The following is a 144,179-nucleotide window of genomic DNA, read 5'->3' as shown; positions in this document are numbered from 1 at the left end:
CCTCCTTTTGTTCCTGAGGAGTCTAGTATCGACATATTGCTAGACTCCATTCCTTGTTTGATTTCACAACATGATAATGATTATTTGATGCAACCTTTCTCTCTTGCTGAATTACAAGAGGTGGCAGTTTCCATGGCTCCTGACAAGTCTCCAGACCCTGATGGTTTCACCATACTATTCTTTCAAAAGTGTTGGGACGTTTTAGGCTTTGATCTTTTAATGGCTTTGGAGGAGTCAAGACAAAAAGCTTTTATTTTCAAGAACTTCAATTTAACCCATCTTGCTCTTATCCCCAAATCCATTAACCCTCAAACTTTTACAAATTTTAGGCCTATCTCCTTGTGTAATTCAGTGTACAAGATTTTCACAAAAGCTATCTATCTCTGGTTAAAATCCTTGATACCTAAAGTAATATCTCTTCAACAAGGAGGTTTTGTTCCTAGTAGGGAAATATCATAAGGTGCGCTTATGGCCCATGAAGTTTTGCACTCAATTAACTCTTCACAGTCCTCTGCTTTTATATCTAAATTAGACATGTTGAAAGCATATAATAAAGTATGTTGGTCCTTTCTTTTGAGAGTGCTTAAAAAGTTTATCTTTTTAGATAAGTGGTGCAAATGGATCAAAAATTGCCTCTCTAGGGCACATTTTTCAGTTATTGTTAATGGGAATCCTTCTGGGTTTTTTTTAGCCACCCAAGGAGTTCAACAAGGTGACCCACTATCACCTTATCTCTTCATTATCATGGCAGAAGCTTTTAGCAAATTGGTCAATAAGCAGTTGAGTCTAGGTCTTTGGAAGGGGGTATGCATCCCTAATACCTCAATTTCTATCACCCATAATTTATTTGCAGATGATACACTTTTATTTGGTTGTTCCAATATACAAGAAGCAAGGCATATTAAGAAAATATTGGACATATATACTTCTGGATCTAGACAGAATATCAATGCGCAAAAATCTAAACTATTCATATTCAATACTTTTGAAATTGTGTCTAACAACATTATCCAGACATTGGGCTTTCCAGTGGATTCTCTTCCATCATCGTACTTGGGTATCCCTTTCTTTATGGGAGTAGGGAAACCTTCTGTTTGGAATTATATGATTGACAGATTAAAAAGAAAAAAAATTGTGTGGAAAGCTAGATGGTTATCTCTGTCAGGCAGAATCCTTTTTGTCAAAACTATTCTGGCTACAATTCCAAACTACTACATTTTAGTCCTTCAAGCCCCAAACTCTATTGTCTCTCATATCGAGAAAATTATTCAGAATTTTATTTGGAAAGGTAATCTTTTAGAAGATAAAAAGATCTCGCTTGCGTCTCTCAACAAAATGACTCCAAGGAAATCTACGATCGGGGTGGGCCTGCACAATCTTTCAAAAATGAATAAGGCCTTTGGGGGAAAGATAGTTTGGAATATATATGAAAAACCACATGCTTTGTGGTGTCAAATTATGCAAGAAAAGTATTTAGATACTCCTAGCCCTTCATGTATATTTACTATCCTTGATCCTCCATCAGGGTTTGCAGTTTGGAACTTCATGATGGACTCTAGGAATGTGATTACTAGATACTTATCATGGCAAGTACACAGTGGCAAAGAAGTCAACTTTTGGCATGATTCATGGAGTGGTCTCCCCCCTCTTAATCTTGAGGATCCCTAGTAGATGCGATCCCTATATTTACTGCTCATTGGAGTTCTCACCTTTATGATTACATAGATGATCTTGAGAAGCCTTCAAATCGTGTCATTTGGAAGAAGCCAGCTCTACTCCCAATCTCCCCGGGTCAAAAGGTAAAATTTTCTTTGATTCTCAAGAACTGCATTATCTTTATCTCTAATGGTTTGGAAAAATTGATATGGTGCCCTATGAAGAATGGAAAGTACTCTATCAAGGAAGGGTATAAGGCAATTCATTAGATGTTTGTTCAATCCTATTCACAAAGAGCCTACAATTTATGTTGGAACAACAGTGTTCTTCCCAAGGCAGGGATGTTTGCTTGGCTTGCTCTACATAAGAGAATACTCACCAATGAGAGACTTGTTAAATTGAATATTGCACAACCATTTGCTTGTGTACTTTGTGGTGAACACAGTGAAACGTTAGATCATCTCCTCGTCCAATGTGATTTTGCTCACTATTGTTGGATGTTTGTGCCTGATAAGCTTTCCTTTAGCACCCCTCTTCCAAATAATGTATGGGATTTGTTCCAGTCAGGGCCAATCTTATACTCATCCTCTCTTTTTGCATGTATTTGGAAACTAATCCCATCCATAGCAGTATGGTCACTTTGGTGGGAAAGAAATAAGCATATTTTTAGAAAGCAAACATCTCCTCTTTCTGATGTTTTCAATTATATTGAAAAAATAGTATCAGAACTGGTTAATGCTCATGTTCCAAATCAGTTCAATTCAAATAGGGAATTTACTTCTTGGGATGGTCAAGTTATTAATTGCTAGAAGGGCATCTCTATTCATGTATCACCTTGTCTTCCGAGAGTGAGAACTAGTAAAATTGATAGAAATAAAGTGAAATGGTGTCCTCTGGATTCAATGCATTTCAAATTAAATTTTGATGGCTCCTCTAAAGGGAACCTGGGTGATGTGGGGATAGGAGTATGCATAAGGGATCACATAGGATGTGTTTTTGCTTTGAAAACTACTTTTATTCCACCGGGTACTAACAACTTTGTAGAGGCACATGCTTTACTTGAAGGCATTCTACTAGTAAAAAAACTGAACATCTCTTATATTCACATTGAAGGCGATTCAACTATTATTATCAACGCTTGCATAAAGAGAAATATTGATAATTGGAAGATAAGATATTTACTTGAACAAGCATGGACACTAATTGATACATTTACAAAATTTACAATTTCACATGTGTATAGAGAAGGGAACCGGGTTGCAGATCATTTAGGAAATATGGGAAGTTCCAAGGAGGAACCTAATATGATGGATCTGAATAGTGATTTCGATTCTTATCCAATTCTCAAGAGGAAAATTTTGGAGGATATGGGTACAGGATAATACTACATATAGCTAAGCAGTGGTCTTTTTCATAATGATATAAATTGGTATGTGTGGTATTATAAGTGCAGGGTCATGTGGTTCTGTTGTATCTGTATGTTGTGAATGGATGTTGCTTTGAGAAGCATGCTAGATTGTAAGTTGGATAAATGCATAAGTGAGATAGATTGCGGACTTCTATGTAAATGTGTGCAACTCTCGTGATGTTTTGGTTTGGATTGCACCTTGTTCAATATATTCCAGAAAGCATTCGGTACTGGGGGATGTTTTGTGGCACTCAGTATTCTGGACATTATAAGATATTGTATTTTTTGGCATATTTGAGATTTAAATCTCACAACCTTTCTATGTATTGTAGAACAAGGATCGGAGTTTTTCTTACTGGTTCTTTTCTCCGAGAGCTCTTTGAATCAACTTTATATAAATAAAACATATTAAGTGGCACTGCCACCTTTTTATTAAAAATAAATAAATTAATTATCTTCAGACCATTTTTAGGTGTATACATTTTGCCCCTCTTTGAAGCGAGGTGTGATGACACGTTGATTCAAAGAATAATCTCATTTTGATGATGATATCAGTTTGATAGGATGCCCCATACATTGTTTGATAAATTGCGACATGATGATGCCCCCTCGGGAGATCAATTGAGATAATTGAGCTTTGGAGTGTTTGGATTTTTGCGAGATTGATATCCCGATTATAAATGATTTGATGTCTGCAACTATGGTTGATGAAAGTGTGAGTTCTACGATCACGATGATGTGGTTCTTGATTATTGATAAAGCTCGATTGATTAGATTGATAAGATCAAGATTCAGTCTGGTTTTAGGAATGACACCTCCTGTATAAGACAAAGATGATCAAAGCGTCTGGTTTTAGGAACGATATATCCTGTATAAGACATGATCAGAATGTCTGGTTTCAGGAAAGATACATCCTGTATAAGACATGATAGGATCGATTTAGATGCGGTTAATTGATAGAATCGATAAGGTTGATTGGATGAAGAACTGATAGTTTGTTGATATCAAGTTGTAGGAAAATTTAGATATGTTGATGTTGGTTCTGTTGAGGGCAGAGAATAAGATTTTCGCTGGGTTGACAATATCTAGAGAGAGATGAGTCATTATTCAGATTGCGTATATACTTATGATGATGCCTTGATGATTCCTGCGATATATTTAACCTTGGATAAAATGAGCATGCGAGATCCCATGCAAGAATGAAATGCAAGCTAAATGCAAAGCTACGACCGAACTAGTCACTGGGTTATTGCATTTTGTCATCATTGAGTTTTTTAAAATGTGGGAAGTGAGTGCAAACATCAATGGTATAATTAAACCATGATGACCTGAGCACGACTTTCTTGGATTTTGATATGACAAGTTAGCACAAGCATCGAGGTATAATTGAACCAAGATGACCTGAGTGTTGCTTGCGTAAAACAGGTAGTATTAACCATTTCAATACGCATATCAGAAATGTCTTTGATGATACTCCGACGATCATGTCTCGAGACAAATTTGCACATTTAATGATTAATTTACAGACAGCAGACAAGAAAAATATCATGTTCCTTCCTTGTTCCTCTAGTCAAAGACATCCTAGAGTTACTCAGAAATCATGATGGCAAAAATCAATATAGAAAAGTTGAACAAGCATGTTTAAATCATTATCCAAAAGATATCATCTGTGTGCTTAGATTGACTTTGTGATAGTTTGATGGTTGATAATTTGATATCGTGTTCAATGTTGGACATGTCTTAGTTTTCGCTTGATAAGAGTTGTCTAACTGTTATTCTCCCTGTTTGATTAAGCTCAAAATGATCAAAAAATTTGCCCCCAGCTAAGTGCAGGATTTTGCCCCAAGCCTAGAAACAAATTCATTATGATACACCCAATGATCTAAACCATAGCTAGAAGCCACCTGGGATGCCTGCGTATGTACAAGGCTTTATTATGGATATGAACAATGTTGAATGAATGCAAGCGGAAGGATGCATGAACTAATAGATGGAAGAGATAGATGACAGATAGTGCCTGTTTGCCAGGTTTTCACCATCTGTTTTTATTGCACTTTTTCTGATATTTGATTTTTTGGATTTTTTGCTTTTTCACTCTTTTTTTTGTGGGGGGGAGATTTTTCTACTTTTTCACTATTTTTGATTTTTCTGCTTTTTTCACTGTTTTTTATTTTTCTGCTTTTTCACTATTTTTTATTTATTTTATTTATTTTTGCTTTTTTCAGACATAAATTTTCTTCAGATGTATGCTATTGATGGGTTCCTCGAGCTGATCTTCATCCTGTGTTGATAGCTAATATGCTCCTGACCCAAATAGTGTTGTGACCATAAACGGACCTAACCAGTTTGGTTCGAACTTTCCTTTCTTTTCTCAATCTGCCTGGTTGCGTGGATTTTCCTTTAGTACTAGTTCCCCAATTTGAAATATTCTCAGTTTGACCCTATGATTATAACTTCGGCACATTCTTTGTTGATATACCTTTAAATGATCAGAGGCATTTTGTCTTCATTCATGGATCAATTCTAACTCCTGCAGTCTAGATACTTGTTCTTCTTCCTTTGGGATAAGACCTTTTAATGATACTCGTAGAGAAGGTATATCTACTTCTATTGGCAGTATTGCTTCTGATCCATAAACAAGAGAGAAAGGTGTGGCACTTGTTGGTGTGTGGATACTAGTACGGTAGGCCCATAGAGCAGGGTTCAATTGAATATGCCAATCCCTTCCAGCATCATTTACTGTCTTTTTAAGGATTTTCAGAATTGTTTTGTTTGATGCTTTTGCTTGCCCATTACCTTGTGGATAGTAGGGTGTGGAAAATTTGTGTTGGATCTTGAATTTCTCACACAGCTCTTGTACATCCTGATTCTTGAACGGTCAGCCATTATCAATGATAATGATCATGGGTATTCCATAGTGACAGATGATGTAATACAAGATAAATGCAGCAATTTGTTTTCCTGTGATATTTGTGAGAGGTACTACCTCAATCCATTTTGTGAAATATTTTGTAGCTACAAGGATGAATTTGTGACCATTAGATGAAGAAGGATTTATCTTTCCTACTAAATCAAGGCCCCATTGATAGAAAGGCCAAGATGTTTCCAAAGCATGAAGTTCTTGTGCTGGTGCATGAATCAAATTCCCATGGATCTGACATTGTTTGCATGTTCTAGCTATCTGAAAATAATCTTGTTCCATAGTCGGCCAATAATAGCCCAAGCGTATGAGTTTTTAGAAAGGGTAAGACCACTTGAATGAGTTCCATAAATGTCATTATGGACTTCATGTAAGGCCTTCTCAGGTTCTTCTTGTTCGAGACATCTTAAGAGAGTATCGTCTAGACCTCGTTTAAACAGGGTATCCGCGACGAGAGTAAAATGGGAGGATTGGCGAATAAAGTTTCTCTTTTGATTTTTTGATAAGTCAGGAGGGAGGATATTATCTTTCAGGTATGTGTAAGTTTGGCCATAGCGGGATGAATCACGCCCAACAAGGTGACATATAGTTTAGGAATCAGGACAATTATGAGCAAGGTAAAACAACTCTTCCACCAGGAATTCATAACGCTATTGATTTTCCTGTGTCTGAAGGAGAGAAGCAAGTGTAGCCATGGCGTCTGCTGCTTTGTTGTCATTCCTTGGAATCTGCTAAAAAGTTATTTCTACAAAGTATTTCTTGATATCATCAACCATCTTTTTATAAGGCATCAACTTTTCATCCGTTGTTTGATAATCGTCATTGATTTGATTGATGACGAGCTGAGAGTCTCCAAAGACTTGAAGTTGTGTAATGTTCCATTCTATGCCATTTTGATACCTATAACCAAAGCTTCATATTTACTGTGTTGTTGGTGTATGGAAAGCTTAATTTATATGCTTTTGGGATTGTATGACCTTGTGGTGTGATGAATAGAATACCTGCTCCTGATCCATGTTGTGTTCCATTATTGATGTCTGCTCGTGGACTGATATTTGGGTGATGTATTGTAAGATATGGATCGAACCCCGGAATGTCTGCATATGACCAGGCAAAATTGATTTGCCATCTTTTGAAGGGTTCCAAATATTTTTGCCTTGCTAGTTTTGATAGAGAAGTTGCTGGATATAGATCGGTTGTGCCAATGATAACTACCTCTGTTGGTTTGATCAGGATAGATGACTTGTCTTGATAAAATTCAGGTAAGGTGTCAAATCTCCCATCTTTCGGTGCCTCGAGGAGGTTTTCACCATTAGATGCATCCTTTGTTTTTACTTTTTCTTGATCTAATGTTGCCAAGAAATGGTTTTCAACATTAGACCTAATATTATTTTCTTGATTTTCACTTTTGCGACTAGGAGATTTGGCACCCACTTGGTTGGAAGATACGTTAGCAGAATCCTTGGTGAAAGTTGTTGCAGGTTCGATTTCATTAAGATATAAGGATATGGCTTGATCATTCAGTAAGGTATCAATGGTAGTATGTCCTTCATTTTCCCTGTCCATAGGTTCGAGAGGGATTAAGGATAAAGGATCCTCATGTTGAATTATGTCAAAGATATTAGGGGTCATTGTAGAAATGTCAGAGCTTTCAATATGTATTTCCATGTCTAGAACGGTACTCTCATCAGAATGACCTTGTACAAGAAGCTCTTGATCGTCCTCAGTTAAGTTCAAGTCAGTCGAATGTGATTCTGATTCAAGTAGGCTAGTTCCTAACATTTTCCCTGCATACATGTGAACTATATCGACTCCTACATCTTCTTATTCTCTTTCAATTTCAAGTTGCTCTTGTTTGTTTTTCCATGATAGCAAATATTCTTTGTTCCCTCGATCTCTTAGTTGCATTTGTTTCTCCATGTTTGACAAAATTGATGCAAATGATTGTTCTTTGGATTGTGTGCTTGAATATGTTGCCTCTTTGTTATGTGAAACAATGACCTCTTGAGATGGTTTGAGATTACTACAACACTGCAATGGATTTGAGTCTGTTGATATTGTGATTTCCTCTTCATTATATGGAAATTTCAGGCACTAATGACATGTTGATGGAATAACCTGTATGTCATGTATCCATGGTCTTCCCAAGAGTAGGTTGTATGGTAAGTCCAAGTCTAGAACTTGGCATGTTGTGTCTTTCTGAAAAGGTCCCATTCTGATGGGTAATACCACAATCCCTTTAGAGGGACGTTCTTCTTCATCATAGGCTTTAATAGTGATCTTTTTCTGGGGATCAACTGCATCTTCTGAATAACCTAGAGCATGGACAAGACTCAAAGAGAAAATGTTTAAGCCAGCTCCTCCATCTATTAAGACATGTTTAACGAGCGTTCTATGAATGAGGACTTCAATTTGAAGGGGATCATTATAGGGATGTTGCAAGGAATCAATGTTTGGATATGAAGGAGATGAGCTTTGAATAGTATCCTCTAAAATAGGTTTGATGGCAATCATGGATATCCCTTGGGGAACTTCATCTTTGGGTGTATTGTTTGGTGATGATGCTATGGAAGGTTCTTGCAAACTTTCAAGAGGTGTAGGAATAGATGCCTTTGGAGAGTCAATTTTCTTATGGAGGGATGAGCCATTGCTAGACATAGGTGCACGATTTTGATCTTTCTCAGCCAAATCCTTTAGGGATAACTTTAAGAGTTGCATAAAAGAGCCACCTTTCTTTGCAGATGTATTTGAATCCTTGTGAGATTTTGACATAGTTGGATTTTGATTTTGGAGTTGTTTGATTTCTTTGATATATTGTCTTGTTACTTGTATTTTGCTCTGGTATTCCATGTTTCTATGATCTTCAGCTATTTCAAATGTTTCGATTTCCGTTTCTACGATCTTTCGTCTCTGAGCTCTAGTTAGAATGAGCATACACATGTGTTAGATATTGTGCTAGGATTTGATTGTCCAAAAGTTGTTTTGATAAGTGATCAACTATCAACGTAAATGTGATAGAGTGATTTGATCTGAAAAGATGGTTCAAGTGTTTAAAAGTTTGCAAGTTTTTTGATCCTCGATTTTGGAGTGCAATGATGATGATTTGATAAAAACCAAGTCTAGTAGGAACGATATATCCTACGATGTGGGACAAGATTATTCTGACCAAGTGTTGTAGTTTCATGATAGAGGATGATAGATCCTGATGAGAAACTATGTTTTGAGTGATCAATTTATCAAAGAGGGTGATGATGCACTCTGAGATGTTTAGATCTTGAACTTGTTGAAGGTGAGCACTTGAAAATATTGAGGTGTTTATGTCTAGAGTCTGATTTGACAAGTGATAACTTGACCAAGTAAACCAATAAGACAATCCAAGCATAAAATGACAGATAATGGGTTCTTATGATCACTACAAATTGACCGAGCAAATATGACAAACCTAAAAAAGATGTGCAAGAAGACAACTCTGGACCAACAGAGACAAAAATTCGTACAACAGTTTAAGCAGCCTCAGACGATAATACATTTAGACCCATATGACAAATCAAAAATCTTATATGACAAAGCACAAGCTTGTAGGACAATTCTCACTGAGCAAAACGATAAACCAGGGGCCTCGTACGACAAAACTTACTGAGAAAAATGATAAATCAGAGAACTCTTACGACAAAACATATTGAGCAAAACTATAAACTAGAAGGCTCGTACGACAAAACTTACTGAACCATATGACAAACAAGAAGGCTTGTACGATAAAACACAAGCTCATACGACTCAAGATAGAACAGAAGTAAAAAAATGTTGTTTGGATAGATTTTTTATCATTAAAGTTTGATGTTTTGCTTATGTTTTCCAGTTTTAAATGTCTGATTTTCTTGTTTCAGGGATGAATACACAACAAACATATGATATGAGAAGTGACCTCAAGCACATCATGCTACCTAAGGAAGTTGGCTGACAGAGAAAACCTTTTCTTGCAAGCTTAGGTACACACCCAATAGCTAATCAGAATACGGTCGCTGAGTCTCACGCAATGGATTCTCAATGTCATATTATCCAACTCCAAATGCTAATGGGGGCACGATATGGCAAGTGTCTTGGGAGAGTTACTATCTCTCTTGCACAAATATTATCACCCTTTTGGAGGTGAATCGGGTAGCTTCTAACTTAACCGAAACTAGTAAGGGATTCGTTCGGCACATCGAGGTATAATACTCAATTAAGAGGTCTCCCAGCCTTGAAAACCAAGGTTTGATATACCCGAAGGTACGAAGGAGAGCTATTCCCGAGCACTGTCATTGACTTGATTTTCATCAAATCACATTTATATTATAGTGGGTTGGATTACTTGGCGTTATCTGTTCCCACTTAGGTCGTTCCCCTCTCACCGGCCTTAATGGCTAAGAGTTATTAGCTCCTTGGGAGGGCAGGCCCGCTAAAGAAATGCACTAATTAAAGTAAAGGATGAGTCTACCTTTCTGATCACCTAAGACAGGTGAGAGCATACTTGCCTATCATCAAAACACATAAAACATGATTGTTCATTTCCATTAGCAAAAACAAGTGTGCTTAGAAAAATTAAAGAAGACATAGAGTTTAGGCAACCTGCAAAATAAATGCATTAGTAGTCATGATGTGTTTTGTTGAAACGAAGCTTTGACAAGCGTAATCTTTGACAATCGTCCTGCAAAAACCAGTTAGGCTACCAAAAAACTCACAAATACCAGGGTTAGCATTAGTAATGATCAAATTGAAGCATGAAAATGCTAAAATGCAATCTGCTTTGAAAACATAGAAGCAGAATTTCATACGACATAATTTACCTGACCCTACGAGTATCTTTTCGGGATCATACAAGTGCAAAATTGAGCTCGTATGACAATTTAGTCTCCTTAAAAGCAAGTACGAGTCAGGAAGAATTATCGTTTCAATGCACAAAGGAGCTCGTACGAGACTGAAAAGGGGCTCATACGAGATTCCGATTCAGACCCAGCCAGAAATGAAGATTTGATGATGCTTGAGAGGCCAAAATGAGAATTTTGAGCCCCACGGTGGGCACCAAAATGTCGTGCTCTGTGATGATGTGATACCTGTAGCTACAACACAAAACACTCAATAGATCATTACAAGCATGGTTAGCAAATAATAAGCAAAGAAAGATGAACCATGACAAAGCGACCTATCGCCTCCTAAGAGATGCAAGTATGGATTTTCTCTCAGACCTGGATAAGCAATCCCAGTGACTTGACTACACCTAAATGGAGGATTTGAAATGATAATGATATGCAAAGATGAGATTGATTATGCTAGATTGATCCAAGAGACTAATTAAGCTAATGATATGCATGGTTTAAGCTATGATGATGATGCAATTAAGCTAGAAAAGAGATTGATTGAGCTACATGATTCAACAATTATGCTAGAAAATGATCAAATTAAACTAAATCTAAGATGAAATTGTCTATAATAGCAATGCTCAAATGATATGCTAGAATGGATATGCCTATAGTAATAATGCATAATATGAAAATGAGATGGGATCCTTATTGCTCCAAAATGGGGGATATTTATAGGATATCTAAGGCCAAGGGTGAGGTGGCAGAATCAACGGTCAAGATTGAGTCTGAAGATATCAAGGGTGAAATTGGAGGAGGTTGAAGAAGAGGTTGGAGGAAGAGACACTTGTCATCTTTGTGGTGGCAAGTGTGAAGGAGCTTTGCTCATAAAAGGGCAAGTGTCCAAGAGAGGAGACGTGGCCAAAGTGTCATGTGTCTCAAGAAGAAAATATCCACACCATAGGAGGTTAGGATAAGGAGGTTAGGATGTGCAAGATAGGATGGGGTTAGTTAAACCCAAGGTTAGGTGGAATGGGTTAGGTTAGAGGGATGATAAGGTTAGGTGGTTAGAAGTTAGGAGGCATGTGGGTAATTTGAATTTAAAAATTCAAATAATAGGAAAAGACTAATTAATTCTCAACAACTCATAAATTGATTTGTTTTAATTAATTAGGGGATTAGAAGAATTGATTGAAGTGGGAGGAAGATTAATTAATTTGAATTAACTAATCTAAGGGGACTATGGAAATGAACCTATTAAATAAATCCTTAGATTTATTAATAAGTAGATGAAAGGGAGAATTTAATTAAATTGCCTAATGAATTCAATTGAATTAAGAAGGGGGATTAATTAAATAATTGTTTATTTAATTAATTATCTTTAGACCATTTTTAGGTGTATACACTTATTATTAATAGAAGCCTCTCTTTGCATTGTTATTCACTTGCGTTATGGTTACCATGATTCTATTCGCAATAATTACTTCTCTTCATTCCTTCATCCAAATGCATACACATTACTCTATTTAAGCCCACTCTCTAATGTACGCCAGTTTTTTTCGCTGATGTCTGATATCAATCATCTTCCTTACATGCAAAATCACACCAAGATAGAGCACTTGATAGTTCTCTTAAATACCCAATGTCACTAACCAATTTGTGCTCCTCTAGGTTAAGCATCTCCTGCCACTTAACCTACTTCAACCATGTGTTAAAGTTTCACGTTCATTCGGTTATACATCTTAGAACCAACATCACTACTCACATGTAGGAGCAGCCACTTACTGTAAAAAATTACAAGGAATCTGATTCATTCCTATATCGCAAGTTAGGAGAGACAGTGCAACACAACCTAATATATCTTCCATAGCCATGATCAAGCTCTAATTTTAACATTCACCACTATACTTACACTTATCCGACCTATCAGGGCTTAGCTTCACTGACACACGAGCGATAACCAAATCTCCTTCATTGACTATTAATACACTTACTCAATCCATCCTTATCATAGCTTAGTATGATCTCCAATGATATAGTCATATCCTAGTTCCATAACACCTATCATACAAATCGCCATCCATTACCTTACAACCACTCCATTTATTTAAGGTTCTTTAAAGTCTACTTCATAATAAATGCCATGAGTCCCTTCTTACACATACCTTAGCCATTACCATAAACCATTTCTATTTTCCAACCTAATCCCATAACAAGGTAAGATATACTTAAACTCACTTCCTTACCCCATATGAAAATCACACTATAATACTGTAGTGTCATAAAATAGTGACCCTTACAATTTTAAACACATTTGGGGTCCTCACCTTGATGACAACATCTCCTTCCTTAACCAGGACCTACTTCTGCATTTCTAACCTTTCTCCTTTTCTCCTTTATGTCTTGTGGCTACTTTGTATCCTGTCTGGGGCCCAAAATAGGGCAGGACAGGGCGTGGCACCCCTGTCCCCCCTAGGAAAGTGGTGTGGCACCCCTTTCCCCACCTCCTAGGGTGGTCCTATTTGCGGGTTACCCGATCTCCTATGCACTTCTTGTCTTCAGGGTTTGTTATTCCACTTTGTCGGCCTTCAGTGGTTGTAAGTTAATCCTTGAGGCATGTATAAAAGGGAATTAAATACCCTCATTCAAGGGAGAACAAAGGAGAGATGGATGGATAGCGCATAGACAGATAGAGAACATAAGGAGAAGATACAAGATTTCAAGGTCATTATCAAGCATTCAAGTCTTCTTCATTCATCCATTGGAGCAACATTACAACATTAATTTGCAAGCATGTGTGTGTGTTAGGGTTCTGTCATGTTACATGCCATTTCATACAACATTTGTGGTTACATTCAAGAAGCAAAACAATCATCATCAACAAGTTGCAGATCTACAAGGTATACATCTCCATTGTTTACATTCAAGCATTTGCAATTTCTTTCTTTCTAGGTCGATTCCTCAACCGGGGTTTGACTAAGGCAAACCCCTATCCACAACCCCCCTTTCTTCTCTTTTATGTGTGTAGGTTACAGGTGCATAGTTGTAATTGCAGGTTTGGGCTTCATTTGCAGAGATGGAAGAACCCTTTTCGTTTCGCGGATTTTGTGGCAGATCGTGTACATTCCTGCCATAGTCCCAATGAATTTTCTCCAAATTTGCAGGGCAGATCCGCGTCAATTTAATTAGCTCATATCCAAAGTTACAGTGCGATCCCGAACTGGTAGAACCTCATTTCACTCATTTCCTCTATCTTTTCCACATAGTCAACAAGTCAACTTTCTCATTTACAAAAGAGGGTAAATCACACATCAACCACCTGCAATCCACTTAGTATTCAGATCCTTGTCTCTCTTGGATTTGGATCTAGTGGATTAAACCTCTCTTTTGAATGTAAAGTTCCTCCCAAGTGAAAATCATCCTAGTGGCTTCCTTTCTCTCTCCTAGGTGGGGAGTCACCAGGATCCAATTTTCCACTTTACATTTTGGTGAACCCGGCGTCTTACACATTAATTCTGATTTCTCATTCTTAGATTTGATTAATTGCAATTTGAATTTAAAATTTTCATTTTCAAGTTTGATCTATTTGCAAATTTTAGAGGTTAATTGCATAAAAACCCTAATTTTTCATTTTGAGAAAATTAAGCTTGTTAAGTGCAAAATTGTAATTGCTTGTTTCAGATCTGATTTCTATTTCACAATTGCAATTTAAATTTGTTTCTTTATTCTTAAAATTCAGTGGTTAAATCATAAAACCCTAATTTTAAAGATCTTTTCAATTTCGACCTTTGACTATAATTTTGACCAATCTAGACATCTCCAAATCAACTGTTTTTTTGGATTTCGCATTAAAATCATAATCTCTATCATCTCTGAAAATTCAAAAAAAGTTGGTCGGACCGTGTGCGTTCCCGCCACAGTCCTCGACTTTTTTCCCAAAATTTTGAGAGACAGAATTGACTGTATTTTTCTACTCAGATCCAGAAAATCAGCGTACTTTATCAATTTTAACACTCTCTAAGGTCAAACACAAATTCAAATTTCATCAAATTCAAATCTTAAAATTAAATTTCATAGAAGGTCCTAATTTTAGATTTGCTTTTTCAACAAATTCAGATTTCAATTAAAAGACTTTTAATGGTAATTAATAAATTGGATTTACTTTCTCTTTCACATGTGATTACATTAAGTTTTACATATATTTATCATGTGTCGGATAAGAGCTTCTTCCATTTTTTGTTGCTTCTCTTTCTTCATAGCACTTGGCAATATTGTGTTGTTAGAATTTCCAAATTATTTTCTTTTCAATTAGATCTTAAAGCTTTCCTATATCATTTATGTTGCATTATGGTGATGTTGTTAACAAAATGCATTTCCTGTGTTAATCATCTTAAAGCTTTTGTAGATCCTAAACCTAGAGATCCTAATCTTTGTACCTCTCCTAGGGTATCTTGTGTGAAAGAAATGAGATCTAATGCTTTACCCAATGATCTTTTTACAAGAGATTGGAAAGTAACCCATCTTCTTCTTCTACACATACCCTTGAGCGAAGGGGGCAATATGACAACATCAACATTATTACATCTTTAGATCCTCCTTATTCTCCTAGGACCTATCTTCAACATCAAAGTCTATGTAGGGAGGATGATGTCATGCATTTTATTCATGACCTTTCTCCTCGCATAGAAATCACTAAAAAGGAGCTTTTAGATGATGAAGATGTTCTTCCCCAATCTTCCAACAAGGATAAGCTTGATAAAGGCAAAGGGATTCTCATTCTGCATGATACTCCTCCTTCATCTACAAATCCTTTTCTACCTCCTTACACATCAGATTTCAAAGAAATTCATGATCTTGTTTCTCCATCTAGGCAATTGCAACAATCTTATAGTCATGGCTTTCATATAATCACAAAACAAGGTTTTAAAGGACAAGGAATTGGGAAATTTGAGCATGGAATTCGTGTTCCTATAAATCTTCCTACACAAACTACTACAAGAAGCCTAGGAAGTGGTACCCCTCTTTTTATGGATGAATTCCTTAGACTTCAAAACTTTAAAGATTACCTTCAAAAACAACAAATCAAGAGAGCCCGCAAGAAAGCTTCTTCTTCAAAGTGTCATTTTTGTTCATTTCATCAAACCCATGACCATAATGTTGATGATTGCCCGGATTTTCAAAAATCTATTCAAGATGGAATAGATAGTGGCAAAATTAGAATTGTGGATAATGAAACTTCTTCTCCTAACAAACCTTCTTCTTCATGGGAAGATGATATATACCATCCTGATAGATTAGCTGCAAGAATCTATTGGAGGTTGACATATGACAAGAACGTTTCCTTTCCTCCTCAAAATAAAAACAAAAATATTAAGAAAGTGAAAGGTATTGAATATTGCATTTTTCATGATTTATATTCACATTTTATTGGAAAATGTTATGCATTTAAGAAATTTGTTCAACTGCAATATGATCTTGCACACATTTGTCTCACAAAAGATCTAGTTGTCTTTCTTGGTAAAAACATTATGCCTTAGCACTTCCTTTCCCTTCATGTTGCTCTTCACCCTATGGCATAATTAGCCCATGTAATGAGGGCTCTTTATCATTAGTGGTGGTAGAATTTTACTTTAACATACTTTGGGGCGGCAACATGAAGTCCCTTTTCTCTTCTTTCTATTCATCTATCTCTATCCTTGTGCATCATTCATTATTAGATCTCTTTTCATGCATAGGGCTATTCTTATGTGAGCATATAAATGTTCTTTGATTTTCCTCTTTGCTTGGAGAGGGGCATCTTTAATGAGTACTGCACTTCTTCTCTTTTCTTCATTCTCTTAGAAATCTTACCTCTTTTATGGTTTCGGTTATTTGCAAGTATGATATGCCCCTTAGCAAGGAATGATCTCTTGAGAAGTATGTATCCTTTCCTTGAGAGGATTTTGTTCCACTAGGGCGACATATCACTTGAAACTAATCACCATCAGAAAATGTGTAATATTTCTCCTTGTTCTCCTCACTTGGGGGCAAGGATTTTCGCTCGTTTCCCTTGTATCATTATTTCTTTTAAGGGTTGCATTTTTTATATGTGATTATCATTTCTTACAATGGTATGCTTTTATGATTAATCTCCCTTGGAGAATATATGATGCTTTTTCTCTCTTCTTTTCGAAGATTACCACTTCTTGAGACATGTATTTTACATTTACTAATGTCTTTTCTTGCATGCATTCATGTAAGTTCACTGCACATTTGCTTGTTTTTAATCTCTCTCTAGTAGATTGTGTAAGCTCTTCTCATTGTCCCTTAGATTGGGGGGAAATTATCCTTATCTCTCTCTTTCTCTAGGGATCCACTTTGCCCTATTAAGTGGATGGTGTGAGTTCTATTACTTGATGTCATTCCTTGTGTAGAATTGTTGGTTATGGACTTAAGGACTCTCTCTTATACAAGAAGTGTTAATCCTTGACTACAACCTCTTTTACACTTGGTAATGTACATCTATGATAAATACAACCATCCCTCTGGGGGCTAAACATGAGTCATCCCTCATCAAGAATCCCTTTCACCTAGAAATAGGAGGAAAGATTGCATTCTCGTTCTTTCCTTTTCTTGTTCTAGAAGATGTTATATTTGTCGAAGACAACTCCTCTTGGGGGTAGATGTCTTTTTGAACAAAGATCTTTTCTCCTCCAAGGATCAACTTTACACTTACAACAAGAAATCTCTTGTCAATTATCTTATCCTTTCTTGAAGAGTATTCCCTCTCTTTCTTGGATTTATGACATTGTTGCATGGCAGATATCTTCTTTGTGATGAAGGTAGGTATCCTTGTTCTGCTTTCCTTAAAATATCAACATCAACCTATGTTGACATCTTAAGGGGGGTCACCCACACTTCTCCTTTGTGCTATACTTCTCTCATGCATTGAACAGTGGGACATTCTTGGAACCAGAGGGAAACCTCTTAGGGCAAGAAGTCATCACTTTTTGTACAGTGGGTTATTCTCGGAACCAGAGCATGGTCTCTTAGAGCGAGATGTCTTCACTTCTTCTTGTCTTGTATAGTGAGACATTTTTGGAACCAGGGGGAAACCTCATAGAGCAAGATGTCGTCACTTTTTTTTTGTATAGTGAGTCATTCTAAGAACTAGAGCATGGTCTCTTAGAGCGATATGATGCCACTTTTCTCTTATGCGGGGTGATTATTATTGGAACCAAAGCATGGTCTCTTAGAGAGAGCTATCACACCTTTCTTGACACTTGTACTATACAGTCTATACAGGTTGTAGCGTACTTGGGCATAGAATCCTATGAGGTGCTTCGAACCTCACTTGCACACATGCGCATGAGGTTGAGTGGAACTAACATAGTTCTCACTCTCTCTCTTTACATGGATCACCTAGGCAAGCTCTAGGGGCAAGATTTTCCATGTCCTTCTCTACATTGATCACCTAGGCAAGCTCTAAGGGCGAGATTTTCCATGTCCTTCTCTCCATGGATCACCTATTTTTAGGGGCGAGACATCCATGGTTTCTTTCTTCTTCTCTTTTCTTCTCATGGATCACCAAAGTGTGTATTCATGTTCTCTCTCTTCTTCCTCTCATGATCTCATAGTTTTACTATTGATAGTTCATGGATGATGTTAGCTTTACTCTTTTATGTGATCGCTTGTGATGGCATTGGTCTTTGTGTCCTGATTAGTTGTTGAGACATATGAGCTCGAGATCTCTTCGGCTAGTTAGTTTGTCGTCTTGTGTCTTGTTCTTGTCATGTGTCTTTTTGGGCTTTGTCTTTGTTTTTGTGTATTTTATGCCTTTTTGTTTTGTGTGCTCTTGCATATGTCGGCATGAGTTAAGACCTTAAGATTGGGGACTTTTTTGCTCCTCAATATTAGTGGTGTCTTATACTCCTTGTGGTCTTGCTCCGCATCTCTCATCTTTATCTCTCTCTTTTCTTCTACTTTATCGGTAGTAGTGGCATAAGCCATACTCTCACTAAAGTGGGGTACAATTTTCTTGTTTTGGGTTAATTCTCGCCCACCACGTATTGGAACGACTCACATCATAGAAGCCTCTCTTTTTCTCTTTGTCAAGGAGTCTTGATCAACTGACGTTTGGCAATGTTCTTCTTTTCCTTCACGTTGTTGGGCCCGTAATCGTTAAAGTAAAGTTGTAGTGACACGTGGCAGCTCTTCGCCAAGTTTTTGGTTTGCAATTTTGTTGGGTTTTGAGCCTTTCCCTCTTGTTGTTGTGTGTCTTTCATAACTATGGTTGGAAGATCTATGCGTATGTTTTCCAAAGAGTGGGGTTTTCTGCTCAAACTGTAAGCAGTTGAAGAAAAGGTCACGAAGCTTTCTTTTGATCCAATTGATAGAAGATTTGGGGGGCGGTTGCAGTAGATGTTGAAAGTAGTTTTCTCCTTCACGCTCCTTGTTATTTCGTGGATGACGATGGTGTTTCCAGACATGCATCTTCAAGATGCTTTCTTTGTTTTTCAGGTTGGGTTGTTAGATCTTGTCTTATAAGAAGTGAAATATTTGTTTTGCCAAGGGTTCTGAACTTTTAGTCCACTAAGAAAGATATAGGCAAGTTTTGTAGGCGAGATTTTTGCTGCAAACCTGTTATTGTATTTTTGGGATAAGATAATCAAACTGTGCTTGTGGCCTCTAGGATTACCTTATTTGTCATCGCCCTTGCACCACTCTCGTGCCACCCAGGAGCCGCTGGCCTGTTTCCTGCCCCTCCTTTGTTTTTTCGGCGATCGCGATTTTTTTTGGGCACTGGATTTATTTTCGAGCGAGTTTTTTCAGGCAGATTGGTTTTTTGGTGGTGATGGCCATACAACCGTCAAATTTATGCTTGCAGTCAGATGACATCAGCACTGTGTAGGCAGCCTTCGGGCCTCTTCTGGGCCCATTCGGAGCATCTTTAGTCTTTTGGCCATATCTTGGGCATACAGAGCCATTTTGCAACAAATCTTATACCGTCGGAAAGCTCTTTCCAAGCTCTATCCAGTTCTGGAGGTTTGAAATTTTTATTTTTATTTTTTGATGGTGTTTTTTTCTGCCAAAGCTAGAGGTTCATTTTTTCACTTCGGGAGAAATAACTTGAGCATCCTAACTCCATTTTTTGAAAACTTTATATTGTTGGAAAGCTTGTTGTGTGTTCTTTCCATTAATATGAGTTTTCTTTCCAAATTCTAATTCAAGTATATTTTATTTATTTTTTTTCTTTTCAGCACTCTGGTGAATATCTTGGATGTTTCAGGTCCTGGGATCTCTTTCTTTGAGTAGGATGTCTCGTCTTTGGCTGTTCTTTCTATTTCCAGTCTTCTGTCTCTTCTGATCATTGTAGTATTTTATTTATGCAAACACACTGAGATAAAGTGCCATCATGCATTGTATACTTAGGATCTTGCACATCTTGTGCCTTATTGTACATGCACTACTTATAAAGTGCCATGGGGGGGTTGATGTTTGCCTTTGTTTTCCATCTCCTTTGTCACGTGAGTGTTCCTTCCATGATATTAGCCTCATGATGTGTGTCAAGTGAGTGTTCCTTCCATGACACTATGTACTTTCTTTGCACCTTCGATGTTCCCGATTCTTCATCATGTAGTTCTTGTTGGTCATTCTTTTCAGTGTACCCGTCCCTCTCCCTTTTCAGCATTATGGGGAGGTTTGTCCTGTTGTTCTAATGCTTCCTTGGTTCGATTGATCAACTCTTCAGGATTTGGTGTTTCATGCCATCTGTATCTACGAGTTCAGTTGTTTGCCTTTGTTTTCCATCTGATTCGAGTAGTTTCGTTTAAGGGCACTCATGCATATTACAATCTTCTCTACCTGGTCATGTTCTATTTTAGTGGAGGTTCTTCTGATCAGCAGTTACTCTTCGATAGTGTTTGCAGCTATTTCATGCTTCAATGGTGTTCTTCATGCTCTTTTTTGTTCCTATCTTCTGGAACACTCTTGTTTGGAGGCTTCTTAGTCCTTCACTTGGGCTTTCATCTCTTCTTAAAGAGGATATTTGTTTCCATAGGGTTTTCTCCTTTTTCTCCACTTTATAGAGATTTTATTGTACTTGGGTACGATAGCAGGCCTAGTTGTTAGGACCCATTGTTGCTTTCCTGCATTTTTTACATGTTTTTTTAGTCTTTGTTGTTTTTTAGCTACTCCCTAAGTTCATCTTAAGGGGGGGTGTTAGAGTTATCTTTTATTAGCTAATAATTATTTATTTAATTATTAGTCTATTATACTCTATGCTTAAGCTAAACTTAGGAATCTTATAATTCTTTAGGGTTTCGAGTATCCTTTTATAAAGATTATCTCTTTGTATTTTTATAACAACTGTAATTATTGAATTGCATTCTTGTTGCACAATCAATATGACTCTTCTTTTCTGGATCTTTGAATTTTGGCCTCCATAGCTTTTTTGCTTCTCTCCTTTTGTGACAGGTTTGCATGCAGGTGATCTTTGGGAGCTGTAGAGTTGATTTTTCCTCAACTCCAATAATGGCTTGTGCTTACTATGAGATGTAGAGAGAGAAAAAAATTAAATTACAATGCAAAAGATTAAAAAGCAAAAGGCTTAGTTTGCAAAGTAATCTAAATAGTGAATTGATATGTCATGGTGTGTGATCAAAGTGTACAACCCAAACCTTGTGTGTGTACGAAGTGTAACAAAGAGAAAAATGTATGTCCCCATGTTAAAGTGATTGTGTATGCCTTACCAAGAGCAATTTATTTAAGGTAGCATACATGGATCCAAAAGACAAGCATGTTGCCATGATGATACGCCACCAAAAAAGGACAAATCAAGGGCAATGAAGCACATGAAAAAAATAGAGGACATAAGGGATTCACTAACTTATAAAGCCTTGAGATGATATTCTTTTTCTATCTTAACAAAAGTGAAAAATTGATATGAAATCTCCCTTAAGTAAACCTAGAGACCCTTCATCCATGGATATTCCTCCTCCTCATCCTAGACCTGGTTTTCTTCTTACACCTTCTATTCCTCCTATATATTTTGTGGTCCCATCTCCCACATCTTATAAAGGAAAATGACCAACATCCCATAGCTCTCAATTTAGTGAGGCTCTTCCTTAATTCCCCCTATAAGGGAAGAAAAGAAGCCTATGTTGGTTGATCCTCGACCTTCACAAGTCTCGAGTAAAACTAAAGGAAATCATTGTGCAAGAGAACATCGATGAAGACATTGTGCCAAGGCTCATGAAATTTCTTACCAAACCATTTCCTCCCCGAAGATACCAAATGTTGACTTAGTCCCATTTGTCCAACCTTTACTTAACCCCAAGGAGGAAGTAAAACTCAAATCACCCAAGTTAAAGATGCTTAAGAAAAATAATGATTCAATTTATTTTCATATTAAAGATCATATTTTGATTAATATAGATAATGATAATAATATTGTCCATGATAATAATATTGATCCTAATGATTATGATGATATGTATGAGCTTGTTGAGATTAATCATGAACTATCTTCACACTTTTCAAAAAAGTTAATCCTGGCTCCTAGTGACGAAAAAAGTGACATCATTAGAGCATGGTCCTTCTTTGTAACTTGCAGTACTTCGATCTAATGTGCTCATTGTTTCTCCTCTTGCATCTTGTACACCATCCCTAAATGATGTTAAGCAAGATTGGGAGAAGGATGATTTTCTAGACTAGATTCATCTATATCATAGATTCGTATGTATGTTTGCTTGTATGTCACATGCTTCCCCCATGATGTGTTGCTTGATATGAGTTTATTTTATGTTAAATTCTCTTTGGATGACCCTTGTTACTCTATTTGTGCAAGGTAATAAAGAGGCCAAATCTATTTTGACATTCCTCTCGTTGTATCTCAGTTCTTCTATATTTTGTATCAATGGTATGCCATACATGTGCTATTGTTTGCAAATATGCCTTTGTGTTGTCCACTCAGGGATGATGCAAAACATTGAGTTCTCTTTTCGGTCTCTTCCATGTTGACTCAAAAATATATTTTTATTAATCTTGCATGCTCTTCTTCCATTGTGTTCATACTTTCCTATCTTTGGGGGATGAGGTCAATTCAATACAATTATTCTTGATGTACATTATTTATCAAAGGTCCATACTGATCCCATTAGTATATCCCTTATGTACTTTTTCCTATATATTTTGTGATAATTTCCCTTTGATTTCTCTTTTATTGGGGGCATCTCGTTGTGGCAATGTGCTTGCCTTTTGGGTGCATGTATGCTTGTGGTTACGTGTGCAAAAACAATTTAACATGGGGGAATACACTTCGTTGAAATTTACACTTCGTGCATAGACTATGAGACTTGCTTTATACACTTTTTTCACACACCATGCCATGTTTGATACATGTTGCGGTACCCATTTTGTAGTCAATTCGATTCATTGTTCAGGTTACTCTGCAAATTGAGCCTTCTGCTTTGTAATCTACTTCAATATTTTCAACCTAACATTATTCATAGTAAGAACAAGCCTTAGTAGGCTAAGTACAGTCATTCTCTTTCCATCTTCTTCACGTGTTTTTCCTTTTATCTCAATATTAGATTGATAAGATCCTAAGTCCTCGAGGGCTTGGTGTGTCTTGTCTCTTTGGTATCTTGGTGAAAGTTTTTCAATGCAAATTTGTACTTTACCATGAGTATGGACATATGTTCATTCTCCTACTAAAGTGAGGGATAATTATAGCACCACAAATTGTATCCCTATAATCTTGTACTCACCTAGGCCTCACCTTGGCATTTAGGCCTTCAGTGCTCAATGTCTGCTTTGATGCTACTCTCACCCTCTTGAATTTTGCATTTTCAACTTATTATTTATCCTCTATCCAATATTGAGTCCTTATTGATGGGCCTAGAATGCCTTGGGCACCTTGGTATTAACTCAGGACCAGGTTGCCCGGACCACCCTAGTCCTCCCCACCAAGATCCGAAATAGGACCTCACAATAGTCACTTTATGTGGGCAGGAAATTTGGCTCTATGTCGGCTTGCTCAAAAAATTCAAACATTTGATGCATGGTTAGGTATACAAAGAAGCCTACCCCCCTCATTCAATAACTAAAAATGAGAACAAACCTCTATCAAGATCTCAATTACACTCTATCAAAGTCAATCAAGTCTATGTCAAAAAGCATTCAAGTATTCATCAAGCATTGAAGGAGAAGGTCAAGTCAATTTCAAGCATTCATGCTCAAGCATCCATGATCAATATTATATGAGGACATTCTACATGAGATCCTACACTCTTGCATGAGGATTCAAACACACTTCATCAAGGTAGCAATTTCAAGCCTTTTCAAATTAATTCTAGCCTTTCCCTCAAAAGGAAAGCATTATACTTCAGTTCAATTCCATTTCAATTTTAACATTAATTCCTAAATCGAGGTTTGCCTAACAAAAACCCCCATCAACAAACCTATTTCCTTCTTTCTGTGTATAGGGAAATGTCTTAGGAGTTGTGAGTGAGGAATCCAATAGAGTAGATGACAACAATCAAACTAATCTTTTAAGGTGTGAAAAGTGGAGGACAAGGACAAATGGCTCCCCTTCATCTCGATAATTTTTTACGACCTTCTAATAATGGATTTTGTGCATCATCCTGATCTAGAAAACATTAAGTTTTTCTATCATCCCGACAATTATACTTAAACTTTCCATCACAAATTTTGATCTATTTTCCATCCTCAAATCTAGGTTGATAGATTTGCATCATATCTAAAACATTTTGTTACTGTTATTTTATGTTAATTTCTCATTGTTTGCCCTAAACCTAACATTGAAAGTCAACCCTAATTTAAATTTGTTTTTCAACTCTAACAAGGGAGGAAATAATCTAATCTATATTTATTTCTTTTAGTATTGGATCAATCAAATTCAATTCCCTTACCTTGATGTAAGGTGGGCCCAAGAAAAATTAGTGGCTTTATCAATGCAAGTGGTGAAGCCCTAGTTTTCAACACATTACAATGAGGTTTATGTTTTGGCTTAGATTTATCAATAAGGTTCACAACATTGGTGGCCTTTACACACATCTCAGTAGGGAGTATAATAGTTGAAGGCTTAGTCTCAATAACGTTGGTAGAATAATAAGGAAAAGGATTGTTAAATATTTGCAAGTTTTGATTAGGAGGTTCCATAAATTTGTTTCCTTTATCATTCACACCCTCCATAGTTATGGTATTGGAATCAATAAGGTCTTGGATCACATTCTTCATCTTATAACACTTCTCAGTATCATGGGCAGGTTGATAATTGTATTGGAAAAAGGATTTACGGTCAAAGGAAGTTGCCAAAGGCTTAGAGGTATATATGGGTTTGATGGGAGGAACCTTCATCAACTTAGAATTAATTAATCTAAACATGATACTATGCAATGAATCAAAAAGGAGTAAAATTATGATGTGTAAATATTGATGATAAAGGGGCCACACCTAAAGTTGTGGTTGCCACTTGTGTATCAATATGATTGGAAGAATTTTTGTTGATCTTGATGAAGTTATTGGTTTGTTTTTGAAAAATTTTAAATGCTTTATGTCGAGTACTCTTATTCCTATCAACCAAAGCCAATAATGAGGATGATTCAATTTGACTCACTTGAAGCTGATAATTATGAAGCATTGTGCATAAATGTGTGAAAGATTGAAAAATAAAAAAACTTCTCTAATATACTTTTGCAAATTATTAATGAAATTTATTTTAACATCACCATTAGACACATGATAAGCAATTTGTGCATGCAAATGTTTATGTGTACCAATAAAAATCAGTCAATTTTTTTCTAACTCCTTGCTTACGATGCATCAAATCAATTAAAGTAATTTTAGGACCAATATTGTTTGGAAAATATTGCACAAATGTATTAGCCAATGTTTGAAATGAATGAATTGATCGAGGGGGAAACGAAAAATAACTTTGAATAGCCTTATCTCTAAAGGTATGAGTGAAAAGTTTTGCCATAAGTCTATGATCATGAGTAAAGTAATACACAAAATTTGAAATGTTTTTCACATAAGCTTAGGGGTCATCATTTCCATTGTATAACTCTAAATGGGGAACATCCATGTATTTAAGAGTAATAACACTAACAATATCATCAAAGGGTGAGCTAGCTACATCACATCTAGGAACATTGAATTTGGATTGGGCTAAAGATGCCAATTGTTGTTGTAAGGATGAGACACTTTGAGCTGAATTGTTTATGGTGGATTCGATGGATGAATTGGAATTGGACACATTGGATTGGGATGGAGGTGTAACATGAGGAGAAATAGGTGGATCTTGAGAATAGGAAGGTGAAACATAAGGTAGGTGGGTATACGATATGGTTGTGACACAAATAGAAGGCTAGTGGAAGCAGGTGTGTAGGAGTATTGATTGATAGAATTTCTCCCATTATTAACATTTGTAGGATTAAAATTTTGTGTCGAGGAATATGTTAGGAATGTGTTTTATGTAGGGATAGAGGATTCAGTCCCGTTGCCATGGAATATGTTATTAAACCCAGGCTCACACCCCTTAGTGTTTAAACTTTGGGAAGCCATAAATATATAAATTCTTCTCACAGGGATATTGGATGTAGGTGAAAGGGTAGTGAAACTCATACAAAGAGAGGATAAAGATAATTGAATGGGTTTGTACTCATAATGCCTCTTACGTAATTGAAAATGCAAACAAAATGTATGATTAAGCAATGCAATTTCTCAATAGATTGTTTAATTTTACCAATTAAATGAATTAAATAAATGATAGATGTGATAAATAAATTCTTCTAAATATAAAAATAACATGCAATAACAATTAGATTCAAGCATATAAATAAGAAATTATGCAACCGACAAATTGATTTTATCAAACAAATATAGGCTATTTTTGTGAATTAGACCTTGAAATTATTTTTAATTTAAGTACATAAATGATGTATTTAAAAATTATTGAAAATGTGAATTAATTAAATGCATACAAATTAGATCTAAAAATTAAAATTAAAATTATTACAAGAATTATGTTAGGTTCACCAAAATGTAATTTAAGAAATAGGTGTTCACAAGTTTATCAAAGGCATTACATTAGGGAGAGGAATGTGATCAATATATTCAACCTCAATTGTGTGAAAAGGGTTGAATTCTAATTGGATTCCACTCCTCTTAGCTTTATTTGAAATGATACCACAAAGATGTAAATTTAATGCTAGATCTAAGGCTAAAGATGGAAAATTGACATAAATTAACATGAATCAACAATTTTAGATTTTATATGCAAACATAAACATAGATGTAGAATAAGAAAGATGAGTAGAACCTATGATTCGAATCAAGGCCTTAAAATTAGAGACAAGGATGCTTTAGGTGACCCTATCATCAGAATATTGGATGCGAACAAAAGTATCTTTTTCAGGACTAGAATGATGCTCAAATTATACCCCAAAACTTTTGTCAATAATTTGATAGACATAGATGTGTGGGGTGACCCTATCCTCTTCTTTTTGTGTATGTAAAAGCTAGATTTGATCGTCTACATCTACTCTGCCTAATTCTATAATTACAATTTCATAACTTGTAACCTACACATAGTAGAAGAGAAATCGTGTTGGGAATAGGGGTTTCCCTAAGTCAAATCCTGGGTTTGAAATTGACCCTATAATTGATATTTAAATGAAATGGGAGTGTAAAGCATGTCTTTGGAGGGTAGAGGCTAGATCTACATTGAAATGCTTGAAATTGAAATGTTATACCTTGATGAATCTTGCCTTGAAGTCTTCATGCAAGGATTAATGTTGTCATGCAAGATGTATGATGCCTTCACAAAGAATTGATCATGGATGCCATCTAGAATGCTTGAAACTTGAATAATTGATCTCTCCTCCAATGTCTTGAAAATGATTGATTGCTTGCTCACTCAAATTGAATCTTGATCTTGAAAAATTGAATTGGAAACTTGTAGAGAGATGTAAGATGGATGTCTAATTGAGGAGGTAAGGCTTTATTTTATACCCCACTACATCAAATATGTTTGAAATTTTGAGATAGGCCGACATAGGAAGGGAATTCCTGCTCAAATTTTATGACCATTGTCAAGACCAAAATTGAGCCCCTTTAAGTGCAACACAGGTGCCCAGGGTGCCATTATTCAAGGATAATGGCACCTAGACACCTTTGTCCAACTTATCAGGAGGATTGAACAAAAGGTCCAAAAATTAGATGTTAGGTGAATATTTCAATTGGAAATTGGTGCGAGTAGAATCAAACACGGTCAAATCATGAAAGGCTAGAACGTTAAAGTGAGGCCTAAGTGTAAATGAAAATTGTATAGAGATACAATTTATGATGCTACAATAATTTTTGAAGAATAACAACAATATCACATTATATTTAATTTAACATAGAAGATGAAGGATACAAGAATTTAATTAGTACTTGTTCTTTTCATCATTTTTGAACTTAAAAGGGTCCTTTCATAATATATAATTTGAAATGATCATTTGTCATATCTTATACAAAGAATAATATTTAGATTACTCATATAATTCATTGCAAAGGATTATATTAGATAATAGTGGAACTTCTTCTTTTACTTTCAAATCTTGTGTTTTAAGTTTTTTAGAGCTTTGCTTTCATCAATAAGGATTTTGTAATGAGGATCAAATGGATATTTAGATGCAAGGTCAATCCACATGGAACTAAATGTATTGATTTTGATATCGTGTTATAAAATTAACTACCTATCATTCAATTTGATAATAATTTTATAAATACAACCTCCAAATTGGGATGGTTTACTAATGAAACAATGTTGAGGTTATATTCATTATACTGTCTAAGAAATAGATAAATTTTATAATTTTAGTTTATGTAGTTATATGAAAATAAGTAAAAATGATAGAACTTTCAAGGTGTAGCATCGTAAATTGTCATCGGGACAATTTACACCTCACATTTGTGCCCCTACTTTAGGGTGTCCCCTCCTCATCTCTTGTCTAGGTTCATTTTGTGCCTAGTCTCCAGTTCTGATGCCATGTACACCCACTAATGGATTCCCTAGAGGGGTTTCCTTCTCCTCGAGGCTTGATTGTGGTCCCTTATTGAGAAGGACCAGGACACCCACACCCTGGTCCCTCTTAGTTGGGCCCTATTTTGAAATGGGGCAAGGGTCCTATCTCTTTGGTGGGAATTCAATTTTACATGACTCTACATGACTGTTGGAGGTCAGCCTCATTAGTAAATGACCTATATACCCCTATATAAAGACATTCTATCAACCTAATTTCATCTATCCATTATAGGTATCCATCCTCAAGCATCCTTGCAACTATGAAGCGTCCATTATCAATCATTTTCAAAGATCTTCAAGGTTGCATATCCTTCATTCAACCATTGTGGAGCAAAATTACATCATTCATATGCAAGCATGTGTGTGTGATTAGGGTTTTGTCGTCTTCATGTCATGTCATACAACACATATGATTACATTCAAGAAGCAAAGCATCATTATTAATAATTGCAGATCTGAGGTATATCTTTCCATTGTTTATTTCAATATTTGCATTTATTCATTCGAGGTTAATTCCTAAACCGGGATTTAACCTAGGCAAACCCCTATTCCGAATCATTTTCCCTTTCTTTCTGTGTGCAGGAAACAGGTGCAAAGCTGTAATTTTTAGGATCAACATCATTTGTAGAGATGAATAGGTTCCCCTTTAGATGACGAAAAGTGTAGAGGATTAGAGCGGTGGGAATTTTGGTCCCGACAATTTAGGTTGACCTTCTAGGAACATGTCTAAAAATTCACATATTGCTCAGATCCAGGTTCGTGGCTCTGTTTGATGAATTTTGCTCATTGTTTATGCATAATTGCTTCAATTTACACACATTTGCCCTAATTTTAGCATCTTCACAATTCAACTTAAAAAGAGGGAATCAAATTCTAACTAGTGAATCTAATCAAAATTCTCAACCCCATCCTTGTTGATTTGAGGCTAGATCTATTGGATTCACCCCTCTTTAATGTAATTGGTCTCTAAATTAAATTAGTGATTTTATTACAACTAGTGGTGGAAACCCTAATTGTCACCACATTACACAAGGTTAAGGTGAGTTACTAATCAAATAGTCAAGTAGGAATTCAACACAAAATTTCACCATTTAAGTACTACATGTGTAATAACCTAATCACTATGTGTTGGCATTAGTTGACTTACTTAGGAATGTGTGTGCAAGAAATTGAGTCCACTTCTTGGCCAAAAAGTGGAGCTGTTTTCCCTGATTTTTAGATTTTGCCACAGTTGACCTCAAAATTTGAAGCAATTAGAGATTGAATCTTGAAAAAAGACAGTAATACAAAATGTAGCACTCATAATTAGTTTCCAAATATGTAATTTATTTTAATACCTAGTGTAGACACCTAAAATTGTCATGTCTAATTAAATAAATATTTTATTTATTTAATTATCTGAGCCTAATTCTTCTGTTAATTAAATAAATCTTTATTTATTTAATTAATTCATTTATCCTCTTCTAGCCTTATTTCTCATTTAAATAAATACGTTTATTTATTTAAATTTTCCCTTTTCTTAAATTAAATAAATATCTTATTTATTTAATTGATCCCACTTCCTCTATTAATTAAATAAATCTTTATTTATTTAATTAATTCATTAACCTTTTCTACCTATGACACATGTCATTCATCTCTTAATTCATACACTACCTACCCCTTTCATTATTTTATAATTTTCTTTACCTACCCTCTGATCATAGCCAACCTCCTTTTACACCTCTCAATCTTATCCCTCCATTTCTTATAGTGCCTTCTATATAAGGAGATGCTTCCTTCATTATCAAACCCTAACTAACTACTTGATCAATTGACTACACTACGCTTTGCACTTTCATATGCTATCCTACTTGCAACCACATTTCCATTCTTTGTTGAGCTCTTGTGCACATAAAATCTGAGAGCAAATATATCAAGATCAATGGAGATAGGAAGAATGGAGATCCAAACCCTATTGGACATGTGATGGTATAATCTTTGTGATTTCATTTGATTTACATTGTCTTAGGTAATCTTCATATGTTATGGTGGATCTTTGTTATTGTTAGGCTAGGGTTTTGTGGTTGAATTCATTTAGTCTTTCAATATTGTTATCCATTTTCACCATAAACACCTAGTAATAGAAATTGACTTCCAAAAGGGATTTATAAAAACTACTATTTAAAAATGTTTGGTTTCATTACAACACCTTGTACATCAACAACATGATACTATCCCCTATCATACCATTGAAACTTCTTATATTATATCTTTGGTATTTGTAACTACATTAGGGGTATCACACCCATGTCATTATTTGCCTACATCACCATACCATGCTTTTACATCGAGGGCATCATGACTTCCCCATATCACCTTTTTCCTACCTATATCCATATTATCATTATGCGTATACTGCCTAACCTTGATCATGATGTGCTCATGTTGTCATGTTGGGGGCATATGCCTTTTTTTATGCTTTTATGCTTTACATAGGTGTTTATAATGGCTATGGGTCACATATCCACTGCTTATTTTCCCATGTTGGGGGTAAAATTAGTTCTTTAACTCTATCTCCAATTCACACATGCTTGCATTGATTTAATCACTTTAGATGTTACACTTACTTATCACACAATACATCTATTATTGTTATTACTCAACATGATTTTATGTTTACATATTTATCCTTAGATTGTATTTACTTTCATGTACTATTTTCCCTCTCCAGTAGCTCCTTGTGTTCTTGGATACAAAATTTTTATGATCAAGCTTTTAGGTAGTGACATGTGTTACACAAACACTCATCCATTATGACTAGACAGATTGGGACCACACGACACATTAACACTCTATGCACTTTGCCATTTCATGATCATCATGCATGGTAATGTTTCATAATTTTCTACCCCCGTGAAGCATGCATGTTGAAGGATGGATTTACAAAACAAATATTCATTAGGGTCCATCACTTTGTATGGGCCCAAAATATGCTTTTATGTTTGAAATTTGTTTTACATATATTTTTGTGAATGCTACATACTTTCTTACACACAATCATTCTAGATTCACATGCCCCTCAAATTAGGGGCAAAATGTAATGACAAAATTTGCATACTCATGCCAAATTCCATTATGTTTTGTGCCCATTTTGAGAGAATGTCTCGATACATGTACATTTTGGCAAGTGGAATATTCTTATATGAAGTTGTGCTCATTTCCATAACCTACACCCATCTCTACACATAAGCTCTCACATATTTTTCTATATCTTATCCAAATATGCACATTTCCCCACACATTACATTTACTGCACATATCATGTGTTGGCATTGCATGAAGATTGCATTAATGAAGTATAGTGTTGTCATTGATGTCGATAGTAACCGGTAATGGAGTTGTATTGCAACCGGTAGTGATGCAGTAATGCAATCGATAGTAGAGCAGTGATGGAAACCGGTATTAGTATTTCAAGCAGAGTGATCAACCGGTAACCCTAACCTGTTGATATGTCGAACCTAACCGATGGAGCTTGGTGAATCAGTTGTGTTGATATATGATCGAATGGTGATCTGAAATGATTTATTACTGATGTTAGTAATGTGGTTTAATGTTTTGGTTAAATGGTATGTGAGTTTCATATCTATTACATTGTATCATTGATTTTCTAGTCAACCGGTAAGCTTGACAATGCAGTATCAGTTTTTGATACAGTGTTTAAACCGGTTAGTTTAGTGAATGGTTTATGAGTTGGGATTAAGTTTGGTGAAAGTTTAGTTTGTTTTCTATCTACTGATTCACCCCCCCCCCTCTCAGTAGTTGACCATATCCTTATTGATTCATCATATTATCAATTGGTATCAGAGCTTTTTAGGTCCTCTTATGTTTAAGCCTAACAACTTGAGGTAAAGATCTAGGAGAACATGATGAAGAAAGAAGGTCTGAAGTTCAATAGGAAAAACTACAAAATTTGGAGTGATAGGATGAAGATCTATATCAAGAGCTTAGGAAGTCAATATAGGGAACATGTTACTAAATATAACTTGCCTAGTGGGATTTTGTCAAATGATCAAAAGAAGGAGCAACAAGAGAACCATCAAGCATCGAAGGCTCAGTTCCTTGTCCGATTTAAAGTATGTTGATGTCCATGGATTGGAGACTGCATTTGAAGCATGGAAGAAACTGGAGGATATCTATAGCGGTGATGATCATGTTAAGATTGCCAAAGAAGAGAGTCTGAGAGGTAAATTTGATGATATGCAGATGGCTAAAGGAGAGAACATTCAACAGTTTGGTCAGTGGATCAAGGAGATAGTCAGTGAGATCAAAAGTGTTGGTGGTACAATGGAGGATACCACAGTGGTTAGCAAGGTGTTGAGAACACTTCTATTGGTCTACACTATTAGAGTTGCAACCAATCAGGAACTCAAGTCTATTGATAAATCAAAGGTAACTCTTGAATCCATCATTGGTAAATTAACAACATTTGAATTAAATGGTTTTGATGAAAGTGTTCAGAGATTAGAGTCTGCATTTAGAGCTTCAATTTCAAATCCACCGATAAGGAAAAGCAGAGAAATTAGCCACAATCATGAGTCCAGATCCAATAGAGAGGTTGATGATGATGACAATCTGATTGAGCTTGAAGCTTTGTTGGCCAAGTGGTTACCCAGAGGTACCGGTAAGTACAGAGGTAAATTACCTTTGAAGTGTTTTGCATGTAACCGGATTGGACATATTGCTGCTAACTATCCAAATGGAGATAATGAGCAAAAACGTGAGAAGTATAAGAAGTACAAAGGAAAAGGTAAAAGAGATTGTCTCATTGTTGTGGATGGAGGAATTATAAATGAGGAATCTGGAGGAGATGCAAATGAGGACATTATCTTTGTTGCCATTAAATAAGAGACATTAGATCAGAAGGCATTAGTCTCTCGCATGGATAGTTCTGATGATTGGATTATAGACAGTGGTTGTTCACACCACATGATTGGTGACCAGAGTAAGTTTCTTACTTTGAAAGAATTTGATGGAGGTGTTGTGAGATTTGGGAATGACTCACTCTGCATGGTAAAAGGAAAGGGAACCATCTCTCTTAATGGTAAGAGCAGTGCAGATGATGTCTACTGGGTTGAAGGATTAAAACACAATCTTTTGAGTGTTGCTCAACTCAATGACAAAGGTTATCCACTGGAATTCAAGAATGGGATGTGCAAAATCCATGGAAGAAAAGGTGAACTGATTGCAACCGAAAAGCAGACAAAAGGTAACTTGTTTCATTTAAGTTCTAAAGTAAAAAATTGTTTAATTGCTAAAGTAGAAGATAGTTGGCTTTGGCATTGAAGATTCTATCATGTAAATTTTGATAACATTGTAAAAGTTAGTAAGTCCAAATCAGTAAGAGGTTTGCCTCAGTTGGACAAACCAGTGAATGCTCTGTGTAAGGAATGTCAGTTAGGGAAGATGACATCCTTAACTTTTAAGAGCAAATCTTTCTCAGCAGAACATTTGCTAGATTTGGTTCATATCGACCTTTGTGGAGCAATAAGGACTAGAAATATTCAAGGTGATCGGTATTTTATGATTTTTACTGATGATTGCTCAAGAATGATGTGGGTCATATTCTTGAAGGACAAAACATAAGCCTTTAGCAATTTTAAGACATTCAGAGCCTTAATTGAAAAAGAAAGTGGAAGAAAGCTTAAGTGCTTAAGAACTGATCAAGGTGGTGAATTTACTTCAGAGGAATTCACTAGATACTGTGAAGACAATGAAATTAAGAGGCAGCTTTTTGCACCCAGGACACCACAACAAAATGGTATTGCAAAGAGGAACAACTGGTCAGTTGTTGAAGTTGCTAGGACTATGCTAATACAAGGAGGTGTAGTTAAGACATTTTGGAGAGAAGCTGTCAGCACAACTGTCTACACAATGAACCAAATATTGGTTAAAAGAGGTAGGGATAAAACTCCTTATGAATACTGGTATGGTAGATCACCTAATGTTAGTTACTTTAAGATTTTTGGTAGCATATGTTTTATCAAGAGAGGTGACTGTGTTGGTAAGTTTGATGCTAATAGTGATGAAGGCATATTTCTTGGTTACTCCACCAAGAGAAAAGCCTACAAATGTTACAACAACCGGACAAAGAAGATCATTGAAAATGCTAATTTTTGAGTGGATGAGTTTCTTGAAGATTCAGGAGAAATCAGTAAGGAGAAGGAGGAAGATGAACCTTACATTCTGGTTTTGGAACCTGAACAAGTAGTTTCTGCAGAAGATGAAGAAAATGAAGAGGAAGAAGAGCCTGAAGTCCATGATCATGTTATTCCAAGGCATGTTAGACTCAATCATAATCCTGATCAAATTATTGGAGATAAAGATGCTGGTGTGTTAACCAGAAGAAGAAAAAGAGAGAATTCTTGTATGATCTCCACTATTGAGCCTAGAACAACAAAGGAAGCTTTTGGAGATGATCACTGGATCAAGGCTATGGAAGAAGAACTTGACCAGATTGAGAAGAACAATACATGGTCATTGGTACCCAGACCAGAGAACAAGAATGTTATAGGAACTAAATGGGTATTCATGAATAAACTGAATGAAGATGGAGTAGTGGTCATAAATAAAGCCAGAATGGTATGCAAAGGTTATGCACAAGAAGAAGGTGAAGACTATGGTGAGATATTTGCACTAGTTGCAAGATTGGAAGGTGTTAGGACTCTACTTGCATTTGCAGCATACCGAGGATTCAAAGTACATCATATGGATGTGAAGCCAACATTTCTAAATGGAATATTGGAAGAGGAAGTCTACATTGAACAACCAGATGGTTATGCTTTGACTGAAGCAAAGGATATGGTGTGCAAACCACACAAGGCACTTTATGGTTTGAAGCAAGCACCTAAGCCATGGTATGCAAGACTACATTCTCACTTGGTGAAGATAGGTTTTCAGAGAACTAGTGAAGACAACAATATATATCTCAAGACTGAAGGAGATAAGATACTGGTTAGTGAGGTATTTGTGGATGATATCATTTTTGGAGGCAATGATGACATGTGTGATGACTTTGCTAATGAGATGAAAAGTGAATTTGAGATGTCTCTGGTAGGAGAGATAAAATTCTTTATAGGTTTGCAAATTCAACAGATGAAGAATGGTACTTTTATCACACAGTCCAAGTATGTGAAAGAAGTATTGAAGACATTTGGAATGGGAGACTATAAACCAGTTGGAACACCAATGATTACAGGTTGTAAATTGTCTAAGGAGGATGATTCTGCATTAGTGGATGAAAAGAAGTACGGGTCAATGATAGGTAAACTACATTATGTTTTCCACAACAAACCAAACATTGCTCATGTAGTTGGATTAGTTGCCAGATTTCAAAAAAGTCCTAAGGAGACACACATGGTAGCAACTAAAAGAATATTTAGATATATGAAAGACACAATTGATTATGGATTATGGTATCCATATGCAGGTAACTTTGATTTGAAAGTCTATACAGATGCAGACTAGGCATGTAATGTTGATGACAGGAAGAGTACAACCAGAGGAGCATTCTTTCTTAGAGGAAGGCTAGTATCTTGGAGTAGCAAGAAGCAGAGTTGCATATCACAATCAACCACATAAGCTAAATATGTTGCAACATACATGTAATGTACACAAGCAATCTAGATGAAACATATTTTGGAAGGTTTCAAGTTGAAAATTTCAGAACCGGTTAGGATTTTCTTTGATAACACCAGTGCAATAAACATTTAAAAGAGCCCCGTGTTGCATGCAAGAACCAAGCATATTGAGCTGAAGTATCATTTATTGAGAGAGAAAGTGCAGAGTAAAGATGTGTCACTAGAGCATGTATCTACTAAGGAACAACTAGCATATATCTTTACTAAACCTCTGCCTAAGGCTACTTTTGAGTATCTTAGAGGTCAGCTAGGGGTTGTACCCCTACATGACATCAATTAAGTAGATGTGGAATACATCAGTCTCGGAGCTTATTGAAAATTTTGAAGCAAGATTGGTGTAGAGTGGAGCTATTCCGCAGGGGGGCAACAAGCTGCAGATCGTGGTTGCAGATCGGTGAAGCATGGAATAGTTAACTAGTTGTTATTGATATTCACTTTGGCATTGCTGTCAAAGGGGGAGAAGAAGTGTATGATTGATGAGGAGAAGAATTGAATATGATTGATAGTTAGTTACCAGCTGAAGACATGGAGAAACAGTTGAAGGAGAGTACATGAAAAATGTAAACCGGGATTCCTATACCTTTGTATGTAAATTACTCTTAATCATCACAATCAAAAGGGTATTGATATTTGTATTGCCATCAATGCCAAAGGGGGAGATTGTTGGCATTGCATGAAGATTGCATTAACGAGGTATAATGTTGTCATTGATGTCAATAGTAACCGGTAATGGAGTTGTATTGCAACCGGTAGTGATGAAGTAATGCAATCTGCAGTAGAGAAGTGATGGAAACCGGTATTAGTATTTCAAGCAGAGTGATCAACCGATAACCCTAACCTGTTGATATGCCGAACCCTAACTGATGGAGCTTGGTGAATCGGTTGTGTTGATCTATGATCGAATGGTGATCTCAAATGAGTTATTATTGATGTTAGTAAAGTAGTTTAATGTTTTGGTTAAATGGTATGTGAGTTTCAAATCTGTTAAATTGTATCATTGATGTTCTAGTCAACCAGTAAACTTGACAGTGCAGTATCAGTTTTTGATACAATGTTTAAACCGGTTAGTTCAGTGAATGGTTTATGAGTTGGGATTAAGTTTGGTGAAAGTTTAGTTTGTTTTCTATCTACTGATTCACCCCCCTCTCAGTAGTTGACCAGATCCTTATTGATTCATCATATTATCATCATGATTATACATCCATTGTCTATACAAATTTTATTGCTCCACCATCTTGAATTATTTTCATGGTTGAGGTTTCGGCCTCATGTCTATGGAATTGACCCCCATATTTTAAGAAAATTAAAATTTGGTCAACTCCCACCTATTCTACTAACTATTGTGAGTTGACTAAGCACATGCTTGTGTAATTAAGTACAATGTGATTGTATTTAAAGACATTCATTTCCATTCATTACACACCATTATCACACATTTTAATATCTTCTCTCATCCTAGAGCACTTAAAGATCAACTAGTAGAAAAATATTTCAATTTGGTGCACTAAAAATGAATAATAGCTTGCACACTTATTCTAGGACATTGCTAGTTGTCTCTTGATCCTTTGCATTATCGTAAAGTTGATCTTTCAGGGGGCCGGTCTAGAAAAATATGAACTCTAGTGACTCAAACAACCCTTTAAAGGTGTTTATAAATATCATTAATCACATAATATAGTAGATAATGGCAAATTTAGTGAACCAAATAGTAGAAATACATAATCAACAAGATTAAATTTTTGTCGTAGGATGATAAATATGTAGATGTAGAAAAAAAGCGAAGATATGATCTTTATGTATACAAAGACATAAACCTTATACATAATAATAAGACATATACATAAAAAGTTACTATCACAAAAATAAAGACATCAAAATTTTAAAACTTACATCAAAATTATGCATCTTTCAATTAATCAAGCTGAATATCCCCACCAACTTTACCTTTATGTTTATAAATTAAAAGAAATTCAAGTTTGCATATGGCATTTTTCCAAGGTTAGCGTAGGTTAAGTTCAGGGAAAATTTATTTTCTTTACTTGCATTCAAGAAGGAAAAATAAAAATGAGAAGCCCAGAAAAACCATAGGCAATGGTACACATGTAGCCTTGAAGTTTCTGACACTGTTAAATAATAAAAAAGCTGTTCATCTTCTTAACACTTGTCACGATATTTGAAGCCCTGGAGTACGGTCTGCTAAAAACCGTATTGCAACTAGTATATCCGGACATTCAGGCATGGTTCAGACAATACAACTAGTCCCGACCAGTGAAGAGCTGAAAATCGACAAACTTAAAAGCCACGACTAAACAACCATCAGGCTTTGCATTGGTGATTTTAAGTTAACTTGGTTGCTCTGAGTGTTTGGAATGGCGTCTTACAAAAACAAACTGCAAGTATATACGCAGAGGATGCATTGGCCATTGCCGGTATATGAGAGTGTGAATGAGGGTTTTGACCATCTGCCAAATTTCAAGTGTTTTGTTACTGTTAATGGGCTGAGATACGAATCCAGTGGTTCTTACAGCCATAAAAAAGTTGCAGAACAGTCCGCTGCTCAGGCTGCCATACAGGATTTGGCTACCAAACATCCGGAATATAAGTTTGAGGTAATTCTTTTCTGGATTAACCCAAGTGTTCAATAGTTTTTGATATTTTGAGAACAATTTTCTAATGGCAGATTTGGAAGGGTTCTTATATACAAATTTGGTATTTTGCTTGGGGTGACCTTACAAACTTATCTTTCCATGGTTACGCATGATAACTGTGAAGAGATGCGGTTACACATGGTTACTCAGAATAGATGCTGTTATGGGAAGTGCATTTATATATGTAAACGTTTTTATGTGCAACTGTGCGTACATATGAACGTGTTTGGTTATTTTTGTGTGTTTCTATATACAAATTTTTAACCCTATTGTAAGGGAAACCCTTTTGGTGGGTATGCAGAGAGGAGATAATTAGGCCTTACTGTCGTTAGGGCGGGGTTAATTCCTCTTATGGTGTGAAGTGTGCATTGCTTGTGAGCAAAAAGTTGGTTGTTTCTATGTATACATCCATAGGCACCCATTGTGGTATGGTAGGAAAACTCTTTTGGTTTTATATGAAGAGTTATGTCATGGAGATTGTTAGTTGTAGAAGTAATTGCAAAGGGTATTTGATAGACAATTTTTTAGAAGCTTATATGAAGGAAATTTTAATTTATTTATGGATAATTAGGCCTTGCTGTTGTTAGGGCAGGCTGATTCCTCTTTTGACGTCGAGTTTGCTTTGCGTATGAGCAAACGTACTAGAGCTTGCGTAGTAGATCACTAAGTGTGTCCAGTGGCCAATGAAGTAACTTGGGTAAGTTTAAGAAGTGTCTAGTGTGGTTTTGAGCCCTTAGCCTTACCAGCTCAAAAAAAAATAATATTTATATCATAGTGTTGAGCCGGTAAGTCTGCCTGAGCTAGTAAGACCCAATTTGTGCCAAGGCAAAAACCTGGCAGGACTCATTCCTGCAGTAAACTGTAAAAACTTATCACAATCACTGTGAGAAATAATCGAAGTCATAACAAATGCCCAAAATCAGTCCCCCGTATTGCAAAAAATGTATTTTTGTTGCCAAGCTACAAGGAAGAAATTAAGAGGTTAGGATAGAATGATTGTGCGGGTATGGGGGATGTAGAGGCAGTTTTATAATTTTTAAGTTTTTTTTTTCTTTTTTTCCTAATACTTATTTCATTGAGTGCCTTTTAGACTCTCGAGTTTCAGGCTTATTTGTGAGTCCTGCTGACTTGCCACTTGAGTTTTTGCAGAGATTAGTCAAGTTTCCTGGGGTGAGCCAGCTGGACTAGTTTTAACCATTATAACTTGGGACCTCTAACTTGTTCATGTTCAACCTAGTCATGTCTGCTATACTTTGGAACCTCTACCATGGGATTGTGATGCTAAGGAAATCTTGGTTATCGTGGAAAGAAAGAGTGAAGTTGGACCGCATGCTCCTTACTAGTCCAGTTTTGCAAATCAAGGTGATATTTTCAAAACCGAGAGAATCCCGTAACTATGGTATATACATTGATGTATATACACATGCACATATGCATGTGCATAAAGGTGCACATGCATGCACAAATGATAACACACACACACACACACACTCCTCTATAACATTCTCTTGTAAAAGCTACAAATGCTTTAGGTTGGGTGTATAATTCCCAAATTTTGGTCAAGATATTATTGGGATAAAACAAGTCAAATTATTTTTTTACATCCACAAATACAAAACATGTAGTGTTGCAATATGCGTGCGTACACACAAATGTTGTTGCCTCCACAACAACAGTGTTACAAGCACCCAAATGCACATGGAAGAGGTACAAGAGTCACACATAGAGAGATACAACATAATTTCAGCGGGGAAGTAGTTGCAAGAATTTCAATGTGGTCTACTTTCCAAGTAGCACAACACACGATTAGAGAGTTGTCACCAGCTCAATCTATGAAGGATACACACAACACAATGCAGTTCTAGCACACAAAACACCAGAAGACTACAACAAGTAGACACCAGTTGGTTCATTTCTTAGATTCTTTAATAACGGTGAAGAGATCAGTAGATTCATTAAAAAAAGGAAGACAACCCATTTTCCATTCTTAGGACTTTCACAGGAATCCTACAATGATCATTTAATCATTAGGTTCAATTATTACATTCAATTAGTCATTACAACTTCACAAGCCTAAGAGGGAGATTAGGCACATTTAACCATAAAGCCTACTCATTCACACTTCAACAACACAAGGAGAGGGTGTTAGCAACAACTCATCCACATATGCTCTCATTCCTTTTCACTTATAAACACAACATTGATGGATAAGAGAAGAATACGATCATGTACCATAAATAAGAAGTTAAATCCTCAATTCAAATGTTGCAAGAGTCATCGCAATGTGCACAGCCAGCCATACATCTACTAAGGTAGCCACTCCAATTTGGAAAGCTGCAAATATTTGGTGCGACTTTAATTTCAGAATTCATCAAAATATTTCAGTTATTTTTGATTAAGGTAAGCAAGGGTTTTGAAGGGGCCTAGACTCTTTGACAAGAGGAAAGATTTAGCAATAAGAACAAGAAGACGACAAAGAACAGCTAGAGAACAACAAAGAAACTACAAAAGGGTAGGGCAATACAAAACCTTACAAACAACCAACCCAAAGTTTGGGTGGTTTATAAAATTGTTCCAATGATTTTTGTTTAACCACAGTAAAAGGATCTTTCTCCTCTAAACTTCTTTTATTGGAACAAGAAAAAATCATAAGATCACAAGCAATATCCTCTTCTAGCCCCTAAGCTTTAAAAGAGGAATCCAACATTGTATTCTCCACAAGAGATTGTCCTTTATTGTCTTCCTTTTGCAGCTCCTCAAAGGATGTAATAGATTCCTCAATAGTAGCATGAGCATGATCCTTTTTCCTCCAAACAAAATGGTGTTTCTTGTTGTCAGAGCAAGTCATAGAAGTATGGCCCACTGTATAACAACCACGACAAATAATAGGGGAGTCTTCGAGTTAAATTTGCTGCACACAAACACAATATTTGGTAGACAAGGTAATCGAAGAAGGGAGAACCCTGTCTTTCTCCATAAACATAGAATCTGGCAAACAACAACCACTTTTTGAATTTTGTGAGGTGAAAGGAAATACAAGAGCAAGGAAAGAAAAACAAAATCCAAGTAAGTTTATTGATGAAGTAAATGTTACCAAGAGAAATGCAAAAACCTTGGAGCAATCACCCAAATGTGAAGAAGGAGGCACAAGAACTTTTGAAAGGGGAAAAACAAAGAAAAACCCCTTGTGATATTATGAATGAGGCGATGTCTAAAATGTGAGAGAGAGAGAGAGAGAGAGAGAGAGAGAGAGAGCGAGAGAGCGAGAAGCTCTTTACAATAATATCATTAAGAAGAAATGAGAGAGGAGACATCTCTTAAATAGAGATGAGGAGAGGAGTTACAAAGTAACTCCCAAATCTATGAATGCCACCATTCATAAAATGTGTGTGCCATGTGTCCACATCCTCTTATGGAGGAAATCTAATATTCCTTAATAAAGGAAAATAAAAGAAATGACTTGTCCTCACACATGTACTAGAGGACAAATTACATGTAGGAATTCCAAAGGAATATCCTAAACTAAATACAAATAAACCTAAGCCAAGTAAAGATTAAATATTCTAACAAGATTAGTAGGACTATATTGCCCAAAACTATTGACAATAAGCATAAAAGATTTTTCATTCTAGAACTCCAAAGGCAGCCTTGACAATTTAACCCAAACAATAAACTTGAAGCCAATATCGTTCACCAGATTAAAGCTTGGTGACCAATTTTTAAGGCAAAGGCCATTCTTCCTTAGAACCAAGGACCTTCAAGAAGAGTCCTTGAACAATCTTCTAGATTGGAAAAGGAAAAGAGGAAAAAATTATTCAGCATAGTAATTACCTAAACCTGACCTCTTAGTTTCCAACTCCAAAGCACCCATCTTCTGATAGTATCAATATTGGGTTGATTTCTGCAGAATCTCAGAGCAAGCAAATTCCTAAGTCAAGTGGATGACTCGTAGTAAGAGAATCCAGGATATCAATTTTAATCCGCCCCTCCATTTCAACCTCAATAGAAAACCTAAGGAAATCACCCCCTTTAAAACACCCAACAGTCATATCATAGGTGTAACCTATTTGCAGGTTCAAAGCACCAAAATGGATAGCGGCCATACCATTGCCCTAATTAATAAAGTCAAATTGAAAAAAATCAGCGCCAACTACTAATTTTTTAACCTTTGAAACTTTCCGAGCATAAGCCACAAGCACTGTCTGATTGTCATTATCGTTGACTAAGATTCAACTTTTTGGGGGGAGAAGAAAGCCTTTTCTCAACCCCCATAAGAAATCTCCCTCAGGATCATCATCTGCACTTTAGCCACAGTCTTTGCATCAATCTCATGTCTTTGTGCCTTTAGATGGGCCTCAAAGAGAATATCAAGGAGTAGTTCATCCTCCTCACTAGACCATTCTCTCATCCAAACATCCTTATCAACATTAGAACCACCATTCTCAACAAAGCCTGAGTTAGATCTGCCATCGACAAAAACAAAGGATATATTGTCCTCCTTAGCCTAGTTGCGTGCCCAAATGTCTTCATTAGGGAAGACAACACCAAGGATGCCATTGCTAGAGCCGCCAGGAACACCATCGTCACTAGGATCACCATTGTTTGCATCCGTGTCACTTTCGCCTTCACCAAATTTTGCCTCGTGTAAAGCAATTTCGCCTTCGTTGCCTCTAGGGTTTGGTTATGATAATCATTTTTGAGATATTTTTGTAGACAATATTCATTGAAACAATATTTTTCATTGTAATTTTCTATGTGGTTTATTGCAATAAATAGAAAATAATTGTTAATGATTTCGGCATTGTAAGTCTAGATGGCTATGCAACCATGACATTAGAAGAAATTTTAAATTTTTTTTTAACATTATAATTTCTAATGAAATTTGTGCAGTTCTTTGCTAGTTTTAGTATTTGCAATTTGTTTTTGAAGGTTTGCTTCGAAAACTAGCTCCAATTATTTTTAGTATTCAGTTTGTTATTAATTTGGATGGCTTGCCGCTAAAATAAGTATTTCACTACTTATAGGTTTTTGTAATAGCTGTTATATTGAGTTGTGCAGCTTGCCATGAACAAACATTATCTAATTAGTTTAACCCCGTTTTACTATATACTCACTTGCTTACATTGAAGTCTTGGTGATCAAAAGGTGTTAAAGTTGCATGCTTGTTGAGAAAGTGAAAATAATATTTTTTTTCAATTCGGCACATAATTTTTTTTTTTAATTTGGCACATTACATCTAATGTCTGTGATTTCAATTATGAAATAATGCAAAGCACTAATCAGAATTAGTCTCTCAAGCAATGCACGAGCGATACTCTAATCAAACTCATACAACTCACAAAATGGCATTGCATTAGCCAAGCATGGCTCTAAACAAATATATCAGTGCATGAATATAATCATGAACCAACTATCAATTCCAAGTATGGGTTAGCACATATGTAATCATAGACATCTAATGTCAGAATTCAATGCAGACAACATCATAGATAATCCATCTACCCAAAAAGCCTTGGAAGCATTCTAAACATAAGCATTAAGAAGAATTCAAGACATGGTAGGAATTGCACAAGTGGACTGGACATCCTGTACCCCTAAAATTGCACTCTCTTGGAAGTCAACAAGGGTAGGATGAAAGTGCAACATGTAATGCCCCCTTTTAGTGGCCCTTCCAACATATTCAGAAGCTTCAACTTTCTCGGGGAGCACCATCCTTGTTAGAATGGAGTTAAGGTAATGTTGCTGTGATCAGGGGATCAAGATGAGTTTGTCGATGCTTTGTAGGGGCGGTTTCATCATTTTCGGCGCATTCCAAACTTCTTAGAGCAATATTCTATTTTTGGAAATATAAATTTTAAATTAGGTTAGGTCTTTTGGGGAACTTCTTAGTATGTTGGTGCATTCAGATTTCACTTTTCAGATATTTTTGTATATTTTCATTTTGTAACTTTGGTTGAAGGTGTGGAAAATAATATGATAGTTCTATAATTAAATGTTAAGTTCTCAAATAACAAAAATTAAAAGACAATTTATGTTAATTGGAGTCTAAAGTCACTTTTATGGAGCAAAAAAGATTATTATTTAAATAGTGATTTTAAAATGTTAATTTCCGGAGAGTTCCAGCAAGGGATTATAAAGGGAGGATGTGGAGGCTCATTTGGGCATTCTTGGCATTTGATATTTTATTGGAACCCCATTTCTGGAGGTTGAGCTGGCTTGTTCAACAACAACTCTAGGAAGAAAACCCTATAGCAAAGATTGGTTTCGGGAGTTAAAGATCTTCCCTAGTCAATATGGCATGATTCATTTAGAGTTATGATTTGTGTGGAAATGGAGGATTTGAACCAGATTGTTATATCTTTCAAATTCACAAGTTTTTTAGGTACAAATTGTTGAAGATTGTGAACAAAATAAATTTGTGAATTAGTGGTGTGTGTAAGAGGAGGATCAAAAATTATAGTGTAGCATGTGCAAAGGTAGAATGAATAAAAAATTATATAAATTGGGCTGATTTTTTCCTAGCTGTACCAATTTTGACTCCCTAAAAGAGGTTGTAGACTGCCTAAATCCTATATAAGGGAGCCAAAGCAATTGTTTGGAGGCTTAAATGCCTTTTGGAAACTCCAATGCAGCCATTGGTGGGTCCCAAGGGCTACTGTAGCAGTCCAAAAATGAGCTGGCACTCTCATCCAAGCCTACAGTACATGACATGTGTTGGCATTTTTGATGATTATGTTGTGATTGTCATTGATGGACACACACTTGCTATGAGATCACTTTTTGTATGTATGAGTTATGCTCAACCGGTATTTGTTTCAAACCGGTATTATGTTATAGTCTTTAGACTATCGGTGTCTTGCTGAAAGTGTTTACCAATCTCAAGCAGCATGAGGACCACAAGCGGTTCGAGGATCTCAAGCGGAACGAAGCAAAGGAACTAGAAGCGGCAGTTATCATTTTCCCAGTCTTCATTTCTGTCAACTGGTAATCTGTTTAATAGTTAAACCGGTATTACTCTGAGTTACCAACCGGTAATCGGTAAAGTTGTATAAACCGGTAATCGGTAAAGTGATGAGTTACCAACCGGTAATCGGTAAAGTTGTATAAACTGGTAATACTTTGTGATGAGTTACCAACCGGTATATCTTTGTGATGAGTTACCATCCACCGACACTTTGACGGTGATTTTGTGCTGTGTTACCAAATGTGTCTAGATACAATGAACCTAGGAACTTGCAATGTAATCCTATTGGACCGACATGAAATCGGATTCCTTTTAAGGACATTATGTCTAGGGTTTTTAGTATGTGGGTAGCTGTTAGGGTATGTGGTGGTTGATGAGTTCCTGTATGTACGATCTTAACAGAAAAGATCAAGTCTGTATGCTGTAACTAAGTGTGGATTTATTGAAGACTGAAGTAATGCTGAAATGCATTAGCAATGAGCTATCATGGATCTAACCAAGCAGACTGTGCTATTTGCTAGATCATTCACTTGTTGATTACTCACATCTTTGACAAGTTAGAAACCCTTAACCGGGTAGGCCCAGAAAAGCCTTTGTAAATCCTCTAACAAGGTGATTCACGTCTGTGAATCTAAAATCCTCTCACAAGGTAGTCTTTAATCGGACTTATCTCCTAACAGAGATTGAGATTCCTAACAGGATCTGTTCTGGTAAAGAACATTGTATGACCTTAACCGCTCTGGTTACTATTCTGCAGATAGTTACTTCTGAGTTTCATCTCACCGTGGTTTTTCCCATTTGGGTTTCCACGTCAAAATCTCGTGTTATGGTGATTGTGCTTCTGTGGGTGAATGCCTTACTTGCTGTTTGGTTTGCATTTGTGTTAACCGGTTTGCTAGTTAAACTGTTATACCGGTTTACTACTAGACTGATAAAGTGTTTGAGTTCAGTAATTTTTGGTATACTAATTCACCCCCCCCTTCTTAGTATTCATCATCATGAAGAGGTTGCAGCATTTTTTAGATTTATATACCATGTATTGGGCCCAATAAGGATGACATGGCACCCTCAAGGGATTCAAAGCCTAGTCAAATCTTCTGCAGTCACAACCATAGTTTCAAGATTTGTCGAGTACTTGGCAGGACTCTCCCAAGTTGCGGTCCTCAGGGCGGCCAAGGCAAGTTGACCAGGACTCCTGAGCTGCGTGTGGCTGAGTACTTGGTTCAGTTCTGCTCCAAGACTCCCGAGTCTTAGGCTTGGACTCTCGAGTCCTAAACCTGGATTCTTTGGCGCCTGAATGTAACAAACATAGTGACTGAAATTTCAAATTTTGAGAGTTCAAGGGTCAAATGATAGGTGTAATGTTTGAATTGTGACAAATTGATAGTCAAATAAGATTTTTATGTTCTCTAAATGCGTTGATTGCTTTTTCTTGTGTAATTATGAGGTTTTTTCTTCAGAGTTTGTACCGAGTTTTTTTGTCGAGTCCTGATTCCAAGTCAAAATTTTGGGCTGCTGGGTCGAGTCGGAGTCTGAGTTTTCAAACTTTGGTCACGGCTATCAATAGTTGTTGATAATTCATTTAGAACTTGTACCACCTTAAAAGCCTACTGTACATCACTGTGGAGAACCGTACCATTTCTAGGAAGGGTCAAAGTGATGAAGACTGCTGATTAGGACTATCAACCAGCTCCTGTTTGAGGTCAGCAATTAAAATATTAAGAATATTTGAAGTTTTGAAAATATAAATTAATTCCGTTTGGAATTTTTGAATACTTAAGTCTACAACAGCAGTGAATGAATTAATCTTTGGCTAGTATAATGTACATCAATCAGTAATTATTTGAAAAGAAGAGTTATTGCTAGTATCTGGAGTTGGTAAATGTAACTTTTTGGTGACTATTTGTAACAATCTGTTGAAATAATATTGGCTGCAAAGTGTTTGATGAAAAGTCCATTTGAAGTTCTATGACAATGCTATGATTTTATGCTTGTAAATTCTAGTAGTAATAAATTTTAATGTTTGTGCTTAGAAATGCTTCATATCTGATTAATTACAGTGTTTGATGAAATGCCTGATCAACTATAACTTGTGAAAATTGCAATATTTTTGGTTTAAAATTTGGGGCAGTATATTACAGTGGTATTAGAGCATAGTATCCTGCCAGCTAGTGGGAATTTGTGGCACTTTTTTGTTAGCAGAAATTTCTTATGCAGCCACAGGGTTCATGAAAGTACTATTTTAGAAGAAGGGCAAACGATTCACTATAGAGCAACTGGATATTGAAGAGGAAGTTCCTATTGCAGATTTGTTTGTTGAGGGAGCTCCAGGAAACATGGGTGATAGGAGAGACTAAAATGAGGGTAGTACAATTAAAATAGGGCAGCAACAATTAGTTCAGATGATGACACATATGATGCAAAATATGAATGCTGATTAGAACAATAAGAGCAACAATGACAATTAAGGGAATAATGGAGAAGCCAACAATGTCAACATACTTGCTAACAATAATTCTAGGGAAGCTAGTGGGACAACAACTAGACCTCTAATGCCCACTTTTCTATGAAATGAAGTTGCAGCAAAAGGAAATTAGCAGGATGTAGAAGATGGCTTTGTGGATTGGCTACACGAGTATGAGTCATTGGGTGCAAATTTTTATGCTGCCATGTCCTTACAAGATTTGTATCAACTCAAACTAAGAAATAGACCAGGAAGAGACAAGGGCCCTAATAGCTAAGATTTACAGAAGAGGTTGGGTGAGCTCTCTATTCCCACTTTTGATGGCTCTAGCAAATGCATAACTAGATCACGGGTTCAGAAACTTTATACTTAATTCTCATTGCCCTATTTTTGAGAATGAGGCTTTCAAGTATGCCTCTTTGCACTTGGATGATGATGCACACAAATGGTGGTATCATGGGATGTTGACACAGGGTCATAACCTCGTTAACTGCAATGTGGAATTTGGCCAGAGATTTATAGACGAATTCAATAAGAAGGATCCAGAGATACACTTCCGGAAGTTAGCCCATTTGAAAAATCAATGTACAATGGATTCTTATGTGTCAGAGCTTCAAAGGCTGTCAGTTATGGTTCTTGATTTTTCAGAGAGGATATTGATAGTCCTTTTTATTGAAGGGTTGACAGAACCATTACATAGCTGGGTAAAGGCATTTGACATGGTTTCTTCCTTTTTATTGACATGGTTGACAGAATTTAAATGGATTAAACTATGTAGTATTTCGTGATGGTGGTGCTTCTCACAATTACATTGATGAGGGCGTAGTGATAAAAAGGGATCTGCATGCAGAAGATTTTGAAGGCTTTGATGTGGTAGTGGCTGATTGGTTTACCATCCTTTGTAAGAAGAAGATCAATAAACTCAGCATCCTCATTAGTGAGCTTACATTTTGTGACATAGTTCTTGGACTCCAATGGTTGAATGCACTGGTTGAAATTTCTCAAAATTTTCAGACCATGGAGTTAAGTTTTTAGTATGAGGGGAAAGAGGTGACATGGAAGGGTATCCCTCACACTCTACTTCAGCCAATGACAGCTAAAAGAATGAAAGTTCTCAATTCCCAATGTTCCATCATAGCCTTGGGTAAGCAAACAAATTCTTATTTGTATAACATGGGAGGCGAATTCGCTAAGGATGTTAGTGGTTTATTTTTTAGACAAATATAGGACAGCAGATTTTTGCATGATTATGGCCATCAATCAAGGACTCTAGGTTAAAATAATTTTTTTTTTCATGAGTTTAAAATAATTTAAAGTATTTATTAGAGTGGCACAATGGAAATAGAGGAGAGCAAAGCCGATGTTTGGTGAATTCGCTGCATACTTGTAGAAGATTGCTATAGTGTTGGTTAGATGTTTGAAGGATGTTTCAATTGCAAGTGTGATACAACATAGCGTGTCAAACAAAAGATTCACAAACCTCTTAGGCTGATTTGGGATCCTAGAATTTCAAAGAATTATATCCAAGATTAGTTAGTGATTGAGTGGAGATTGCTTGTGGACAAGCAATCTTTGGGAAGGGAGGACTATAGTGTCCCCTTTTTGTGGCTCTTCCAACATCTTCAGAAGCTCCAACTTTCTTGGAGAGTGCCATCCTTGTCGGAATGGAGTTAAGTTAATGGCATTGTGTTCAAGGGATCAAGATGAGTTTATTGATGCTTCCTTATGGTAAAATCATCATTTTAGGTGCATTCCAGACTTCTTGGAGCAATATTCTATTTTTGTAAAATATCAATTTTAATTAAGTTGGATCTGTGGTGAGCTTCTAAATATGTTGGTGCATTCAGATTTCATTTTCAGGCTATTTTTGTATTTTTCTTAACTTTGGTTGGAGATGCAAAAAATAATTTAATAATTAAATGTTAAGTTGTCGAAAAGTAAAAAATAAAAGACAACTTATTTTAATTATTTAATTGGAGTCTAATGTCACTTTTATGGAGCAAAACGGATTATTATTTAAAAAGTGATTTAAAAATGTTAATTTCCAAAAGTTCCACGAGGGATTAAAAAAGGAGGATTTGGAGACGGCATTCTTGGTATTTGATATTTTACTGGAACCCCAGTTGTGGTGGTTGAGCAAAATTGTTCAACAATAGCCCTAGGATGAAAACCTTATGATGAAGATTGCTTTCGGGAGTGAAAGATCATCCCCAGCCAATATGGTGTGCTTCATCCAGAGTCATGATTTCCGCTGAAATGGAGAAATAGAGGATTTGAACCAGATTGTTGTATCTTTCAGATTCACAGGATTTTCAGTTAAAAATTATTGAAGAGTTGTGAACAAATAATAATTTGTGAATTAGTGCAGTGTGTGCAAGAGGAAGGTAGAACAAAAATTATATTGCAGTGTGTGCAAGAGGAAGGTAGAACAAAAATTATATTGCAGTGTGTGCAAAGGTGGAATGAATTAAAAATTATGTAAATTGGACTGAGTTTTTTCCCTGTTGTACCAAGTTTGACTGCCTAAAAGGGGTCTTACACCTCCTAAATTCTATATAAGGGAGCCAAAGCTTGTTAGGCCTAAAAGATTTTTGGAAACTCCAGTGTAGCCATTGGTAGATCCTAAAGGCCAACGCAGCAATCTAGAAATGAGCCTCCACTCATCCAAGCTTGCCATACATATCATGAAGAGGTTGCAGCATTTTTTAGAGTTCCAAACCATGTATTGGGCCCAATAAGGATGATGTGGCATCCTTGAGGGATTCAAATCACAGTCAAATCTGCTGCAGCGAAGTAGAATGGAGTTGCAGCTATCAAAAGTTGCTGATTATTCATTTAGAAGCTGCTGTACCACCTTAAAAAGCCTGCCGTACATCATTGTGGGGAGCCATACCATTTCAAGGAAGGGTCAAAGTTATGGAGATTGCTGATTAGGATTATCAACCAGCTCCTGTTTGAGGTCAGCAATTGAAATGTTAAGAATATTTGAAGTTCTGAAAATATAAACTCTGTTTGGAATTTCTGAATACTTGTTTACAACAGCAATGAATAAATTAATCTTTGGCTAGTAGAATGTACATCAGTCTGTAATTAATTGAAAAGAAGAGTTATTTCCTGCATTTATAGTAGGGAAATGTAACTTTGTGATAACTATTTGTGACAATCTGTTGAAATAATATTTGGTTGCAAACTGTTTGACAGAATATCTATTTGAAGTTCTGACAAGGCTATGATTTTATGATGGATTTATGACTGTAAATTCTAATAGCAACAATTTTGAATGTTTGCACTAAAAAACGCTTCATATCTGAATACCTGCAAAGTGTTTGACGAAATGTGTGAGCACCATAACTCGTGAAATTCACAATACTTTTTGGTTTAAAATTTGGGGCAATATATTACAGAACACCAACCCTATTGCACACCACCGAAAGAAATTGATACTTGAACAAAATTTCATCCACAGAACATGTAGCAAGGGAGAGCATCAAACACAGAAGTATGGTTCCTTTCTACATTACTTCAATACTCCATTTCCATATCTCAAGAGGATTTACTTAAATTTTATAGCAGCAGGATCATATCTAGGCACAATATTACCACAAACCTTACACGTAAATCTTTCACATGATAGAATTGATAGCATCAATATTTCTATGTGAGCAAATAACAGCTTTCCTCTTTGGTGCTTTACCATCCAAGATGAGTAAATAATAACATTCCACCTTGGAGCTTCAGTATCGAAATTCATAAAATAAGAACATCCAACCTTGGCTCTCGAATATTTAACACGAGAATATTCCACCTTGTAGGTTCAATATCCAAATTGAGTAAATAAGAACATCCAACCGCGCTCTCTAATATCCAAGATGAAAATTCCCACCTTGGCTCTCTAACATCCAAGATGAGAACATTCCCCATGCTGTAGTCCCTTATACGATCCACCAAAAATTCAACTTGGACATGGTAGAGAAAGAACATTGCACAACACAAGTTTAATATACTCAAACATCAAAGGAAATTAAATATAGCCACCACAAATTCAAAAATAAGATCAAAATGGAAGAAATTTCATTTGCAACAATAAGGTAAACAAATGAATTTCAATTTCAACAATGGATCCAGCATAACCACAAGAGTTATGTGATAAAATTGCATTAAAATTTTGTGTCTAAGCTAATCACACCCAAGGATGAAGATAATTAATGGTAGCCCTCACAAGCAAATCGTAAGTCCATCAATAGTTGAAAGAAATGTGCATAATCTCAGAATTGCACATTTACATACACTAGGTGATTGACTTAAGTCATCGGCAAGAGAGAAGGGTTATAATGGTTTGGAATATATCAAGTCTTCCCATATGCTATGCAGCTATCCCCTTTTCATTTAGGCAATCAAACATGACAACAACAATTTACTCATGTTCTCAGAGCATATGTAGTAAACGAAGTAGTACTTAATTTGTGCTTTCATGTTACCTTGTAACAAGTCAATTGTGTCCTCTCACATCCCAACAACACATCTTGGCCTTCAGTATATCAGAACACGTGTAGGATGACATCTTAATACTTCCACATCAGAACATTGATACTACAGAAACTACTCTTGCCCTTGGCTCTTTATTATCTAGGATGAGAAAATAGTAACGCTCCACCTTAGTACTGTAATATACAAGATGAGTAAATAATAACACTCCACCTTGGTGTATATCACATCTTGATTTGCTCATTATAATCACACAAGTAGACTCATCAATACTTGATCACAAATATACTCATATGAAATCGAGCATGCAAATCGTCAATATTCCTAACTATCTTAGAATCATAGTTCACTTGACATTGCATGGCATAAATCAAAATTTATAACTACTAATACTATCTTAATGCTGATTCTTTCCAGCATAACACACCCCATAACCAGCAACATATAACAACTAAGTTAGAGCAAACCTATACTTTTAATGTACAACGAATCTTGAAGTTGACATGACCTCTAGTACTAAGTATGCAAATCAAGAGTAGGTACTAATTGTAACGTCTACCTACTAAATAACAAATAAAATATGGAAATCAATGAATAAAATGAAAATAATGTAGATCTTATCTTATTAGAAGGAGACAAACATTTGACTGATAATTTTTTCCCCTTTAAATATAAAATAATCCTACAATCATTATAGCTAGTACAAGTCCATTTACAATAGTCTGGCATAACTTTAAAACTAAAATAATTTTTTGTTACAAATATAGGTGCACTCATATTGAGACCAGGTTTGCACATTTCTTTGCCATTTTTGCAACATGCACTGTAGCACAGGTAACTGATTTGTTGTTCGGGGAAATTTTCTGACTTCATAGGATGCCTAGGAGTATAATCAGAGAGGCACAACAAGTTCCTAAGCCTCTTTTGGTAGGAACTTTTCAAATCTAGTGTGAGTGAACTCACTCCCAGCACTAGTTACCATCCACAGATAGATAGGCAGATGGAGATAGTGAACAAATTGGTGGAAGGGTATCTCATGAACTACATTTCAGAACAATAGAGAGCATGGGTGAAGTGGCTGCACCCTGAAGAGTATTGCTATAATTCTACCTTGTATTGTTATAATTCTATCTATCATATGCCAATCAGGATGTCACCTTTCAGGGCATTGCATGTGTACACGAGACCTAATTTTGTTGATTTGCTCCTTGGGGATTATAGAGTGCCTAATTCAAGAGATTTGCTTCAGGAGAGTCAAGATAGCATGAAGTCATGGAAGGAGAATTCGCAACAAGCAAAAAATCAGCAAAAGTTGTATGCTGATCAGCATCATATAGAGCGCAGTTTTGAGGTAGGTGACATGGTTTACTTGAGGCTCCAACCATACAGATAGTCCACTCTCAAGAAGAGTAGGTCGAAGAAGATTAAGTCTCGGTTCTATGGTCCATTCCAAATTTTTAAAAGGATTGGAGAAGTAGCGTATGAGCTAGACTTACCGACTAGTAGTAGAGTGCACAATGTGTTTTATGTGTCTAGGCTCAAAAAGCTACTTCGACATAATGTTGTTCCTTCATTAGAATTGCCACCATTAGATGAGGAGGGGAAGCTAATATTGATTCTAGAGGCCATTATGAGTGCAAGTAGTGTACTCTATGGAAGAGGATCATTAAAGAGTACTTGGTCAAGTGGAAGAATGTAATGTCCCCTTTTTGGGACATTGGGAAAACCCATTAAATAATTAAGTTTAAGTTGTCTAAACATAATAATTTAAAAGACAACTTAATTTAATTATTTATTAAAGAAGATTTAAGTGACTTTAGTGTCAACATCAAATTATAAGATAAAGTCACTTTATTCATAAAAGGGAATTCCAAGAGGTAGGCAGTGGGCAAACGAAGAGTCACAAGGTTGTGCTTTAAAAGAACATTGAGAGGCTCATTCGAGGTATGCTTGGATTATGTTTGAAATTTGATCTTTTGGAGAGTTTCTGGGAAGCTCTAGTTTTCAACAAGTTTGAGGATGCAAACCCTCGAGCTTGGAGGCAGTGGACAGAAACCCGTTGTCAGTGGGAGTTATCATTCAGGTGGCTAACTCTGTGCTTCAGGTTTTATTTACTGATTATCCAATCAAACTGTAAGTTCTGGGCTACGATTGGATTATGTTGTTGTTGCTCTATTAAAGGATTTGAGGTTATATTCATATCTAAACTTCAGGAAACCTATAATCTGAAATTTAATGATTTTCAGTGTATTTTTGGTGAATAAATTGCAATCAATTTCATGCAAATTGTATGTTGAATTTCTGTGGATTGTCTGATTAAATTTCTGGAATTAATATCCCTAGGGGGATATTTCAAAGAATTTGCTAGTAGAGGATGCAACATGGGAAAATGAGTTAGGTCTTGCAGCATCTAGAGTTGGAATTACTTGGGGATAAGCAATTTTGGGGAGGGTGGATTGCAATGCAATTTCTGCTCATATTCTTTGATGATATCCTCATACATAGCAAGACTTGGGAGGATCACCTTAAACACATTGATGAAGTACTGGGAATACTTGAACAAAAGTCACTCTATGCTAAAGCATCAAAATGTGAATTTGGATTAAAATAAATCCTATACTTAGGCCACAAGATCAGCGAACAAGGGGTAAGCGTTGATGAAGAAAAGATCAAGGCTATTAAGGAATGGCCTAAACCCAAAACTTTGACCCAACTAAGAGGCTTTATAGGACTCTGCAGTTACTACAGGAGATTTGTTAAGGGATTCTCAAAAATAGCAGCACCCCTTATGGATTTGACCAAAAAGGGAGTCTTTGGATGGAATGAACAAGCCCAACAAGCTTTTGAAGACATCAAAAAGGCCATGAGTTCATGTCCCGTACTAGCTGTTCCCGATTTTTCTCTACCTTTCGAGCTACAATGCGATGCATCAGGAGAGGGCATCGATGCAGTCCTCATGCAAAATAAACACCCAATTGCTTTTGAAAGTAGGAAGCTCCACCCTACTGAAAAATCCTACTCTATCTATGACAAGGAGATGTTGGCAATCATGCATGCCTTGGCAAAATTTAGGCAATACTTGGTTTGTGGAAAATTCTTGGTTAAAACCGATCACAACAGTCTACAGTTTTTTCTAAAGCAAAAAGATTCAAATGACCAACAACAGAAATGGGTAAGCAAATTACAAGCTTACAACTTTGACATTAGAATATGTAAAAGGAAAAAATAATGTTGTAGCAGATGCACTCTCTAGAAGGTCATATTTGTGTGCCATAACAGACGTCACAACAGATTGGAAACATTCCATAATTGCGGAATACGCCAAAGATTCTCATACCAATGATATCATGGAGGGAAACAAACAATCCAAAGATTATAAGGTAGTAGAAGGAGTTATCTTATATAAGAATAGAATATACCTTACTCCAGGCTTGAAAATGAAAACAACCATCATCAAAGAATTTCATGACAATCCCCTATCAGGACATCAAGGGTACTACAAAACATACAAACAAGTAAGAGAAATGTATTTGTGGAAAGGACTTAAGAAGGATATACTTAAGCATGTCCAAGAATGTATGACGTGTCAAAGGAATAAAACAAAACAGACACATCCCGTTGGTCTACTTCAACCACTGTCAATACCAGATCAAAAATGGGAATGTGTCTCCATTGATTTTATAGTTGGCCTTCCCAAAGTACAAGGGAAAGACTGTATATATGTGGTAGTGGATCGCTTAACCAAATACGCACACTTTATGGCTATCTCTATCGAATACAGAGCACCCCAAGTTGCAGAAGTGTTTTTCAGAGAAGTATTTAGATTACATGGATTGCCAAGAAACATTGTTAGTGACAGAGATAGCAGATTTCTGAGCATGTTTTGGCAAGAATTCATTCGTTTGACAGGCACCGAATTGACACCTAGTACAAGTTATCATCCTCAAACAGACGGACAGACAGAAATTGTTAATAAGTGGGTAGAAGGATATTTACGAAACTATGTTACAGGACAACAGAATGCCTGGGTGAAATGGCTACACCTTGGTGAGTATTGTTATAATACCACACATCATCTATCCATTGGAATGAGCTCGTTCAAGGCACTATACAGTTACGAAGCCACTTCTTTCGGAAGTTTGATCCTTCTGGAAGGCAAAGTACCAAGGGCTAAAAACTTTGTACAACAAAATCTGGACATCATGAGAGTACTCAAAGATAACCTCCACCATGCACAAAACCAGCAAAAGATTTATGCCGACCGCAGCAGGATTGATCGGGCATTTGAAGTTGGGGATTGGGTTTTCTTGAGGTTACAACCTTATAAACAAGGATCCATCAAAAGTAGTGGAGCAGAGAAACTTAAACCAAGATTCTACGGACCCTACAAAGTTCTAAGAAAAATTGGGGAGGTAGCCTATGAATTGGAATTGCTTGAGAACAACAGACTGCATAATGTTTTTCATGTATCCAGACTTAATAAGGTCCTTGGCCAACACATCACGCCATGTGACGAACTACCCCCACTCGATGACTGAGGGAAACTCATCCTAGAACCAGAAAGGGTCCTCAACATGCGAGAAAAAAAGCTGAGGAACAAGATTATTCTGGAATACCTGATCAAGTGGAAGGGTCTAACCGAAGAGGACGCCACTTGGGAAGGGGCAAAAATCTTTGAACACCCAAACCTTCAGTTGCTTGAGGACAAGCAAATTTAGGAGGGGTGGACTGTGATAACCCTATCTAGATATGTAAATCATGTATAGTAATTAAATACTTTCAAGTAATTGCATTCACACCTAGACTTAATATTTATTCTATTGAATTTAACTTGTCACAAAATATGTTACGAATATATGAATATCATGTTGTTGGTATATTACATACACTTCTATTAGTTATTGGTTGATTATGACTACATTTAGTTAATCGCATAATGCATTGTTTAATATTGGGTATATACTAAATTGGATTGATTATTAAACTTAGATGATTCATCAACATTGCTGTTTATACTTAACAATTGTTAATGGGATTTACTTCCACCATAACGTTAATCACTAATCACCAATAGAAGCCGCGTCTCCTATTAGAGTCACATCTTAGTGGCGTTTCTATTCGAGTCGCGACTTATTGGAATTTATATATATACTAAGGTTAGCAATTCGATAAGGGATATATAGAAAGGGGGGGAATCTCTGCGGGAATAACCGGAGATTGATATTGAGGATTACTAAATCCCAATGATCTACTAAAACACTTTAGCCTTACATCGCCGAGGCACTATGAAGGACGACACAGACATAAGTCTGACCTGACAAATCTATTAACGGGTATGTGAGAATACCTTATCTAAACAATACTATGAACAGACTTTAATATAATCAAATATACATATGAATACAATACCATCCTTATTATTATCATGTATTGAGGAGAAGAGCAGGGATGTGGTCAGGGAAAGGCCTGTGTAAATCCAACCAATGAGTTGTCCCAAGAAAGCGTAGGGATCGGCGACCTTGAGCACCTTGCGGGCGGGGCTCGAGAAAGGCTTAAGGGCTTGGATCTGACAACTTGAGGGAAGCCATTGAGTTTGGTGTCAAAGCAACCCGTCCCCGTCTTGTATCTTCTCTCAAACTGAGCACATAATAAGACTGGCATGTTACTGATGATTTATTAATATTCACAATATTAGCATCTTGTATTTACCTCTCGAATTAAGTTAAATTATTACTTTACTTTCAAATTTCCAATTCTTGTACAATGAACATAGTATACTGATGTCTGAATTGGTAAAACTTACTTGGGGACATTACACCCTTCCTAAGGACTTCAACATGGTGATTGTTAGCCTATTCAATGGGTTCCCATAGGCTAATGATTAAGTGTTGGGCACTCATGGTGATAGTTTGATCCAACTTATTCGGCGATGATAGGTGTTGTATTGATCTCAATCAGTTGAGATTCACATAATGTCCTCTTTTGTAGTGGATTTGGATAATTTGTCCATACTTAACTATTTTTAGCAAGTCTTAGGCTAGACATTGACCTTGCTAGTTGGCACCATTTCTATTTTGGTATGTCAATTAGAGCAAGTGATGATGATATTTTTCTTTTTAATGTGGTCCAAAGCATTTAATTTAAATAACATTAAGTTATAAAGTTAAATTAAATATTTAACGTTAATGTTATTAAATTTATTAATATTTCTGTATATGGGCACTGTTGATGTGTGTTTTGTGACACCTTACAACACAAAATAAAATATTAAACTTTAATGTTATTTAATTTTTTAATATTTGTGTATATGGGCACCGTTGATGTGTGTTTTGTGACACCTTACAACACATAATAACATATTAAGTATCTTATCCTCTCTTGAACAAAATCTCCTCAAATGCTAAACTTCATGATCAAACGAGGTGACTCCAAGGTTCCTATAGTCAGGTCTTGACTTTATATATGGGTAGACTCAGTGTATAGATGTGATTGTGATTGCTGGAATCACAAGGGGACTTACGTTTTGCTTGAACTCCGCTGGAACATGGATTCTAATTGACTTGAGAAAAAGGCAGAAGGATAAAGGGTTGAGAAAGACTACGCTACTCCTAAGATCAATGATGATGATGAATGCTACTTAGATAGACAAACTCCCTCAAATCAAGCCTTGCTTTGTTATGATGACAACAACTACACAAGATTGATGCAATATTTTAAGTAAATAGAAGATTTTCATATTGCGAATACATCACCCAAATGCCTAATGCTGGCACAACTTGAACAAGTATTCACTATCAAACTTAGCATAATAACGAGGTTCAGGCTAACTTTGCACTGTGATTTACAATCAGCAAACCACAAAAGTATGAACTGAGGAATTCATCACGATATCTTCATAAGCATCCACCATGATCAATGAACTCTAATTAACTGTGAGAAGTAGCAAGAAACCATGCAAAATTTAGAAACACAACACATACATCCACCATAACTTCAATGAAAGTATTGAATTGATTTCAACATAACTTGGCAACTATTACAAGCTTCCTTCTCCTACTCTACTCTACTTCTGATTTCTAATTATGAACTTCTAACTATTGACTAGCCACTACTAACCTTTACAAATGAGGAGACTGAGCCTTATATAGAGAGCTCATTACATTTCAATGGTTCAAATTGATTCTCAAGTCAATGGCCAAGATTGAAAAATTATACCTAATTAGGGTTTGTTACAACGAACTCCTTGACCAATGAGATAATTACAATGAATAGGACACGTCCTTTGAATGTCGACCAATGAGTGATGAAGTTAGGTATGTTGGACAAACTTCAATGCATTGCCATGTGTCACTTGATCCTTCTTTGAAAGAATCAGGTTCAATGTATCTGGACATGACGTGGCACGATCTAACAAGTTGGATGATGACTAGGATGCCATCTTAGCTTGTTCCTTGTACTAGCAATAATTCTTGGATTTTAAGAGGAAATTCAAGATTGTCTTATGTTTTTCCTCTTCAAATTTTTATCTTGAAGGTCCTTGAACTTGTCTTTGAAGTCTTGACACCTTTAAGTGTTAGATCACTATATCAGCTTCCTTGCATGATTTGATTCTTCTCCATGTCTTGGACTTCTTGAAATAATTTTCTCCTTGACACCTTTTGATCTTTGAAATTTCTTATCTTGGACTTGGATTCCTTGGTGTAGTTATGCATTGTATGTTATGATTGTATCCTCTTTGAAGTTCTTGAGCTTGTTTTCTTTAGTTGAGTAATCCTCCATGTTGTTGAGTTCCTTCTCCTGATGAAGAATGTGTTGTCATAAAATTTTTGTCAAAAAATAAAAAAATTACTCTGGCACACTTCCTGAGGTAGAATTTCGCCTTATCCCTGGACTGGACTAATCCCCAGTCCATCCTCAAACCACGTTTCAAATTTCATCACATTTCGAGTTCATTTGCTATGTCATTCCTTCAATTTCGGGTTTTTTCTCCCTTACTGCAGGTGGGAAATTTTCCTTAAGTTGCAAGTTTTAATGTTTTCCTTTGTTTTAGTCTTGTAGGGAAATGTTTAGTTAATTACAAGCGCACTTTATGAAAAATAGAACTTGTAACTTACTTTTTATTTCCCCCTTGTTGCTTTTTGACTTTTAAGTCATTGTAGGAACTTTTTAGACATATTACAAGTGAACTTTAAATTATAAAGTTTAAATAAAACTTGTAATTCTTGTAAAAAGTTCCACTTAAGTGATTTAAAGTTATGGTAGGGGTTTTTCTCCTCCATTACAAGTTTTATAAAGTCACTTTAAGTTGTAATAGGGATTTTATTTGCCTATTACATGTTTTATTTTGTAAGTTGGTTTTGTGACTTGTAAAGAGATTTCTAGTCTTTTGTTGAGTTGTTTAAAACTTGTAATGGGAGTTTTATTTCCCTATTACAAGTATTTTAAACTTGTTGTTTGCTCTCACAACCCCGATTTTGCCTTATGCATGAAGAAGTGACATTTTAAAACTTGCAAATGGGTTATAGAAACCCGATTTCATGTGTTCTTTGCAATTTTAAACTTGTCATTCTTCCTCAAAAACCCGACCAGCAATATTGGAGGGTTTTGTTGAAGATTTCCAACGATTTTTGTGGAGAAATTCAAGGAGGAGGAAGGCGTTTTGATTTCAAGCCTATTTTCATGCATTTTGAAACTCCCTCCATGCCATTTGGAAGACATTATCTCTGTTTTTATGGCGTGTTAACAACAAAAACGTGTTTGTGAAATGCCACGATTTGCCTCATTCAAGTGCCACGAATCTTGTTTTTCCTAAATTGTTTTGGCTTGTCTTGCCTAAGCGTGGAGATTGGGTGCTTTACTTGACCGATTCTTCATGCTTTTAATGGGCGTTTTGATTCATATGGCGTTTTTTCAAAAACGTGGCTAGGGTTTGGAGTGTGGTTTGTTGTCTATTTAAGAGATTTTCTCTCCTCTTTCAAGGATTGTTTCTTATTCTTGGGAGGTCGTTTTGATTGATCAAGGTATGTTCTCTTCTCTTTTTCTTGTTTTGGTTTGTTTTGGTTTCCTTGATCAAGTTGTATATATGTTTTGTTTTGTTCTTGCCTAAAATCGGTTTTGTGAGAGATTTTCCCCTTTGTTTCAAGTTTGCAAAGCAATTTGTGAATTGCATTGATCTTCCCCATTTTCCCTCTTTACTTGTATTCGGGATTTTAAATCCCGATTACAAGTAGGATGAAAATAATTGATCTTCCCTTATGGTTGTAATATTTTAACCATCTTTTGTTGAAATTCTAAGTTTCAAAGATGAAAAATACCCATTCTTTCAAAATCGGATTTTTAGAACCGGATTACATGTTGAAAGTTCTTCCCATTTTCTTGAAGACGACATTCTCAAAATCCTTCCATTTTCATCCATATTCATTGCCATCATCTGTACATACCATTCCCACCATTTCATCCACTCATTTCACACCTTCATTCATTTTTCCCATTTAAAGTCTTCACTTGCAGTCAGCCATCCAGAACCCGAAATTGGTCCAAAATGCACTCAAAAAACACTTGAAAATGAGTTTTAAAGGTCCAATTACAAGTGCAAACTTGTGTTTACCCATTACACATATGAAGTTGCATGTTTGTTCCCCACAATTGCAAGTTAATGCTCTTGTTTTCCCCACACATGTAATGCAGCTTCCAAAACCCGAAATTCACTTGTGAGCCCATTTTTGCATCAGTTTATCCTTTCCCTTGTCAGTCCAGTTTGTACACACGACCTACCAAATGAATGAATTAAGGCATGGGCCTTATTTTGCAAGCAGATTTCAAGATTGGAGGATGATACAAAGAAGAGATACAACAATAATTCATGTTTGAGAGCACATAATGCTTTCAAGACAAATATGGTCATGACATGGAAAGAGGAAGGCAGCCCTTTCCCTCTTGAAAAGCTAGTACTATCCCAAGCAAGAAGATAAGGATGCAAGTTCCCGTTCCGGTTCAAGATGTCTTTATTAATCATGAATACTTCAAGTTCTAGCATCCTGAAGCGACATGAAGATCATCACAGACAAAGGCTGATGCGGTTAGAGTCGTGTCTTTAGACACATGGAATAGTTTTAGTTATGCATTTGTAATTTTGTTTTGACAAGTTACATGTAAAAAATAACTTTGTAATTGCAAGTTAACTCATTACTTGCACTTTTTGTAATTACATGTAAAGCAACTACAAGTTGTGTTCAATTAGGATTGTAGTTGGAATAAGTCATAGTTAGTTATTGAATAAGTCTTTGAGCTTAGATGTATGTGCACTCTAAGACTTTGAGCTTAGATGTAAATCAGATTGCTTTCAATAAAAGAGGCAAGTTGTGTTGAGACTTTATGCCAATTCAAGTTGTTATGTGATGACATTTTCTGGAGTTGATTGTGAGTTTTGTTCTATTGTGAAAGAGGGATTTAAATTCAATCTTGCAGACTTTGAGCTGTCAATTGTATTTAGAGTTATATGTTTGGTTTTCAGATTTGGTCTTGCAGACTTTGAGCTGCTTATCATATCTGAAACTAGTGTGGAAAGCTAAAGTGAGAAGATAGCTTGTAGATTTTGTGCTGCTTCTATTTTTAAGACTTGTGCATGTAAGGTGAAGTGCATCATGTAGTTAGACTTTGAGTTGCTACATATTGTTCTTAGTTAGTAGAAAATCATCTAAAAAGGTTGATAGGAGAATAGATAGTTGAAGACTTTGAACTTTCTTTTTGTTTTCCCATCTCGGGGAAGTGACGAAGGTCTTTGTGCCTTCATGGAAACTTTGCTTCCCTTTATGTTCCAAAAATCCTACAAAAAAGTCTCATTTCTGTATTTGCTGTTATTTATTTCCAATTGCTATTACTTTTCTGTGAAGAGAAAAGAGTATAGTTTTTTTTGAAAGAAGAAGAAAGATTGTTGTCCCATCCATGTTAGATTAGTTTAGTTTGTAGATAGGGGGAGCCTTACCTAAATTAGGAGAGTATCATACTCACACACTGTTGCTGAAACCACAATTTTGCACATCCTCCAGGTGTACAAAATTTTCAACCGACAGAATGAATCTTGACTTCCTTATGGTGTCAACTAGAAGTCCCCAGGTTACTAAGTCTTGATGTTGTTTCATCACTTCCCATTGGTGAGTCCTTTCTTGAATTGTATCCTCATTTCACCCCTTTGCTCCATGCTTTGCCTATGTCACCTGAAGAAGAGTGAATAATAATGAAATCCTAAGCAAGTAGAATGCAAGGTTATGACAAAAACAGAAAGTTCAAAAATCTTGCATTTGTAATAGCAATCAGTCCTCAAAATGTTATGAATATTCATAAAAAAATGCCTCACAAAGTTCTATAAAATCTGGAAATGATCCTTTTTCAGATCTGGGAATGTCTGATTAATGATCTTTTCATTATCGCTTCCTTATGTTGCTGTTGGAGTCACTCCCCTCACATAATTCATCTCCCCTCACTCAATAATTGGCCTTGAAATCAATGCTCCTTGTGGAAATTCATACATCTTGTCTACTATTAGCCTCTGACCTGAATATTCGCTCCAAAGACCTGATGAAATTTGTCCTATTTTGAAAGGAAAATTATAAGGAATTAGCCCAGGTCTGCCCCCCTGTTTTTGTTTTTTTAACCTTGCCTTTCAAAGCTTTTGACAAAATTTGCTTGAAATTCGTCTTCTACTTGCTGGCTGAGTACGAACTTGGTGAATATCTCCTTAATGTGAATCTGATCTGATTGTCTTGGTGCAAACTTAGCAGATTTGAATTGGTTTTGGATGAATAGTGCTTTCCTTCTTTCACTTTATATGTCTTGCTTCAAGAATCGCACCCCTTCACTATCTTTCCCTTAGGCTGACTTTGCTTTAAAAACATTTTATTTTGCCAATACAATCCACATCTCTTGGTTGACGATGAAGTCAGCATTCTTCTTCTTTCCATACGATTTTTGTAATCAATTAGTGTGTAGCGCTTGCACACGGAGAGTGGAAATTCGATAGCAAGGAGGAAGATTTAACTTTTGTTAAAATTTGATTTTAAATCACCTTAAGTTGCACAAAATAAGATAGTGGAAAAACACACTCTAGGAGGAAGCTTTTGTTTTCACTCAAGGCTAGATTTAAATGGTAGAGTGGAAATTCACACTTAACTAGGAGATTTGCTTTTTCATGCCTTAAAATTTTATCTTCTTCCTTCATTGTTCAACTAAGCAAGGGTGGAAATTTGCCATGTAGGAGGAAGGAGTGGAAAATGACCACGCATGAGGAAGATTTGGAATTCCTTGTTTTTTGACCTCCTTTGTTCCACTTATTAGCAAGTTTATACCTAGAGTGGAAAATTGACCTTTAGGAGGAAGATTTCACCCCTACTCAATTCCTTATTCAAAATCTCTCATTTACAAGAGTGGAAAATCACCATGCATGAGGAAGGTTTTCGCATTCATCAAATTTTGCCTTGAAAATTTGCTCTCTGAGTGGAAAATCGATCTCGGCTAGGAAGATTTCGTTTCCTTCATATTTTGCACTCAGTTTCCGGGAGTGGAAATTCGACTAACACAAGGAAGATTTCACATTTTTAAATGTTCTTGAAACAACTTCATCTCTTAAACACTTGATTTCATCTCAAAAGTTTGGAAAATCGACCCTTAGAAGGAAATTTCAACTTTCACTCACTTTGACAAACTCTAACGACCCTGCAACATTACAACATTTTGACAACTTGATAGCTTTTGCGGCCTTGACAACCTTTCTTTCTCTTATGACAACATTTAGTGACTCTCCTCAATTGCGGACCAACAACCAACCTCCTCCCATAAGCAAAGATTAACGACTAGGACTGAACCTAAAGATGACTAAACACCTAAGCAAAGCAAAAAGTGGGGGTCCTCATCTACAATGGGCGATGCGTGGAAATGTCACAACAGGCACCCAAGGCTAAAATTATAAGTTCTTTTGGCAATTATTAAATAAAGTTGCCTTATGGAGTTGGGTGCCAACATTGGGACACATAAGGTGTTTAAAATTAAAATAAAAGGTGAAACCCTAAAAGGGGGTGTGGGCTTTTGGGAGCCTATTTCTTTGATTTTAGCTCATTTCTCAATATGCTTGGCTGATATTTTGTAAACAGATTTGGCTGGATTGATTTGTTTATTCTTGTGGCTTTGTGAGGATGAAAACCCGTGGAAGGAACATTCTCTACGTTAGTGAAAGATGTAATCTGGAGGATTCAATGTTGATTTCACTCAGGATTCACATTTGGGCTTCACAATTGATTGAAATCTTCAGTTTGAGCACAAAGTATGCATAGCAGATTTGAAGGAGTTTGATTGAAGAATATTGAAAGAGTTTGTTGCAGATTTTGGGGCATATTCCATCCTTATTTGCAAACTGTACTTCTTCCTTGCTGGCCGTGTAACCCTGTTGGAGACGTAGGAGCTTTGTGAAGAAAATGCCTAGAATTTAGATTGGTTTTTTATGGCTGATTGGGGTTGTCTAGGTTTGCACATCACTAGGTTTTGGTTGTGAGCAGATTTGATAGATTTTGGAGTGTGGCGTCTAGGGTTTATGCTCCCAGTTTGCTGGTTTTTTTAATATTCATAAATATTATTTGTAATCAACAAATGGCTATGTTTGGTATCTCATTGTAATGTGATTTTACTATCTAAGCAGTTCTTATTTTGATGATATATTGTACTTCCTATTTTGGATATGTTTCTAAAATCATTGGTGGTAATGGGTTTTTTATGAAACATTGGATTTGAAAGTATATTTATGTTAATTCATTGCCACAAATGAGTTTGTAATGTTCCCATTTTCAAGTTCTCCTGCAGTGTAGTTGTCATTGACTTTTTGGGTTTGTGTTAGCTTATTTAGAGGGGTAATTTGATGTTGCTAGTGAGCTCATATGGTTTAGAGGTGTCACATGATGCTTTCAAATGTTACTTTTGGTTTATGGTTTAGGCTCCAAGATTCTTGGAGGGGGAACATCTATTTTTAGTAGGTCACCCAATTGAGTCAGTTCATCGTCTTTCATCATCGAGATCACTCCTACTGATCCGAATTATGGATTCAGATGACAACACCTGAGTGAGGACCTGTGGTATTGTGGATTTGCTTACACAAACAAGGTAAACACAGAATTGAAGCAAGCCAAAAAGTAATCCATTCAATTCGAAAATCCAACATATAACAGTTCATGAGATTCCAAGGGTCACCAAAACCCCTTGAGAATCGAAACTCAACAGTCATATTTGTTTATTACATAATAAAATCCAAAACTACGGAATTTTCAAAAAACTATATCAATTTTTATCTTAACTTTGACTAGACCTAACTTTCTACTCAGGACTTGAAATTGCGAGCCGTTTAACTCGTTGGAAAGGTCTCCAAGAGTTGAAGGCGAAGTCCCGAAAGAACCTGCCTACGACAACATTCTAAACGACCGACCAAAGTTTCAAGGGCTGAAAATGCCCCGAAGGCCTTCAAAAAACCCAATTACTAACATGTAGAAAAAACTAGAAAAAATATGAAAATATTTTTTCGATATTTCAAATTTGTTTCTAATGATTACTTCCCCCTTGAAAAGCAATGGGCCCCATTGCATCAACACTCTGGATGAGATGAGGAAAACGGAGTTGAAGCTGCTCCTGGGTAAACCACTTTCCTTGTTGAGCAATTTGCCCTCCTCGAACCACTTTGTACAGATAGATTTGCTGCTGTTTGAGTGTTTTCACCATAGTGTCCACAATCTGATCACATTGGAATGGAGAAGTTGCATCTGGATTCATTTCTGTAGTGGAAATTGTTTCTTGCCACATCTGCAACATCTAATAGTGGGGGAAAATATGGCTTCAAGAGTTCCACATTGAAAACTGGATGAAGACCCAGAAAGGGGGGTTAATTGAGCTCAAAATCATTATCACCAACTTGCTTGATGATTGTGTATGGCCCATAACGCAGAGGACGAAGCTTCCTATTGGCACCCTGCAATCGTTCCTTCTAGATATGCAACCACACCTTGTCCCCGACTTGAAAATTATGAGGAGTACGATGCTCATCATGTCTCTCCTTATATTTCTTATTGGTATGCTCCAAGATTTCATGAACTTGTTGTTGCAGATGATGAATTCTATCAATGAACTGTGCTGCCTCATCTTCCTCCTTGTCAACACGTGGAACCAGATCAGGCTGAATAAGTGGTATGGCAACATCCATGGGTGCAAGTGGTTGATAACCAAGACAAACCTCAAATGGGCTGTGACCAGTCGAACTGTGAATTGCCCTGTTTTAGCTATGCTGAACATATGGAAGACTTTCATCCCATGTGCGGGGATGTTTTGAGTGATACATGCGTAGGATGTGAATGATCATCTGTTTGGCCATCTGTTTGAGGATGGAAAGCAGTAGACTTTGTTAATTTTTTGTCCATCTTCTCCCATAATGTAGACCAGAACTTACTAAGAAACCTGCTGCCCCTATCTGAAATAATGGTATTCGGCAGACCAAAATGAACCCAAATGTGTTCAAAGAAAAGCTTTGCAGTGTCCTCTGCAGAAATTGTCTTTTTGCAAGCCACTATTACTGCCATTTTTGAGAACCTATCTACCACAACATACACTCAATCGTGGCCTCTTTTGGTGGCAGGAAGACCAGACATAAAATCCATAGAAACTGAATGCCAAGGTTTTTTTAGGAATAGGAAGTGGCGAATATAGTCTAAGTTTACGATTGGCAGGCTTAGCAATAGCACATGCAGTACAAGCTTGGATATATGAAATGACATCATTTCTCAACTTTGGCCAATAAAAATACCTTTGAAGTATAGCAATAGTCTTACCTATGCCAAAATGACCAACAACCTTGCTATAGTGAGCTTCCCATATCAACTTTTTGCGTTCTGCATTGGGCACACAGATTTGGCCTAGGTGACAAAGCATTCCATCCTGCAAATAGAAGTCATTCACTTGATTTCCCTTCACCAATTGATTATAAACATTTGCAAACTCAACATCATTCTCATACAAGCGAGCCCAGGCTTCAGCTTGATGACCACATGAGTCCAATACCATACTTATAGTTGCAATCAAAGGCCTGCTCAAACAGTTTGCTACTTTGTTAGTGCTTCCCTTCTTGTGGCGAATATTGAGATGAAATTGTTGAAGATAGGCTGACCATCGTTGATGTCGATCATTTAGCAACTTCCCTTGTGTTTGCAAAAATTGAAGAGGTTTGTGGTATGTGTGGATGACAGTCTCTTTACACAAAATATAATGTTTCCACTGCTTACAAGCTTGAATGATAGCATATATTTCCTTGTTGTAAGTGACATACCGACGCACTATATCAGAAAAAGTCTCACTGTGATATGCAACTGGGTGACCATGCTGCATGAGGACTGCTCCTAGGGCATATTCTGATGCATCAATTTGTATTTCAAATGACTGTTGCAGGTCAGGAAGAGATAAAACTGGTGCAGAACATAACCTTCGTTTTAACTCCTGGAATGTTTCTTGTTGAGCACCTGTCCATTTGAACTTTGCTTGTGTTCCCCCCCGCAATGACTTATTTAAAGGCCAAGACAAATGGGAAAACCCCAACACAAATCTGCAATAAAAGTTTGCCAACCCGAGGAAACTTCGTAACTCTGTGAGATTTCTAAGAGATGGCCAGTCCTTAATCACTTGTATCTTCTTAGGATCAACATGGACACCCTCACTGTCAATAACATACCCTCACTGTCAATAACATACCCTAAGTATCTAATACTCTGCATACCAAACGAGCACTTTTCTTTGTTTGCATAAAGCCCATGATCTTGTAAAGTTGAGAGAATTTTTTCCACATGTTGCAAATGTTCCTCCCAAGTTTTGCTGAAGATGAGTATGTCATCCAGATATACCACCACAAAGGAATCAGTGAACGGTCTGAGTATATCATTCATCATTCTCATGAATGTCGTCGGGGCATTTGTTAGACTGAAAGGCATCACTAGCCATTCAAACAACCCCTCTTTAGATTTGAAAGCTGTCTTCCATACATCAGTTGAGTCAATTGGTACTTGATGGTATCCCGATTTCAAATCAATTTTTGTGAAGAATCGGGCCCCTCTAAGCTGGTCCAAAAGGTCATCTTTTTGGGGAAGTGGATACCTATTTTTGACTGAAATTTTGTTCAAGGCCCTATAGTCAATATAAAGTCTCCAAGTTCCATCCTTTTTCTTTGCCAGAACAATAGGACTGCCACAGGGTGATGCACTTGGACGAATATGTCCCTTCTCAATCAATTCTTGTATTTGCCTCTTAATTTCATTATTTTCTAATATTGATCTACGATAGACTGATTCATTAGGCAATGGAGTTCTTGATATCAAATCAATAGTGTGGCTCACTTGGCAGTGTGAAGGTACCTGTTGTGACCTTTTTCACACATTGCCCTTGAAGATGGGGACCCTCTCCTTTCCTGCTTTCTAGGGTTTTTGTTAGTGCCTGTGGCCTTCCGCTTTAGTTCTGCTCGGTTCTGTCAAGTTTTGAACGGTTTGAGTCCTATGGATTGGAAGTCAGTTTTTGCAAGCCAAGTGATAACAGAGTCCAAATACTATCAAAGTGCCTAGAAAGGCCAAAGGACGAAGAACACAATTGATTTGAACAAATTTGGACAACTTTCTATTTTTTAGAAAGTTTTCTTTTTTTGCTTTTTCCTATTTTTTAGGAAGTTTCGTTTTTTGGCATTTTTAGCCTGATCCCCGGTATGGCTATTTTTAGAAAGTTTTCCCTATTTTTTAGGGATGGCTGCTTTTTGCTTTTTCGAAGTGGGGGCCTAGGGTTTGCATTGGTACCATTAGCCTACATCGATCGCGATCAAAGATTCTTAAGTTTTGACCCAAAAAGCTAAGTTCCTACGTTATAGGGGTCATGACGCTTCAGATGGTTTGCCTGAGTATGGATTTCAAATTTCAAGTTAATCTGGTTAAAATTGAAGAAATTGTCAAATTTTGAAGTTTCTTTTCAAAAATCTCTAAGTCTGGCTAATCAATGTGTGATGCTGAATGTTATGACAAGAGAGATCAAAAGTTTGCCCATAATGAAGAAGGTGCCCAAGTTAAGAAAAGTCCGCCCTGAAATTGAACTCCAAGAAGTCCGCCCAAGGTGATAAGTCATGAACTCTCCAAACTCCGCCCTATGGAGAAAGTTGAAAAAGTCTGGCATGTGGGAGAGATGAAAAGTCCACCCAAGATGATGAGTGGAGATGCCTAACTCTCCAAAGTCCGCCCTCCAAGCAAAGTAAATGGTGTTGTGAACTCCAAAGTCTGCCCAAGGTGGAAGCTCATAAAGTCCGCCCTCTTCATGGTTGAGTTCCAAGTCTTCAAGAAAGTCCGCCCAAGCATGATGATGGAGGTGCCAAGAGTTGTGACATGGAGCCTTTAAAGTCCGCCTAGGTTGCTAATGCAATGGTTAACAAACTCCGCCCTACTCTTGATCAAGCTCTCCAAAGTCCGCCATGATGGAGACCCTTCAAAGTCCGCCCTACCTTGCTCCTAAGTTGAAAAGTCCGCCCTATGGATGAAGTGAAAGGTGCTCAAGATCAGAAAAGTCCGCCCAAGGTGATGGAGAGGGAGTCCAAAGAGGTCTGCCTTGTCAAAGTTGAAGGTGTATGGAGAAGAGAAAAGTCCACCCTCCAAAGTCCGCCCAAAGTGCTTACCTCCCAAAGTCCGCCTTGTAAAGTGAAGAAAAGTTTCTAAGTGTTTTGCCTTGAGCTCTTGAAAGTCCACCTTAGGATGAATAGAATAGTTCCATGCCTTGTGTCATGAAGCCTACAAAGTCGGCCTTAGGATGAACATATGCAATTTAAGGAGTGGCTTAAAGTCCGTCTTATTGAGGATTGTTCCAAGTTTTGTTCCACCTATGCCTTAAAGTCTGCCCTTGTATTTATTGTAAGGTTTTGAGTGCACAAATCCAACCCCTCCAAAGTCCGCCTTGAGGGAGATCTAATTAAAATGCAAGGCGCACATGTTTCATGAAGTCCGCCCTGTGGTGTCAAGGCAAGTTCCAAGTGTAAGAAGAACTCCGCCCTTAAGATGAAGATGATGGTGACACAAGGCTTTCAAAGTCCGCCCTATGGGTGATGTGCAAGCAAAGGTTTCAATAAAGTCTGCTGTGGTGGTGAGTCATGAACTTCAAAAGTCCGCCCTAAAACATATTGCTTGGCTCCAACATATCAAATAAGTCCGCCATATGATTAAGGATTCAAACTAGTCAACACAAGTTTGAAAAATGAGGTAAAATTCAGGGTGATGTCAGCATATCCAAGGAAATTCAAACTTTGAACTAAATTGGAAAGTTTTTTTGGAGAAGAGATATTTCAGATTGAGGAGAGATTCGAACTTGGAACTAAATTAGAAAGTTCTAAAAGGAAGATATTTGGAGATCAAGTTCGAATTTAAGACTGATTCTCAAATTAGAAACTTACACTTGTGAAAGTTCAAACTAGATGAAGATGATTGTGCAACTCAAGTAAAATTAGAAACTTTCTCTATGAATATTCAAGACTGAAACTGATTTAGAAACATGAATTGGAAAGATATTTGCGTGTTTCTAATTGTGAAACCAACTCTAATACAAATAAGACATTTCTCCTTTCATTTCTGCACACGAGTTCGAGTTTCCCAAGTGTTGAGAGCAAAAATAAGAATTATTCTTGCAGGTTGAAGGAGGTTCAAAGAAGATTTTCACAGGCTGAGTGTATTTTTGGAGGTTTTGAAGGCATTAATCATCATTTCCAACATTGTTCTTCATAAACTCTGACAGATTTTGGAGTATAACCAGCTGATAGGAGGCAGATCATTCGAATTTTCTGAGTTTTTTCTAAAGATCCTTCTATCTTCTTGTCTTTTTTCTTCTCTCTCCATTGAAGGTGAAGTTGGTTTTGAAGGCAGATTTATTAGATTTTCTGAGTTTTCCAAGTTCGTTGGAGGTGACTTTTTTATGGATTTATCCAAATTTTCAATAATAAATATCATGTTGTACTGAAATGGATGAGGGTTTTCAAGGTTATAGGACCTGGTCTTTGGATTGAAATCATAAATATCCCTAGAGTGTGGAGTTTACATGTGAAAATTCCATTTTTGTGACTAAGTGTCAAGAATAGAGTGAAAATACCAACCACTTAGTCATCAAGATCCTAAATATTTAATGTAAGTTTTGATTTCTAACTTAAGCTTCATGTTTATTCGCAGATTTCAGGCACGATGAAGTTCCAAGTAGACAAGGATGCTCCTCCTGAATCAAGAATGAACTCAAAATGGAAGAGTATCAGTGATACCAACCTCGGGCATATCAATCTGAGGTAGTTTAAGAAGCGGATGTTCGACTTAGATAACCTTGTGCCTACTGTGACCGCGCGTAAAATGATGAAGAGTGGTATCGTGCATGTTGCTAGCTTTCTCCCTACCATGCAGTGCACAGAGTTGGTAGTTGAGTGCGCTAGGCATTATAACCCTGTCAGTAGAGATATTGTAGCACCAGATGGAAGAGTGTTGGCCAATATCAGTGATGAGGCCATAAGGGAAGCTTTTAGAATTCCAAAATATCATAATGCTGTATATGTGACCAAGGATGAGGCTGATCGAATGTATCAAGACCATATGGAGGAGTACGAGGCTACCATCAATCATTCATGGCTGAACAAGCCAAGAAAGGGTGCCTCCAAGCTGTCAAGGAAGAGCTTGGTAAGGGCATATTTTAAAGAAGATACTGGAGACATGATTGTCTTGTTGAACAGAATAATGGGTAACCCCCAAGGTGCTCCATTTGAGTCTTGGATGTATTACTTCATAAATGAGATAATGTATGGAGTCAAGATGATTGACTGGGCTCAGATGATAAGCAATAACTTGGACAGTCAACTGAGAAATCTGGAGGCAGATAGGATCTTTTACATGAGCTCATACTTGTTATATTCCCTTGCTAGAACCTATAGATACAGAGGCCTCACCTGCAAAGGGGAGGTAGGAAGCAAAGAGAATCGGTTTCCTGTCTACGATTGTTACCCCCAGCTACACATGGAAGAAAAGTGGCATTTCAAGAGGGTAAATGATACATTTTCAATGCATATCACATGAACACTGCAAGGTGGATTACATAAGAGACTCTCTCAAGAGTCTATGGACTTCATAAGCAGATTCGAGTATCAGTATATTCAACACCCGAGATTCACCTATATTAGAATTCAGGGATTTTCCGGATCTCCCTATAAGCTCCCAATCTACCCTACCAACCGAGTTGTGCTGTTGGAGGTTGTGAGGCAACTAGAGAGCTATATGACAGTTCAGAGAGAAAAGCAAAAGAAGGCAGGAACATCCTCTCTCACTATTGGAAATGGACTAGAAACATGCCTGTCATCACAAGCTGCTGCCACTGCAGAGAAAGAGATGGCTTGGTACCCCTTCTACCAATACAAGGCAAGAGGGAACTTTGATCCATTCCATAAGATGAAAAAGGTAGAAGGAATGGTATTTGAACACATAACTGATTTGAAAGATTATTGGGCTAATGCAGCCGATAGTTTCAAAATCAGAAGAAGATTTTGGTCAAGGATTCCCCTAAGTATGGTGAGAGCAACAGAAGTATTCAGAGTTGCTGATCAAATAGAAGACAGTCCTGAGCTTCAGCAACTGGGCTTCGAGAAGATAAGAAATGAACCACTGACCTTGACTGATTGGTCAGATGGGGAAAAGTTAGATTTGGCAGACCTTATGAGATCAGTGGTCGAATACTCCAAGTGGTGGACATCTGAGAAGACAAAACAACTGAAGTCCAAAGGTGCTGCCCTGACTTATGATTTGATGGGAATGGATGACTCTATGTCTTCCAACCCTGGTATCTCTACAGGCAATGCTCGGAATCCAGAAAGTGTTGGGTCCCGAAAAAGAAAAGAACTTGTTGGAAGTTCTGGAAAGGCCAAGGGAAACAAAATTGTTGGGGAGAGACGTGAATCAAACGAAGGTCATTCCATTTTGAGTGCCGCATCTGCTGTGCTTGACCAGAATGCAGTTGAAGAACAGGAAATGGACACAGATATAGGGGATACTGAAGTAAGAGTGCCTTCTCCTTCAATTGAAGAAATAATGAGAGAGGCTGTCCAAAACCTAGACAAGGAACAAGTTCTTACTAGAGCCACACAGGTTGAAGAGCTTGAGCCTCCAATAGTTTTTCTTGATAGTATAGTTACTGGACTAGGAGGGACAGATGGTGGATTTGATCAAGATGCTATGGAGCAGTCAACCATTCTTGATTGGTTGAGAGAAAGGATAAGGGCTAAGGTTCCTAATGAGACCCACTCTGAAGAGAATACAACAACATTTTTGGCGAAGGTGACATAACCAGTCATGATTAAACCACCTAAGCCAGCTAGAAAATTCTCTTTAATTCAGAGGGATAGTGCAGGGTTCATAATGGTAGATAGCTATGTCGAAAGAAGGTAAAACTCGGGACAATGTTGCCTTGGAAGATTATAAGATTACTACACTAGTGTTGGGTAAGCCTACTCAGGACCAAGAAGTCCAATACTTTGACGACTCTTGCAATGCCCTCAAGGCAAGACTAGCCAAGGAGAAGGAAAAAAGAATGAAGGTCGAAGAAGAGAATCAACAATGGAGGAAATTTGTTCTCCATCTAACTAAGCCACTTAATCATGAGATACCAGTCACCCCTCCGCAGCCTCTTCCGCAAGAGTCGATGAAAGATTATGAGGACATGAAGGGCACACTCACGCAAGTTAAGGAATGGATCTCAGATGCTTCGGCACGTGCTGACATACTCTTGGAAAATTTGGTATCAACACATGAGTCGACTTCTTCATTGGTAAGCAGAATTCAAGACTTACCTGCAAACTGGGAAGATATTGAAGAAATCCAAGATGAAATACTTCCACAATTGAGGGTTATCCGAGGTCTGTCAAAGCGAAACTTGGTAGATGCAGGTGTCATCCAGGTTGGGGATAAGTATGATTTTAACACTTGGTATTATGCTTTGGTCACTAGGATTGAAGTCCTGAAGAAATCTGAAACTAAGTGTTTTGAGTTTTGAGGAAAATGTCAGGGAGATTTTAAGTAAAGTGTTTTATGTGGCGTCAGAAATTTGGCAGAAAGAAGGTATATGTGAAAAGCACCTACAGGCAAAGAACCTGAGAGCCAGAATTCAGTCGAGCTTTTTCAAAGACTCAGGGATGATTGATAAGGGCGATCTCAGAAATTTGGCAGAAATAAGGTATACGCGAAAAGCACCTACAGGCAGAGAACCTGAGAGCCAGAATTCAGTCGAGCTTTTTCAAAGACTCGGGGATGATTGATGAGTTTTCTCCTCATTGACGAAAACTTTCTTGTCCAGGCAGTTGTGTGGGAAGGCATCCTCGCCACGTACCGATGATGTGGACATCGTCGACTTCCAGATTAGTAACCTGCCAAGTGTCACTATGGAAGAGGTTCAACTCATCGTGTCTAGATACATTGAATCTGCAAAAAAGGAAACTGGACACTCACCTCAGTGACAATAGCAGCTATGCCACATGTCACTCTTTTGTCTGTTCTAACTGACATAGTTTTGAGAAACACTAATTAGGGTTTACAACTTTCAATCTGGGCCTTTGATCACTGTTTGATCTCGACCGTTCATTTTTTTCGAGAAACTATATAAGGCTACCTCCTCTCATTTGGAGAGTGAGGTTTTTGATATATTGTTGCGTGAAGGTCATTTTTTCAAATAATACATTGCATGTGTGCTTTCTTAAGGCTTTGTAATCTCTGTTATTTGAGTGATTAGCATGGTTTCAATTTCCTCAACACATTAGTTAAAAGTTAATTTAGATTTGCTTTCATGTTGTTAGATTCGAATGAAGGATTTGATAAGTATTAGTTGATGGTGCATCTCTGCTCATACTTTTGGTGAATGGATGATTTCCATTTCACTGTGCAAAGTTAGTCTGAGCCTATCCTCCGTGTATGCCAACATTTTGATCATAAGCACAACCCGTTGAAGATTGCACCCGCTTTGTGTAGTTGTCCTCAGTGTGGTGAAGCAAAGTGTGGTTTCTCGAGAACACCTAGTTAATACCGTCTCCAGAGTTTGTAGGTTTAGATCAGCTTTCTTAACCCTATCTCCTTTTCCCCTTTTTGAAAGTCTAAATCTCGGAAAATCCAAAAAAAAAAAGAAAAGGGAAAGAGCCTAAAATTGATAAATCTATCTAAGTCCAGAAGCTTGAAAGACATTCGTAAACGTAAGTCCCCCTTGAGATTTTCAGCATACACTACCCAAGTAGCTATCCCACTAAACTCGCTTGTTCGCACATATAGACCTTGGAATCAACAGTGATTTTTCAGGAGAGCATAGAATACCTTTGGGTATCTTATTCTAATGTTTGGTAGATGATAAAATAGACACCAACAGTACCCAGTTGGTAACTTAAACAGATTCTCATATTTTATCAAAATCTGATCCATTGATCTTTTCTGCAGTGTTGTGGTATTTGTGATGGCATGGGAGTTATATACTGATTTCCTTTCTTCTTCAGAACGAATCATCAATAATATGAATGTTCCCGTTTTGGCAACCAACCTCCTACATTGCTTAGCACTAATCAAAGATGTAGAGTATGCAGGTCTTACCTCTGGTATTCGGTATTTCTGCTCACCTAATCTGATCGTCACGCTGCGAGGTCTAGACTCATAAACACCATGGTGCTGGTACATATATGGTTGTCCCAACATAACATCACAAACGTCTAGAGGAGCTACATCACAGATTACCTCATCTTTGAAAGTCTTTATAGAGTATGAAAGGCGACACTGCTGGTGCACTTGAATCTCTCCCTTGACTTACCCATCCCATTGAATAGAGTTGCGGGTGTGCTGTTGTTTTGAGATTCAATCTCTTCAGTCTCTGCTGATATTAGGTTCTTTCGACTTCCACTATCAACAATAAAGTGCATGGCTTTTCCTCCGACCCACATTTGTGAGTGGAACAATCTTTCCCCATCCTCTTGAGGCAATATCTTTGTAGTAGCTACTATTGCATATGGATCAGCCTCAATGACTTGTTCATGACTTTCTTTTGTGCAAGATTCTGCCACCTTAGGTTCTGCCTTGTCCTCATGCGTCTCCATCATTAAACTTTTAATGGTTCTGCAATCTTTTGTGTTATAAGAGGGATTTTTATGGAATTCACACCACATGCCGTTCTCTTGTGCCTTCTTCATACCCCATGCCTTTTTCGGTGGTGAATTGGGCGAAGATTCCTTGGAGGTTTGTTTCCATGCAGTTTTGCCACCTTCACCCTTCCATTTGTTGTTTGCGAAGTTATCCCTCCTTCCTTTTTGTTTGAATTTCTCCTCAATTTTTGTAGCAAATTTATATGCACTAGGTAAAGTCTCTGTGTTCAGGAATTCCATTTCGGTTTGGATATACCTATGGAGCCCACTTTGATATTTCAGAACTCGGTGCTTCACACAATCTTTGATGCCAAGCTTTGCTGCTAAAGCATGAAACATATTAGTATATTCCTAAACAGTTTGGTCCTTTTTCTGTCGAAGCAATTGCCACTGCATATATTTCTGTTTATATGTATCTATTGGAAAATAGTCTTCCTTTACGTGCTCCATGAATTCTCCCCATGTGGGTTTTTGATAAAAAATAAAAGCACTGCCAGTTTCTTCTGCCTTGGATGCTAACTTTGCTTCCCACGAATCTTTCACATGATTTTCAGCTTTGAGAAGAGTGAAAGTTAATTTATCTTCATTTGAGAACTAGTTGACAAAGAAATACCTTTCCAATTTTGAAACCCAATCATCAACAACATCCGCATCGATCTTTCCTTGAAACGTGTGTATATTGAAATTCACTTGCACCTTGAATGGTGTATACCTTGTGAATGGTGGGTTTGCTTGTGACCCACGACTTTCCAGCATTTGCTTGAATTGCTCCATCATTTCTTCACGTTGTTTTGTTAATGCATTTGCAGCCCACGCTTTAATGTCATTGTCGGTCTGCAACTTAGGCATCTGCGATTGTGTGCGTCTCAAAGGAAGGTAGTATGAAGGATTTCTTGTTTCCAACCCCAATCTTTGATATGTTGATCGCGTGTGATATGACATACATGAGCGAACTTGCTCTGATACCACTGATCCAAATTATGGATTCGGATGACAACACCCGAGTGACAACCTGTGGTATTGTGGATTTGCTTACACAAACAAGGTAAACACAGAATTGAAGTAAGCCAAAAAGTAATCCATTCAATTCGAAAATCCAACATATAACAGTTCATGAGATTCCAAGGGTCACCAAAACCCCTTGAGAATCGAAACTTAACAGTCATATTTGTTTATTACATAATAAAATCCAAAACTACGAAATTTTCAAAAAAACTATATCAAATTTTATCCTAACTTTCTACTCACGACTTGAAATTGCGAGCCGTTTAACTTGTTGGAAAGGTCTCCAAGAATTGAAGGCGAAGTCCTGAAAGAACCTGCCTATGACAACATTCTAAAAGACCGGCCAAAGTTTCAAGGGCTGAAAATGCCCCGAAGGCCTTCAAAAAACCCAATTCCTAACATGTAGAAAAAAACTAGAAAAAATATGAAAATATTAAATCTTACTCTAGTCAAGATTTTTCTATTAACAATAATCAAGATAAAGCATTACAATCTCAATATTTGAGATTCAAGTGATAATTTAACAACACAACACATCTTATTGTAGAGCATAATCAATAGTGATCAATACCATGAACACAAGGAATCACACATCATATAGTTTTCAAACATCTATATCATGCATAAGTCTATTGTGACGTATTCACACATCGCCCCATTGCAAATGGGGACCCCAACTTTTTCGCTTTCTAGGATAGTTGTCTTAGCTTAGCCTTTGGTAATTGTTGAGTCTTTGCTATTAGCCTTCTATTTGTAAGACATGCAGTTGCTCAAAAGTTGGTCAAATGGTTAACTCTCGAGGTTAGGCTCCAAATGAAGTTTCTTTTGTTGTAGAACATTGTTAATCTTAGTAGCTGAGGATGTAAGTTTCATGAAGTTGAGAGGTGCATTCAAGGATCAGGATCATTAAAGTCGCCTAGGTCAATTTGGGTTTGAGATGAGGGTTTGTATCATCAAGTTCTAGTGCGAAAGAGTCTTGAAATGGTTGAGGATGAAGTATTGAATCAAGATCTGAGAGTTTTTCAAATTTAGTTTTAAAATCAGGATAAAAACTTTAATGCAAGCAAGTTGGAATGGTCTCTCAATTTGCCACCTAGCTAAAGACTTGCAATGACCCCCCTGATTTCCGAAAACTTGCAAAGACCCCCTGATTTCTGAAATTTGCAAAGACCCCCTTGATTTCCGAAACTTGGAATGACCCCCCTGATTTCCGAAAACTTGCAAAGACCCCCCTGATTTCCGAAATTTGCAAAGACCCCCTTGATTTCCGAAACTTGCAATGACCCCCTTGATTTCCGAAATTTGCAAAGACCCCCCTGATTTCTGAAATTTGCAAAGACCCCTTTGATTTCCGAAAATTGCAATGACACTCCTAAAATCCGCCAAAGTTGAAAGAATAAAAAAAATTATTAATAAGGATGCAAAGTCGGCCTAGGAAGTTTGAGAAGTGAAAGGACACACCCCTTAGTCTTAATGCCTATATAAGAAGACTCGGTCCCATTTAGAAATATCAAACAAACTCAATCAGCTCTGCAAATTAAGGAGGCAGCGAATTACATAAGGGGAATTCTCTGATTTTAAAGAAGGGCACATAGGAAGGAAACATCGATTTCAAAGAGCAAAATTCAGATCTCTATCCCTGAGATCACTACTTTGAAGAACAAGTTCATCCACATTCTGCAATTTTGACAGCAAGTATCAAGGGTTAAGTTGTCCATATTAGTGATTTTAGATAAAAGTTTGATCATTTCATTGATCAAACACATTCACAAGGGGTCAATTTGAGAATCCTTATTCGAATTTTGAAGACATTTCAGATCAAAATTTGTGTACAATCACTTTTACATCTGCATATAAAAGGTGGAATGAGATCTCCAAACATGTGACTCAAACTTCGGAGCACTTCAAAATCAGATATGGAAATGAAAGATAGAATCACCATCTCATCATCGTTTGGAGGATATACCAAATTGTAGGTTTGTGAAACCTATCCATGTGTGTTTAATGATATGTTTGTTTATTTTGCAGGTAAGAACGGGTGAAGATACGAACTACAAATCAACATCAAGGTCAAGCTCGAGTCATGCAAAGCAAAGATCAAAGCCAAGACCTTGGAGCGTGAAGGGGAGATAACTTACATGATAAAAGAAAGTTTTACAATCTTGAATTCCCTCTGGGAATGCAAGAATCAAAGTTAGTACATTGGGGAGCTAAATACAACCGGGTGTATCATTCATCAAGCGTATCATGAACAAGGGAAGATCAATCATGGGCATCACGTAGTCTACATCAAACAAGATCAAGGAAACAGATGGTTTCGGAAGAGTTAATCAAAGTTTGCTAGATCATAACGATGCTTCTCATCATCATCACATTGAGCAAACTGGATAATGTTGAGTATCAAGAGATTGCTCAACACTCTTTCATGATGATGAATCAAGTCTACGAGCAAGTTGAGATGGCATCCTAGTCATCATCCCACCAATCAGAGGAGTTCCACCTCAACATGTCCAAATTCAATGCACCAAGCTCATCCATGAGGGCACAAACTCCGATGTACCTACCCCTACTATTTATTGGTCGAATATTCTAAAGAGGACATGTGTCAAAGCATTGTAATTATTTCATTGGCCATAATAAGGTTTGTTATAACAAACCCTAATTAGGGTTCCATTGTAAAATCTCAGCCATTGATCTCAAATCAATCGGAGCCATCGAATTATATTGAGAGCACTATAAAAGGCTCAAATCTCTCATTTGTAAAGGTTAATGGTAATAACAATAGTGAATAGAGAAGAGTTAGTAGCATAAAAATAACAAATAGTTGATAGATGTTAGATGGTGAGTAATTAGAATAGAGTAGGAGAAGAAGAAATTGTTGTTATGACTTGTAAATGAGATACTCTTTTCATTGAAGTTATGGTGAAATGTGTTATTTCAACAAGTCCCATGGTTTCTACTTATTCATTTTCATGTTATTAAATTGAATGGAGGAATTTGTTGAATGCGTTTGTGTGGAATCCGTTTAGTCCATACCACTAGCCTCTTGTTGATTGCAAGTGTGCCTTGCGTGGTCAACTGAAATTATATGAGCTTAACTTTAATTGTTATACATCCATTGTTCATGCATTAACTTGAATGGTAATCAATGTTTGATGGTAATGATTTGAACATCTCCGAATTGCACCTTAGAAGATTGCACTGAGCCTATGTCAAATCGTTCAATTTGATGGTGAGACCTTGCCCAGTAGGATTTCATTTAATCATTCACCCATCTCCTTGCGTTCTTGGCTTTAGGATAGAATTCCTCAACCCTATTTCTTTTGCCCTTTTTTTCAAACTCAAGCTAGTTTAGGATAAAAAGCATCACAAGATTGTAACGTCAGATGATCAAGTTCCAACAATTCAAGCATTCAATTCAACGTAAGTCCCCTTGTGATTCCAACATAATCACATCAAACTATTGAGCTTATCCACACGTCGTGACCTGACATATAAGAACCTTGGAGTTGTCTCATTTGATCACAAAGCATAGCATTTGACAAACTTTGTTCAAGAGAGGATAAGACACTTTTGGGTATTTTATTCTGTGTTTGCATGTGCATGAAAAACACATCAACAAAGTCCTAGTCAAAATCATCAGTTTCTTCAATGCACTTTCTCTTTCACATGCAAATATGTGATATATTAAACATGGCCTCTAAATAAGAAGCACAACATCTTGTCACTATGATATCCTAGATGAGTAAGAAGTAACACTCTACCTTGTCATTTAACCACCCAAAATAAGCAAGAGGATGCACTCCTTGGTTGCATTGTCATAACCCTCTTTTTAGACTTCGATAGAACTTATTATTAATAATATTATTATTATAATTAATATTTATTATTATGATTATTATTATTAATACAATTACTACTACTACTACTACTACTACTACTACTACTACTACTATTACTACTACTAATATTATTATTAATTTTATGAGCAATGTTAGTTGGAGTTGAAAATTGAATAAGGATGGAATTAGTTTTAAAAGAAGAATTAAATAGTGGTGACGCACACATGAGGTCATAAATCTATTTGGAAATTACTTATTTTCTCAATATTCTAATTGAGCACATGGTGTAGGAGAAATAAGAAGATTTTAGAAAAGAAATTTTCAAATTCAAAATATTAAGGAATAAATATTATATTTAGCAAATATATGACATGGGAGTTACAAATTATTATATGACAACAATAATTCTATTCATGGCTTTTTTTTTATGACAAAGGAGTTATGGAATTTATATTTGATAAAATGGAGGAAAATTCAAATTCGAATTTTGAATGCATGGTCAAATGTAACCCCCACTATGACAACAATCATTTTTGCATGAAATTAATTTAGAAATTACTTATTTTTCTCAATATGTTATTTAGCACATGTTGTAGGAGGAAATGGGAAGGTTCTAGAAGAGAATCTCAAATTCAAATTTTTGCATGTAACCCCTACTATGACAATAATGATTTTTGCATGGGATTATTTCGGGAAAAGAATCTCTAAATCAATTAATTTTTTTTGTAGTTGGAAAATGACTCTTTTCTATATATTGAGTTCTAGATTTTCGAAAGAGGGGAGTTTTTTTTTTGTTTTTATGTGATGAAATAGGTCTATGAATTGTTAAGAAATTAGTTTCAAATTTATGTTAGTTGTGGGAGAAATTTTGTAGGAATATTGCAGGATTTTTACTTCAAGAATTTGGGAAAGATCCTCACCAAGCTACAAAGCGATGATTGAAGAAGGATAGCTGGGAAATGGAGGGTGAATCAACAGTAAAGTCTTCATTCATCTCGCAGAAATCAGGTTCCCCTCTTCCATATTCACTTACTGATTTTTTTTCGAAAAAAAAAAACAAAAAGGGGAAAAGAGGGGAGGGATTTGTATTTGCATACATTATTCTTTTAGGAAAAAAAAATCAGTTGAAATTTTGGGTTAAGTATAGTGGGTTATTACATGTGGTATCAGAGCAGGGTTCAAGTCTAGGCCTTGAGCTCACTTCGACTTATGCAATCTTGAAGAGTATCTTGGAAGTAGTTTGAGGTTGTAGAGGTAAATCGCTATATATTAAATGAAGAACTAAATAAGAAATTCAAAATTCAAGAAGACCTAGATGGTAAAGAAAGTGGAAGAGAAAGTGGAAGAGGAAAGCATACCACCACTTCAAGGAATCAAAGGGTACAGATGATGCTAATTGGAAGTTAAGATTAATTCAATGCATACTCAGAAGGAATCCCATATGGATTCGCTTGACTTCTCGAGGCTTTAGTTCCGAGGGGGAACTCAAGCTTGTTTATGTAATTATTTTTATACTCCTAAGTGTTAAAGTCCAAGTATTGCTTGTATTTATTTATTTATTATTATTATTACCTTACCTCAATGAGATCACACATCTCATAATATATATGCAAGAGGTGCCCTTTCACATAATATAATTATATTATCTTACAACTAATAATATTATATTATCAATATAATCACAAGCTGTGTGTTATTTAAGTAGGCTTGTGGATTTCGACCACAGCTACAATAAAATCAACACTCCCTCTTAGCTAGGGAGGAATCCTACTTGACATCTTCAATAAGTAATAACACCTTATAGTAAACACAATAGCTCCATTTATTGTGTGAGAGAAAGATATCACCTCACCGTGATATCAGAGGTTATGGCATATCCATAGATATCACGTCACATGATATCCACCATAACCACATAATGTAATATCCACCATTATGGCTTGTCCACACATATCACGTCTCATGATATCCACCATTATGGCATTTAAGGATATTACTTCATGGCATGCCCACGGATATTGCGTCACATAATATCCACCATGAATATCTCTTTATGTAATATCAACCATCATGGCTTATCCACGGATATCATGTCTCATGATATCCACCATCAACAAATATTACTTCAAGAGATATCAACCATCATGACATATCCACAGATATCACGTCTCATGATATCCATCATGATGGTAAAATCAATATTGTAAGATCGTCACCTTACAATAAAGATCACATATACAAGTGTTCATCATTGAGAGATCGTCACCTCCCAATGATGTTCACAGGGGCCCATCAAGCACTGAACCAATGAAGTCATGGAGTCACACACATGACGATAATCATGAACCATATCAGATTATACATTAAACATCTTGGAGAATACATTAGTACTATTGAAAACAAATCAATATTGCTGAGACTGAATCTCAGCTAGGGCTACATTTTCTACCATGCCAAGCTTACCTCAAAAGTATGCAAACTTTATTCTAGAGAGAGGCTTAGTGAGGGTATCTGTAGTTTGTTCATCTGTACTAATATATCTCAATTGAATAACATACCTTTCCGCTTGATCTCCGCATGCCTTGACCTTTCATGAAGTTGGAGTTTGCATCACTCTTGGTGAATGCCAAGCTCACCAAGTATCCACCATCTTGGGATATCACATGGAACTCTATCTCGTAAATCATAGATTCCTCTAACTGTTACAATTTTCCGATCACTAGAGAAACCATCTAGACATTGTCCACACCCTCTGAACCAATATGACCAAGATCCTTGGAAGTTAACTGAAGCAGATCCTCTAGTTGCTCCCACTGAAGCTCCAAGTACTTGCATCAACCTCCTGACCTCCTCATCCAAGGTTGCCTCTGTTAGTTTGTCAGACTCCCTCTGAATCTCCAAGTATTTGGATCAACCTTCAGACCTCCTCATCCAAGGTTGCCTCTGTTGGTATCATATTTGTAGTGGCCTTGTAGTCCGTGATAGTTGCAACTGATGCAAGGACATTCACAAAACTTGATTCCTTTTTGTAGTCCTTGTGCTCAGAACCAACAACAAAAGCTAATGTATCATTACTGTCAGTTGCATTTGAATCGGCTACATTCATAGTTTCTCCTTTATTTGAAGTGGAAATAGTATTCAAATCCATTCCTAATAGGATACTATTCTCTCAATTTAAATTACCATCCTTTGCAACTGTGACTTCTGCACTTCTTCTTTTATGCTTGTCATTGTCTACAAGGGCACTAGATGTGACAACGACATCTATAGGACCTGACATCGGTGGACTGCCAATTATCGCACCAAAAGGAAGGGGTCCAAAGAAGATCACTCATGAATTAATGAGCCTGAACATAATGGAACAGAGATAGCCACGTTCACGAGTGAAATCACCAATGTTCACCAGCGACGAAGAAGCCAACATGATGCTGGAAAGAATAGACAAATCAGGGAATATCATAGAGTGTAATATCAATAACGACTTGAAATGACAAAGAACAAGATAATACTTTAATAGAATACACGACCACCATCAATATATCTATGTGCATGCGAGCCTCCAATAACTTCTGCAGGTTTAGGCTAAACAAGAAAGCCAATAGTGAATCCACCACAAAGCACTATCGCCTCTTGCACAGATCTTCAATCGATGGCATTGAAGGACGATTATCAAACCATATAATTGAAAGATATCATGTGCCAATTATAGTGCATACGAGCCACACAACAAGTCGACTCAAGAAGATTGCAGATTTGAAGCCCACTGTTACACAACACTTATTTTCTCTTACAATCTAAGAAGCTTTCATTTTCCCTGCCAAGGAATTATAGGATAAATTTGGGCATCTTCTAATAGAGTAGAATAAACATCAGCAGACAACTACACCCTTCAACTTTAATATGTGGAGTGGCGGAAAGCCGCTTCTGACATAGGCGTTGATCTACTCTATGAAACGACAGACATACATCATCTTGGAATTGCAGTCACAAGATCTCAATGAACTTGACTGTAGCTCTGCCATGTAAGAAGCAAATATATATAGTTTTCTGGCCTCCTCTGCAATATAATCGATATCCACTGATGCCATATGAATATCGTCGGCCATTAAAGATTCCTTTGCGTTGGAAGAATCAATATCCATTGATGCAGTATGAGTATTATTTGTCATTAACGATTCCTTTGCCTTGCAACAATCAATATCCACTATGAACACAACGAAATGCTTCAAACTAATCACAAAACAAGGGACAATCAAACTAATCACAAATCAATATCCACTATGATCGCTGCATATGAGGGGCAATGATTTCCACAACTGCTTCCAAATTCCCTTCTTAATAGAGTCGTCATTTTTGGTTTAGCACTAATTCCTTGGTCAATTCTCATATCTGTAAACATATCGCTGTCACTTTATGTTTATTCACTGACCTACATCATACAATCACTGGTCTAAATTCATTGCATGAAATCCTTCCATTAAATCGTTACTATCTTAATATTCTGATGAAATTGGCTATCAATACTATAAGTTGACCATCTAATATTAATTTCAATACTGATTGTATGAGGGCCTTTCCTGGTTTCGTACCCTCTTTGATTCCATGTTAAAGCCCCAGGTATTGCCTGTATTTATTTTAATTATTATTATTACCTTACCTCAATGAGATCACACATCTCATAATATATATGCAAGAGGTGCCCTTTCACCAAGGGACACCATAATTTATTATAATATTAAATAATTAAATATTAATGATTATATATTAATATAATATTAATATATTATTATATTATTAACAATTATAACTATATTATCACAATTAATAATTATATAATAATTATATTATCTTCCTCAAAGAAAAGGAGCTTCTCGGGAAATATGAGGACACGTTAACAAAAGAAGAAGTATTTTGGAAACAGAAGTCTAGAGAGAATTGGCTTCAAAATGGGGATAGGAATACTAAGTTCTTCCACAACAGTACAAAAATTAGGAGGAACACTAACAGTATTCACAAGATCATGAGTAATAATGGTATACTACTGGAAGATCAAAAGGACATAACTACAGAAGCGTAAACCATTTTAAAACCCTGTTCAGTTCGGAATCTTCCCTTAAAGATGCCAATTTAACTTTGCTTAGGAATATTCCTAAGATCATAACTGAAAACCAAAACAAAGCGCTTAGCAACAAATTTACAGAATCAGAAGTAAAATTAGCATTGGGGCAGCTTAACCCTGATAAAGCACCCGGCCCGGATGGTTTTCTTGCTTGCTTTTTTCAAAAATGCTGGCACATTATTGGTAAGGAGGTAGTGGAAGCATTGGAAGCTGTTAGAAACTCTGGGAGTATTTTAAGGGAGATCAACAACACTTTCATTACCTTGATTCCAAAGAAGGAGGAATCAAGAAATTTTGAAGACTTTCGACCTATCTCCTTATGTAACACTATTTACAAACTTTTTACTAAAATTTTAGCGAATAGACTGAAAGGCATCCTTCCGTGCATAATTTCTGAGGAACAGACCGGTTTCGTACCAGGTAGATCTATCTTTGATGGCATTATTATTGCTCAAGAAGTCATGCACTCGTTACAACAGAATCGATCAGCTGCTATGATGATCAAACTAGACATTAAGAAGGCATATGATAAAGTCGATTGGAGATTTCTGTGTAAATGTTTAGAATCCTTTGGTTTTTCTAAACAATGGATCAATTTAATCTTCGAATGCATCTCATCTCCCAGGGTATCGTTACTTATAAATGGCTCCCCAGCTGGCTTCTTCCAGATATCTAGAGGGATTAGACAAGGAGATCCTTTATCCCCTTTCTTATTTATCATAATGGCAGAGGGCCTTGGGAGAATCTTTTCAAGTGCTCGGATGAATCAGATTATCAAAGGCATTAAAATTACTAATGGAATGGAGGCCATAACCCACCAGCAGTTTGCTGACGACACAATGCTTATGGGATGTGCGAATAGGTCTGAAGCCATGGCTTTCAAAAGGATTCTTGACATTTATGCATTAGCTTCTGGTCAGGAAGTGAACAAGAATAAATCGGAAATCTTCTTCTTTAACACTTCGCAAAACATAGAGACAGATATTTGTAATATATTAGGGTTTGATAAAGGGAAACTTCCTTGTAAATATCTAGGGATTCCGATGGATAAGGGAAACAATATAAATTCATTATGGAAAGGAATCCTGGAAAAGATGGATCTCAGGTTGGATTCTTGGAAGAACAAATGCCTATCTTCGGCTGGGAGGATTACATTACTAAAAGCTGTTATGGCGGCTATCCCGATATACCAAATGTCCTGCCAGCAATTACCTAAAGGTGCTCGTCTAGAAATGGTAAAAAAGATGAGGAAGTTCTTTTGGAATATGAATTCAGACAAAAAGAAATTTGCGTTTATCTCTTGGGATAAAATTAGCCAGCCTATCAATAGGGGGAGCTGGCATCAAAGATTTGGGGGTTCAAAACATGGCTCTGGGGGCGAAGTTAATCTGGAAAATGTACTCGGAACCGGATCTTAAATGGGTAAGGATCCTCAAAGCTAAATATCTCACTAATTCCAACCCTGATAGTATACTAAGGACGGAAATACTACCAAAGGGATCCAAAGTTTGGAATTTTATGCTAGAATGTAGAGAGGTGATCAGAGATTATCTAACTTGGGATATTGTGGATGGATCAGAGGCATTGTTCTGGGAAGACTCGTGGGGGGGTTATTCAGCCCTAGACAAAATAGGAATAAGCGAAGAAGGTATAGAACATTGCAAATCAATCAGGGGCAGGTTTGTTAAGGATTATATCAAGCTTATTTCCAATGACCCCGCTTTGGGTTGGGAGTGGAAACCCCTTGATGAGATGAACTTGACAAATGCAGACAAGGTAATCCTCTGGAATAATTTGAGGCATAGGCATTTTTCATTACATAGTGGGAAAGATAGGATAATTTGGGCGGGTAGTTCATCGGGCATTTATAAAGCCAAAGAAGGTTACTCACTTTTGAAACTCAGAGGAGCTGCAACCAATCCCAATATTCCGATTAGCCTATGCTGGAATAACGTGGGTCTACCCAAAGCTGGTATCTTCTCATGGGCAGCTTCCCAAAAAAGGATTCTTACTTCAGATTGGTTTTCAAAATTAGGTTTCATGGGACCATCGAGATGCCCTCTTTGCGAATCTGAGGAAGAAAATGTGGATCACCTGCTCCTTAATTGCAGAGATGTTGGGATTGGCTTTGCTCAAGCCTTGGCTGGCCGACTCCGAGACCTAGGGACATTTCAGAATGGTTGATTAGTTGGCAACCTCCCCACACAAAGGATATATACCACTTAGTGTGGCAAATAGTGCCGGCAATTCTCATATGGGAAATATGGAAGGAGAGAAACAGGCGGATCTTTAAAGAATCAAAATTGAGGGTGGAATCCCTTCTAAATAAGATCGAGGCAACAATTGTGGAAAAAGTCAATAATAGACTAAGACATGCACAGGAAAAGTCTATTAATTTAACCAGATGGGATGAGGTTCTTCGATCTAAGTGGAGGGGTTTGATAATCCCCCCGTTTATTGGGAGTGGAGGTAAGCAGGCTGAGATAGATAGGAAGCTAACAAAATGGGCTCCCCCCCGAAAGGGCTGGGCTAAGCTAAACTTCGATGGTGCCTCTCGTGGGAATCCTGGTATAGCAGGTATAGGGTGTGCTATTCACCAAGATAACGGTGTACTAATAGCTAGCATTAATAAGCCTATTGGCTTGGCTTCGAATAACATGGGTGAGTTTTCAGCATTGCGGGAGGGATTGATTATAGCTAAATCACTCAAGATTAAATATCTAGAAATAGAGGGGGATTCGTCGTTAACTATAAATGCAGTCAGGACTAGGGAAGTGTCAAACTGGAAATTGAAAGCGGAATTAAAAAGTATTCTGGATTTGATCAAATACTTTGAGGAAACTTCGGTTAAACATATTTATAGGGAAGGCAATTCTATAGCAGACAAGCTAGCCAATTTAGGGGCAGATGGTAATTCGTATGTTTTTAGGAAGGATAGCCCCATGGATTAATTTTAGGTGATGGCTGTGCCACCCCTTCATATCACTCCTCTCCTAGTCCTCTCCTAGTTCCTCATTTATAAGCTCTAGGAAGGGTGGCCACAGTCTCCTTATATCAGTATTTTGGTATACTAAGATTCAGATATATATATATATATACATATATATATATATATATATATATATATATATATATATATATATATGTACTCACATATATATATGTATATATTTATAGTCAATCCCATATTCATCGGATTGATTCATGTTATATGATGTATTCATATATATATAAATATATACATATATATAGATATGTGTATATATATACAATCATATATATATACATATATTCATATTCTCATATATATATGTATATGTGTGTGTATGTGTGGGTGTAAATAGAAACTTACACAATTGCACACACGCATATATAAATATATATATACAGAATCTATATATATATGAGTATGTATATATATAAATATATATATATTTATATATATCCATATCTGAACCTTCATATATGATTGCATACTTTCTCCTGACCGATCCCTTGACTACCAAGTCTGTGAGTGGGTGCCAGGGGTGTTTCAGTTGTGTAGAGAGGAGATTGGTAGAAGTCTGGTTTCTCTGTTCTGGCTCTTGCAGGTTATCCCTCCAATGCATGTAATATGAGTTAAGATGGTCCTGGGCTGCGAGGGTATAGACTTAAATAAGGATTAAATCATATCTTTTAATGGCAATTTGGGTCTGCCAGGCTATGTGTCTTCGAGCTATGGTTACTAGTTTTTTTGATATTCGGTCTTCAAGATTCTACATATCGGTTAGAGTTGGTAATAATTCTAACATAAGATACAAGCCTTGTTTTAAAACTGGGACAGATATTTTTGGTTTCTGTCTTGATGTTTGCATGACAGTAGAGGATTTTACAGAATAGCTTAGCATTCGATTTTTCTCGATTTTGAGATACCCTGTCTATATCGTGTAGGGTTCATTCGGGTTCTTTCAAACGATTGAGGAATGGGTGGCAGGTTTTTTGTTGAGGTTTTGTGGAGGGTAGTAGAGGTTAACCCAGACTTAGTCATGGATTCAGATAATTAGTTGGTTCTATTGATGAAAAGCCTTTGGACAGTCCCTCTGCCCTTTTGTTGTTTCACTCCTTTCTCCAGGCATATTTATTTCTGTGTGCATCTGTATATACTTATGATCATGGCAGACTCAATGATAGATTTTTTCGCATATTGGCATATAAATACACATACATATGCATATGAAAATATTTATGTTTGGGAGAATCTGATCTCTGCAGAGTTAAAAGTAATTAAGAATCTGATAGAAATTGATCCTTTCCATTAGTAGGCAGAATTGTAGCCTGGATAATCTCTTAAATTGAAACCCAAAAGGTTAAGATGGTTTCAAGCTAAGGGATATCCAGGCTATAATCCTCTTACATAAATAGAAAGATGTAATTATTCATTGTATGATTGCAGCAAATTATTATGTTTACTATGCTTCTAACAGTCTGGCAAAGTAAGTTGCAATAAGGTTTTGCAGATTCGGGAAACAGGACAGAAGTTAAAGCTCGAAGCATTAGTGGATTAGCCTAATTTGGGAAGATGGATTCAACCGGAAAGTGATGAAAGATTTTATGTACAGAAAGAATCTAAAATGTCTTAATATGTCAGCCTCCATCCTCTGATGAGGATTTGTAAAAATGAACAGTTGGTTATAATATCTGATCCCAGAAGGGATCTGGGCTAGATCGGAGGTTTTCTTATCTCCATTCTTTCCTACCGGTGCCCACACTGAATGGAGATGTAATATTTTTTATAAAAAATAATAAAATTTTGGCTTCGGCCTTTTATCGATCAAAAAAAAAAAATATTATATTATCAATATAATCACAAGCTTTGTGTTATTTAAGGAGGCTTGTGGATTCCGACCACAGCTACAATAAAATCAACACTAAGGACGGCGACCTCGGTGCACTCCTAGTAGGGGAGTGTAGTCTTTAGAGAGTGACTCAGGACCCGGATGGTCCCGATGAGTCTAAAGTCTCTAGCTAGAGCATTTCCTATTCTTATGAATAGATGCCTACTCCGTTTGGGTAGATGTCTACTCCGTTTGGGTAGATGCCTATTCCGGATTGGATAGATGAAACCTCCTGTCCCGTATGGACAGATGCCTAACTCGTATGGTTAGATGCCCATCTCGGTTGGATGGATGCCTGTCATGTTTGGACAGATGTACCTGAGTATGCGATTGAATCAAACACAACTAAGAATAAGTGAGAATAAGAAATCAATATTCATATAGCAAAAAAAAAATCAGTTGAAATTTTGGGTTAAGTATAGTGGGTTATCACATGCATTTAAACATTAACATATCTTTTCAAGTTAAATTTTACATGATAACACTTATATATAGCTAGTTAAGGCATTGAGAAAGTTTACCATACACATGAGACAACAAACTAGCAAAATATGGGTCTATCTATTCCCACCAATGATGTATTTCTTCAACATGCAATCATATGGAGAACATGTAAGGGAACAACTACAAGTTTCACTCAAACGCACATATGCAAGATGATATCGAACAAACACACTTTGAGCTCCCAGTGTTGCAACTTGGAGCTTTGATACCAAATGTAATTAATTTTACTAGGGACTTTAGTGGGATAAAATAAGCCAAAGAATTTTCTTTGTGTTCACAAATACAACAAAAGCAGTGTTGCAACGTGCATGGTCAAATACATTGTCTTCATGACAACATTGTTACAAACACTCGAACATGCACATAAGAGATAAGCAAGTGTCAGAGAGAGAGAGAGAGAGAGAGAGAGAGAGAGAGAGAGTCTTTTTGTGGCACACTCTTAAAGTAGAAGTGCAACACATATGAGTGGAGAACAACTTAATCTACCAAGGAGAGACACTATACAATGTGGTCCCAACATACACAACAACAGAAGACACAATTAAGTAGGGTGAAGAGACGAGTTAGATTCATTATGGAGGAAGACACACAAAATGCAGATAAGAGATGTGAAGGTGTCATATATAGAAGAAACAATGTGATCACAACAAGAAAGGAATTGCAAGCCTCTTAATGTGACACAATCACCAAGTAGAAGCACAACACACACGACTAGAGAGATATCACCCACTTAATCTACTAAGGAGACATGCAACACAATCCGATCCTTGATACATTAGAACAAAAGACACAACAAGAAGTAGACACCAATCATTTGATTTCTGAGATTCATTAATAGTTTGAATAGATAAGTTAGATTCCTTAAGGAGGAATGTAGAACCCATTTCCATTCTTACCATGTTCACAAGAATCCTATAATATTCATTTCTTCTTTAAGTTCTATTACTCATTACAACTTCACTAGTGTAAGAGGGAGATTAGACACATTTAACCATATGGCCTATTCATTCGCTTTTCAAAAACACAAGAAGAGAGGGAGATAACATCTCATCAACATAACGAGTCATTTGTTTTCACCAATAAACACATTACAAAGGGAGGAGAAAAGAATATGATCTTCAGCAATATAGAAGAGGTTTAATTCTCAACTTAGATGTTACAACATTCATCACAATGCAAACATATGCACATGTTTCCTTTCTTAACATAAGGAGGAAAATTAAACATCATGTTGTCAATCAATCGATCTCGTCAAATTTTTCAATATCACCAAGAGAATTAGAGAGAGAGATGATTCTTTCATAGCCACACACAATAGAAGAGAAAATTTCATATCACCATTCCAGCATGGTCAGAAGAGCAAGAACTTACATTATTGGCAACAATTCACAAGATATGATTCGTTCAATTACTAAACACAAATGCTATAAGTAAGAAGAGAGATAGAAAGATAAACACACACCATATGACTAAACAATCTCCATTCCATTACATTTGAGGATGCAATAAGATAGAAGAGAGCACACGGTTTACATATACAGGCATTTACAAGATGAATAATTGAGTCTTTTCACTATCATGCATGGGACATAGAACTTGTAGGGTATGTGGTCATTAGGATCCAAAGCCTATCAACTTCTACAAAGGATATAAAATTTCATCCAATCCATTTTAATTCCAATTGATATGGAAGTACATTCATATAATTGTTCAATTACAAGAACATATTTGAAAAGCGAAACAGATCACATAAATCTTTCTTCACAATTTCACTTGTACAACCAAAGTGACACTAAGAACACCCATTTCAATACACCTAGCTCACACGAGGATTTCTATTCTTACCCAAAGGATTAAAATGCAACCGACAAATGTTGGAAATGCTTTCAAAATCAAAATTACACAATCCAAGGTAAAGATGGTTGAAAAGTAGGTCCCAAGGGTCAATTTTCACCTTTCAGACAGACCTTGAAAGTTATATTTTTAACTCCCTATTGCTGTTTGCCCCTTTTACTAGTCTTTTTGCCTTGATGAATCCTATTGCCAAAATTGATGAACGTGGCTGTAATAAGGTAGAGAGATAGCAAAAACACTCAGTCTTTCACAAAATTTCTCACACCAAAAGAAGGAATGACCACATATAGGATGCCTATAACTGGAAATCAATCACTAAATTTTAAACAAGGATATCAATTCATCAAGCCAAATTTACATTTGTATACAAGTGTTTCAACTTTAAATTGAAAACATGTTTGAACACACAAAATCATAAATAACTTTTGACAATCTAAATCTGGAATTGAATGAATTATTCCATTGAATTATGAATGTCACCAACTTCACATTCAAGACATAAAATATCAAAATCCAAAATACACGGAAACATTTGTTTTTTCCATAATAATGAAGATACTTGTTTCAAGGTTCAATATCATTTAAAACTCAAAATGCGAATGATATTACAAATTGATATCCACATCTATAGAAGACATGGATGAATATATCTCAAATTCATCTATAAGCCGAAAAGAGATAGCTACTCATAGATTAAATTGTTGCTCAAATTGACTTAATGCAACAATTCAAGAAGTTTAACCACAAACTTTACAAGCTCCAAGGAGATCTTCAAAGAGCACCAACACCATGAAGATAGCCAATGCAGTATGTGATTACCATCCTACCAATTTACTATGATTAAGTCCAATAAATGTTAGTCACTCTCGATCCCTTAGCTATAGAGGGGGACCATGTATACACCACTAGTAAGGCCATTCTCAAGCACATACAAAGGATTCACATAAGACTTAAGAATTCATATGAGGGTCCATTAGAAGATTCACCAAAGGATTCATATGTAAATGCTCTTGTAAACCTTTGATGGCTTCAGACAAGAAATTACAAATGAGCCACTTTTATCACCACACAAGGATTGGCAACAATTACACAAAGGAAGTGCATCGGATTCAACCGAGTTTTTCCACAACCAATTTAGTCTCAAAACTAAACTCTGCAAGTTTCACAATGGTTTCTTTCAAAGTACACTGTGATTTCACTCACACACTCAAATAAACTAGAACAAGTGTTTGAACTTTCATTTTCACTCAAAGGCCTACATAAAAGGCCAAAGCATGATAAACAGGAAGCCAAACACTTCAATAAATCAAGTCATCCTTTCCATAGAAGGATATAAGGATCATGAAGGATCTAGTACCTTGATGCAAAATTAGTAGACAACTACTCATGGCATCAAGATCTCATTTCACACATCTCACATGTGAGGAATTAAGAGTAAATTTAAATCGATAATTAAAAGGAGGAATACCTTCCTTTCTCACCAAGGGCCAATTAATTGAAGAAGAGGCAATCTTTGAATCTCTTAGACCTTTGAACAAGGTCCACAAAGCACAAATTGAACTCCATCAAGCTCCAAACTAGCAATAGGAGGAAATCCTCCATTAAAACACCAAGGGAACTTCCACATGCTCTAATAATCCATCAACATACATAGGAGGAAAGCATGCCATTCCATGTGAGGAAAGAGAGCAAATTTAAATCAATAAATAGAAGGGGAATACCTTCCCTTGTTGCTAAGGATCAACCAATTGAAGAAAAGGCAATCTTTGAATCTCTTAGACCTTTGAGCATTGTCAACAAAGCACAAGATGGGCTCCATCAAGCTCCAAACCAGAAATGAGACTAATGCCTCCATTAAAACACCAAGGGAACTTCTACATGCTCCAATAATCCATCCACACACATAGAAGGAAACTAGGCCAATCCATGGGAAGAGTACCTGTTGATGTGTGATGTGTGTTTTGTGCACTTCATACACAATAAAATACCATAGTATTTTATCCTCTCTTGAACAAAATCTTTTCGAATGCTAAGCTATGTGATCATACGAGGTGACTCCAAGGTTTCTACTATTAGGTCTTGATGTTTGGATAACTCAATGGTTTGACGTGATATTCTTGGAATCACAAGTGGGACTTACGTTGTACATGAATGCTTGAATACGGTTGGAATGTGGAAATTTACTTGATTAAAAAAAAGACAAAAGGGATTGGAGATTTAGAGAAATCTAATCTACTCCTAAGATCAATGATAGCACTGGATCATGGTTGGATGGACATGTTCCTCAAACTGAGCTTTGCTTCGCCATGTTGCCAACAACTACAAAAAATCAATGCAATCTTCCTAGGGAAATGAAAGGTTTTCATATCATGAACATTCATCCAAATACCCAATACACTGGTGCAACTTTAATAAAAATATCCACAATTGAACTTAGCACATTTTAAGGTTCAAGCTAACTATGCACTGTAATTGAAAATCATCCAACCACAAATAGTATGAACCAAGGAATTATCACATCCACACATTACTCCATCACAATCAATGCACTTCATCTAAACTGAGGATATAACAAGAAACCATACAATATGTAAAAGAAACACCACCATTCATCATAATTCAATGAAAAGTATGTTTATTTACATGTCTTGGCAACAATTTCTGCCTTCTCCTACTCTACCTCTAGTCTAATTTCTAATTCTTTTAACCTTCTATTAACCTTTACAAATGAGGAGAGCAAACCTTATATAGAACTCTCTTTACAAATGAATGGCCAGGATCAAATCCAAATCAACGGCCAAGATTACAAGATAAAACCCTAATTAGGGTTAGAACTTTGCATTACATTTAGTGCTTGACCAATGATTTGATTACAATAAATAGGACACATGTCCTTCCTTGAATGTTGACCAATAGGAATCGAGGTTAGGTAAGATGAACAATATTTGATGAAATGACATGTGTCACTTGCTCCACTCTTGGATGAATCAGGTTCGTTAAACTTGGACATGTTGATCTTGATTGATGAATGAAGGTGAGTTGTTGCCACCTCAGCCACTTGCACACCTTGTAACTCATCACAAGTGTGTGGTTGACTGCACTTGACCTTGATCATTGTATTGATGATTGATCTTCCATGCCTTGCTGAAGTGTTCCTTGATCTTCTCTCATGTGATGAAGCCTTCCTTCATGATTTTGATGTAGACTCTGTGGTATCTATGATGGATCCTCCCTTTGTTCATGATGTGCTTGGATAGCTAGCCTTGATGTGGGGAAGTATCTCCATTGCATCATTGTGAAGTTCTCTCCCTGCTTTCCGTGAAGATAGATGATGTTGTATCTTGCACATCCTATCCTTCATGCTTGTGAATCTTGACCCCTTAACGAAAAATGAAGATTCTTGCATCTGAGCATGAGCTGAACCTCTTTACTGGCGATGTTGATATCTTTCCTTGAACCTTTGACCCCTTCAAGCTGCTGGGATGTCTCAATCCACCACTCATCATCATTGCTTGCACTGCCCTCTGCATTAGATCTGAAAAGATAAAGAAAACACCTTAATCAAAACTTGTGAGTTGGAACCCTAGGTTAATGTCATGCAAGGTCATTCACAAAATTTACTTCATGAAACCCCTCAAAAATCTGGAAATGCACACTTAACTTCAGAAATGATGTTCCAGATGTGATCATGAATTTCCAAAGCTGGAACTGGTGTTGCTTGACTTGTAATCTGATCAAATTATGCTCAAATCAGAAAGCCCTAGCTGGAGAAATTTTGCCAAAATCAGGTCTGATTGCTATTTTTCCTTGATTCTTGATGAAGGCTGATGAAATTCGCTTCTAAGGTTTGATAATTAGTCCGCTGCAGGTCTGCTTGTATAAATCTTTGCCCTTCCTGCTGGAAGTTGACTTTCTCCTAGGTCTGATTGCTAATTCGCCTTTTATGCTCATGAAACTTGCCTTATATTATATGAAATTTGCTCAGGTCTGCCATTAAAATTGGTGAATTGTCAACCTGATTTGTACTAAATTGGGCCTTTTCCACTTTGGTTAAAGCCTGATCCATAAATTTGATCTCTGCTCCTGATGAGGTTTGGACCTCTGCTGTTCACTCCTTTCAGGCTGTAATGTCAACTTCTCCTTGCAATTTTGATCATAAATGCTCTCTTCATAAATGCTGGATCAGACTTGGGCTTCTTGCTGGAAATGATTTCCACAGCCACCTTCACAAATGCCTGTAAAATTCGTTTTTCTCGTAATCGCAGGTCTGCTCTGCTTACGGAATTAAGTGCATTTGATTCGTTTTGAACAATGTAAGAAATCACATCCTTGTCTTAGCTTTATATCCATTCAACATTTTCAAGTTGATAAGGGTCGGCTGTGTTATTGCACTTTTGGATTAGTCTCCAAGTTGGCCCTATTGTGCCTTCTATATGTTTTATTTTGCAAACTCTAAATTGTTTTTCTTATGTTAGGTCGGCTGAAAAGGGTTTTATTCTTTGAACACATATAAATAATGGCTCAAACCTCAACTCAATCCACCATTCACATTGGAATTTGATTAGCTCTGCTCTGCACATGCAAATTAGGACTGATTTAAAGATCATAGGTCTGATCAGGTTAAATTCCAGCAAATTTCCCTACCTCTCAGTTGACCTACCATTCACATCCATCCACAATTTCGTGGATTTTTCAAGTTTGTGGATTCTTGCTAGATGTGGATTTCAGCTGGTCATGGATTCTTGCTGGTCGTTGATTTTGGTTGATCGTGGATTTCTTGAGGGTGTGGATTTTGGAGACCCAAGGATAATTCACTTGCTTTCTTCAAATCATTGGTTGCTTTGATCGCTTCACCTCTTCATCATACCTAGTTGCTTACTAGATCAAACATTATCATGTTGGAAACATCCTCATCAAGTCGAGGATTTTTTCAACTCAAGGATAAACTTACTGCCATCCACCTCCAAGTCATGGATTTCTCTAGTTTGTGGATTTTTGAGGGTCGTGTTGCAAGTGGAGGACAGTTATCATCATCATTCAAGTTTAACAACTCCAACACTTAGTCAATTATTTCACCTTCATCATATTGATTTCTTCATTCTCCTTCACTTCATGGATCAATCTTGCCATTTTCATGCTTGAGGTGTGGATTTTAGCCAGTCATGGATGTGCTCAAGTCATGGATTGATTATCATCACTCATCTTCATCTTGTTGATTTCTTCAGCCTCGAACCTCTACAATTTGCGGATTTTGGCAACTCAAGGACAAAAGTCATCACGTCACCTCTTAAGTAGTGGATTTGAGCAACTCAAGGAGACAAACATTGCACGTGTGACCTCTACCTCGACTTGATCTTCATTTCGCTTCACCTTGTTCAAGACTGCTCAACACTTGAGGATGATGCAACTCACTCGATCAACACCTTCAATGACTCCTAGTTGTGAATTTCTTGCACTCAAAGACTAGTTGGAGTCATCATCACTAGCTCGTGGATTTAGCAAGGTCGCAGATTTTTATGAGTTGTGGGTTTTGGTGACTTGTGGACAAACCCAATGACTTCCACTTCAAGTTGATTTTGTCATTCCTTGCTCAAGTTGATCATCAAAGACCTTTGCTTGCAAACTTGGAGGATTCTAAGGATAAATTCAATTAAGTTCAACCTTTGTTCATCATCACCTCAAGCTCACCAAGGCATGGATTTTGCCTGGGCGTGGATTTCATGAGATGGTGGACAATAGTCATTTTCATCTCTCTAGTCCATCATGAACCGACAATCAATACCAAGAATGGGTTAGCACATATGTAATCATAGACATCTTGTGATGTCCCCATCTTTGCACTATTGATCTAAAAGCATCAAAATACTTATGTGTTCAAGGAGTGGCAGACCTTGAGCACCCACAGATAGTTAGGGAGGAAGTTAGAAATAAGTTGTACATAGCAAGTAGATATTTGGAGTAATAAAGTATCAGGAAAATCATGAAGTCTTATAAATAAGATGATTTTCCCTTAGCAGCATTAAGAGATACAAGGATGAGTTAGATGACAAATATCTCCATCAAGTACCACCAAGCTCATAGCATCATAAGGACAAGTCCTCTTTGATACTTATATTATACCAAGTAAGAAGATCATCATCATGAAAGCAGAGTTAGATCAATAAGTTATTGGTGCAGGAGCACCAGGGCATGTGTCCACATCATTTTGATTCATGGTTGTATTGGGAATAGAATGTGTGTGTGTGTTTGAAGGCCTATTGATTAGGCCTAGGCAATGTAATAAGCCCTAAGGCTCCAAGGTGTGTCAACTTGGTCAAAGGCCTTGTATGGGCATTCTATAGGTATTTTTGTTGTTTAGGGGTCTCCAATTTGTAGCATGTTCATTCTTGACCTTTGGTGTGAAGGCACGATCAATTTGTAAAAAGCTGTCAAAAGTTGCAAAAGTTGCAATTGTTGTCAAGCAACTTTTTTTGCAACATTTTCAAATGTGGTTACTCCAACGGTTGGTTGGTTGCTTGTATGCGTTGAGGCAGTTGGAGGAGTTCCTTGGCGTGATATAAGCCCAGAGGAACGATGCCTTCCAGTTAGTGAAGTTTGAGAAGTAATTTTGAATGAAATCTTTGTCTTCAAACAAAACGGTTACTGAGTTTTTCTGCATTTTCCTTGAATTCCAGTCCTTGCATGATTCCTAACGATTGGTGGGCATGAATTGAGCATTTGACAAGTTGTAGCAGAGGTTTACCAATCTTCTAGAGTTGATTTGAGGCCTTGAAACATTCGGGCTTGAAAGAAAGAGAATTTTCAATCTCACTGGTCTGGTAAAACCCTTAAACCAAGGGTTTGAATGCTAATAGGGGCACAAATCAACATCTCTCAATGGGATCGATCTGAAACCCGGGAGTATGTTGATTTGACATGTATACTAATTGTTCCTGGTGGTTGTGAAGACAGGAGCTATCATTTGAATATCCTAAGATGAGGCCCTAGGCTTGACATCGGTCATGTGGCAAGCCTGAGCAGTAGAAAAAAAGATAGAAAACCTGAACAACAGATTGGTGGATGGTCAAATTAGGCACGTGAAGGACCCTTGGGTAGGTGCAGACCTTTGGCAAGTGTCATTCTTACATTCCTTATTGACTGGTGAAGCTTTTGAGAGCTTAATCCCCAATACCGGCTAGAAGAGGCAAAATAAGGTCAATAGGGTTTGACCATCCGTACTCAAAACCCAGATGCAGAAGTTTGGAATCTTGTAGAAGTCCCAAAAGGGTATCCAAATATCAAATTTATTCAAGGGGTTGTTCAGGTGGATTGTGAGACAAATCGGGAAAAGTCTGATTGGAGGGCTAATTGCTTGTAGCCCTATTTCCTAGGTCTAATAGGGGAAACAATACAAGAGTCTAATAAGCACCCATATGAGGGGTCAGAATCTATGCAAATGCCATAAAACACATGTGTGAACATTCACATAGGCCAAATTCCACCTTGTGAGTAAAGAACCTTTTGCTAGGGGTGTGGGGTTGTTAGGTGACTTTGGTTGAAGGGTTGGAACCTAAGGGGTAGGAGACCCCTTGTCAATTGTGAGTTGCCCTGAGGGGAGAGATCCTTGGGAAGGATCTAGGGCAGACTCTAATAACCTTGGAAGGTTAAGGACATTGGTCCCTTGGGTGATACCTAGTGGAGACCCTTAATGAGTAAAAACCAAAGAAGTGATTGAACATCACATATCCCTCTGCATCAGTTATCGATCAACAAATAGTAAAATACAAGTGATCAATACATCAGTCAGCATGATAACTATAGACTTGATGTCAGCAGTGCCATATCAACCATCGAAGCATACGAGATAGAAGGTGATTGCAAGCAGCAATTAATGATCCCATAAAGATATTCATAGCAAGACATATCGATGATCCATCATTATTGAATAGGCAGATCAATCAGTCCTCATTGATATCCAATAAAGGAAGATGCTACAAACATCCGATTGCTATGATCAGACCAATCTTATAAAGCCAGATATATTATCATCAGTCGAAGAAGATATCAAGTAAAATATGATATGCAGATCGGTGATCAGTAACAAAGCAGATCAACTAAAGCGTTTTTAGGGAGGGGAGACTGTGATGTCCCCATCTAAACAAACATTATAGTCATCTCTCAAAGCATCTTCATAATGCATCAAGTGAAGGATAGACAATAAGATTTGTTGTTTGGATTGTTTATCATAATAAAATGAACCTTACCTATGCTGGCTGAGCATATCTATATTTTGATTACCCCTGGCTGACCAAGACCTAGTCATAGAGATTGGCATTAATCATTGAAGTTGTATTCTGCGCTGAAGAATGAAGGCGGCATTTGATTATGACATCAAGCCGATATGATACCAAACGATTTCAGTCAATGAAGACAAACAACAATCGATAACAAAGATGGTTGACTTTATTCAAATAAGCCGACTTGAAATGGAGATATTATAAAAACCGACCATGAATCCTAGCACCCACGTTAATGTATATAAATTAAGTTGTTTAGTGGCCGACTTCAGCACCCTGGTTAACATATATCAATCAAGTTAATTGCCCAAGATAAGGATATGATAATGATCCAAAGGTTAGTGATTGGAAGTAGTCAAAAGCAGCGATTAATATCAAGCAATCCATATCAATGTGTAATAACCCCCGTCATATAAAAGATCAGCATGATTGTGGGAGAAAACTTAAGATCGACCAGCAAAGAGATCTAGAACATGAGAATAACATACTCTCACTATTGCTGCTTAGAGGATTAAAAAAGTTAACACAAACAAATCAGTAATTAATAACTAATTTTCATACAAAGGATGCGATTCCTAATCATGAGGAGCCACGAACAAGGAAGGAATATGTCTATTCTGAATGAAGGGATGCCACCAATCTGAGTTGTGAGATATTTAAGAAGGATCCATACTCCTTTAAACATCATTTGATTTTGTCTTGTTTTCTTATTTGTATCCATTATTGGATCTGCTCATGTGAGCAACAGCCTTTTGGCATATGCAGGTTGCACGGATTAGAAGTGACATTCAGAAACAACACCATCCATTGCATACTTTCCAAGCAAATCAGATACAGCAATCATCACCTTCATCACTATAAGTGATAGTATCAGACTATAATATTTGTATTATCATATATAATCATATATTTCAGAATTGATACCCTATCATTCTATTAAGTATTTGTTATCAGCATTATAATATTCATAAGGATTTAGAGTTTTTACTAAGAAGAAGTCTCTTGCAATTGATTTGCAAGTCAGTTGTTCCCTAATTTCCTAACGATAACATAAGGGGACATTACACATATAATGTCAAAATCCAGTGCATACAACTGTTGATTGTAACTAGGTAGGATGCGGATTCCAATTGCCTTAAGGCAACATTGAAATCCGCCAAGGGCTGGGCCCTTCTCTCCCCTCTCACACGCCACACTAAAGGGAAACGTGTTCCCCCTAATAGGGCCGACCCTATAACTAAAAGACACACGGGAAACGTGTTCCCTCTAATAGGGCCGACCCTATAAACCAAAAGTCATAAAATAAATAAAAGGGATCAGCTCCAAGCCGACCTCAAATAGGTCCTCTTGACTCATATAAATGAACAACCACTTGACCTCATTAACACAATTATATCTTTCCTCTCATCATGCGAATTAGCTCTCAAGTTGAAGTGAAAATAGTCAGGTGTCTGTTGTGCATGAATGTGAACTACATCTGCTGCCCTTAGGTGTGAATATCTACAGTGAAAGGTGCAAACTGCTTCAAGAGTAGGGCGTCTAAAGTGCAGATCAGGTTGCTGGTTAATGAAGACAAAAGTGCAGATCTGAGGTGTAGACCTGATACTGTTTAGTCATCTACATCAGCTCTAAAGTGTGGCCATTTCAGATCTCCTAAAGAGATAAGTGTTGTAATCAGAATATTGTATAATTCATAATCAGATCTGAGGATCTCTTCTTGCTGGGTTTTTCCTCCTAGGAGGTTTTCCCAGGGTAATATTGTCTTGTCTTGTCTCATTTTCATCTGTTTGTTTGTTTGCTTTCTGTCATTCACTAAGTTGAAAACCCTAACAACAAACATCTATTTTCTGAGTTTATTGTTAATCTGAAAGTAAAATTAACAACAACATCATAGATAATCCATCTAACCAGTAAGTCTTGGAAACATGCTAAACATATCCATTTATAAGAAATCAAGACATGGCAGGAATCACACATGGGTTGTCCTCATGGGATTAACTGTTAGAAGCAAAGTTCACAGTTGTACCCAAAGGCACCTATTTACCATACATGTTCATTTCATAATAATTTTGGCACAATTAGTTTTCCAAATGAGAATAACAATCAGTATATGCTCCTTTCTGAGGCAATGCTAGTGTTATTTTTGAAGAGTGGGGATTTTGGGAACACCTGAATGCTGATATTCAGTCTGGATTGATTCCTTAGTATCTTGTGTGGTAATGAATGCAATTGCTTGATATGGCATCCTTCTTTTTCAGCTGACTTTATTAGTTAAGTTGGTGAAACAGAGATTTCTGAGTACATAAGGATGGCACATTTCGAAATGAGATTTCAACTCTATATGGCAAAGAAGCAGAAATATTTAAAATTGTTTTGTGCTGTGCGGGTGGAAAAGCTATAATTTTGACTCTGTAGCCCAATGGATCTAGGCTTGTTTCTGAGTTCAATTGGTTGGCAAGATTCCTCCAGAAGTTGCCTAAGATGCAGTGAAATCTATATGCTTTGCTTGTATGCAATCTTAGTTTTGATTTTGTGCTTGCTTATGTCAGCCTTGATAGGTAGTAATTTTAGTTAAAATAAGGGAGCATTAGTTGTTAGCTATAGCTAAGCTTAAAGTACAAAGAAGGGAGGCATGGGCCTAATAAGACAGTAATTTAACAGGTAAATCTATATCTACACACTTTATTTGGCATGAAAATTTAAAAGAATGTTTTTTTTCCCCTTATTTATGAATATTTCAGCATTTTTAGATTGCCATTTTTTTCCTGATTTAATCCAGAGTAATTGAATTCCATTTATACTTTTGATTTTCTGTGTTAATCTTGAGTCAGAGTAATTTTGCTATGCTCTGTGATTATTAGCCGGCAGTATCAGCAAGTCCCAAATGAATTTGTTATCACTCCTTAATTAGGAAGGAGTTTGCTTATTTCAATTGAGATAGACTGTCAAACCTCATCAGTTGCTTGGTGTCTGTTTCTGAGGACTGAAAAAAATAATTTCGTTTTGGTTTTTATATTTTCTGTTGCTTCAAGTCAAGAATGAGAGAAGGTGATATGCCTTGGTTCCTATGAGCCAGTTTCTATTCAGATATCACATCTTAAGTACACTGCAAATTGTTGATTAATAATCAAAGATATTGGTTAATGTCTCATTTTATTGGTCCTTAAACATCTTATGGATATTATTTATAATTATTTTAATTTTCACTTTACTGCATTTTGACTAGAAGAATTTACACATTTTGCAAACTTTATAAGTCAATATAGGGCTCAACTTTCTCAGGCAAATGTAAATTGATATTGAACTGCTGGCTCAAAAAACTTGTTTGGGCCTTTGTAGTTAATAGTCTTTTTATTATGAGAATATGTTGCAATTGTTTGTGACATAATGCTGTTCATTTTATTTAAAATCCTAATCATGTCAAACATCAAGGAATATGCTTAACACCATGCTCAATTATTTCTGACAACAAAGCAGGATCCATTTGGCCAAAAACAACTTACAGAACTTCTTGAAAGGATGGGCAGAGGGCCTCCTATATTTTCTGTTACAAAGACGGGAGTTGCTCATTCTCCAGAGTTTACATCGACTGTGGAGATTGATGGGGCCTCCTATGTTGGTGGTGTTGCAAAGAGTAAGAAGGAAGCTGAAACAAAGGCTGCCCTTGTAGCAATTCGAACCATCAATCAACAAGTTGGTAAGTTTTATCATTGTTTGCATTCTGCTTAGCCAACTGCATATTTATTAGGATATCATGATTGTTCCTGTGACCTCATAAATGTTATTTATCGCTACTCACACTACTGGCCCATTGAAATCTGCTACAGGTGATCTTTGTCTCCAGCTTCAGCTTCAGGCTGACAGCAGGGTGAGCAATGAATTGCAACAGCCCTCTGAAGAGTGCAAGGATATTAAGCCTGAATTGAAGGCAGCAACTAACAGTTGCACTCCTAGCAACGAATTTTTAGTTGGAACCAATTCTAAACAGTTTGAGAATTCCTTAGAAATGTTGATTACGAATAATGAAGATCCTGTTGAAAAGGGCCCTGGAAAGTCAAATGCAAGTGATGAAAATTCAGCACCTTCATTAAATCCACATAACCAACTTCAGCAAGAAACTTTTCTGATCCAGCCAGAGCAGGAAGAGATTAAATTGAAGAAGGAAGGTGTGCAGGAGGTTAATTTAAAAGATTCTATAAACAAGAGAAGTAGAAGTGAATCTGAGAATCGTGAACAGATGAATGGAAAGAAGAGAAAAGAAGAAAATGAAAAGAACCATGGGATGATATCCAGCAACATATCTATGGGCAACTGATGCTATGCTCAGTATGTTGAAGATTTTCCTGTATCTCTGGATATCTGTTTTTTGACTTAAGACTCATTCTGTTCCTTGTGATTGGTTTCTATAATTTGCATTAAATGATAAATAACAAATGAATGTCTTTGTATTAAATAATAAATGAATTTCGTTTTCAAAAGTTGTCAAAGTAATTGATTTGTATCAATCAGGGTCCAGTGCAAAAAGTACATAACACAAAAGCTAACTGTGGTAGTGCTGTCAGCAACCCACATCTTTAATGAATCCATCAGTTAACAGGAGGACTCTATATGGAAACGAAACAGACTAACTGAACAGCATTATGTCACAAACAATTGCAACATATTCTAACTTCGAGGAACTGTAACAGAGCCCAAGCTAGCAGAGTGAGGTGTAATTGAAATACAAGCTGCTTGGATTATTGATAAAGTTCATCACACAATGCTAACTTATCCAAGGCCAAATGCAGTTTAAAAATAGGTATGAAATGAACTACATGTCAAACTTAATTTTAATCAGCTTTAAAGAAAACGGTATTCAACATGACTTTCACAATATTTGCCCAAGTTTGACATAAGCATGCCTGAAGGACACCATGGGCAAATGCTTTAAAAGTTAAAATCATATGAGCTGATAAGGAAGAGATGGTACATAGTGGGAACTTATATGTAGAGACAGAGATGGAACTTTTCCAATATCTATGGAGATGATTACGTAGACAAAGGTTAAAGTGTCCTTGTGTGAGCCAATGTTGGCTCAAAACTACTAGTCTTATCTTATATACAGTTAGTGTGGACCACTGCAACTGGTTGGTAACCAGTATTGGTGTAGAAGTAAATATATGCTTTTAAAAAATGTGGCTTCTATCTAAAGGAAAAAAAGCTTGAAGGCTTGAAGATATGTACGGCCTATTTATATGATAATTGTACAGAGTAGTCTTCTATTCTCATTGTTGGAAATTTTTTTGATGGTCTAGGTTAACTGTCATTGATTTATAATACTTGCAAATTAGTCATTGAAGGTTTTGACTCTCATAATAAACTTTACCTTTACCTTCGTTATTCTATCACTTTTTCTAGTTCATTGACTTTATTTTCATTTTTACCCATTATTATAATGGGTGTACATAATTGTAATTTTCTTTTGAGATTTTTTCACCAAGACATCAATACCTTTATTTTCTATATATCATCTTCTTGGTCAAGATTAGAGACTTATTGGACTTTGGGGCTCCTATGCAAATGACAGTCTTAGTGTAGCTTTCCTGTGGTAATGGTTTCTTGATAATTATGCTTTTGTCTTTTCATCTAATTAATGGGCTTTGCTTCACGTCGAAAATCTTAAATATAAAGTCTGTGCCAAGTTCTGACTGTATAAACTATAAGGTATTCTTTAGCTGAAAAAAGGTACATTAGGTCAAAATATAGTTATTGCTGGTAATGATTCTTATTAACTCGAGCCTGTATATAATTAAATATGAGGGTGAAAAGAAATTATAAACCTAATGAGATTGTGGTGCTTTTATTGAAGAGAGAAATTCAAAGCGCACAATTTTAATGGCTCAAAAATTAATTTGGAAAATGTAGTTGAGTTCATAATTAAACCTCCCTTTGTTGAATTGTGGTTCTTTTGACCTTAACAGAAATGTTAGCAATTAACATTCGCATGATGTTTGATGATACATATCTTTTAGTGGATCTCAAGGTCTAGAATTTTTTTTTTTTGAGATTCTTTTAGGCTAGGTACAGCAAAGAATTTTTGCAGTTTTGGGAAGTTGAAACTTATAATCGTTATGCTGATCCCTTTTTTATAGACTTAAGATGAAAAAAATCTTTGACTATGTTTAGTGCATAGAAAATTATACAGTGTTTAAATTGTAAAGTAATTCCTCAACCGAGTTTGAATGTTGAAGAGAACTTTTTGAGCATTTAGCTACAAGTCTTAAATACTAAAACAGTTATTAACTCATCAGAAATACTTCTCAGTTGACTGCATGAGTATTAGCTTAGCTTAATCACCAAATGTATATCAATATCTGCCACTACTTTAAGAGGAATCTAGAATCATTGTCATTGCATGCTATGTACAACACGCTAGGGTTTTGTTTGAAGTTATTAATGCCTCTATTATTTAGCTCTATTGTTTAAAGTATAGTTTGAAAACCTGGGCTTCGCAAAAACTTGGGCAGCCCAAAATCTTGACTCAGACTTAGGATGTGACAAAGAATCGGCAAAAAAACATAATCACACAAAAAAATTAAATTAATGCATGAGATGCACAAAAATGAAGTTAAAGAAAGCATAAGTCTATTTTGATTATCAATTTGTCATAAATCAAAGATTTCACATATCATCCGACTCTTGAGCTCACCTGATGAAAAAAACTTGCCATTGTCAGCAAAAATGTTTTTTTTTCCTTTCTTTTTTCCTTGTCATTGTTTCCAGTAGGTGAAAACTGAGAAGAGATAACTGATTGTTGAATAGTAGAAGTGGGAGAAGGAAGCTGTAGAATATAGTTGGCTGTTACACAATTATATGGTGTTTAAAACTTTCGTGTTATGAATTTTGAGCCGTATACAAAATATGTAAGCGACTACAATCTACATCAATTCATCAGATTTCTAGTGTGATATTTATACTGATAAGTTAGGAATGGAATATCTATCCTATTTTGGGCCTCATTGGAATGGGAGCTGTTATACTCCTTACTAGTGTTGTGCTGTGCACGCACTCCCCATCTCCGACAGGGGCCCCCTTCTCCTTCTCCCTGCTTTGATAGCATGAGAGAGAGAGATTGTATCAGGGTCTCAGGAATGTGATGGGAATGAAAGGGTGTAAGCCTAGAAGCCCAAGTCTAACCCAAGCCTAGCCTCTAGCAGAAAGCTCAAGGACTCAGAGATGTCCAAAGGCAGGAGGATTAGCATAAATTTGATGATTTTGGGGAGGAAAATAAAATCGGGTTCAAAACCAACATTGATCAGGAGTAAGAGCTTAGCAGCCTAAAGGAGAACAAGCTTAAGGCTCAAGATCTTTCCAAGCATTTAGTCTTGCACCTTCAAATTCGGTGTTTTGAGTCAAGGTTGGATTTGGCTTCTAATCCAAAGAACCATCCTTACACTGAAATTCTGACCAGGTCTGCTGCAAACTTGGTACTAGCACTAAAAGGTGGATTAAGTTTTATTCCAAATCATGTTCCTTTCACCGAACTTCAGCCCCAGTTTCACCTTTCTCCTTGCAAGTTTAGTACTCACATGCAAAATGAGAATAACCCTTAATCCAAAAAGGTCTCCCACTACCGAGTTTTGACCAAGAAACTCCAAGTCAGTGATGGCTTCAAAGTTTCAAACAAGACATTAAAGCCTTCCTTGACCCAAGCCTCAGCCCTAGTTTCACTTAGCTATTCCAAGATCTGAGCTAATTGATTTTCACTATGCAAAAATGATCTGAAGCAGAACCTTGGAAATCTCAAATATTGCCAAGTCAATGTTTCCCTGCAAGTTTGGTATTCACAGTCAAAATCACAATAAGGCCTAGTTCCAAAAGGCCTTGCCAACAACCGAACTTTTGACTGAAATGCAGCAAATTCGGTACTAGCATATAAATTTGGAATAAGCTTAATTCAAAGCATGCTCCAAACACCAAGTTTCTTCCCTTAGCAAGGCACTTCAAACTTGAGTTTGGATTTTTGCAGTCAAAATTGGAATTGGCTTTATTCCTAAAGGGTTTCCTAATGCCGAGGTTCAACCCGAGTTTTGAGCAGGCCATCTGCAAGTTCGGTGGTAGCATTAAAAAATAGGAATAGTCCTTATTCCTAAAGTTCTTCCTTACCCCGAGTTTGAGACCGAGTCTGCAGGTTGAACTGAGGATAAGGTCAAAATCCAAGCTTCCAAGCCTATATCCTCCATCACATTTCAGGATCAATCCAAGGTGGGGGCAATTCTTGTCATAGCTGTGCAAGTATCAAGGTTTTTTTTTATGAGCAAGCAAGATCAACAACTCAGAAATTTGTTGTTTTGAGCCCAAAAAATCAGATCAGGTCCTTTTTCCTAAACCCTTCCTACTACCAAGTTTTGTGCAAACTTTCCCAAAATTCAGTATTGGCATTCAAAAAAGGATTAAGCCTTAATCCTAAAAGCCTTCTTCAACCTGAGTTTCACACCAAGTTTCAAGCTTTCCCTTCCCAAACTCGACATTTGCAGTAAATCAGGATCAGCTAGTATTCCCAAATGTGTTCCTACCCCCATGTTTTGGACCAAGTTTTAAGGCACTAATCCTAAATGCCTTCCTGAAGCTGAGATCCTGACCAAGGATCCACAAATTCGATACATGCACTCAAAACCAGATTAATGGTGATCCAACAGGTCTTCCACAGTCTGAGATTAGGACAAGATTCCTAAAACAGCTAGGTGCAAATCAATTGGTGAAAGCATGTAGGGATAAAATCTAATTCAGTGACCTAGTCAATGAACTACGAAGTGAAAGTCTCGAGTTACCTTGCCATCTAAATGAAGATCCTTTGGGGAATGAGTGAAGAATGAATGGGATATTGAGGATTGAATATCATGAAAACGAGATTGATTCTTAAACTTGTCTATCCATGCAGGATAGGTGATACCAAAGGGAATCGGAAAGATGAAAGGATTGAAGAGGAAGAGACCACCAACGAGGCCAAAAGATGGAGCATCCAGCACGCAAGTTGAGGATATGATCGTGATAACGCTAGAAGGTCACCAAGGACAAAGTATGAAGGTGGAATACAATTACCAAAGTGTCGAAAGCCAAATGTATGTCATTTCTAGAACTCTAGAAAACAATGAAAACCCACAAGAATGCTACAGGACACATGCAAAAAATAGAAAAGGAACATCTAGGTCTGAGCTGGAAGTGATTTATTGTAAAAAGAGGATTAATCTATTGTAAAATAATAGCTTTTGAGTCCAATTTAATGCAATACAAAAGGGGGCCAAAAGTTAGTTGTTCACCCAGCTACCAAATTTGTTTTTTGGTGTCTTGAGCCCTATAAACTTTTGTCTTTTAGTGGGATTAATTGAAAGCAGCTGGAAAGTAGTTGAAAAGTGGTTGGAAGTTGTTGAGACCATTAACTAAATGTTGTTAGGGTTTCTAGAAGGCAATTCTGGGCCATTGAATGGATTGAATTCTGGCCATTGATTCAAAATGTAAAATCTATAAAAGGCTAGTGCCTCTCTCATTGTAAGGGGTTAGAAAGTTAGAAAATAGAGGTAGATAGCAGAATTAGAAGTAGAAATTAGAATTAGGAGTAGAACATGAATTGTTGAGAAGAGATTGTTGTAATAGCAGTTGAAGCAAGTGAATAAAACATTGAAGAATGGCATTTTTCCATTTGCCTTCTCCTGTTTGCATGGTTTCTTTTCATCAAGATTAGTTAAAGTTCAGTGATTTTAATGGCAAAGTGTGAGGATATCCGATAGATTTCTGGTTCATACCATTGGAGGTTTATTGACTGAAAGTCTCTCTGCATGGTTATTCTGAGCCTATTATTTCTATTAGTTCAATTGTGGATGTTTGTTTTGATTTATCCAGAATTGGGTATCCAAATGAATGTTCATGGTCTGAAAATCCTTTTATTTTCCTTTGGAGATTGCATTGTTTCTGTGGCGTTGTGAGTTCATCTTTGGCTAAATAGGAGACAGTTTTGTGTGGATACTGTGAAATCTATGTATCCACAACAGCAACCATTACTATCATTGCCCCTAGATTCCCCGAACCCTATCCTTTTTCTCTTTATTTTAATTAGTTTGAGAAGTGAAGCATCAACTAGATTGTCATATCGGACACAAACCAGCTTGTCAGATACATAGGTCTCCTTGCGATTACTAGCAAATCACATCAACGCTGAGTTATCATAAGCACAGTCATGACCTAACATTAGAAACCTTGGGGTTGTCTTGTTTTGACAGTTAAAGGGCATACAAGATTTCCTTATTCAAGGGAGAATAGGATAGACTCCGTGCATTCTATTTTGCGTTGACGAAAGTGCTAAATTTCCCCATCAACAATTAGTTTGTGTGATTTCCATGGTGTTTCTATTTTTCAATGTGCTCTTGACTAGATTAATTAGAGCAAGAAGAGAAGTAGATTTGATTCCTTTATAGCAAAGATATATTCATAAGGTGGAATAAGGAAGTGAGAAGGAACATGGCACAACAAAAGGAAGAAATGCCCTGAGAATATGATGAATCTCAAGAAGGGAGATTCTTGAAATTGCAAGTGGTTGTTCCAAATATTTTCCAATCAGTGGGGGATCTTGATAGAATAGAGAAAAGATTGTGAATGTGCTTATTGATAAGTTAGGCATTTCATGGAAATGCCCAAAGCAAGAGAGGAGACAAGCAAAGAGCAGCCCAAAGGCAGAAAAGGAGCAGCCCCATGTCATCCAAACATCCCAAACTCAGTAACCATTTAATGCAAAGGAAAATTAGAGATTCCTTCTTAAAGGAGAGATGGATGCCACAAAGTTTGGTTGTTGGCTTTTTTTTTGAGTATATCTAAGTTTCCATGGTATTAGAGAAGAGTAACAAATTTATGCTGCACATTGAACCTTGCTAGTCAAGTTTGAGAGTGGGCATAAAAGTTCATAGTATTATTTGATGACTGAAACAGATATTTATATGGCATAAAACAGTTACTGAGTAGTTGCCAATATACCTGCACATCATAACTGAGCCGTATTAAACAATACAATAAATTAGTGCACTAACATTCCCCCCTTATTACATTGTTCCAACAAAAGTACCAAGGGACCTGCCCCCACCGCCCCCCCTCTTAAGCCTTACACAACAAAATTCGCTGATTACATAATACGAATACACATTTTTGAGAAAATCTTTTTCTAAAGAAACAAATCTTGAATCAAGCGGGGCTCCATCAAGTTGCCTCATGACCCTCGGAAGGGTATAGCTTTGAGCTGAATTCTTGAATTCTCAATCCTGAACTCTCGAATCACAGCATCTTGAATTATTCGAGAACAATCCCTAAGAGCTACGACAGAGCTCTATCATTGTTTGATGACTGCGAAAGGGTATAAATCTTGATCATAATCTCAGAAGCTCGCTGGACAATAATCCATATTGAACTCAACACCAAATCTTGGGCCTATCTCCAAAATCAATATTGACAATACATGCATTCTTCACATTTCTCAGCACAAATAAAGAAAGCTAAAATAGGAAAAACAAGACCAAAACACCAAAAACGCTTCTCAAGCAAGACAACATCTCAAAGTGAGGAGCTAACTTGAGATGATGGATATTCCTCCATCCTCTAGTGCCAACAGCCTCCAAAATGACCCTGTTAATCCTTATCCATTTGATGACTGATGTGAGTCTTTGGAGGCCTCATCCTCAACACAAGCTAATTTAACTTCATTTGATCTATAGAAACCAATGTGATAATCTACTTTGTGAGTTGATTAATACCCTTTGGGTTAGTTCCTTATTTCTGGATCAAAATTAGACATGAGTTGATCCATCATTTCAATAAACGTGACATGTAAATTGCTTGAAACTCATGGTATTTGGTGTCCCAAAGTGGGCCAATTCCATCGCATAAACCAAATACTTTTTCTAATCAAACAAACTTTGGCAGCCCATCAAATAATCCTCTAGCAAATCCAAGTTGAGTTTGAACTCTAACTTTTGCAGTTTCAAAAAATCTAAGTGCAACTTGTGCAATAAACTCTATCGATCCAAAATTTGCCATGTAGATCAAGGTCTTGCAATTGACATCATACTGAAGCCCTCAGATATCTAAGTAGCATCGTTGGCTCCGAAAGAACAGAAGTTTGGAATAACCATTCTCTTTGTCTTGTGATACAAACAATGAACACCTCACTCAATTGCTTGATCACTACTATTAACACTTTGACAACTTCAGCTTCTTAATTGTTGCTTTTCAAATCTAACTGAACTTGAGATCAAACCCAACTATTTCTCCAAAACTGAAACAATTATACCTATATAGCCTTATGATAAATCCTTCCATGCAAACCTCTAAATATATTCCATGAAACACCATCTTAACATGCCTCTATCAAGATGTCAATAAACTTTTGTGCAGAATGAAATTACGACCTATTGGGAGGAGAAGATAAACTTGCCCTTGTTTTATTTCCTTAAAGACAATGTGCTAGGCATATGACAATCTAGCAAAGGATTTTGAAGTCATTTCTTGAACAAACTATAACTGTTGATACTTCATTAACCAATGCAGCAATCAAAAGGACACAGAAAATATCTACACGCCAATGTTCTCCTTACTTGAGGGTTTCCTCCATAAAATTATTGATTGAAAACTTATTATGCACTTGGACGTGTTGAAGTGGCATCACTGAATTGGTTGATGATGATCGAGTGCCACCTCAGCTTGTACGTATCCCTAGCAATATCTCTTGATTCTCTTGATACTCAACATCATCCAATTGCTTGATGTGATGGTTCATATTCCCAAATAAGGGCATCAATATATTCTTGTATGCACTGATTATGTGACCACTATCTCTTCCCACCCTGGGAATGAATTAGTCTGAATCTAGGGTTGGGTAGGCAATCTATGGTTCCAACTAATCTACTTCTGCCATTGATCAGTTCCCTACTGTTCTAAGTACACGCCCCTCGCAACTTTCCTACATCGGGTGGGTGGGAGGTATAGGCCACATTCATTGGTTCATAGACTTCATATACAGGTCGATCGATTGAGTGCATTCCAATGACATGGGAATGACGCATCATCTTGATCAAGTTTCTAACTTTGAAGTCTTCTGAAACTATCTTCTTTCCTTGATCACATTTCACTTTTGTATCTTCGTGTTTTGGAATCCACCTTCTTGTGACGTTGTTGTTGATGTTTTATAGCTCCAGTTGAAGTCTCATATGTATAAGTAATGCATATTATCGTTGATATGAATATATACATATTAATATATGTCATTATTATTATATATACAAATATCTATATATACATAATTTATATTTATTACTGTTTATACAAATCAGAATATGAGCACTGTATCTATAAGTATCGATTACATTGATCATTTCATTTGATCAATATAAATCGACTCTCTACATGAAATAAGTTCGATATATATTTATTGCTGTGCATATCGACTTTAGTCGATCTCCTTTCAAAGACGATTATGGAAATCGTTACTTGCACGTAACAATAATGATTAACGATTTGAAGAATCGTTAAACTGCTAAACAATAAGAGGAATCGGTGTTTGATTATCAACCGAATAAATAACGATTATTTATCGTTGTCTTGCATAACCCTAGGTGTAGAGACATGTCTCCACGTACGTGGAGGCATGTCTATTCATCAACATGTCTCCACGTACGTAGAGGCATGTCTGTCCATTGACATGCCTATACCGTAAGGTATATATCATGGTGCAGTTCGAGTTTAATAGGCAAGTATAGTAATTATAAGTGCAAGCCTTTTAGATATCAATCTGCTTCATTCAGCAGACTCCCATATAAATTACGCATTAAGTTGTGTTCCCTTCATATGTGCAGCAACCTGCACTCGAGTTCATTGTCATATAGTTTAGTAAGATCTAAGTATTAAAAAGAAAAAACTATTCACATGTCTAATCTGATCCAAACTTTAACAGTTGTGTATCTTCTTCCATTCTCTACTTTGGAATCTTGAAATATCTCTTTGTCTTGGTGAAATTTTGCATTGTATTGCACCTTGACCTCATGTTGTAGTGTCTTTGTGTTCACTATTCTTGACTTTGATTTTCTCAGCCTTGTCATGTCTTTCCTTCATTTGTTCGTCATCATTGTGAAGTCTTCTTCATGTCTTAAGCTTGAGGTGTTGATGTCCTCCTTTACATTGTGAAGTTCCTATTTGCCATCTTTTGAATATCTTGACTTCCTTCGCATGATTGAATCCTTCATGATGAATTGATCTTCTTTATGTTGTTGTGGCATCTCTCTTAATGCATCATCCTTTCTTTGATCTTGGATTGAAATCCTAGGTCGTTGTAGAGTCTTCTTTGTGATCCCTTGAATGTCTTGATGTCCTTGTAGGGCCTCCATCTTCATCATGTCTTGAGCTTGTCTTGCCTTGGTGTTTTTCTTGAATTCTTCTTGAAATTGTTGATCTTGTCCTTTGCATTGTTGTCTTCCTCGAACATATTGATCTCGATTTCTTAATGATGTTGAGTCTTCATGTCATGGAGTAACCCTTCTCTATCACCATCTTGGATATCTTGATCTTTATCTCCCCTTGTGTTAATTAATATTTCCATGTTGTATTGTGAAGTCCCTTTCCTTGTTCCATGCCTCATATCTGAAATGAGAAAACACCTGTAATCAAAATGCAAGAAAATTGTAATAAGAAATGTTAACTCAAAAACTTGCTCTCTTGATTCATTGTATTGTGAAGTCCCTTTCCTTGCTCCATGCCTCATTCCTGAAATGAGAAAACATCTGTAATCAAAATGCAAGAAAATTGTAATAAGAAATGTTAACTCGAAAACTTGCTCTCCTGATTCATGTTAATAATTATGTGAAACAAACTACATCAATGATTCACAAAATTTGCCTTATAGGATGTTTCTCAAACCCTTCACATGATGTTTCAAAATCTGAAACTGACAGATGCTGATGATGAAATCCGCTTAGATTTGTATATAGTCAGCTTATTTCTCCTTCACAATTGTCTCTTCTGCCATCAATATCAAGTCATTAGCATCTTGATTGTTCAATCATACATTTCCCCTCATTTTTCACTCCTGTTAACAATCTGATTTTCCCTCCAGTAGTCTGAAATACCTTGGAAATTCTGGAAATGTTGCTCCAGATCTAGAAAAATCTCAAAATGAAGAAGCTAACACTCAGAGCTGGGCATTAATGTCCCATGTCTCCTCCAAGAATCTCCTTCTTCTCAGGTCTGTCTTGTGTATTCAATAAGATTTGCCTCTTCTTTATTCAATACTTGTCTTTAAATTCTGATTTGCTTTGAACAAATTCGTATCATCATCTGCTGTAACTCACCTCTATCTGCTTGTGATTCGTTCTTTGTCTCTGCCATTGTCCTGATTTCGAATTAGACTGATTGATATGAGATGAAAGCTTTCATTTTGTATTTATAGAGGCTTCATGTTATAATTGCATCCTTGACAAAGGGGGTCGGCTCCATCTATCCAACACACTTTGGATTGTTTTCATTTTGCATCACACACGTTTCATTTGAACTATATGCTTAGGTCGGCCCTATTATATGTTTCATGACATTTTCTTACACATTTGCCTTACATTTCTTTCAGTTTTCCTTGCAATAAGGACACGTCTGCCTTGATTCACAGTTCTCCACACGTTACAAGTACTCTTTACACATTTGGATGAGGCCCTAATCAGGTTGACCAGCTCTTTGTTTGACACGTTTGCATAAACATTACCTTGTTCCCACACATTTTCACTATGTTAGGTCAGCCGCTTTTGGTATTGTATTTCTGATCTTGCAAACCATATATAATTGTGTTTGTTTTTCCTATAAAACTCACCTTTCCAAAGCAAAATCTAACTCTGCTCTACCTTATAGGTTGGGAATTTAAGGTGTGCAAGGACTGTGTTGGGGATTGAAAGCTGAGAATGTGACGAAGTTGAAAGTAACTCGCAGATCGAGGTAGAAGATGGAGTTCAGAATGTGGATTTGGAGGTTGATCAAGGACCCAATGAAGACGCTGTTGCTTGGAAATGAGATCATGTCGAGTGAAGAAGATAAGAAAGGAGATGAGCTACCTGAAGAGGTTGCAGTTGCAGCAAAAATTGATAAAGAGGACATTGGCGAAGTAGAGGTAAATTTTAATTCATGTAATCAAAATGTTGATTAGCATAAGATAGTGGATACGGAGATTTGTCCAGTTGCAGATTTGTTTGGGGATATGGAGTGTTTGTGTGTGGAAACAGTAGAGGATGTTGCCGGTGAGATTTTGTGGAGATGGATGGTTTGTGGTGGGTCAAAACCCATGAGAGAGAAGAGTGGAGAGGTTATTTGGTGTAGGAGGTCGATCAATGGTGGGTTGAATCCCACAATGTATAAGAGGAGAGGAGATTCTTCGGTGGAGGATGGTACATGGTGGATGCAAATCCACGAGAGGAGGGAAGAATGGTAAGTAGTTATTGAAGGAGGATGACGGTTGTTCCAACGCAATGCTGGAAGAGGAGGAAAAAGAGGCAATTTCAAGTACTTGACACAACAATGGAGTTCGCTGCAGGTTGTTTACAACCTGAAAGGTAGTTCCACTACCTGACTCCATTTTGTGAGTTTTACTCACAAAAAATTTCCTACTCGGCGTGTTTGGTGTAGGAGCACCCGGGTGAGTCAGCAATTGGCACCACCCAAAAATATTGTTGGTTTGGTTTTCAGTTTTTGTCTGTTCCTGGCTTCTCCTTGTCAACATCTCTCCATCAGATTTCGAGCTCTTGGAAGGGCATGGATATTCACGAAACAGTAAAGAATTTCTGTTGCAACTGCCGAGGTAGACATGGGTGTACTCTTGAAGATGGAAGAAGAATATATTGAAAAGAGATGTTCCCAAATATTAAGCTTCAAGCCAAATTTAACCATTACTGAGAAGGTGCTGAGTGATCTTGTGCTTCACTGTTTGAGCAAAGCAGGAGTGAGTGCAATTCGAAGGTTAAGAATTGCCAAGACGCTTCATCGAAATATTGTCTTGTGGATGCGATGATTGCAAATGAATTTGTGAGAAGATCAAGTGCATTTGATAGGTGTAAAAACCAAATTCAACATCATCACAGCTTGTGTACATTGAAATAGAGCAGCTTTGAATGGGATATACATGGTACATAGAAGGTTGTGGCTCATGCGTGGAAGACGAGGTTGGAAACGAATTGGTAAAGGCAGAAACAAAATGGCAAGTAATGAATCAGTATCAATGCAAGAATATGAAAAGGCCATCAACAAAAAAATTGAAATGATGGTAACAATAAAAGAGTTTATAAGGCATTAAGGGAGGACATCAACTAAGTTGTGTGTGGGTCTATTTTTGGCCAAGAGGGAGCTGTAGTGGCCAAGAGGAAAAAGTAAGCTATGTGAGCCGAGAAAGGAAGACATTGTGTGGGAAGCAAAACGCAAAGATTGGAACATGAAGTGCTATGAGTGGAGTCCACCCCCAAGTCAGGGCATCGAGATTGGTATTGGGCTAGTGGGAAAAATGTTTGGGTTAGATCCTAGAGGAAAGAAGGAAGTGCAAAATGAGGCAGAGTGTATTGGTTAAATAAATAGAGGGGGAGAAATAAATAGAGAGCAAATGAGAAAAGAGACTGATAGGGGAAGTAAGGAGGAGGTTTAACAATTTGGACGATTGAGCACAGGAAATCAAGATCTTAGCAATTAAAGATTGAAAATAGGAAAGCAAGGATGGTTGTGTAGCAAGAAAGAATTTGATTGACTTCCAAAACATCTGGAGATAATAGTGAATGTGTTGGGGAGATCATTAGAAATTTGAGCAAAACAAGAATGTAATCAGATTACGAGTTGAGATGGTATTGTTTTGTCAATACTGAGAAAAAAAGTTTGGCATATCATTAGCTGAGAGGAGTTTGTTTATTGATTTCTGATTTCATGCCATTGAATATAGGCAAATCTAATTTTGGAGATTAATTTTCATTCTGAGAATTTAAACAGTGTGTTTATAATTCCAGATCTCTGTGAAGTTGTAACCATAGTTTGAGGACTCTATGAGTACTCTCCAAACTTTGGAGTCCCATCTCTAGCCACGCCCACTCGCCACTAACTCTCAAGGCAAGTTTGGAAGAGTTTTTTTGGAGTACTCATCTGAGTCTTGCCCCAAGACTCTTCAAGTCCCAGACTCGTACTCTTGAGTTCTAGGTGCAGATTCTTGAGTCCACTTGGGTGTGGCTAGGGAGGTAGAAAAACATTAAAAAGTGATGCCTTCTTCACTTTTTTTGGTCCAATCTCGTCCAAAACAGGAGTGAACAGAAAAATAGGAAAGGAAGGAGAGGAGAAGAGGAGCATTTGAGATCCAAAAAGACAATGTTGAAGAAACAATTCATCATCATTTAGATACTGTAGCACCTTTTAGTTTGAGGCCTGACAAATTGAGTTATTTTAAGGGGAAAGAGGAAGATGTAGATTGTATTTGGTTGTTTTTCTCATTTTGACATATCATTATATGTAAACATTTATAAACCTATGATGTTGTTATACATTTGAAAGTATGACTGTGAATTATGAAATTTCAAAGATTGAGTGTTTGAAGACCATATGACGTGTAGTGTTTGAATTATGACAAATTGATAGTCAAATTAGGCTTTTATGAATTTCGTTTTTATTTTTGGTAAAACTACAGATATTTTTTTGCCGACTTTTTTGCCAAGTCTGCATTGAGTCCCGAATCCGAGTCCTATTTTGGGTTCTACTGAGTCCGTGTTGAGTCGAGGTTTTCAAACTTTGGTTGTAACAAAGTAGTATTATTTCTTTTATGTCTGAGGTTTTGTTTTGTATAGCTGCAAACTGGGACAATTTGATAAAGATCTCCTAGTCTGTCTTGCATCAATTTACCACCAAAAGCTCTTTGTTAAAAACCCTAAATTTACCCCTCGAAATTGCATCCAACACTGTGAGGTTCAAAGCAAGTGGTGATTGGGAATGAGGAAGGAACCAAAAGTAATTCCTTAGGGAAGAGGAGCCTATGGAACCAGTCTTTGATTGTCATGTCCATTACTTTAGAATCAAAATGAACATTAAACTTTGTGCAAATTGATTTCTTTCTACAAGACTTGTCCATTTAGGCATCTCTAAAGCTCCTAGGTAAGACCAATCAAATGTTGCTTTTAATCTTCTATCAAATACAAACTCAAAAAAGAGAGGCTCTTCCATATGTGGGCAATCAAAAAGGCAAACCAGCCCAAAAAATAGTATAGAGAACCCACCAAAGTCAGCAAACCATAAGCATTGAGCTTGGCCAAACAACATAACAAACCACACTATATTGTTAATGAGAGAAACAGGAAACAACTCTTGATGATAAAGCCTCTCACACAAGGCTCCGTGCCTAGCCTTGAATGAATGCCATATGGCCACTTATCACCCATCTAAGGATAACTTGATTGCCATAAATACACAAACATGCTGTTAAAAGGCGAAATCCTTAAACATAAAGCAATCTTTCTAAATAATATCCCATTAGGATACAATCATGATGGTCCTTTGCAAGCCTACATCACATTAGGATACAATTATGATTACTCTTCATTCTAAATAATATCCCCAAAATTATCCCAAGCAATAATATTGGTAGAAAGGAGATTTGTCATTTGATCAATGTCTATACCATGATTAGCAATAAGATTTGTTGCTTGATTCCCCTTGCAATAGCAATGAGAGAAGATATTGTATAAACCTTAGCATAACAGTCAAGCTTTCGCAAGGATAGTTGTGGCCAGCCAGTTGTTTTGTGTTCCTTGAGACAAGCCCTAAATACGAATATTGAATTTCCATCCACCATGAGATCCTTGTGCACAATTGATCGAGCAATATTTAGAACTTCAATTATCACAATCCTTTCAGCCTCATTGTTTGATTTAGATTTAAATTAGCCACCACCTTTTGCATATCCTGGCAAGCGAGCCAAACATCTTGTAATTATCAATTCGTTGGCAAAAGATCCTTATTAAGAACCCTAAATTAACTCCTCAAAACTTCATTTGACATCATGGGCGCCAAAACAAGTGGTGACTAGGATGAGGAATGAATCAAAAGTGATTCTTTAGGGAAGAGGAGCCTACACAACCATTTTTTGATCACCGCATCCAAAACTTTAGAATTCAAAAAAGCAATAAGTTTTGTATGAGTTGATGCCTTGCTGTGACACTTCTTAAAGTCATTCACACCGTCGTCCTCCGACACAACCAGTCTTTGATCACCATGTCCAAAACTTTAGAATTGAAACAAGCAATAAATTTTGTGTGAATTAATGCCTTGCTGTGACACTTTTTCACATCATCATCCTCCAACACACCTTAAACCATTTCTAAAGTTTTGGGTCCAACATTAAAGACAACAAAGACCACCCACCAGGGCTAGCAAACCATAAGAAGCAAGCTCAGCCAGAGTACATGGTAAGCCACACCACATTGCAAATGGAACTGGATCTTTTTATAGTCCATGATAACAGGCAATCTGTTTTTGGGTCTATAGATATCTGGCTTACAATATATGGGACTGCCCCATACTCCATGCAAGAGGCACCTAACTGTGTTATAAATGAGGTGTACATACCTTGCCCCCTGCAGGATTTGAACTTGTGACCTCTCCTTCAAGAGTACAAGTTCTCAACCATTAGGCAAAGTGAAAAAACTCTTGATGATAAGCCTCTCACATTAGGCATCATGCTTAGACTTAAATGAATAATATGTGGTCACCCATCATCCATCTAACTTCTCTAAGCATAACTTGATTGCCATAAATACACAAACCTGTCATTAAAAGGCAAAATCCTCAACTATAAAGCAATCTTGCCAAAGGACATCTTGATGTACTGGCCTTTGCAAGTGCACATTGTTAATTCCTAAATTATCTTATGTAGATAAAAACAAATGTCAAATTGGTCTAATCAGCCTTTGACATTTGTAATTTATAATTACTTTATTCTTATATATTTTTCTTGTTTAGATTAGTTTTTTATATTAGTAAATAAAATTGTTTATTTATTTAATTCCTAATCGCATTTATCTAATTGATTATCTAAATTGAATTTGTTTAATTTATATATCTAGAAATTAGTTAATTATTGGTTACTAACTATTATCTTATCTATTTTGAATAACCGATCATAATTGAATCGGTCTGTGCATAAACACGATTCTATTATGAATCGGTTTGGTTGTGTCTTTTGGAAAAAGGGCATGATCTTCTAAAAGGTAACCCGATATCATACATAAGGATGATTCGAGCTACATTGAAAAGTGATGGATAGAATATAAGAAAAGAATACGCAGAATTACTATCTCGATGATATATAAACCTTCAGACTCTTCTCTCACAACGAACATTGATCTTATGTGCAGATCGAAGTAACAAAGATCGAATATTTTGAACGGACTAATAAAGGATCAAGCATTCATAGCACATACAGATTGGATTATTCTCAGATCAGAATTCATTGAATTAGTTCCTGAACTATTCCATACAAGAATTTGATTATAGTCTTTAGTCAAGCACTTATATATACACAGACTGAACTACAATAGCAGATTGACAGATTCAGATTAATATAAAATATATACAGCAGTTCAAGTTTATATTCAAAGATATATACAGCAGTTGTTATTACTAATACACAGTGCATGAATATGTATGTGTATGACAAATTTAAAGTTTGTAATTATTCAGCAGTAATTCAAATAGATTAATATAATCTATATGTTGATTAAAATATTCATATAAATCTGATACAAGTTTACTATATAAATCTGATTTTTTAAAATTTACACACATCCTATTAGGATACAATTATGGTGGTTTTTCATTTTGAATAATATCTTCCAAATTATCCCAAGCAGTGATATTGTTAGAAAGGAAACTTGTCATATGATCAATGTCTAGACTCTATACCATGATTAGCATTAAGATCTGCTGCCTGATTCCCCTCCCGATAGCAATTTTGAAAGGAGATATTACATAAACTTTGGCGTACAGTTGAGCTGCTGCTAGGAGAGCCTTGGCCAGCCAGTTGTTTCAAGTTCCTTGGAACAAACCCTAAATAGCAATTGCTGAATCTCCTTCCAACATGAGAATCTTGCACCCAATCGACCTGGTAATATTCAGACCTTCAACAGCTGCTGTCCATTCAGTTTCATAATTTGATTTAGATTTGAGGAAAAAAGAACCTGCAACAAATTTCCCTTGCTTATCTGTAATGATAACCCCAACATATGCTTTCCTTGGGTTGCCCTCTAGAGCACCATCCAAATTTAATTTAAGACAGTTAGGGGAAGGCAGATCCCATTTGTTGTTTTGTTCTTGCATCTGTTTTTTAAATCTCTAGGCCTGTTAATAGGGGTCTTTGATCCCTTTATTGGTACACATCTTCTTGTTTCATGGTACATGAAATTTTCACCCTCGAAGGATTTTAGTTTGTAAGAAAAAATCATATATGACCAAGTTAAGGGATTTGACCTTGTGAACTAAAATTTGGGTCAACTGCAATGTGGGAATATCTTCCTATCTATCTTCCCGCAATGGGTCCAATATGTTTGTCTATAAGGATGCTTCCAGGAAATGTTGCATATGAACCTATTATAACTTATTAAAAAACTACGATAAATATACAACTTTTTAAGGTCGATATTGTTTTAGAGTAAAACAAGGTTAAGGTTTCATATGGAGATACACTAGGCCATGGTTCTTTTTGTTGGAAAACTTCTTAAGGAGTGTGTCTAAATATAGGAGAGGGTTTACTTCTCTAAAACTGTGGCACTTATAAAGAGTACTTTTATGCCAGATATTGTGGTTTAGGTGGACCAACACTTTATTGAGATTGATTTCTTCACAATTGGGAGTGACCTGCCTAAGCGCTTTAGCTGTTCGTATACTGTTGCGCAAGTGGTAGTTTTTGGTTTTCTCAAGTTGCGTAGAATTTCTATTTTAGTTTTTTTTTCCCCAAATTCAGTTCATAAACAATTGTCGGGAAGAGTTGTACTGCTTTCACAGCTATAAAGCTAAGAGTTGTTTATTTTTCATTCACTAGCCTCAGCCCATTTTGGTTCCTGCAATTGTGGAAAGCTACATAATTATATGATTTAAAAAAAAATGAAGTAGCATTCTTTTTTTTGCAAGAGTTTCTTTCAAATTTATGTTAATAAAGACATTAAAATAAATATTTCTATGGTGTATGTATACTATTATTTATTTCATTCTTCATTTATGATGTATGTTAGCTATTTAGTTTTTGTTTGTCATATGTGATGTATGTATAACTAGACTGTTTCAACACAATTAACAATTTGGCATTGTGCAGTAGTTGCCTTGTCAGAATCTTCTTCATCACTCGTATCAAAATTATGGAACGCAAAGAGACCATTGGATGTGTGCTAGCATCAGTTTTGGAGGTTGTGCGTACCACAATGGTCTATGGATGTGTTGATGTTTGGATTACAGTCACAAAGGCTTTGAGCTGGATGTGCGGTATTTTGATCAACTCGAAGTGACTATTTATTTTTAACTTGTGTATTGGTTTTATCAAATTGCTACGAAATGATATCCAGCTTACAGTTCATGATAATTTTGAGCTCAGTTTTGATGTTGTGGTCATTGATGGATATGTGATTATGTACTTTGGATGACAGGAAACTTTTCAAGTCCAGGAATACTAACAGGGATTATAACCATTTAAAATATAAGTGTACATCGCATCCTATATATATGTATACACACACAAACATATATATATATCAGGCTTATATATATAAATAATGCACATATAAATTATATTTGTTAGAATGTAATTTATATGTTTACAGTTTCTTTTCTGTGCATTAAACATGTGTCTATTGATTTTTTCCCTCTTAAAGAGTCAAAAGACGTGAATCTGCATGGTTGAAGTTCTTTAGTCCGGGAAAATTATTCTTCATCTTGATTAAAAAATAGTGTGGGGATTGTTATCATCTTTTTATTCCCATTGGAATATTGGAATATTGGGTTATTAGAATATGATCCATGCATCTATTGAATTACTCTATCACCTTTTGGATGATCTTGCATTATCCATTCATAGGTTTGGTGGAAAGCTATAAATAACTTTTACTAACTCAAAATTCATAAACTGCAAATATCAAAGCTTAGTATCCATCAATTATACGAGCCATAGTATCATTTTATTGTGCATTGCATGTTACAAGATGACTACTTTTTCGCAACACGAAGTCATTTAATCTGTTGACAAATGTTTGTAAAGATGCTAATGAACTCATCAAACAGGAATTAATGGTTAAATCTTACGATGCCATTGAACTTTGCATGTAAGAGTACAATTTATGCCATTTTGTTGCCAGAATCATGACTGGCAATAATATCTGGAAACTTATTTGTATGAACTCGTCGGTTTCCTTTCAAAGGGCATCATCTGTGAGACCACTGCCACACCTCAGACAATTTGATTTGGCTTTATATTTGTGCTTCAATATTGAGCTGTATTTCTTGACACGTTACTTATTCTTATCTCGTGCAATGAACCATATAATCTACGGCAACTTCCACCCAAAAATACATGTCCAAATCTTTAAATGTGCCTCTAAAAGTGCAAGATAGAAACATGAACTATCAACACAACAGTCCACTCGCAATTTATTATTTATTTTCAGTTCAAAAAATGATAGAAAATTATGAAATTTCAGATCTAAACCAATTAACATAGCAACCCAGTGCCCAACTAATACATGTAAAGGCACTATGATAGCTGCCAAAGTTGAAATATGGTGCTTTGGAAGCCGCCCCAAATCGGCTGCCCAGGTCTAAAAAGGATGTGATGTTATAGCTGGCAAAATGCAATTATGATGTTGAATTAGTCCCATAGCTATGCCGTAAATTCACATTTTGGTAAAGCAATTCTTAAATCCTTCACCAATTGACCCTATACTAGCAGCCATGATATTCACAATTTGAATTCAACTCACAATGTAATTCTACAATGAATGTGATATAATACCTCTGATTTTTTTTTTAAAAGTTGTTTGCTGATGTGACTGATCATAAGGAAAGGATAATGCACTATTTGTTGATTGTTTTTAGATTTCATTCATATTCTCATCGCAGTGATGTTTAGAAACATTCAACATGTGATGTAATCAAATAACAAATGCATAGAATCACACTACGATGCCCATTACCTCATCAAATCATATTACATAACATCAAAGTAGATTGACAATAGATATTGCAGACCTGTAGAATGCCGATTTGGCTAATCTTTAGTAACAACAACACGCATGATAGCTTGGAGCCTATATTTTGTTCTTAACAAGGTCTATGAGAGGAATTTCCAACCTACTAAAGCAATCTTTTATCATCAAATAAACTGCAAACTTGAGGAGGTATCTCAATGCTTATTTTGACCTTCCCAACTTTTGAGCAATCTGCTATAGCAATCCAGGTGCCCAAATTATTAAAGGAGGTTTACAAGATTTGATGATAATCATGTAAATCTAGACCACAAATTGTTTTTGATTAAGGCAAAAACAGGTTTTGAAGGGACCCGAAACCCTTTACACAAGAAGATAAGTTTTGATTTAACAAGACATTAAGCCCAAACCGATCACTATAACAAAACAACCCTATAGAAGACAAATAAAATGTAACACCGATGGGGCAAAGACAATGAGAGCCAGGGAAAGAACTCCCCAAAACAAAGATGTGTTTTAGCAGTAGGCTCCCACAACCTAAATTAGAACTAGATAAAAGCCAAAAAAAATCCAGCCAAGGCTCCCCAACCAAAAACCATTAGGATTTACACTTTGCACTACTCTTGTGGGACCGAAGAGTCATATCAAAAGAGGGTGTTGAAGGTTTAACTTTCCCACCCGAGCTGCCTTAACATGCCAAGCCAGCGAAGGTCCACCATCCAACTGAAAAGGAGAACCAGCAAGAAGAGCAATCATCCTATCAGAGGAATCAAAATCTTTCCTCCCAACATCAGAAGATTCACCAAGATTGATAGCAGGAACGCTATCACAAGACATAGCAACTTGGGGCGCATTGCCACTCGTATTTGGGGAAACACCATATGCAACCATCTCTACATCAATATTCCCTCCCTTTGAAGTATCCAAAGATGTCACGTCAACATTCACCGGAGGGGAAGCCGCAACACCTTGTGAATCCAAAGCAACCACCTGAGAAAACCTCCTATGTTGCTCATAATTTTTCTCAATCGTATAGTGTTGTTTAGAAGCCCTTTTCCACCACGAGGCCATCATAGCCTTTTTCTCTAGACCGCAAATTGTTAGGAACCTTTCGAGACTTTATTATAAACCCTAGATGCCTCAAAGGAACATGATTTGCAGACCACAAATATAGACTAAACCCCTCAACTCCCACGTGCTTGTCCTAAGTTGGGCACTACCTATAAAGATGGGCAACCTCACTAGAAGATCAAATCTTCACCGATAAACCCACATATCATATGCAAATTCATCACCTAGATGTCTATCCCAAGTTGGGTACATATGGAGATGGACAACCTCTGTAGAAAATAAAATCTTCACCAATAAATCCATAATATCCTATGCAAATCCATCACCTAGGTGTAGGAAATCTATAGATTCAATAGCCATAACCGAGAAATAATTCTATCTTGAGGTATGAACAAAAAGGTACTACTCTGCGTAGTTGGAATGATACAACCAGCACTAGAAAAATGTCTCCAAAGTCCAAAGCCTTTGAAATTTGAATAATATAAAAAAGAATTAAACACATAAAATTGAATACTCAAATCAAGATACTTAATAAATTTGCATTCTAACCAAAACCTTATCATCAAACTTTGAGCCAAACTCTGAAAACACCCTTATCATCAAACTTTGAGCCAAACTCTGAAAACGCAATCTAAAAATTGACAACCTGTTAGGGTGGATCTTTCACCATTGAAACCAAGCTAGCTGAATAGACTTTTCATTATCCTCAATAATCGAAGACAATTTTTGGAAGTTCATTCCAACATCTTGTTATGTATGCACAAGCAAAATAATGTAAATGAGAGCCCCTTCTGAAAGCTATTTTAAGAAGAGAAAAAAGTGCTTTTGCATTTTTGGTTGCCTTATCTGAAAAGTGGTGGTTTTTTTTTTTCCAATTGTTGCTTTTTGAATTTTTTTTTTCTTTCTTTTTAAAAAAAAACGCAATATACCACTCAAAAGGACCTTTTTGAAATATTAATGATAATTTGTGTAAAGGGTTCCCAAATGACTTTGAGAACACAACTTATGTATCCCCGTTTTGAGACATGCTTTATAAAATATTTATCACTTAAGTTAAATATTAAATAATTTTGAGACATACTTTATAAAGTATTTATCACTTAAGTTAAATATTAAAGTCATTTTTTAAACATTTAAGTGAAAATCTTAAAAAAATCTTCATCACCTTATGAAAACTTGACAAGGCATTGAAAATAGAGAATCGAACATGTTGGACCCAACTGAAGGTGGCAGATGATAGTTAATGTTGACATGAGCACATACTATAAATAGCAGTTTTCTTTGAGAACTAAAGAGAACAAACTATAAAAAACCCAAAAAGATCGGTGCCATGCAACCACTTGTGATAAATAACAGTGTTCTTCAAGGATCAAAGAGAACAAACCCCGAAAAATTGCTCCCATGCAAGCATTCACTATAAATAGTAGTGTTCTTTGAAGACCAAAGAGAACAAACCCAAAAATACCCAGAAAGGTTGATGCCATGTAAGCACTTACTATAAATAGCTTTTTTTTTGAAACCCACTAAAACTAAGAATCAAGCTCACTAAGAACACTAGTAATGCTTACATTTTCTATAGAAACCCACTAAAAGTAAGAATCAAACTCACTAAGAACACTAGTAATGCCTACATTATAAAAATGAGGAGTCCTCCCTCCCTAAAGATTGCTTGTCTTCAAGTAATGCCTACATAGCACTAGTAACATCAAACTGAACTGGATTGCAAACCACTATGATCTCAAAGTCCCACATCAATCTTAGAAAGATCCCACCATGTTGCTACACCACTTTGATTATAACTATAAACCCATCAAGCCAAGTTTGCACTCTCCTCTCTTGCATCCCTAGAATGTAGCCATCAAAACCCAAACTAAAATACCTGCAAGGGCTAGAACCTACACCATGAAACATCTCTTACTGAAGCATCATAGTAAGGTCCATATCTACAATCCCACTGCTTAACATTGTCATGGGCAACAAGAAAAATCATCTGCTCAACCAACAACCATAATCCTCAGCATATCTATACACGGTGTCATGCAAAAACACAGTTGCAAATGCTACCTCCAATTTTCTTGCCTTCTTTGAACTATTCTGATACAACCACGAAGACTTTTGAAAACTCTTACTTTTGCTGATAGCCCTGAAAATTGATTGCATGAAATATTCAAATTTTAAGCCCAAAACATTGATTTTTCAGGTTTTACTTGTATCCTCTGAGAATGATTCACGGTATAGGGTTTAGGGTTTATCAAAACTTCTTACATTTTGTGAAGAAAACCCTAGCGATATATTTTGCTGTTAACTTTTTCCCACTTAAAACCGAGGGTACCCTTTCCATGAGCGGGGCCATCTTATTCCCTAAGAAAATGTTGATCACCGGTTCGTGAAATAATAATTTCCCTAAGTCAAGCGCATATCTTTCCTACAACCGGTCCCCTTTTAAAATACTTATGCCCGCCCTTGTATTTTCCTAAGTCCAAAAGGTCCTAAATACCCTGACCGTTTGTTAAAGAAAGGATAGATCCAACGGCTAGCGCTTCCCCATGATCAAAGGTGGCGAGGATTTTAATGACCGCGACATCGCGAGATTGTACTGCGTGTTATCAACGAGAATCGACATGGTTAATAGCATAACCAGTCGAAAGCATTGTGATACCGGTTTGCAGGCGGTAAAGGTTGATCTACTAACAATCCCATCAATTTGCACGTGTTCAGAATGAATGAAGATGTTTTATCTTGAGGTAAAAGGTGCTCGATTTTTAAGTTCAAGAAGAGTTGACGGGCAGTATGCAAAGCGGTAAAGATTGAACAGATCGGACGGACCTTGTATTCCCGCAATGGAAGTTGCAAGGAGATTATAGACCGCGACATCACGAGATGATGCCAAGTGTCCGGGGCTGATCAAGAAGGCTTACAGAGAGGTTGCTGACGGGGCTTGGTTGAAGGATGATATGTCATTGTTCAGTCGGGATTTTGTTTGTCCACAGATACAGTTGGAAAGTCAAAATGCTAAGTTGGTAAGAAATGATCATTGGATTTGCCAAGTTAGATGAGATCTGCGGCTGAGTTTCAATTGAGAAGTTTGGAGGGATTTTTAGACTTGTCGATTCAGGATTGATTTGACAGTCAAAGATGATAGTTCAGAGATGTGAAAGGATTTGGATAAGCTTCCAGTTCAAGTGTGATGAATCACGAGTTCTCTGATGAATTCAGAGATTTGCTTGTTGACAGAAATCCTAAACCAAGAGACTGTACACTGAAAAAAAGAATATGATCAGAATAAAATCATTCACATAAGGTGAACGCATGCCAGTGGCAATTGAGTGATGGCCTAGGAAATGGTGGTGATTTGAGTTATAGGCATAATCGCTAGAATCTGTAGCTGATAAGTTGAGTAGATATCAAAGTGATGATTCTTCACATGGATTAATACCGCCACATTGAAAGGATTTTTTGGTTATAAATTCACTAGGCAGATGATAAAATGGGTAGAAACAAATACAAGTTTTTTCATTTTTCTAAGAATAGTTCTTCATCAGTAAGAGGAGGTGTTCGAATAGAACTATGAATGGAGTCGTTGCATATTTTGTGACATTGGATGGATGATCTTTCTCTGGTTTAATGTTGTTCATTTCCAGAGGGGATGTGAAAGCTCAGGGGATTGCCAGATGGGGTGTGAAATCATTTTCTTTTCAAGAAAAGTCACCCTAGGCCTATTCCCCGATCTTACTTTGCATTTCATTGGCAGAGTGTTCCAAGAGGGAGCTCATGGGGAACTGGAAGAAGGATTTGTTCGAGTGAGGACTGGTAGCTAGTCATCTCTGCAACATCAGGGAAGTTGCAATGCCTTCTCAACAAATCCTATTGACCCCCAAGCTCCTCTTTCCATTTTCTCTGATCCGGGGCATAAAGGCTGGAGATTTTCCTTTAAATTGGAGGGAAAGTCTTGTTTCATGTCGGGATTTGTTTTCCTTTTCAGGAAGAGAAATACTATGGAACAGACTGAGCATCTCAGGGCCATCCGGGAGTGTCTAGGTGATATCGACACGACACGAGTATTTTTGTTTCTACCAATAATCAGTTGGAAATTTTGGTTCCACCTCATCACAAGTGCCAACATGCGGATAAAAGGTGATTTGTAACAAGAATTGTGTATAGCCTCTAAGGCTCGATTTTGTTGACAAGTGTCTCATGGCCTGAAGCTTGTCACTCCCTTGTTTTCTATAAAAGGGAATTCAAGGCCATTAGTTAGGGTTTGAATTTTCTTAGAAGGATCTCTGTAAAATAGATCTTTTCTTCAGGGTTAGGTCCAAAATAGTCCTAGAGAGTTGTAGGAAATAACAGGGACTGTAATGTTATTTTGCAGAGCAAAAAAGTAATAGAACAATTGAAGGTTCCCCTTTTTCAAGTGGGTCACTCTGTATTTGAATTTGTTGGCTATCATTTGATAAAAGATAGTTATGATATTAATGTAAATATATTTTTCCCAATCTTTACTCTCTTGTGTGCGATTTTATCTTCTTTTAAGCAAATGGGATCGAGGGTTTCGTTTGTTTATTGCATTGTTATGATGTATGTATTCTTCTATTCAATGCTTTAGTCCAAGGGGTTAATTAAAATGCTTGAATGAGATTACAAAGGAAATAAGGCTCACCATAGGATTTGATAAGCAGTTCAGATGAAGGATTATAAGGAGAGCAATATTGTAAGGCAGTATTGTTTCAGGCTAGACCAGCTATTAGATAAAATTTTATCAAATTTTCAATAACACTTTTCATAGACTCTATAACCCAAATGAATAAGGCACTGGTATTCACTAGAAAATCTCATTAGGTTATCAGTTTCCGGTTTTATCTTCTTTATGATCTCTCATAACGAATCTTATAAAAATCAGACAATCATTTGCTAAGATTTATGTATTTTCTAAAGGTTGTCTCACCCTCTCTCATACTCCAACTTAAGGTTGAGGATCATTGAAGGATTTTCCATCCTTGAGCATTCTCCCTTTCTGTTGAGTCTTATTATGACATAATTTGCTTTGTTTTGAGTAAGTTCTCGAGTATCATTGCAAAGAGCCTAAAGCGCAAAAGGACTTTCTGTCCTTGTTATTGTTGGTCCAAGCCTGACAGATATTGATAGTTGGAGGTGGCTCTCCATAGATATTTGGAGGAAATCAGCTTGGTCTCTGCCCTATAAGCAGTGTAAACTCATCGTTCATTTTGGGAACCAACAGTTCGAACTCAACGAGTCTCTAAATGATGAACTAGAGCATGCAAAAGGTCATTGTCCTGAACCAAAATCAAGAGTAAACTATCCAAATTTGAATCCCCAACCTTCACAAGATGAACTCTCTAACTTTGGAAGTTTTGAAGAAACCAATAATCACTTTTGTTCAAAATTGAAATCAACGAAGTACAACATGATTTTAGTGCTCTACACAAGGAACAACGAGAACACCAATAAAATTCCCAAGTATAAGCTTGAGATATGAGCATTGTGTTGCACAAAGACAAATCACATGTGGCTAGGACACACTTCCAAACAATGTCCAAATGAAAAACTTTACTTCCTTGACAATTATTTATGTGTCAACTCTCATGAATGAGAGTAAACCAAAATGTAAGGTGGTTTCCTTGCAACCAAACAATAAGCTCAAGTCAAAAAAATTGACCCATTCTTTGCCAAGGAACACTCCCAAAAGTAAGCATTTGTTCATGGCTTTAATCCCTACTTAAAATCTCTCTTCAATCCATTTGTAGATGAACAAATGGAATAACATAATGGCTGGTAAGGAAAAAACAACACTATTAATTCTAGAATCTTGATCCTTATCCGTCCAAAGATCATTCCTACCATTCCCAATAAGCTCAATGTGTTTTTGTTAAGGATCCCAAGCATGGATACCCAACCAAGAATGATCTCCAACAAATCTTGAAAGGTACACACCAAAACTCCAAATGTCATCCAAAACATCATGCTCACCTTTGACGTTTGTGACATTTTTGGTAATAATCTTATGTGATCCATCTATGAAAGCATCAACAAATAGGGTGCAAGGAGCAATCGTTGTCTTCAAAATCAATCCCAAAGAAAGATTGGTCATGTGTAGGGTCTTCTTTTTCCAAAGCTTTATGCACGCTTTACGAGATAACATTGTTATCATAAGCACATTTTTCCCAGGTCTTTTCCCATTTCTCACTAAGTGTGATTTTTAGGTGTTAAACGAGTTTGTGAGATTTTGCCAAGATCAAGAGCTCAATGAAAAGTACAAAATAGAGACAAAATATAGGACAAGAATAAACTGTATTCTCATCAATAGATAGATGATCAATTGTTGTTGTTCATACAATGAAATGAGCCTGCATATATAGGCAAGGCTATATGAATATGTGAGCACACAAACATGACATGTGGCTCAATAAGAAACAAGGGTAGGTAGGAAATAGGTGTGGTAGGTAGGAGAAACAATAAAATATTCCATATGAGGTGGATCACCCACCGAAGGTGGAATTATCACTCCACAATAAGTGGATATGATAGAGTAGTAACAAGATCACACCATAAAAGGTGGAAATTCTCCTACTCACACTATCCCAATGTGGCACAAACACCTAAATGTGTCATACCCAAACTACTATGAAATGCATTATCCTAAGTAAACTAAAGTAAGGTGTAATAATATCCACAATGAATAATTATGTACACCAACACCCCCCCTTAAGTGCAACTTAGGGGAATGCACTTAAGTCTACAATGCAACTAAGCAATGCAAGATAAGTCTCGGCTACGAGGCCATGTTAGGTACCCATGTACAAATGTAAATGCAAAGCAAACCAATGTAATAAAATCTCTCATAAAGTGGGGAAAGAGAGAAAAATCCAATAGGAAAAAACCCTCTCCCAAAAGAGAGATGAAAACAATACAAGAGAACTCTCATAGAAGCATGTGAGGAACAAAACCCCATGTGAGGAAAAAGCCCCCCTCATATGATAGAAGAAGAGAAGCTAGGTAGCCCCCCCTCAATGGAGAATTTGCACCAATGATAGAAGCTCGATGATGAATGAAGAAACTGCTCCATGAATGTCGAACAACATTCCTCCCCTTAGGAAGAAACAAAACCAAAGGTGTATCCATGAAGTCTCCCCGATCATGAAGGGAAGATGTATGAAAAAAACTCATGATGAATGAAGTCTCTGAAAAACTGCTCAAGTGCCCCCCATGTCGATGATGAAAGATACCCCCTCCAAAGGTGGTAAACTACTCCACACTGTTGAAAAAGGCACTCCAAGATCTAGTGGAGATGAATGTAGAACATGATCCAAAGAATCACATGTCTCCTCAAAGAATAAAGAGACCTCCTCCAACTGTTGTACATAAGAATCCACAATCATGTCAACCTTGAAAGAATGATCGTGTAGAGAATGAACAAGAGGGTCAGAGTGTTCCCTCACAACAATCGAAGAAGGATCATCTTCATCAAAGAGAAGATGAATATCATCAATAGTGTCTCCCAAATATGCAATGTAGGATTCCACAAACAAACCTGCAATGTTTGTCAAGTACTCATCCCATGAAACTGAAGGTGGAAGACAACATATATCTTGCTGCACTGAATCACATGAAGACAAAACTGTCGCACTATCCACATCAGCAGGTGCAATAGGTGATGTGATATCAATAGGAGGAGATGAAACACAAGGCTGAAGAACAGGGTCACATGTGAGAATCCCCAAGTTCAATTACCCAAAGCTCTCCTAAAAATCTGAATCATCACAAGAAGTGTGATCATCATGTGTAGAATCATCATATGTGAAATCATCATCATCAACAAAATCTGAAAATGAGTATGCATGATCAACCACCCCAGTCGCAATGATAGCTCTAGTCTCCAAGTCTCTAATGAAAACTGACTCAGGTGTGAACTCCACAATTCTCTTAGTTGCCCCATGTGTGATTTGATAGATGGAAAGGAGATTGTTTGTCAAGTGGGGTACACACACCACATCATTGAAGGAGTTATCCCGAATGACAATAGATCCTTTCCCAATCACATCCATGTATGTATGATTGCCCATCAAAATATGCGGCATGGTGCAAGGCTCAAATGTAGAGAACATAGACTTCAAAGATACCATATGATGAGAAGCCCCTGAAGCTAGAAGCCATCTCCCTGAATCATAACTTGTAGTAGCACAAAGAAATTTTTCTTTTCTTGTCCCAAAAGAGTGATTCTTCCCACTTGTAGAAGCCATGAATGCTTGCCCTTTCCCTTTTGATTGTGAGAAAGTGGAAGTTGATGAATCCTCCTTCTTGTTGGCATTAGGCAAATCAATGTTGTTCTTTTTGGAGATGTGTGTGAGCTCATCAATCTTCTCAGAATGTCAACGACACTCCTCATTACCAACCTTTTTACAATAGGCACAAGTAGGTCTCTCCCTCTTTGGTGAATTGTCCCTCTTGGAAGAGTATGAATCTCCTTGTTGTGGAGAAGGTGATGCTTTGTCCTTAGGCTTTGATTGCCATTTCTTCTTGTTTGAGTTGTCCTTTCCTTGATTTCCTTTGTTCCCTTGATTTGCCACTAATGCTTGAGACTTAGAAGTCTTAAGAATGTCCATGCTTATCAACTTGGTTTGTTCCATCATCAACATTTCGACGAAAGCATCAAATGTAGGCATTGTGTTGCTTGAACCCATTGTCATCCTATGGGTTTGGAAACTAGAAACAAATGTTGCATATTCTTGTGGAAGCTTTCCCATCAAATTGAAGATCAATTGAGTATCCTTCTTATCAATGCCACAATCTTTGAGTTGTGCCCTCAACTCTTTTTCCTTAGTGACATAATCTTGTATAGTATCAAAGTTCTTGGGATCTAACATGGTAAGATCACTATCAATCTGATATCCCCTAATCTCATCAACTTGACCATACAAGTCTTGAAACTTTTGCCAAGCATCCTTGATTAGAGTACATTTCTCAATATGAAAAATGAGATCCTTTGATACATACTTTCTTAAGGTAGCAATTTCCATGATATTTTTATTGAGCCAATCCAAGTGAGCAATAGGATCAACGGGAGCAACAATAGTTCCATCAATATAATGAGTTGGTCCTTTTTCCATAAGTTTACTCCATACATCAGTTTTCCAAGTAGCATAATTATGACGAGTTAAGAGAGGAAACTTAGGAGAACCCATAGCATAAAAATGGAAGGAACACAAGAGCACAAAAGAACAAGAGACATCCCCCAAATTCAATCAATCAAAGTACCCCCCCCAATAAAAATAAATAAATAAATAAAAAAAAAATGATGATTTTGGCACTTTATATGTAGTGCATGTACAATAGGTCACTTGCAAACAATGGCAAGGTGGACTTATGAATTTGTTTAACAACTACCCCAATAAGCTGAGAACTACAATGCAAAAGACCAACAAGATAGATCTATGCAATACAAGTGTCAAATTGGTCAAAAAAGATCATATGTTGAAAGTACAATTTCTACCCAAATTCACTGCAAAATGATAGCAGATTATGAAAGTAGACAAAAAACTATGCACTTTCAAAAAAAAATGGCACCTAAAAAGGAGTTCGTATGAGCCCAAACGAAGTCTCGAAAGTTGCAGAAACGAGGATTGGGGAGGTACAATCACCAAAAAATGAGATTTATGAAAAATATGTCCATCAAAATCAGAAAATAATGCCACCATGAGAAATTACATGAAAAATTAGCCCATTTCAAAAAAAAATGCACCCAGAAAGGAGCAAAAATGAGCAAGTTATGGCCATTTGAAGTTGAACTACAAAATCAAAAAGCTCAACGGAGGGGGCCTGCCAAATTTTCAACAAAATGATGACGCTAGGAAAACATGAGGTTAAATTTGATGACCGTCTAGCCATCGTGAAAACTTCACCTCCCTGCTAACCGAACATTTGTACAGTACGGACTAACACGTGGCAAGATCCCATTGGCCAAATTTGTTGATGTGTCTGTATGAAATGATGACTGGGATGCCATGTGGTGATGACGTGTGCTCCAACTAGGCGTACGGTCAGGTGATGTGGTGTTGCGCGTGGCAGATACGGTTGCTGACGTGGATGGTCACGTGTAGGTGAGCTGACTAGGCAGCGTCTGTTGATGTTGCGCCCGGGAGGTGACTGGGCTGCCATGTGGTGGGACCGGGCACGAGTGACCAGGCGATAGAACGCGTAGGGCGGGAAGGAGATCACGGTGCTGGAGTTCGTGTCACCGGCAGTGTAGACCGGTGGCGATCGGGAGGTTGCTGGGAGGTAGATGTGTTGGGGTACCGGAGCAGGTGAAGTCGACGGTGAGAGGTACACGCCGCAGAGCACGAAAGGCACATGTTGTAGGCATAGTACGGGGTTGGGGCAACACAAGTACGACTTGCAACCTGCAAAATCTACAAGGTTGTACGGTACGAGGGTCGGGATAATATCCTCCACCAAAAAAAAACAATAATTTTTTGAATTTTCGATTTTTTAAAAAAAAAATTTCAATAAAAAACTGCTGATAAATTTTTTTTTTAAAAAAAATTCCGCAGAAAATATTTTATTTTATTTTAAATTTCAAAAATCCGTACCGTACCGCCTAAATTGGGCAATTTTTCTCCAAGCACCAAATTTGACTTTCACCCAATATAGGCGAATTTATAGTCAAAATTCATGGAAACGACCACCGGACGCAATGGCGAGGTCGGATATGGTCTAGGACACCTCCAAAAGATGTTGCTCCTCAGATCTGCCTCTTAACGTCGCAATAATGCCTCTCAAAGACGAATCGATGACGCTCTAATGGCTCTGATACCATGTGAGATTTTGCTAAGATCAAGAGCTCAATGAAAAGTACAAAATAGAGACAAAATATAGGACAAGAATAAACTGTATTCTTATCAATAGATAGATGATCAATAGTTGTTGTTCATACAATGAAATGAGCATGCATATATAGGCAAGGCTATATGGATATGTGAGCACACAAACATGACATGTGACTTATTAAGAAACAAGGGTAGGTAGGAAATAGGTGTGGTAGGTAGGAGAAACAATAAAATATTCCACATGAGGTGGATCACCCACCGAAGGTGGAATTATGACTCCACAATAAGTGGATATGATAGAGTAGTAACAAGATCACACCATAAAAGATGGAAATTCTCCTACACACACTATCCCAATGTGGCACAAACACCCAAGTGTCTCATACCCAAACTACTATGAAATGCATTATCCTAAGTAAACTTAAGTAAGGTGTAATAATATCCACGATGAATAATTATTTACACCAATAGAGTTCATAAACCCGATATACACAAAGTGTGCTTCCAAGGTGTAAATTGGGTTTATAAACGTGATTTACACCTCCATTCTACCTTTTTGCCTCAGGTGCAAATCGGGTTTATAAACCCGAAATCCACCTTGACAAGTGCAAATTGGGTTTATAAACCCGATTCGCACCTACTTATAGCACTTTAAGTTATTTATTGTCCCTTTGCACAAATCGATTAGTAGTCTTTTTCTTGGTTTGTAATCTATTCTCTTTGTGATTTGAGCTTTGTTTTTCCTCTTCAAGTTGGTCTGAGGTCATGGGGAGTGAAGCTCCAAATCGGATTTTTACAATTGATATTTTTTATCTCTCGGGTATGTATTTCTCTCTTTCACATGTTCTTCTTTGATCGTTTTCGTAGGGTTCAAAAAACCCTTGTTATTTCTTGATTTTGAATGAGTTTGAATTACTTTCTTGCAGTGTGTCACACACGTTCATAGGCCCGAGCAACACCATGTTTATGATGTTGCCTGAGTCTATGGACCTGGGCGACATTCATTGATGTTGATTCCTTGTTTTTGGCATCATTTTTTGAGATTAACCCTAAGTTTTGGTGAAAGTGCGGGTCTTTGAACCCAACCTCCACCAAGCTTTGGTGGAGTTTGGGTTCAGTGGCCCTCACTCCACCTTTGTTTTGCCTCACTGTCATGGTGGTGTTGGGAGGGGTCGTAGACCTGCCATGCACCACATGTTGTTGTGGTGCATGGCGGGCCTATGATCTCGCCTTGCACCATGTTTTTATTGGAATATCTCTTTGTACTTGTCTTGCCAAAAGGCGGTGCTTGGCGGGACCGTAGGCTGGCCATGCACCAAAGATTGGTGCATGATAGGCCCATGACCCCGACAAGCACCATGTTTTTGTGTGTTTGTTGTTCCTTAGGTGTAAGGCGGGGTTATGAACCCGCCCTACACCGAGCATGTTTTGAGTTTCTTTTATGGTGTATGGCGGGTTTGTAACCTCGCCTTACACCTTGTCTACCTTGTATTGATATCTGTGTTCTTCACGTGTATGTCGGGGATATAAACCTGCCTTACACATTGTCCTTCCTACTTAGGTGTAAATCGAACTTATAAGTCTGAATTACACCTATTTTTTTTATTTTGGCCTAATAATTGTAATTCAGACTTATAAGCCTGAATTACACCTATTTTTGCATTTCCCTAAGTGTAATTTGGGGTTATGAACCCAAATTACACATGTCGACCACACTTTGTCATAAGTGTAATTCGGGCTTATGAACCCGAATTACACCTATTGCACAAACGTAAATGGGGTTCATAAGCTCGATTTACCATTGAATTGCCAAGACACAATGTGGGTTTTTGGAAACCCTAATGGCCTCAAATGCATCATTGTTCAATTCAGAAAGGATAAAATGGTTGATCAATTGTACACTTTTGTAGTACTGATGGTTTTTCCTATCATAGTGTTGCCACTGTATAAATGACATAAGCTTCTCCAAGCAAGAGGGTGATGAAGTTCAAGAAACAAGACCCTCATCCGTTCTTTCTGCCTTCTTCAGTCTCATCAAACATAGATCATATAAGACACATAAATAGGTCATGTTAACCTAACTAAAATTTTAAAGAGGGTTGAGCAACCTTCTTTACACAACAAAATGGAATCTATTATTAACAGTGGTATCCATCTAGTTGCGGCCTTCCCTATGTCTGCTCAAGACCCTGAATTCATCATGGCAACTGCAAGCTACTTTGATCCTACAAGCAGGAGTGTAAAAGATACCAGTGGCAAGGAATTGATCATGCTAGATGAGGATTTCTTCGACACTATATTCAAGTATCCCAGTATTGAAAAGTATTCAGGCATCACCATTCGATAATCCCAAGCCTACTATGACAAAAGTTCTGACAAATATAGGAGGAACATGAATGATAATTGGTTGAAGACCCCAAGGCCTACCATTGCTAGATGGTCATAAACTCTTCCTAGATGTGACTTCATTGAAGAACTTAATGATTTGATAACTCTCCTAAGTAGAATGAAAGGACTTCCCATTTCTAACACTTTCTATAAATGGATGTATCAATACATCCATGTTATTAGACAAAACAAGGAGAAGATATTCTAGGGAAAACAAATCAATGATTCAATTTGTGAGCAACTTACCAAGGTGCCTACCACTCTCAAATTCTATATGACCTCTTACTTGGTGTATGTTGCGGCTTCAATGAGACACTTTTTGGGACTGTCTACAACTGGAAACATAAGACAAGTTGAGGTACATAAGTATTATTCCCAGTTGGTTCTTCAAAATAGTTTCAGTCATTTTTGAAGGGTCAATGATGCCTTCTTTGGCTTTCATATATGTATGTTGAATAAAGACTTGTATAATAAGAGGGTATTTGATCATGCCTGGGAAGTAGTAAATGAATATGGATGCATGTTCCTACAATTTCAAACTTTCACATATCTCAGGGTTGGGTGTTTTAATGGTGAGCCTTTCATGCTCCCTAGATATCCCTCAAACAAAATTATTTTGATTGAGCTGGCTCAACAAATGGTGGCAGTACATGAGGCCCAATCCAATTCTCATAAAATAGGTTTGAAGTTCTCTCTTACCATTGGTAGGTATTCTATCAATTCAATCTATAAGGTTAGAGCAATGGAAGAAGAGTTGAGAAGAGTGACTATGAAGTTCTTCAAGGCCAGGAGGGACTTTGATTATAG

The 144,179-nt window shown here is 36.8% G+C and overlaps 1 protein-coding gene across 6 annotated transcripts; it reads left to right on the top strand.

Moving 5' to 3' along the window:
• Positions 1-38,567: 38,567 nt before the first annotated feature.
• Positions 38,568-127,702, top strand: LOC131034556 (double-stranded RNA-binding protein 4). 6 transcript variants are annotated; one of them, XR_009103809.2, is made up of 5 exons: positions 38,568-39,183; positions 107,300-107,522; positions 107,653-108,151; positions 119,732-119,987; positions 127,197-127,702. XR_009103809.2 is itself a non-coding variant. In XM_057966070.2 (4 exons), exons 1-3 carry the CDS (start codon positions 38,944-38,946, stop codon positions 108,138-108,140), a joined length of 951 nt encoding a protein of 316 aa, XP_057822053.1. In that variant the 5' UTR covers positions 38,568-38,943; the 3' UTR covers positions 108,141-108,151; positions 125,245-125,667. The 6 variants fall into 6 exon arrangements, 5 of the variants coding, with proteins under 5 accessions (XP_057822053.1, XP_057822052.1, XP_057822051.1 ...); XM_057966070.2 differs by lacking the exons at positions 119,732-119,987; positions 127,197-127,702 and adding an exon at positions 125,245-125,667; XM_057966069.2 differs by lacking the exon at positions 119,732-119,987 and having other exon boundaries at positions 38,569-39,183; positions 127,200-127,702.
• The last annotated feature ends 16,477 nt before the right edge of the window (positions 127,703-144,179 follow it).

Source organism: Cryptomeria japonica, chromosome 5 (assembly GCF_030272615.1).
Source record: "Cryptomeria japonica chromosome 5, Sugi_1.0, whole genome shotgun sequence".
Lineage (NCBI taxonomy): Eukaryota > Viridiplantae > Streptophyta > Pinopsida > Cupressales > Cupressaceae > Cryptomeria > Cryptomeria japonica.
The sequence above is the reverse complement of the archived record's forward strand: the minus strand, read 5'-3'. Positions and strand labels throughout refer to the sequence as shown.

What these genes read in the sequence shown, in the direction of transcription:
- LOC131034556 (XM_057966069.2), top strand. Translation starts at nt 38,944, where the DNA reads ATGGCGTCTTACAAAAACAAACTGCAAGTATATACGCAGAGGATGCAT. An exon ending in ATCCGGAATATAAGTTTGAG is followed by an intron (nt 39,184 to 107,299) that starts GTAATTCTTTTC and finishes CTGACAACAAAG; the next exon opens with CAGGATCCATTTGGCCAAAA. An exon ending in AACCATCAATCAACAAGTTG is followed by an intron (nt 107,523 to 107,652) that starts GTAAGTTTTATC and finishes AATCTGCTACAG; the next exon opens with GTGATCTTTGTCTCCAGCTT.